We start from the raw sequence: 122,485 nt of genomic DNA on the forward strand, positions 1-122,485 counted from the left end.
CCACCATAATGTCAATAAAGGTATCAGGGTTATCTATGGGTTGCTCTTCAGGATAACTGCTGTTGGAGAAGAGCTGGTTTTGCCCGGCTGTGCTCTTCTTGGAGGCAGAGCTCGTGGAATTCCTCTGTAGCCCTATCTGGTGATATGCTAACCTCATACTGCTTAGTTACAGCAAAGCTGCTCTACACTCAGCTGCCTGATATGCTTCATTTCTTGCCTCAGGCATTGCTGTGACAATATTTATACTCAACTCTAGCAAAAAGTTTTTTTAAAACATCAGTAAAAATTTGGAGTGACTAAATTTTTACTGGGGAGGGGGGATTTGACTTCTTGTGTGCAGTGGTTGAGAATCCCCATGTTAGGTATTTTAGAGGATATAAAATGAGTAGTAAACTGTCCATTCCCTCCAGAACTCCAAGTCTAGTAGTGATGGAGAGTGTAGTGAGGACTGAAGGGAAATTTGGGGTGGGAAGGAATGGTAACTCAGTGTAAGAGGCAGGATACTTTGTTAAGGTGTTAGTTATTGTGGGTCTCCAATCCTACCCTAGCTTGTTATTGAAATTGCGCAAGGTGCTCGGAAGCAATAGAGTATTCAGGAAGAAATAAAGGGGTACCTTTGAGGGCCAGGGAAGAGTGGAAATTCTGGAGCACTGGGAAGGGGGTGGAGGTTGGTGGGCCATGGGTACTGGGCACCCTTGACTGTTCTGTGGTTGTGTCCTGGTCAGTAGGATGGCCAGCGCTTCCATCAGAGGCAAAACTCCCTCGCCAGTCCTCCTCCATCCCCATTCAGCACTGGAACAGAAAGCCTGTCACATTTCAAGGCTGGGCAGTGAGAATATCAAAAGGGATCAAAGTAAATGAGAGATTAGGAGTCCTTCCCCTATTTTCTGATACATGCACTTCTCCCAGATTATGGTGTAAACCAGGGAGGTGAGGGGACTCCAGTAATGATTGTGATTGATTTTCTTGGCAGCTCAGAGGGAACTGAGATGGGTTTAAGTTGATATAAAGAAAATAAACATAGCAAAATTTCTTGGATACCTAAATGTGGTGGTTTAAGATTGAATCTGCTCCATGCATAAATAACCCAAACAAAAGCAGAATATGACAAGTGCTGGCTGTATGGGAGGCTAAGGGATGTAGCACAGCTATAATAAATCATGGCATACTGTTTGGGAGCACTGCAGTCTCTTTTTCACAGGGCTTTTCTGGCTAGGCAGAAGAAGGAACTGGAGGGCAGTTAAGCAGAGAAGGGGAAAGTATTCTTTCCCTCACTGATTCTCTTCTAACTTACTCCCTTTTCAAAGCACAGTAACATAATTGTACATGTGGTAAATATTTATATATTAGTCAAATATTAATGAAGTTTTTTTTTTTTTTTTTGCGGTACGCGGGCCTCTCACTGTTGTGGCCTCTCCCGTTGCGGAGCACAGGCTCCAGACGCGCAGGCTCAGTGCCCGTGGCTCACGGGCCTAGCCGCTCCGCGGCATGTGGGATATTCCCCGACCGGGGCACGAACCCGCGTCCCCTGCATCAGCAGGCGGACTCTCAACCTCTGCGCCACCAGGGAAGCCCTTAATGACGTATTATATCCTGGTAATTCCTTCTACTTTCCTCTAGTTGCATGTCACGCTTGAGTATGTCCTGTAAAATCCATGTTGTCCATCCTCCGGATTATGGCAGCAGAAAAAACATTGTCTCGTCTGCAAGGCATTGTTGACACACAAAGTGCAGATCCTTGTGTTCCCGCGTCGTCCCTCCCACAGACACCTTTCTCATCCAGCAGCTTTCTCTTTGCCATTGCAGAGGCTTTGGAGCAGGGAACCCTATGTAATTTCTATTTTTCCTGGAAATTAAGGTGAACGGTTGTGTGGGTAGGCTTACAGACATTTTCTATATGTAGTCTGTATATCCTTAATTCTAAAACACGTGATAAAAACAGATTTTAATGTTTTGAAATTAAGTGTGTGTTTCGCAATTAATGTCAAAAGAAATCAGTCTGTTTCCAGGCAGAACTGTAAGTTATGCTGTGTTTGTCTTTGTGCACGTGCATGCTTCGTGTTGTGTGGAAGGTATCTTTTCATCTGATTGCCAACTCAGATGAGCTGTTTGTAACAATGCCTAATGCAGGTGAATTTTAATTTAATTCATGACTCCCAGTTGGCTTTTGAAACCTTTTAAAGATTACAGTTCAGCAGTGGAAGATTACCTGTCATGTGCCGAGTAATGAATTTAAAAAAACAATAGGAATTGTTACATACTTTGGACTAGATCAGAAAATTTCGGAGTTGGGAGAGATTTGAGTGACCAATTCATATGCTGAGAAGGAGTTTTACTTGAGAGTGGTTCATCTATTAAAAGGTTCTAGCTAACTTTTCCCCCTAAAATTTAAGCACATATGCAAAACCCTGGACTGGGTGCTATGGAATATGGAAGATATGGATGGGGAGGAGAGAAAAAGAATTTGCAGTCAGACTCTATGTTGTGCATATGAGATAAATCACACTTGAAGCTAGCAATGCAAGGCATTAAGCAAGTGCCAAGCTATTTGTCACTTAGAGAGAAGAATTATACTCTCAGAATTTGGAGGAGCTGGAAGGCTTTAAAGATTTAAGGTTTGAACTAGACCTTGAAGGATGAGCTAGGATAACTGTCTAGGCTAAGTAATAATCTCAAAAGCCAGAAAATCACTATTATCGTTTCCCACTCTATTATTTCTTCAGGCTTTGATGGTCCTGAATGGATGAAGGGCCTAATGTAAAGGAGTGCAGGGTGCCTGACTTTGGCCTTGTCTCCAGGGTTTGTCACCCCCGGCAGATCTCTGCAGAGGCAGAGCATTAACAGCAACATGGGAGCTTCTTGCTACAGACTGGCCTGGTATTACGGGCTATTACTGTCTTCAGAAACTGGGTGTTTGAGCCATCCTGTTAAGGTCTTGAGCATAAGATTCTAGAAGCCATGTGTTCTTTAAGAATTTCCCCTGCCTCCTAGGACCAGAAATGTCCTAAATTAGAAGACAGAGATTTGTGCCCTTTGTAATCTTGATTGCTTAGCAAATGCAGTCAGGCACTTAGGGTCAGTTAAATATGATGAATTTTTCTTAACTCCAACTTTTCGCCTTCTCGGAGCTACTTTAAGTTCTCTGGCAATGTTCCCCTATGACGGTGGCCGTCTGAAGAAGCGTAGGCATTTCCCTTCCTTTATTATTATTTTTTTCAAGTTCTGGAAGCAGCAGTCCGTTCTCCTTCCTGCCCTCACTTGGCCCCAGAGTTTCTGACTTCTCTCCAGAGACACTTATTTGGAAACTTTTTGAGCCAGTGGGGAATCAACTTAGAGGCTTTTTTTCTTTTAGACCAGTGGAAATATTGTGTGTCATGGATGAAAAGATTTGAGTACTACCAGTATCACACTGAGTCTATATAACAAGGCTGTTTCCATGTCTTGGCCCACAGCCTGAGTTAATTTTGCTTTGCTGGATGTAGAGACAATGAATTGTTTGAACAAGAAATCATGTGTAACAAATGCTTTTGCAAAACCGTGTCCTTTTAGCAGTTACTTTAGTAAAGATGTCCTTCAGCAAGGGGTTTCGGTACAACAGATGCCTTTAAACACCTATACAATGCTTAACAACATAATTTTAAAAATATACTTTTAATTTTAGAATAGTTTTTGATTTACAGAAAACTTGTAAAGATAGTACAGAAAGTTCTCCTATACTCCATGCCCAGTTTCCCCTGTTAACATCTTAAATTAGTGTGATAGATTGTTATAATTAGCCACTTACCCTTGCCTGTCTGTAACCTTCCGCTCCAACAGTGAGAACCCTGACTCCTACTGTCATCTATTTACATAATTGTTCAATTCCAGTATACATATGTAGTGGTCTCAGAATTATGAACCTGTATCCCCATGGGAAACAGCTTCATCAAATAGAGTAATATGTTTTTGTATAGTTCCTTTTGCCTTTAGTCTTACAAACTTTACTCATTTCCAAAGTGACTCAGGTCAGTACCCTTTCCCCTACTCCCTTCAATGAGGCTCTTTCATACATTCGTAATACAGTTAGATTCTTTTGTCACAATCAACATTCCATTCAGGGATCCCTTAACCCCATGGATGATTTTTTTTAAAACTGTATACATTAAGGTTCAATTTTGTCCTTTAAATTTCTATAGGTTATGAATATCGTCACGTTTACATTGGCATTGCAGTATCATACTCAATAGTTTCACACTCTAAAAAGTCCCCTGAGCTTCACCTATTCAGACCTCCCTCCACCCCAGTGAATCTCAGGCAGCCACTGATCTGTTTACCATCTCTATTTAAATTTAACATTTAAAAAATATGTTAAAATTAAAAAAAAAATTTAAATAGTTGGGGCTTTTATAAATCGATTGGACTTTCATAGATTGTGAGTACTTTCTTTGGAAATGAATGTCTTTGACCTTAAAGATGTTATAGCTGTTATCAGTTATTATACCTGAAACTCTTGGATTTGGGGCCTGCCTCTTGAGTAGCAATATAATTTTATCATTTTTTAATGAAGGGACACTTCACTCATTATGTCTGCAAACCTCTGAGACATTCAGAGGAATCAGGGCACTTGAAGTGGGGGTAGAAGGATGAAGGAGGTAAAGGAGATGTTTCAACAGAAAATGCAAGAGATTTCAGCTAATGCGGGGGAAGTAAGGGGTAGTTGTAGCTCAGATAAGAGTGGTTATGAATCAGTTGTGAAATACTTGATGTAAACCAAGATAATGCTTACACAACACAGACTTCATCAAGTACTGGGATCAGGTTAGGCATTTACCTGCAGTTCAGGACCTTTATTTCAATTCTGCACACTCCTTATTGAGTGTCTGCTGTGCTTGACTTTGCTGTGCTATGTGCTCTGAGCATGCCTTCTTCTGGTGCAACTGTTTGGTCACATACTTCCACTTTGGAAGAGCTGGCCATTCTGCAACATTCAAGGGCTTCCCCTAACTCAAGAGTTCAGGGCATTCCTTCCTGACTACCAAGGCCACTTGCTTATCCTGGAACAACAAAGGCATGGGTGACCCTTGGTCATACTTCACTCCCCAATCCCGTCTCTCAGCATGTCCCTAGTCCCACAGTTGCTGTTGAATATGTAGGATCACATTAAATTTGGGGAAGGGAGGTGGAGAGGTACTATGTGCTGTTGGAGGGAAGGGACTTCTGTTCTCATTCCCTTCAGTTGCCCTGGGGTTACTTCTGAAAAATAAATGGAAGATATGGGAGGGGGAGAAGGTCTGAAAAATAAATGGAAGATATTGGAGGGGGAGAAAGTAAGGGACACAAGAAGAGAAGACAATGTTTTATTTAATCTGAACCATATACCTAGCATATAAGTGAAGAGGAAAGGAACTCAAACTTGTTGAGTGCCAACTATGTGCCAGGGTCTCTGTTGGGATTTCTTACACATTTATTTCCCTACAATGACTCTATGAAGTAGATTTTTAAAAAAATCTTTATTTCTCAGATAAACTGAGGTTCAGAGAGGCTCACTAACTTGTCTAATTTTACACAGTGAAGATTCAAACCTAGATCTCCTTAACTCTAAAACCCTGGCAGCACATTAAAATCACCTGAGCCCTTTTATGAGAAATCCTTATCTGAATCCCAGACCAAATTCCAATTTCTGAGGGTAGGGATGAGCATTAGCACTTTTAAAGCACCCGCAGTGATTACATATAATGTATAATGTGCAGGTAGGGTTGAGAACCATGGCTCTGCTCTGAGAGACAGTGCCTTTCCTACTCCTCTCCTAAAAGAAGGGAAGGGGCATTTTCTGAACCAGTGTGCATTCTACATACTCTCAGAGTACTTTTATATCCACCCCATGCCCTATTTCCTATCCCTCACAGGGGTTTTTATCATCCCTAAATACCTGTAAGCAGGCAGGTGGAGTGGGGGCAGAGGTTATTACTGATGGTAGAGAACTACAAATATGATTGAGTTAATCTAAACAATTTTTTTGATAAGATGTGCATGTGGTGCTGATAGATTGTCAAAGTACAATGTCAAATAGTGTCAAGAAAATTTGATATGATTTTCAAAAGGTGCTGGCAAATTTTGTTTGTTGAATATTCATACACCAAATACCAAAGAGTACTGACTTAGTATCTTAGTTTAAAGCAGGTGTAAGAAGATGGGATTTGGGTGTGTTCCTGGTGGAAAAAAAAATCTATGAATTCCTGAGATTAGATTTGTTAATTGCCATACAACATTTAACATGTTTCTTGAAGTATGATTTATCATGCCTCTGACATCCCTATCAATGATAAAACCCCATTCTTTTGCAGTCTCCTTTTAGCCTTGAAACCAACCATGAGTAACAACCATTTAAATAATATCAAAAGGACATAAATAACCACACAGCTCATTCCCCCAGGTCTTCACTAAATTATTACCTTCTACCCCTGGGAAGTCCTGACATATATACACTATTGATACTATGTATAAAATAGATAACTAATGAGAACGTACTATATAGCTCAGGGAACTCTACTCACTGCTCTGTGGTGACCTAAATGGGAAGGAAATCCAAAAAAGAGGGGATATATGTATACGTATAGCTGATTCACTTTGCTGTACAGTAGAAACTAACACAAAATACATATTGTAAACACATATGATAAAGCAACTATACTCCAATAAAATTAATTAAATAAAAAAAGAGTAAAAAATTTTTTTACCACAATAGCACAGATATCAAACCAATATTATTAGAAATGGAGTCTAAACTGGCTCGGGAGAAGGCATCCACTGGATTTTCATTTAGTATAATTAGTTTTTATTATAAATGGCAAATGCTGTAAATCTGAAACCTTTAGTAAGGTGAAGAAAGAGTATTGTACAGACCCAGATTTATTAAAGCACCAAAATTTTTATTTATTTATTTTTGGGGGCCGCACCATGCGGCTTGTGGGATCATAGTTCCCTGACCAGGGATCGAATCCATGCCCCCTGCAGTGGAAGCGCAGAGTCTTAACCACTGGACCACCAGGGCAGTCCAGCACCAAACATTTATTGAGCACATACTATGCTGCTGAGCACTGTGCAGATTGCAGAGGTGCCTAAACTAAAAAAAGCCCCTGCCTTTATTGAAGTATGATTAAAAGTATAATGGAGAATATATGTTATATATAGAGTCAAAAACAATCTTTATTGGTGACAAATTTAATGGCTTATGGTATATTTGGAAGAAAAATGTCTTATGGTACAATTGGCTTTAGATACCACCTCTCATGCTGAAGAAACAGTGTAGAAAGAGCATGAACTAGCAATCAGTGAAATCAGATTTATGTTCTGCTTTGCTGCTGTTTATTAACTCAACCATTTATCAAAAATTTACTGAGAGCCTACACCGTGGGAGGAACTATATTAAGTGCTGGAGAGCATGGTAGCAACCAGCTCCCTGCTCTCAATGTGAACATGAACTTGTAGCTTAACATCTCCACGCCTCTATCCTTGCTTAGACTAGATGTCCGAGGTCTCTTTCAAATCTAAAATGCTAAGGTTTGTGACAGCCTTGTGGAGGGGGAAGCTGCCCAGACAGGCAGCCCTGGGACTTGGGAACTTACCTTCCTCTCTGAGGCTTGGCTGTTGTCCTGATTTCAAAATAACTTCATATACACAGTTTTAAAATGTTTTGGTCAGTTTCTCATCTGCATTTGGGTCATGTTGGCAAAGCCTGGGTGTAGCAATTCTTGCTCATAAGACTTCAGAGATAGGAGGTCTAGGTTTGGAAAAGGTAGACAACTTGCATCAGTACAGCTAGACAGCTGTTCCCAGCGAGCAGCCTCCCCTGCCGTCCCACCCTGCCTTCTGACCAATACCACGCTTTCTCCCGCCACAGCATCTTTTGCTAGGGTGACCCGTTGCTCTTCTGGTGTAATGAGCCTCTAAAAGGGATTGCTCATTAGGGGACCAGAAGTGATCAGATTCATGGGGCTGGAAGAACTGTTCTTGGGTCCCACAGTTCTTCCGGTGGGTATCAAGGTAACAAGTTTCTTGGACAGTGTCCTTGTCCCCACGGTGAGCCACAGCCACCCCCCGCCTCTGCAGGAGACCCTCCAACACTAGCAGGTAATCCTTTAAGATCAAACACATCCTAAAAGATCTACATTGTTGCTGGTTTCCAATTCCATGGGCTTGGCCGGCTGGGGCTGGGTGCCAGCGGCTGGTAGTGGCAGGCGCCCGCTGAGCAACAGAAGCCCAGAGAAAGAGGGAGTGGCAGCAGCAGTGTAGAGGACATCGTGGGAGAGAGGCCAGGAGCGAGGAAGGGTCCCTGAAGCCCGCCCCCTACCCAGCGCCAGACTCTGTGGGCGCACTGAGTGAGCATGGTCGGCGGGCAAGTTTGCAACCGTGTGGATGAAAGGCTTTTGGTGCTACAGCCAGGAGCCAGTGCTGTGCCTCTGAGGTGGGAGAGCCAACTTCAGGACACTGGTCCACAAGAGACCTCCCAGCTCCACGTAATACCAAACGGCGAAAATCTCCCAGAGATCTCCATCTCAACACCAAGACCCAGCTTCACTCAACGACCAGCAGGCTACAGTGCTGGACACCCTATGCCAAACACCTAGCAAGACAGGAACACAACCCCACCCATTAGCAGAGAGGCTGCCTAAAATCATAATAAGGCCACAGACACCCCAAAACACACCACCAGATGTGGACCTGCCCACCAGAAAGACAAGATTCAGCCTCATCCACGAGAACACAGGCACTAGTCCCCTCCACCAGGAAGCCTACACAACCCACTGAACCAACCTTAGCCACTGGGGACAGACACCAAAAACAACGGTAACTACGAACCTGCAGACTGCAAAAAGGAGACCTCAAACACAGTAAGATAAGCAAAATGAGAAGACAGAAAAACACACAGCAGATGAAGGAGCAAGATAAAAACCCACCAGACCTAACAAATGAAGAGGAAATAGGCAGCCTACCTGAAAAAGAATTCAGAATAATGATAGTAAAGATGATCCAAAATCTTGGAAATAGAATAGAGAAAATGCAAGAAACATTTAACAAGGGCCTAGAAGAACTAAAGAGGAAACAAGCAATGACGAACAACACAATAAATGAAATTAAAAATACTCTAGAAGGGATCAATAGCAGAATAACTGAGGCAGAAGAACAGATAAGTGACCTGGAAGATAAAATAGTGGAAATAACTACTGCAGAGCAGAATAAAGGTAACAAGTTTCTTGTTATCTTGCTTCAAAATTGCAAAAAGTAAGTAGCTTTTTTTTTTTTTTTTTTTTTTTGCTTGCAGCCAAGATATACTTTTTAGGGGAAAAATGGATTTCTGTAACAAAGGGAGAGGGAAAGAGCTGAAGAGAGATATCTGAACATACATTGTTTCAAGATACAAAAAATTGCAACCTGGGGAAGCTTTAGGGGAATGAGCTGTTGGACTTCTCGGCCAGTCTGTCCTTTCAATGAAAAAGACATAGGGTTTGAGGTTCCTTCCGAAACGGGGCAGGCTAATTTAGCCCCTCCCACGAGCCCGAGGGTCTGTTATATCTCTGTTCCTTGAGTACCTCTCTCACTGAGACCGACCACAGCAAGCAGAGGCTGAAAAATAAAGAGCAAAGAGGAAGAAAACAAAAGCTGCCAATTATGGAAGATAGAAGGGGTAAGAGCAAAATTGATTTGATCTGAATCCTTAAGAACAAACAAAAAAAAAAAAAGGAAAAAAGAAAACCAAAAGCCCGGACCAAAAGCAAGTACTTGAAAGAGCAAGAGGCAAAAAGCCCTAAATACACTTTCCCACCCTCTCCTTCTGAGAGGAGGCAGAGAAAAAACTTTGGGAAACATTTTAGGAAGCCAGGCTCCGGGGCTAGAGTCAAGGGTGGCTCCTGAGCAAGCTGGAGCAGCTCATGAATATTCATTAGCAATTGGTATTCAGATCTGGTTTTTTAGAGGCAAAAGACTTCTTCCGTCCCCTCGCAGTTTAGGAGGCAGCTGCCTCATTTACAGTCCAGAGTCGTCTTGCTTCGGGTCAGTACCTCAGTGAGTTTGCTTGAAGATGCTGGGCTCTGTGTGTAGATTTGCCTTGTTCTCGAATTTCCTGTGTGCGTTCCTGTTGTGAAATTAGCAAAGGCTTCTCTGCCTGGAATTAGACAGAGAAGTTAATGTGGCAAGAGCCTGTCACAACAGGACCCGAGAGTATGTCTTACAAAAGACTAAACTTTTCTTGGGAGGTGTGGGGGGAGTGTGCATGGGTGTGGGGAGGGAGGGAAGGGGTATAGGTACGAAGAACAGTTTTATCTTTAAAAAGCAAGGCTTATCGGACGGACTATATTTAGATTTTGTCTAAAAACTGCGAGAGCAGCCTGGTTTGTACAGATGGTGTGCGGTCTCTGTCCTTTACCTCTTTTGGGCATTTTCTGCCAGGACAGAGAGCCAGCTGCTTGCCAGCCCGTGGGAGCCAGGAAGAATGTCTGCAGCATCGTGGTTGTGTAGGGTTGCAAACCTTCATCAGCTCTGGTCTCTAATATCCCCACATATTTTTATCACATACAACGTGGAGGAATGGGATGAGTAGTCAGTAGAGTTCTTAATAATGACAGTAATGATAGCTGTTAACGTTTTCATCTTTACTCTGTGCTGGGAGCTGTTCTAAGCGTATTACACGTGTTACTTATTCCTCACAGCAACTTATAAGGTGAGTGCTATCATTATCATCCCCATTTCCCAGATGATGGAGTTGAGGTAGTGAGAGAGTAGCTTACCTTGGGATCACACAGTAAGTGGTGAATTTGAATGCGGGCGACAGATGCAGGGTCTGAGGGTCTATTTCCCTACCCTGTTGCTCCACTTCAGAGTCTCTTGTTACTGCTTCGACGTTGTTGATTTGGGTTTGCAAATCTTTGAAGCTACAGGGGAAATGATACTGGTGAAATCTCAAGTCTGGTAAGGAATTTGTTCTTTGCTATCAAGTTTACGTGCATTTTTCCCATTTGGTGCCCGTGGCCATTCTCTGTGGTAGGGCCCAGGTATTGTTATTATTGACTTTTACAAAAGGGAAAGACTGAAGCCAGGAGGGGTTAGATGGCAGGAACCACACAGCTCGTTTTCAAAAGTCCAAAGCAGACTAGAAATCCCCTGCCTCTGGTTTCCCTTCTAACCTGCAGATTGAGCTGAGTCATCTCTGAACTTCTGTCCCCACCCCCAGACACTTTCAGTTCCTCAAGGGACTTGGGGAACTTCTTTCCTCCCTTCCAGATTGTTTCAAGACACTTGCCTCTGCCTTGAAGGCTGATTTGGCCCTCTCCTCCTCCTTTAGTCTGGAACCAAGCTGCTCAAGTTTGAATCCCAGCTCCACCCTTTCCTGTGAGCCTCAGTCTCCTCATCTGTAAAATGAAGAGAATAATGTTATCTACCTCACAGGGTTGTTGTAAGGACTAAATGAGGGATTCATGCAGGGTTCTCAGAACAGGGCCTGATGTATATAATATGTGCTCAATAAATGTTACCTGTGGCAATCACTCCTTCAAGCCTCATCTTGATTGTTAGTCCCTCCTTTAAGCCTTATAGTAGCCTTATACTGGATGTTTCTGCAATACCTCACCACTTACACCTAAGGTGGCACTTGTCATATTTGTCCACACTCCTGCCTTCTGCATTGCTTCCCAACCTTCCCCTGACTATAATTTCTTTATTTACCTTTGGATCTGCAGTGTCTAGCACAGTGTTTAACACATAATGGGCGCTCAATAAGTATTTAGTAAGCTAAGTAATATTATCTTAGTTGATGTTCATCCAAGCGTCAGTAGGCTGGTTTAAAAGGGGACCTTTGAGTTTGCAGTGGAGTCCTGCTGGTACAAACAGCTCTTTTGTGCAATATGTAAAGACATCCCTCTAAGTGAATACACTGAAAAACAAAATGCATTTCTTCTAGGTGGGTGACCTTCAGAGCTGATGTGACTCTATGCTAGGGCACCCCATTTGGCCCGTCCAGTTCTGGCTGAACTTCAGCCCCCAGTCCCCTTTCAGCTGAGAACCAAACTGGAGATTTCAGATTCCTCATAGCACAACTTCACTATCTCTGAACAGAACATCTGGTTCCAGAAATAGTGTCCCGCCAGCCCCATTTTATAGCGACCAATCTCGTAGTCTGAGACAACATACTCTGGTAATAGAAGAAAAACAAACACCACAGAGGTTGGCCCTGGATAAAATCATAAAGTACATTAAATTTGTTTCAGCACCCTCCCTTCCCTTTTCTTGGCGTACCTTCAAACCCGTTTGACAAATATTATTGTGTCTTCCATTTGTAAGTCCCTGTGCCAGATGTGTGGGATATAAACAGTTTGCTCACAGTCTAGTGAGGGAGGCAGACATATATACAACCAACTCTAATTGAAGCCAGACTCTGTGAAGTGCTAATAATCATAGCTAACATTGGTTTTTTATTATGTGCAAGGCACTGTAATTTTTATACATACATCTGGCATTGTCTCATGTCATCTTCCCAAAAAAACCTATGATAGAGATTTCTGCATCTTACAGCTGTGGAGAGAAGTTACTTGGCCAACATCATCCAGATAGTAATAGGCAAAGGGGGGAATTTAGACCAATATAGTTAGGCTGCAAAGCATGGGTTCCTAATAGATAAGTTCTCCTACCTCCCTAAGAGCCATAATAGAAGTTTAAGGAAAATCCCATGAGAAACAGAACAGGGATTGATGATTTGGGGGAAAACTTCTCAAAGATGTGGAACGCTTCAGTTGGACCTAGAAAGATGAGTAGAGTCTGGTGCCCACAATAAGCCCTTCCACATCCCAGCAGTGCTTAAAGACCTTTCTCTTTTACCAAAACTGCAGCCTAGATTTAAGAATAAAAAGCTTTTTTCACTTTTTTCCAGGTTCCAAGTAGGGAACCTATTTACATGTTCATCCTGGAGATTTGCAGGCAGAAGTCCAAAGTTTAGCCTTGATTATGAGTTTGGGATTACCAGTCCTGTAATCTAATAAACCTTTACAAAGTCAACAGGTGCATATTAAATGATTTCTTTAATCATGATTGTCTTGCATGGTCATTGGGCACATGTGGTAAACAATTTTTTACAAATGGCAGTGATTGGTCTTGCTTTTACTTGGCCAAACCGTATTTTAAGAGTATTTTCTCCCTTGTGTTGTCTTTATGGTTGCTTCTGCACTCCATAACCAGTGGTTGTGCCGAAGGGCATTACTGTTTAATTCCACCTGCCTATGCAGAGTGAAGGTGAGGACTGGGGCACATCCCATCGGGTCTATTCCTTGTGAGCTCCATTCCCTGAAAAAGTTTGGAGGGAGGCCAAAGTTGAGGGCAGCCCTTGTGGTGAAGAATCATCAAACCTCTTGAAGGTTTGATGGAAGTGCAGATGAGCAGAGGCACTGCCTTTGTCTTGGTGAATGTGTGTGTGTGTTCTGAGGCAGTATTTCTTAAACTTCGATATGCATGTGCATCATTGGGGATCTTGTTAAAATGCAGATTCTGATCCCGCAGCTCTGGAGTGGGGTCTGAGATTGTGCATTTCTAACAAGCTCCCAGGTGTTAGTAATGCTGCCCCTACATAGGCCACACTTCGACTAGCCATGTCATAGTGTCATTGCAAGCCATAGTGTCAGGGCTTATTTTGGTACCAAACAACCAAGCCCTCCCTTCCCCAGTGCTCCCTGCCCCGCCCCCTCCTCTGAAGCTACCACTTTGAGTCACTGATCAGTTATGTCATTACAGGATGATGGGAAACCTAATTCATGCATTCCTTTGTTCTTTCAGTAAACATATGTCCTAGAATTTTGCCATACAAGAAACAAATCTGAATCTTTATCACATACAATCTGTAATTGTACATAAAGGCTCTGTGTTGGATTTCCTAAACATCTCCCACCTTTTCTCTACGGCTCCAAGATTCCTTATGCTGCTTTCATTCCCTTCCTCCAACCTGAGAAGTACTGGAACAGAACATTTGGTTGCCCCAGAACCCTTTGCTGGGTGTTTGGAGTGCCCGAGAGCTGGGGCTAGCAAGGATTCAGGACTCTGAGACTGGGAGCAGCGTGCCAGGGGGGGCACTGTCGGCACTGCAGAAGTGAGGTGAGAATGATCCCAGACGCAAAAGAGGATAATGAATGCAGAGAGGACCGATAGGATTTCTTTAGGTTTGGAAAATTGAGGGAATCATAAGGAAAAAAGAAGTCGTTGGAGTAGAGAAGGCAAGAGGGAGTTTGCCTAACATACTTCCATCCCACAGTTTTTGTGCTAGAGTATCAAAATGAATTTAGAGACCCAGGAACAATGGCAGTACATGCCCTACGTAAAAAGGTGTTTCCTGGGCTTCCCTGGTGGCGCAGTGGTTGAGAGTCCGCCTGCTGATGCAGGGGACGCAGGTTCGTGCCCCAGTCCGGGAGGATCCCGCATGCCACGGAGCGGCTAGGCCCGTGAGCCATGGCTGCTGAGCCTGCGCGTCCGGAGCCTGTGCTCCACAACGGGAGAGACCACAACAGTGAGAGGCCCACGTAACACCAAAAAAAAAAAAAAAAAAAGGTGTTTCCTTCTGATCCATAAGGAGGATGTGGACAATTTCACTCTGTCTGTGAAGATATAAGTAATATGGCATATACTCATTAAAGAAGACATGAAATATGGATTAGAGGAGAAAGAAAAACAATCGCTCATGACAATATTTTGGTGTATTTCCTTGTAGTTCCTTTTTCTATGCCTGGGTTGTTTCTCTTTTTTAGCACTTATTTGACTACAACCTTGAAAAATTACGAGGTGACATTGTGATTGTTAGGCTATACATACAGTTTTAAAGCCTGACTTTCAGTGTAGCAGTGAAGCACAAGTATTTTCCACCTTATAGTATAGTCTTCGTTAGCATAATTTTTATAGTCACATAGTTTTTTTTAAGTGTCCCTGTTATTGAACATTTAGGTTGTTCCCATTTCCAATAAACATCTTTGTGAGTGAAGTTTTTCCATATGTAGGGATGCATGCTGCGGATAGAATCCCAGAAGTAGAATTACTGGATTAAAATTTGTAAATGTTTTTTAAAGTTCTTGATTACTATTAACAAGTTGCTTTACCAAGGATGGACCCTTCATGCTCCCACGAGGAGTTCCTGTTTTGCTCCATCCCTGACAACTTAGGTGTTTTGTTTTGTTTTTTTCTTTAAATAATCGTGTCCACTTTTATGTTGTTTTAGTTTGTTTAATTACTGGTGAATTTGACATTTTTCACATAATGTGCTTCTTCTTTTGTATACTGTTTACATCCGTTGCCTGTTTATTACTTATTGGATTTTATGTTTTAAATTAATTTATGTGAGCTCTTGATAAAATAAAGATATTCAGGTTTTTCTACTATATTTGCAACAGTTTTTCCAAAACCTTAGTGTTTTTATACAGAGACTTACAGCTATGAATAGATCCAATACATTTTTATCTGTGGTGTTATATTTTCAAAAAAGTTTGATATTACATTTATTGTCTCTTTAACCCAGGATAATTTTTTGAAAGTTCCAGATAATTGTCATTTTTGTTTAAACCATTAATTTTTATTAATTTTTCATTTTATTTCACAATGATTAGAGAATATGGCTTTAGTATTTCTGAGGTTTCTTTGTGCCTAAGCATGTAGTGAATTTTTATAAATGTGAACACTTGTGAATAAGATATATTCTGTTTTTAAGATATAAAATTGGATATTTGTAAATCTATCCAGTCATTTCAAGTATATGGTAATCCCTCCTCAACCATAATATTCTCCTATGTGAAATTATGGTACATCTGCATTTACTTTTGTGTACTTTTATTGTTACCTATGAGAATTTTAATTCCAGGAAAAAGAATGAGCTGTGAATAACTTTTTATTGTGGCTTATTAGAAAAGGGTGGGGGGCAGTGATAGAGAGTTGGGACTATAAAAGGAAGTAAAATAGATGCGGAGAAGGAGTAAGTCAATAAAGTCTTGAGAAAGATGAAAGAAGATGAGATAAAGTTCTCAGCATCTTAGGCAGCTGAACCTTGTATGGCTATATAACTTTAGGAAGTATTGTAGTATGGTGTGAGTGAAAATTACCAAGTCTTTCCCTCCCAAATAATCATGGCAGGCCCCAGGAGGCCAGAGCCAGGAGGTGGGTCTGGTTGGCAGGATATAGGAGGTGAGGGTCAGAATCTCTGAACTATAAAATTGAAACAGTATTGCTCAAGTGGATAAAGACTCAGACATATGCACAAAAGACATCTGAAGCAGTGTGTCATCAGCAAAATAACTTTTTAGGCACTGAACTGAAAAGGCAGGGTAGGGAGGACTCGAAAAGTTTCCAGTGAACAAAGGTTGGTAAATAGAAAGTAATAGTGCAGTACTCATATTTTCTAATTTAAGCTGTGTGAAATGTTCTTGATACCATCTTTTGCTTAATGTCTTCTTTTTTATGGCTTTATTTTGGTGTACTTACAAATAATCGTTAGGGCTTTTTCGTAGATTTATTTTCTTTTTCTTCGTTTTTGGTTGATATAGTAACAGTGGTAGCCTGCAAAGATTACAGCTCTGAATCCCCAGAATTTATGAATGTTACCTTATACGGAAAGAGTCTTTGCAGATGTGATTAAATTAAGGAATTTAAACTGGGGAGATCCTGGATAATCACAGATGGTCTTATAAGAGGGAGGAGGAGGGAGACCTGACACAGAAGAAGGCAAGGCAACCACTGTAGCAAGATGCTTTGCTACTGGCTTTGAATATGGAGGAGAGGTCCACAAGCCAAGGAATGTGGAATGCGGAATGCATGGAATGCCATCAGGCAGATGGAAAAGGAAGAGTAGCCCTGCCTACAGCTTGATTTCAGTCCAGTGAAATTGATTTCAGACTTTGAACTTGGAACTTCAGAACTGTAAGAGTAAATGTGTATTGTTTTAAGCCAATGGGTTTGTGGTAATTTGTTATGGCAGCTGTAGGAAACTAACAGAGTAAGTGTTCAATACATGGAAGTGGTGATGGTTTAGTTAGTTAATCTACAGGTTTGTAGTGTGTATTGAGCCACGTGTTGTTCCAGTCAACTTACAGATGTTAACTCAGTTCTCAAACAAGTGTTTGAAGTCGATACTATCCCTGTCTTACAAATGAGAAACCAAGGAATGAGTAGTTAAGTGACCAACCTAAAGTCTCTCAATTGGTAAGTGCTGAGGTTGAGATTTGAACCCATAGTTGTTGATCTTACTATTATTTTGAGATATAATTCACATACCATATAATTAACCTGCTTAAAGTTTACAATTCATTGTTTTTAAACATAGTCACAGAATCGTGCGGCCATCACTACAATCAATTTTAGAACATTTTATCACCACAAGAGGAAAACCTGTACCCATTAGCATGAATTTAATTAACTTTAATATAGTTCTTTTCTCACTATGACTTGCCCCATTTTTGAGTTCTTAATTTTTGTTCTTGTCAAAATGATCTGGTGCATATGAAAGTAATTTTTTTAGAAAGGGCATCAGTGTGGTAAGAGAGTGACAACTTGTCTAAATATCGATAGCTTATCCCCCTCAAGTAATTGGAAATATGCCCGCATTGTCTTGAGAAGTTTGATGCTGTGAAGTACTTTGAGGACACTTTTTCAGCCTGAACATTTTTCTGTTCTCTATTCCTGACATTTTCATAGTGAGACAACTGAGTATAGACTTCCTTTCATTGATTTTGCTTAGAATGTGGTAAACCCTTTTGATTTCCAAATTCAGGACTTCTTTAGGGGCAAGAAGGATTTCTCTTTTCATAACTTTAATCAGTGCTCCTACTCTGTTTGCTTGCTTTTCTTCTTCAGGGACCTATTATTTGGATCTCTTATCTCTGAACTTACTCCATCCGTTTATCTCTCCCTTTCTTCCCTCCCTCCCTCCCTCTCTCTCTCTCTCTCACTCTTTCTTTCCCTCTCTCTCTCCTTTCTTCCTTCCTTCTTTCCTTTCCTTTCTTTATTTTCCTTTGTATTCTGACAATATTTTCCTAATATTCTCTACATCACTGATTCAGTTTTCCTTAATTATTTCTAGTATAAACTTTCATTCAGCTACAGTATTTTTAGTTTCCATGAAATCTTTTATCCTAATCTGTTCTCTTCTCAGACCAGCATCCTCTTGTATCTAACCAAAAAATAAATAAAGATTTCCCTCTCTTTCCTGCATCATATCTATTTTGGAAGCAAGCTTTTCCTCTACCATTCTTTCTACTTATTGCAAAATTTATTTAATCTAAGGCCTTATCCTTGAAAGAAAAGAGATACTTTCTGTAGGGGTGCACAAATGAATGTTATGTGTTTTTCATCTTATTCTAAAAAGAATTTAAGGAAGCACTAGGGGAGATTTATCCCAGTTCAGTGTTAGAGATGGGGAATGCCTGGTCTACCCTTTGCTCCCTTAGATTCCGTTTGGATCCTAGAATAATGCAATCACCAAATGCAACATCCCCTTCTATGTGTGGGAAGACATCTCAGTCCTCTACCCAAGAAAGCTCACTCGGATCCAGGAAAGAAGGCAACAGTCCTGTTGCCATAGAGTCATGTTTCAGAGGATAGAGAGGCTAGGGCTCTCAGGATTCTGTCAGTATTTTTGTCCAGAGGCATAAAGGCATTCAGGAAGGACCCTTCTCTGGGCCCATTTTCTTGCCTTTGCCCCTTTCCCACTGAGAGCAAACCTTCATTAAACTGCGGAGTGAGCTCCTGCGCCACTGCTTAGCACCTTGCCCAAGTAATGTCTTTGGTTGGAGATCAGTTCTAAGTCTCTTTATACTCATGGTAGAGTGAGCTTATCAGTTCACAGAGGCAAAAATAAACACACAAACAAGCAAAACAAAGCAAGACAAAACAACAAACCCGGGACTTCCCAAAGTGTTCCCTGTGCCCCTCCCGTCACACCATGCTTCTCTTCTCCCACAGTGCGCTTTTGTTGATCCCAAGTTAATGAGTGTTAGGTGGGCCAGCTGAGGCCTCTGCTTACTTGCCTCCCTCATGCTGCCTTGTCTCAGAAGAGGTGATACTAGCCATTAGCGTCATTTCTTAATGCTAATGCACTGACGTTTCATTTGAGGAAAAAATATCATTTCTTTTAGGATACAGATATAGATTTTCACAAGAATGTGGGACAGTGTGGCAAAGTATTTTCACTTATGCTGTCATCATACTTAGTGGTCCTAAGACTTGGCTCTGTGAGATCACTCGGGCAGGAATGAACCAAGAAGTTGGTGAGCAATGGGAAGAAACTAGTATTGGGCTTTTGCAATAGTCCAGTGGGTGAGAGATGATGGGGACCTGCACTAAGGCATTGATGGTGGGTGGGTGGGGGAGAGGGATGGATGAGAGGAGCTGGATTTAAATAATATTTATGAGGTAGAGTTTGAGGTGGAGGGCTAGGTGGTTTGTTGGGAAGGAAGGAGGAGGAGATGTTAAGATTTATTCTCAAGTTTAGCTTTAGATGATTGGATTAATATTTATGAATAAGACTGGGAATAAGGGAGGGAGAGTGGATTTGGCAGGGGAGGAGGGAGATAATAAGTTTATCCTGGCACATGCTAAATAAGAGATGCTTATAAGATATCAAGGCAGAGATATTCTGTTGGTTGCTGGAAATGTGGATGTAGAGCTTGGAGAGGTCTGGCCAAAATCAAGAGATAATGGGAGTTAGAGTTGGAGCATGGAGTCAATAGTTGAAAATATGAGCATTTAAAGTATGAGTTACCCTGGAAAGTATAGGGGATGATTGTTATACAGCAGAAACTAACACAACATTGTAAATCAATTATACTCCAATAAAGATGTTAAAAAATAAAACAACAATTATACTAAAAACAAAAAAAGAAAAGAAAGTATAGGGAATGAAAACAGAAGAGATAAAGAATGGAACCCAAGGAAACACCAACAATAAAGGGATGGGAAAAGAAATGCCTTAAGAAGAGAGATTCAGAAAGAAAACCTAAAAAGGTAAGAGAAAGCCAAGGAGAGTCTGAACCCAGTAGCCAAGGGAGAGTGTGGGTTTTTTTTGGTTTTTTTTTTGTTTTTTTTTTTGCGGTACGCGGGCCTCTCACTGTTGTGGCCTCTCCCGTTGTGGAGCACAGGCTCCGGACGCGCAGGCTCAGCGGCCATGGCTCACGGGCCCAGCCACTCCGCGGCATGTGGGATCTTCCCGGACCGGGGCACGAACCCATGTCCCCTGCACCGACAGGCGGACTCCCAACCACTGGGCCACCAGGGAAGCCCGGGAGAGTGTGTTTTGAGACCAAAGTTTCTAGAAGAAGTGCCAAAGCTGCAGATTAGACAAGAAGGAGAATGAGAAGAGGTATCGTATTTTCTATTCTTCGAGCACCTCCCACCCCTGCCCCACAGTGTAATGTTTTTGGGAATTGGGATGCACTTTATAATATTTCCTACCCACAGACCCTTAATCCCTCCAGCAAAAACCCTTAAAACTCTAATGGTACATTTTATAGTGGGAGAGATGTGGTGATTGGGTTTGAGAATTTGGAGCTTATAAATATCCTTGGTGAAAACAGACTTAGTAGAATATTAAGAGGTTAAACAGCAAAAGTTAGCAGAAAGTAGGAACAATGAGCTTATTAGATAACTCAAGAAGTGAGGTGATGGAGGGAAAGAGAGAGCTGACGTGAGGGATGAGTTGGATCAAGGGAAGAATGTTGCAGACTAGAGTGGACTTGATGATGTTTGAAGGATAAGAGCCAACAGGGGGGATTCCCTGGCGGTCCAGTGGTTTAGGACTCTGTGCTTTCACCGCCAGACCCAGGTTCAATCCCTGGTCAGGAAACTTAAGATCCTGCAAGCTGCGCAGTGCGGCCAAAAAAACCCCAAAAGAGCCAATGGAAGGGAGATGGACTCATTCATTAACAAATATTTATTGAGCAAAGAGTATATGTCAAGCACTGTTCTAGGCACTGAGGATACAGTGGAAAGCAAAACAAAATCCTTAACTTCACAGGGTTTATGTTCTGGGTGGAGGGGTGGAGTGAGGGCAGACAGGTAATCATCAAAAAAAAAAAAAGTAAGATGTATGGTATGTTAGTGATAAGTACTAAGAAAAAATCAAAGCAGGAAAGGGGGTTGAGAAGTATTGGGAGGTTACAATTTTACATAGGGTGGTAAAATAGAAGGTGATTGGGAAGAAAGACCTTAAAGAGGTAAAGCAGGCCAGCATGTGGCACTCTCTGGGAAGAATGTTCCAGGTGGCGAGGCCAGCAAATACAAAGTCCTGCAGAGAAATTAAGTGTTTAAGGAAGAGCAAAGAAGCCAGTGTGGCTGAGTTGAAGAGAGGTGACAAGGAGGTGAGAGCTGAGGGACTTCCCTGGTGGTCCAGTGGCTAAGGCTCCATGCTTCAAATGCAGGGGGTGTGGGTTCGATTCCTGGTCAGGAAATAAGATCCCACATGCTGTGCGGCCAAAAAAAAAGGGAAAAAAAATGCAGGAGGTGAGAGCTGAGAGGTGGATTTGAACTAAACAGACTGTCTAGGGTCTTGCAGGCCATTGTTAACCTTTGGCTTTCCTTATAGTGAAATGGGAAACCACTGTGCGTTTTGAGCAGAGTAGTGACTGGATCCAGTTCACATTTTGATAGGCTCCCCGTGGCTACTATGTGGAGAATAGACGGAAAGGGGGCAAGGGTAGAAGAGAGAGATCAGTTGGGAAACTACTTCAATAATACCAGTGGGAAATGATTGTGTCTAGTCCTAGGTGGTAGCAGTAGAAGTTGTGAGAAGTGATTGGATTTTTAAAAATAGAGGTAGAGTTGATTTACGATATTATATTACTTTTGAGTATATAGCACAGTGATTCAAAATTTTTATAGATTATACTCTATTTAAAGTTATTATAAAATATGGGCTATATTCCCTGTGCTGTACAATATATCCTTGTAGCTTATTTATTTTATACGTAGTAGTTTGTATCTCTTAATGCCCTGCCCCTATCTTGCTCCTCCCCCTTCCCTCTCCCCACTGGTAACCACTAGTTTTTTCTCTATGTCTGTGAGTCTGTTTCTGTTTTGTTACATTCATTCATTTGTTTTATTTTTTAGATTCCACATATAAGTGATAACATACAGTATTTGTCTTTCTCTGTCTGACTTATTTCACTAAGCATAATACCCATCTATGTTGTTACAAATGGCAAAATTTCATTCTTTTTTATGGCTGAGTAGTATTCCATTGTATATATATACCACATGTTCTTTATCCATTCATCTGTTGATGGACACTTAGGTTGCTTCCATATCTTGGCTGTTGTAAATAATGCTGCTGTGACCAATGGGGGTGCATGTATCTTTTTCTTGAATTTGTGTTTTTGTATTCTTTGGATATATACACAGGAGTGGAATTGCTGGATCATATGGTAGTTCTATTTTTAGTTTTTTGAGGAACCTTCATATTGTTCTGTAGTGGCTGCACCAACTTATATTCCCAACAACACTGTACGAGGGTTCCTTTTCTCCACATCCTCGCCAACATTTGTTAGTTGTGTTCTTTTTGATGATAGCCATTCTAACAGGTGTGAGGTAGTATCTTGTTGTGGTTTTGATTTGCATTTCTCTGATGATTAACAATGTTGAGCATGATTACTATTTTTGACAACATATTTTACATATTTCTCTTTTGTGTATCCCTTAACTGCTTATTGCAGATATAGATGATTTTACCACTTTTGTCTTATAACTTTTCTACTAGCTTTGTATGTGGTTGACTTACTACCTTTACTGTATATTTGCCTTTACTGATGAGCTTTTTCCTTTTGTAATTTTCATGTCTTTAGTTGTGGCCTTTTCTTTTGTCTTAGAGAAGTCCCTTTAACATTTCTTGTAAAACTGGTTTGGTGGCGCTGAACTCTTTTAGTTTTTGCTTGTCTATGAAACTTTTGATCTCTCTATTAAATCTGAGCAAAAGCCTTGCTGAGTAGAGTATTCTTGGTTGTAAGTTTTTCCCTTTCATTACTTTAAATATATTGTGCCACTGTCTTCTGGCCTGCAGAGTTTCTGCTGAAAAGTCAGCTGATTATGCTTGATATAATCTTAGAGGTCTCTTAAACTTTCCTCATTTCTTTTTATTCCTTTTTCTGTTCCGCATCAGTGATTTCCTCTACTCTGTCTTCTGGTTCGCTGATCCATTCCTCTATATCATTTAGTCTGTTGTTGATTCCTTGTAGTGTATTTTTCATTTCAGTTATTTTATTCTTCATCTCTGTTTGGTTCTTATTTTTATTTTCTCTCTGTTAAAAACTTCTAACTTCTCACTCTGTTCATCCATTCTTCTCCTGAGTTCTTTGATCTTTATAATCATTACCTTGAATTCTTTATTGGATAGGTTGCCTATCTCCACTTCACTTAGTTTTTCTTCTGGGATTTTATCTTGTTTCTTCCTTTGGAACATGTTCCTCTGTCACCTCATTTTGCCTAAGTTGCTGTTTTTATTTCTATGTTTCTGGCAGGTTGGTTATATTTCCCAACCTTAGAGAAGTGACCTTTTGTAGCAGATGTCCTATGAGTCCCAGCAGCACACTCCCCTCTGGTCACCAAAGCTGTATGCTCTAGGGGTGCTCCCATGTGGGCTGAGTCCTTCTGTTGCGGCAGGCTGACTGCTGTGGATGGTCTGGTAGGTGTGGCTGGCCCCCAGTCTGGTTGGTTGCCAGGTCCTGCCTTGTGTGGGGGCTGCTAGCTGCTGGTTGCTGGGGTTGGGTCACGAGGCAGCTGCCTGAAGAACCCCAGGGGTCTCAAGGCTAGCGCTGGCTCACTGGTGGGCAGAGCCAGGTTCTGGGGTGGTGGTTGTGGCGTCAGGGTTCCCTAATCTAGTTTTGGCCTGGTGGTGGGTGGAGCTTGTTCTTGACATGGCTAGCTGTGGGTTCTGGGGTGCCCTAAAGCTGGTGCTGGCCTGCTGGTGAGTGGAGCTGAACCTGGGGCAGCTGGCTGAGTAATCCAAGGTATCTCAGAGCTGGTGTTGATCTGATGGTGGGTGGGGCTAGAGCCCAGGGGATCCCAGGGATAATGTTGGCCCACTGGTGGGTGGACCCATGTCTCAAGGTCTCTGGCTACAGGGCCCTGGGGGTCCTGAAGCTGGTGTTAGCCTGCTCGTGTGTGGGGCTGGATCTCAGGGAGTCCCAGGGCTGCTACTGGCCCACTGGTGGGCAGAGCCGGGTCCTAGAGTCTCTGGCTCCAGAGCCCAGGGGTCCAAGAGCAGGTGTTGGACTGCTGGTGGGTGGGGCCAGTTCCTGGCACAGCTGGCTGCACGATCTGGGATGTACTGGAGTTTGTGTTGGCCTGCTGGTAAGTGAGGCCCCATCTCAGTGTGGCTGGCTGAGGGGCTCAACTTGCCTCAGAGCTGGTGTTGATCTGCTGGTGGGCAGAGTTGGGGCCCAGTAGGTCCTGGGATTGGTGCCTACCTGCTGGTGCTGGGCTGGGTCCTTCCATGGCAGGATGCAGGGCTGCGGTTGTCCTGGGGCTGGTGTCTGCCCGCTGGTGGGTGGGGCCAGGGCCCGGGGTGTCCTGGGGCTGGTGCCTGCACACTGGTGTGTGAGGCTAGGTTCTGGGCCCTCCGGTGGACAGGGCTGTGTCCAGGGATGGCTCTGGGCTCAGGGAATCTTAAGGCAGCCTGCCTGCTGTGGGTGGGGCTGTGTCCCGGCCTGGCTAGTTGCTTGGCCCGAGGCATCCCAGTACTGGTGCTTACTGGCTGGTGAGTGGGGCTGGGGCTAGGTCCCAAGACTAATAAGGTAGAGGGAGGATTCCAAAATGGAGCTTGCTAGCAGCTGTGTCCACACAGTAGAACGAGCTCCAAAAAATGCCTGCTGCCAGTGCCTGTGCCCCCAGGGTGAGCTCCAGTTGCCTCCTGCCTCTCTGGGAGCCTCTCCAAGATCATCAGGTGGGTCTGAGCCAGGTTCCTTTCAGATGACTGCTTCTGCCCTGGTTCCTGGAGCATGTGAGATTTTGTGTGAGCCCTTTAAGAATGGAGTCTCCGTTTCCCATAGCTCTCTGGGTCTCCCAAAAGTATGTCCCATTGGCCTTCAAAGCCAAACGTTCTGGGGACTCGACTTCCTTGTGCAGGACCCTAGGGCTGAGGTGCCCCATGTGGGGCTCAGACCCTCGCTTTTTGGGGAGAACCTCTGCAATTGTAATTATTCTTTCCTTTGGGGGGTCACCCACCTGGGGATATGGGTCTTGACTGTACTGTGCCTCTGCCCCTCCTGCCCATCTCATTGTAGTTCCTTCTTTGTATCTTTTCTGGTAGGTTCTGGTCTTTCTCATCAATAGTTGCTCTGTAAATAGTTGTAATTTTGGTGTGCCTATGAGAAGATATAAGCTTCCTACTCTACCCTCTTGGGAACTCTCCCAAGAAGTGATTGGATTTTGAAGGCAGAGCCAATAGTATTTCCTGACTGGATCCGGATGGAAAACAAAGAGAGAAGGAAATTTGTTTCCAAGGTTTTGGGCCTTCCCAAAACGAGAAGGATGGAGTGGCCTTGAGCTGAAGTGGAAAGACTGTAGGAGGAACATGTTTGAGTGGGAAGCTCAGGATCTCAGTTTTGGATGTTTTAAGTTTGAGATGCCTTTGATAAGAAATGCCTGTTTGGGGATTTCCCTGGTGGTCCAGTGGTTAAGACTCCCCACTTCCACTGCAGGGGGCGCAGATTCGATCCCTGGTCAGGGAACTAAGATCCTGCATGCTGTGCAGCGTGGCCAAAAAAAAAAGAAAAAAAGAAAAAAGAAAAGAAGTGCCTATTTGACATGGAGATTTTGAATTAAGCAGATGAATATACAAGTCTGGAGTTCAGGGGAGAAGACTGTGCTGGAGATACAAATTTGGGTCATTAGGTGGTGTTTAAACTCAGTGAGACTGGACTTAAATGCAACGAGACTGGATGAGAGCACCAAAGGAGTGAATGTAGCTAGAAAAGAAATTCCAAGGACTGAGCCTTGGGATGCTACAAATTTAATGGTTGGGGACAAGAGGAGAAATCATCCAACAAGACTGAGAAAGAGCATGTGTGTGTGTGTGTGTGTGTGTGTGTGTGTGTGTGTGTGTGTGTGTGTGTGTGTTGGGGTGGGAGGAGGGGATAAACTAGGAGAGTATGTTGTCCTGAGATCCAAGTAAAGAAAGTGTTAAGAGGAGGAAGTGGTTGGCTGGATCTAATGCTGCTCATGGGTCAAATAAGGTGAAACTGAGAATTGACCATTGTATTTAGCACAGTGGAGGTCCATGGTGATCTCGGTAAGAGCCTGTTTGGTGGAGTGCTGGGAGCAAAATTCTCACTGGAGTTCATCCTATTGCTTCTCCTCTCCCCCTCCTTCCTCCCTGAACTAAGGAGAAATCAGTGGTACCTGAAGAACATGGTTGAGTGTGAGGGAGGCATGGTTCCTCAAAGGAAATTCAGAGTCCTAGTACCAGAAGAAGGGGAAATGGATTCTTGGCAGACAATACAGCAAATGTTCACTTTAGCTAGAAATAGCCTGTTCCTGTCCTGTGTATCCTATTTACAGTCTCTAGCATCAGTTCTCTGTAAAGATTTTTAGGAATGGAAACTTTTATAGGAAGGCATATAACCCCTGGTGCTGATAGACCATCCAGATTGCAGACATTTTCTCTGAAAGAAAAGCCAGAGGCCCTACAGGGCTAGGAAGTGTGTTCTTTTACAAATGTGTCTTTCTCAGTGAGCTCACTCCAGGATTCAGACTGTGAAAATAGCCCAAACCCCAGGCTCCTAGTCACTGTTACACTTTCCAGAACTGCCTTATGGTTTCATGTGGTATATCTGTTTGCAAAATCCAGTGATTTGGAGGACTTTTCACTTTAAGAGAGGATAAGGGCAGGGTAGGAGTAGGAAATCACAATTCAAACATGGTCTAGATATTTCTGCATTTGGCATTTTAAAAAGACTCAGTGAATGTTAGTGCTGGAAGGGACTTGAGTATTCTCAAATCTCTTCATTAAAACAGAATTAATTACATTGCTGTCTTTTAAAATTACACAAATAATTCAAGTTTATTACAGGAAATTTGGGATACATAAAGAACAAGTAAGAAAATAAAAATTCTCTGTAAGCTCACTGTTCATACTTCTTTGTCATGTCCTTCTCTTGTTCTCTTCTTTCTCCTACTTTTTATTGTTTATTATTAATTTTTAAAAAATTTGGAGCCATGTTTTTCATACTGATTGTAATCTTCTATTTTACTACACAATTTGTCATGATAATCAAATGGCTTTTACCGTATGATTTTTAATGACTGCATATAGTATTCCATCATTTGAACATATACCATGTACTTATTTAACGATTACCTTTTATGGAATACTTAGGAAATTTCCAAATATTTTACTATTATAAAAACTGTTGTGGATCAATCTCAGTGCATGTCTTTGAAGATGTCTTTAGGATAAATTCCTAAAAGTAGAATTTCTAAATTGTTCTCCAAATTACAGCAGTATCTGAGTGACAGAAACACTGACGTCCTGAGTTAGGAAGGAGTATGCCCAAGTTACTCAGCTGGTCAGTGGCTGAGTGTGTTTTGGAGTCCAGCTCCCTGTCTTTTGAGAGACCCTTTTCCTTGACACCATGCTTCCTGTTACATTTCAGCTTCTTCTTAGTGATGTCCTGCAGGAACCCTTAGACCTTGATGACATATAAATTTTTCCTGCAAAGTGTGTGGCTCCCACTCATGCCAAACTAGTCCTCTAATTCATCTGTGGGCGTGAACTCTGAACAGTTAGAGACACCTTTGTTCATGAGAGACGATGGTGCTCCTCAGATACCTTTCCCCTTTAGGGTGATAAATATTTCTTTATTAGTCAAGAGCCATACCCACTAGACATTTCCTCATACACATGAAGTGTTCCTGAGGTTTCTCTGACTTCTTTTTGCCCTTACTGTTTATATACTTTCTTTCCAAAATCCTGCTTCACAGTAGTGCTTCTCGATAGGAAGGCCACCTTTCAGTGGACTCCAGTGATTGAGTCCCCCTCCTACCCGAGTTGTGGTTCACTTTGACTCACCCCAACCCATCCAACCAGTTGGCAGAAACACAGCAAGGCCTACATGTTGGAGCAAGTTGTACTGGTGGCTCTTCCATAACTGAGAAACTTTTAAAAGGCAATGGCGATTTGGCCAATTCTTAGCCTATAAGACCTTCCCCAATTTACAAATATATTTATTAGGTTGAAGCTTTTGAAACTGACAGTTTTGTACAGTCAAGAATTGTCAAGTATTGGCAATTTCTTATGATTCATCCTAATATGTAAAATGATCCTAGATGTCAAAAATATGCTATAGAAAACATACCAGTTACACATCTCAGAATATCCCCAAGATAGATTCCAGAAGGTCTGCCACTGACCCCTGAACACCCAACCAGGGCTGTGTTTCTCACATATCAAAAGGCAAAGTTTTTTGTTTTTTTTAAAAAAATGTCCATTGTTGTTGAAGAGGTGGCCCAAATTGTTGGCGAGATTGTTGGCAATGGGTAAACTTTTTTAGAGGGAAATGTGGCTATAATTATTCAAAGCCTTAAAAATGTGTACACTCTGACCCAGAACATCTACTATGAAAACTCACCCTAAGTAAAGCAGCCTGGATGTGTGCATAGATGTGCCTTCAAGGATATTTATTAGAGCATTGTTTGTAATGGTGAACAACTATAAATAACCTGGAGTAATGTATATGTCTAGGTGAAACAACCAAATAATTAAATGATGTTGTGAAAGAATTTCCAAGGACAAGAGATAAAAAGCACTGTTGGGAGAAAAACAAGTTATAAAGTTGAACAATCAAGACCCATTTTGTTAAAATATTTAATAAATGTAGACATGAAATATACACAGGAGGAAGACTGGCAAGATATATAGTGAAATATTAAAAGGACTATTTATGGGTGATCAAAAGAGTGAATTTTATTTTCCTCTTTTATACTTTTCTGTATTTTCCAAATTTTTAACAGTAAGCATATAATATTTTGCAATCATAAAAAAATCTGTCATGGAAAACTTTTAACGTTAAATGAAAAGTAACTAATTGACTAGTAAAAAATTAAGCAGGTAAGAAATACACATGAATTTCAAATAGCAGAAGCAGGTGAAAATAAGAATGAAAGTGAAATGAGGAAATTATGTTGGATTAAAAAAGAACATGTGTTTACAAAACTGAAAACTGTTAAACTCTTAACATATGGGTATAGTAAGGTTGGCAACGATGCTCCTTTGCCTGCCTTGTAAATGAAGTTTCCCAGCAAAGAACAATAGATCCACTAGAGGACATGAGGAAATCAAATAAGTCTCGAAGCAGAACAGGCCTTGATAACCGCCTAGTTCAGTGGCTACAGGAATTTTTTTAAAAAATAAATTTATTTATTTTTGGCTGTGTTGGGTCTTCGTTTCTGTGCGAGGGCTTTCTCTAGTTGCGGTGAGCAGGGGCCACTCTTCATCGTGGTGCGCGGGCCTCTCACTATCGCGGCCTCTCTTGTTGCGGAGCACAGGCTCCAGACACGCAGGCTCAGTAGTTGTGGCTCACGGGCCCAGTTGCTCCGTGGCATGTGGGATCTTCCCAGACCAGGGCTGGAACCCGTGTCCCCTGCATTGGCAGGCAGATTCTCAACCACTGCGCCACCAGGGAAGCCCAGGAATTTTTAAATTTGATGGACTGGCAGGATTTTTCTTTTTAAAAAGTCAATATCAATTTTTACCAAAGTAATACATGCATATAATTAAAAGTCAAGTTTAATAATCATAGCAAAGAACTGCAGTCACCCATCCCATCACTTTCTACCCTCCCCTCACCCTTAAACCCTATTCTCCAGAGTAGCCCTTTACATCTTTTTAGGATTTCTTTTGCCATTTGTGCTTCCTCTGCTAATTTAGATGTTATCTGTTGCTTTCTATTGTGGTAGCTGAGTACTTTGCTTTCTTACATTCCCTCAGGGTTGTCCTCTCCATACCACCTCTATATAGTGATATCACAATTTTGGGTTAAATCAGTATCCAGTATTTACCTTAGCATGTCTAGGTAAGTATTGTTTGTGCCTTAGATTTCCTTTCCTTTACAACTTTTCATTTTTGCTGGTGTTAATAAGGTCTCATTTCTTCATCTATGTCTCTAATAGTAATTTTTTTTGCAAACCCTTTGATATAATTTCCTACATAGTAATCTTTTCTTTTTTGTCCCCCTTCTTTTCCTGTCTGTCCTTTTTTTAAAATTTATTTATTATTTTTATTTATTTATTTAATTTATTTTTTAAGGCAAATCCATTTATTATTTTTGGCTGTGTTGGGTCTTTGTTGCTGTGTGCGGGCTTTCTCTAGTTGTGGCGAGCAGGGGCTACTCTTTGTTGTGGTGCACAGGCTTCTCATTGCGGTGGCTTCTCTCATTGTGGAGCATGGGCTCTAGGCAAGTGGGCTTCAGCAGTTGCAGCATGCGGGCTCAGTAGTTGCGGTGCCTGGGCTCAGTAGTTGCGGCACGCGGGCTCTAGAGTGCAGGCTCAGTAGTTGTGGCCCACGGGCTTAGTTGCTCCATGGCATGTGGTATCTTACCGGAGCAGGGCTTGAGCCCGTGTCCCCTGCATTGGCAGGCAGATTCTTAACCACTGTGCCACCAGGGAAGTCCCCCTGTCTGTCCTTTTTTAAAACCTCCTTTCTGAATCTGTTGTCCTGTTCTAGTCTAAGCTGGCTGCTCTCCTGGCCAGCTGCAGAGTTGTCATGCTGGGCTTCCCTTGACCTCTCTCCTGTGTTGATTCTCAGTTTGTATTTTATCTCTTCCTCTTTCTATGTTCACTACCTCATTTGGGTGGAGCATACCCTTCAGTAACTTCCTGAGAAAAGGTGCATTGGAGGAAAAATGTTGAGGCCTTTGTGTATCAGAATTTTGAAGTTCAATGCTATTCTTATTCCCAATTATTTTTATATCACTTGTCCCTCCCACCCCACCCTCTGTTTCCAGGAAGCATTTAGGATCTTTTTTTATCCCTTATGTACTAAAATTTATGCTGATGTACTTTGATGTGTGTTTTTCATCCATTGTGTTAGGCATTCAGCCCCTCCCGTCTGGCAACTCAGATCTTTCAGTTCTGGGAAATTTTCTCATATGGTTTCTTTGATAATTTCCTGCCCACGATTTTCTCTGTTCTCTCTTTCTAGAAGGCCTATTAGTCAGATGTCTCTCTTGTGGTAATAATTTTCATTTCATTTGTTTTCTCTCTTTACTCTGACAGTTGGCTCTACCTTCTAGGATATTTCCTCAACTTTATCTTTGAACCATTTGTTAAAATTTCTTATTTCAGTTATTATAGTTTAAATTTGTAAACGCTTGTTTTTATTTTCTGATCTCTTTAAACAAAACTGTACACACTTTTGGTCTCATAGATGTAATATTTTCTTATTTCTCTGAGGCTAGAAATTGAAGCTTTCTTCTGTTTCCTCTTTTTGTTGTTTGTTTTCATTTCTGTCTTCCATGTTGAAGACTTTTTTTTACATATTATTATTATCTTCACACAATTCTATCCGGTTGATATTATTATTATCCTCATTTTATAGTTAATGGGTCTTAGAGAGTATATTATTGTTTTATTTTTCTTACCATGGATGTCTGAAAAAGTCATCATGGACCAGCCACATCCACAGTCCAGCTTCTCAATCAAGTTGGATTCTCTATTGAATCCTTAAAGTTTCTTCTTACCCTCCTATATTTTACTTCCCCGCAATACCCAGAGACAGTCTTACTATATTAGACAGCTGTTAGAAAGATCTGATCGTTCTAATGTTTAATTGAAACATTTCTCCTTCCCTGCATTTTTCCTCTGACATTAGCACTAGTTCTGTCCTCTGGGCCATAGAGATATGGACCAAATCTAAATGCCCCTCCATAGGATAGTCCCTTAGATATTTGAAAGGTTACTGTCATGCCTCCTCTGTGTCTGCCATTCCCCAGCCTGAAGAGGCCTAGTCTCTCCTACTGTATTTCACTCTTTTGTCAAGCTCCAGTTGGCTAACATTTTGTAAGGCTTTGGATCAGCTCCTAGCTGTCAAGGTCTCACTTTAAGTGTAGTATCTGTAACTTAATGCAGACTCCAGATGCGCTTTGAAACACTGAGCCTTGAGTGGGATAGTCTCATTTTATTTATATTTATTTATTTATAGCAATTAAAAAAAATTTTTTATACAGCAGGTTCTTATTAGTTATCTGTTTTATACATATTAGCGTGTATATGTCAATCCCAATCTCCCAGTTCATCCCACCACCACCCTCCCCTGCCACTTTCCCCGCTTGGTGTCCATACGTTTGTTTGTGTCTTGCCATTGGTTTAGTGTTAGCCTGGGAAGTTTCATGTGCATCTTTTCCTAGTAGGTGATAGTTTTGATAAGTTTCTCACAAAGTTTAATTTCTGGGCTGCTTTTGATTAGTGTTATGGGTTTTTTTTTTTGTTGGGTGTGGGGAGGTGGGAGATCAGGGAGATGGGGATACAGGGAGGTGAGGAGTGAGGGGAGGTGGGGATTCAGGGAGGTGAGAGATGCAGGCAGCTGGGGGTGTAGGGAGGTGGGGTCATGGAGCTGAGGGGTGAAGAGGTAGAGGGTGCAGGGAGGTGAGGGGGTACAGGTGGGTAGGGGAAGGGAGGTGGGACACAGAGTCTGCATCTGAGTCCTGTCTCCACAGGTCACCTGATTATTGCTGAAAGCCTCTATGAGGGTAGAGGCTCAGGGTTTGTTGCCAGGACTGAATAAGAAAGCCCATGAAAGCACTCATTACAGTGTCAGGAGGACAGCAGGCACCCAACAAAAGTTAGGTACGATTAAGTGAGGTGAAGTTAAGATCTAAGAAATGAGAAGGCAGAAACTGGGGGAGGATGTGGCAAGGGGAACATACAGCAGGAAAAGGAAACAGCATATGCCAAGGCCCTGCACTGGGAAGAGGCTTGGTTCGCGTAAGGGACAGGGAGGGTGTCGGGGACGGAAGTGTCTAGTGAAGGGGTGGGGGTGGGGGACTCTATGTTAGTTACTGTTTTAACTTCTTAGGATTTCCTTTTCCAGGCCAGTTGCACTTGACCTTGGATAGTATTAACCCCAAACGGAGGTGCTAAGGTGATATTGAAAAATGGAAAGATCTTGTTAATGTAAAGTGCATAAATAAAAAGTATAATATGCATATTTGAAAAGGAAAGCACAACATAAACAGGGTTGTTCCAGGCACCATGTTGAATGTTTTGTACACATTACCTCACCAGACCTTTGTAGTAATCTTAAGAGATGAGAACTACTGTTATTCCCATATTAGAAGTGAGGAAGTGAGGGCAATGCCTCGTATAACTAGGAGGGCCAAAGGTGAGATGCAGACCTAGAAATGCCAGACTCAAGGCTGATAGTGTTGTTACCTAAAGAAATGAAGCTCACCCATTACACTGCGTGCTAATTATAGCTGATATTGTTGAATGGAATTATCTAATTTACTAAGGTATAATGCATCTTTCCCTTTTCTTTAAGAGAGCACACCAAACATTAAAAAAAATGTATTTGATAGGTCAAGGTGATGACATTGACATTCTGAGTATTAATTTTTATGGTTCTTTACGAGCAGTGATTAAGTCTTATTCATATTTATATATCCAGTACCAAGCACATTCCAGGCAATCAAACATGATTCATATCCGTGTGCGCATGAGTATATGAATGCGCGCATAGTTAATGGATGAATGAATGGATGAAATTATAAGACAGTAATGACTATTAAAGTTTTTAGGTCTATTATTATTTTTAGACTTATTTGCCCCTATACTAAATCCTAAATAGACTGCTTTGCTCTAGGAGCTCATATGTCTGCTCTTTGTACATTTTTCCCCTCCTGTCAGTGTTCTAAATGGGATATCCGTAGACATGAGATATGCCTGCAGCTCTGCAGATGGGAGAGAGTGAAAGGAAGTTGCCCTGGTTAGTTCAGATCATCATGTCCAAGGGAGAGGAATAAACTCATGTTTGATCCAGGCCATGGCCATATTTAAGGGTTTTGATCTGAGGTGTGGGGTCCAGCTCCAGCGGCATCAGGGGAGTACATTCTTGGTCTGTAGCCAAATCGTCAGGTAAGGAGATCTGTCTGCGTGAGCACCAGGGGGACATCAGAAACTGAATTTAGATCCTACTTGAAAGGAGTGGACTGAAACCAGTAGAGGGAGTCAGCCCCCTACCAATTTGGTTAACATATATGGCCAGACTCTAGTCCTGGAGTGGAAATGAAATGTAGCCAGACAGACTGGTATACACTTTGGGATGGATTTAGCTAAAGAAGTTTTTCCAGATTCTCCCAAAGGGGAGGTTAGAGTCCTTCCAGGGCTCTTGACCCCAGGCATGGGAGAAATCATGGTTTTTCAGACGCTTTCCCGCTAAGGTGAAAAAGTTCCTAGTATGTTCCAGGACTTAGGTGGGGTTGCTCCTCAGGATGAAAACCAATTATATCTTTACCAGAGGAGGGCAAAGCTGGGCAGGGGCAAACAGAGAGGGACAAATTGCTGCTGGAAGTTCAGTGAGTAGGAGCTTCTTTCTCTTCTTTGGACCTTCTTCCCTCTGGCGTCTTAATGTCTTTCTCAAAACACACTGCTCTGACGTGTGTAGCTAATACTGCAGAGATAGTGCCATGAAGGCACTGATCTACAGCGATCTATAAAGGACTTAGGTTGTGCCAGCCCCTATTAAGTGCTTGACTTTCACTACCTCATTTACTCCTACAACAGCCCTTTTTGTCCCCAACTTTATGGTTGATTTATTGAGTGAAGAACTGAAAATCACTTTATGGGTGGTACATTTCCTTTGTGCATCCCATTGAAAGTGAGATGTTGATAAACTGGGTGGGTGGATGTATCCAGAAAGGGGAAGGATCCAGAGGCCACGTTATATAAAGAACATGTGCTGAGGGGGGTAGGGACATGAATGTGACTGGTACTAATATGGTAGTTCCAAGAAAAAATTGGAAACTTGCTCCTGGTCAATCAGGAAGTTTAGCCAGAGGACTTTAAGCCAGAGGACTTTAAGGGACTATCCAATATTGGAGGAAAGGGTTATTATAGGGCCATTTGGGGAAGTCCTGAACAGACAGTCATGAGCAGGGAGGAAGAGAGAGAGAATTTCCCTGTTGCCTTACTGACTTCATCCTGCATTAGTTCATCTAAACACTTCCTGTTTGTTTGTTTCTCCACAGTCTTTCTATTGTTTTATCTATTTCTGAATTGATTCCCTGAAAGCTCTAAGGATGCTTTTTTAAAATTTTTTATTTTTTTTACATCTTTATTGGAGTATAATTGCTTTACAATGGTGTGTTAGTTTCTGCTTTATAACAAAGTGAATCAGTTATACATATACATATGTTCTCATATCTCTTCCCTCTTGCATCTCCCTCCCTCCCACCCTCCCTATCCCACCCCTCCAGGCGGTCACAAAGCACCGAGCTGATCTCCCTGTGCTATGCGGCTGCTTCCCACTAGCTATCTACCTTACGTTTGGTAGTGTATATATGTCCATGCCTCTCTCTCACTTTGTCACAGCTTACCCTTCCCCCTCCCCGTATCCTCAAGTCCATTCTCTAGTAGGTCTGTGTCTTTATTCCTGTCTTACCCCTAGGTTCTTCATGACATTTTTCATTGCAGCTCTATTTACAATAGCTCTAAGGATGCTTTTTAAAATTCCGGTCCTCTGTATCACAAATCCTGTTGGTTTTAGGATTCTTGGATGATAGTGGGAATGGCGAGGTGGAGACATAGAGAACATCTAAGATAAAAGGACACGGGGCTGGGTGTGGAAGCCTTTGTACTCCCAGCCACATACAGATTGGACAATTTCCCTTGCTATTTAGCCTCAGCTTTTACATACCTGAAAACGGGATTTATGTATGTGTGTCTATGTATCCTCTGTGTCCTAGAGAGTTTTTCTGAGGATCGGAAAAGAGAGTGGACGTAAATGTGTTTGCAAACTGTTGTTGAGACCATCAAAATGTAAAGTTTTATAACTGTCACTATTGCTATTGTGACACTGCCATTTGCTGAACCTCGTTTAATTTGGAACCTCCCTAATTCACAGTGATTTGTGTAGTGGGGTCATTACCACATTGGAGCCTTAAATGGAGACTTTATCCACGATTCCTGAAAGGTCAGCCACCCTGGAGTCACATGAGAACAGAAAGCAAATCTTGTTTGTGAATTGGCTTCAAGTACTGTCAGTTTCGAATGGAGGTCTTGGGGGGTCCTTGACTGGCACATCAAGGGGGCATTTCAAAGAAAAGAGGCTAAACCTTGACTAGACCTCAGAGCAAATGTGCACTCTTCTCTTTGCTACTCCCTTTCTAAAAAGGAAAACAAATTCTACTTACTTGGGTGTGTGTAACTTATGTGTATCTGCTTATTCTGATCCTTTTCCCCCAAGCCTTCCTTTGCTTGTTCCATTTTATACATGGTATAATCTTCTAACATGCCCAATTTTTATAAATATCTTCTATTTTAGGACTTTCACAGTATTCCTAGAAATTTTGCTTAAGTAGCACTGTGCCTTCTCTATTTCATAGGTCTGCATAAAAAATCCAATATCCATTTACATTCTTCCTAGCATTTTGATGGTAGGAAAAATATCTTGAGTTTATTTTTAGGGCAAGTCACATAACAGAAAGGATAGCAAATATTTGTGGTTGCCTTGGGAACTCAGTTTCTAGATATTACTGATTATGGAAAGGAGGAACAGATTTGGAGATGGGACAATTTGGGGATCAAGAAATAGAACAGCAGGAGGCCCTGGAAGAGGGTGGAAGGAAGTAGATCTACATAAAAAATGCAGGTTCCTAGTCAATTTTTTTTTCTTTTTGTCTGTTTCTGATTACTGTATACTGCCTTCCTGAGGGCAGAATATGGTGGGATGCTTTAATAACCAGGTGATTTTCTTCTTCAGTTTTGTTTTTTTGTTTTTTGTAGGAAAGATCAGGATAGCAATTTGACTATTTGCCAAATTGTCCATAAGACAGAGTATCAAAGGGAAGAGACACTGAAGCCAAGAAATCCTGCTTTTTGTATTCCTGGATCTTTCTTGGAACAGCCCATCATGCGTGACATCTGAAGATACAGCACCAGCTGCTCATGAATACAAGTTCCTTAGAGTACCCAGACTTCATGGGAGCACTAAAAACGTATTACATGGTTTGTTGCCAGCATTTCCCGCACTGACTCTCACCAGCAACTCTTCACTCTGGCCAACCTCAGAGACATGGGGACTGCTGTGCGCTCTGATGTCTCACGTAGAGAGTCTCATGGGCTAACTGCAGGTGTGAAGGCCTGGAAAAAGATTCTGGCTTTACTCCCCAGCCACCCCAAGACCCTGGTAGACCCAGGAAGTGGAAATTCTGGAGACCGATACTTGTATGGCCTTCTGAGTTGCACACTGCATCTGACTTGCTGTTCCCCCAGGAAACAGTTGATACACACCCAGAATACTGAGGGCCTGTTGGAAAGCAGCCCTAGGCCTCAATGTTTTCTCCTGGAGCTGGCAGACAATGAGGAGAGAGGGGAGAGAGTTACTTGTTGGGAGAGGAAGTAAAGCTGGAGGCTGGGGTGTGGTTAGAATTCAAGCATCAGGATCTGCAAGGCTTCAAGGCTCTCTCCACTCCATTCCATCAGGCCAGATTAGGATGGGGTGTGTTGCAGGGGGTTTAAGCCTAAGGGAGTGTGTATGTGTCAGGCACAGATGATACGGACTGGGTTCTTTTTTTTTTTTTAATTAGTTTACCATTTTTTAATAGATTTATTTATTTATGGCTGCGTTGGGTCTTTGTTGCTGTGCAGGCTCTTTCTCTAGTTGCGGCGAGTGGGGGCTACTCTTCACTGCGGTTTGCAGGCTTCTCATTGTGGTGGCTTCTCTTGTTGCGGAGCACGGGCTCTAGGGTGCGCGGGCTTCAGTAGTTGTGGCTCACGGGCTCTAGAGCGCAGGCTCAGTAGTTGTGGCGCATGGGCTTAGTTGCTCTGCAGCATGTGGGATCTTCCCGGACCAGGGCTTGAACCCGTGTCTCCTGCATTGGCAGGCAGATTCTTAACCACTGCGCCACCAGAGAAGCCCCGAACTGGGTTCTTTTACCTGAGGTTATAGGAGTTGACAGGCCCATACGGAGAAGTCAGGAAACACAAGTAACAGGCTCTATTGCTGCATATCAGCTGGAATGGGGGCCCCTTTGTTGCGGTTGTAGTGCCAGCTCACGTGAATGGACAGCTACTGTGGAAGTCTCCCCCTCTGATCATTCTTGCATGGCAAAAACTCCACTCTTCTCTGATTCTGTTCTCTGTTCTGCAGCATCTGCTGCAGTAGCTGGACAACTGTCCTTTGTTGTCACTAATTGATTTCAGGAGGGTCTCTTGTTCCAGGCCAACTCCATTGATCTTTCCCCCAAAAGAAGGTAGAGTAGGGTATTCAGACATTCAGATGAACTGACTTCCAATCCTAGTTCTGCCTCTTACTAGCTATATGACCTCAGGTTGGTAACTTAACTTCTCTGAGTATCAGTTTTTCCACCGGTATAATGGGATTAATATTAGTACTTAGTTCATAGCTTTGTTATAAATATTAAATGAGATCATGCAAGCCCAGCCCACACTTTGGCTCAAGCAGCAGTTGCTGGAACAATCTTTTGTGGCCAAGATCATAAGGTCACAGGACTGGAAGGTTAGTCACAAAACCCAACCTAGCAACTTATGTGACAGAAACCATCTGTTGCAACTTTTCTCAGAGGATGGCTATGTAAACTGGCTCCACTTGGCTGAAGGAAGTGGATAGGTGGTAGGTGGGAGTGGCAGGGATAGAAGAGAAAAGAGTTAAATGATTATCAGTTCTTCCTGGTGATTAAGAGCATAGACTTCCCAGAGTCAGACAGGCTTGTGTTCAAATTCCAGCTCTGCACTCAGTGTCTGTGTGACCGTGAGCACACTACTAGACTCTCTGCCCCCCAGTTTCCTCAAGCGCAAAGTGGGCTAATGATATCTACAGTGTTGGAGGATTTCGTGAATAATGCATGTAAAGTGCTCAGCACAGTGCCTGGTACCCAGCAAGCACATAACAAATGATGATGAACATGACTGTGAGGATGACGGGAGCTTTTCTGGTCTAGAGTCCTGCTCTTTCCACCTGAGGTGGTGGGAAGGAGACAGGGTAGGTACTGGGCAAAACTGGGTGCTGGTGAAGTAATAGATGTGTTAACTGAGGGCCTCATTTCTGAGCCACTCTTCTACTCCTGTTCCCTTATGTCCACCCACCCTGCTGCCCAGTGCCTGGGAGCTGCCTAAAGCCCTTTGCTCCTAAACCATCCCAAGGGGTGGTTTGCCCCTCTCCTGTCTATACTACTTCCAAACTCCTATTCTTTCTGTTCAGCTATGCCACAGCCAGGTTTGGGGAACACAGTCCATCTCAACAATTCACTCTAAGGTGTGAAGGACCACACAACTCCCTTCTACTTTTAAGGTCACCAGACTATTTCTTCTTTAACTCCTCCAAATTGGAAATTAGTTGAGTAAGAAGCAGTGGAAGGTAGAGGGTACTTAGAGCACAAGGCCCTCCATATTGCCCTGAAAAGAACCTGAAAGCCAAACCTGGGGAAAGGGGCAGGATCAGCAGGAGAGGAAGAATGTGTGGGTTCCCTAACCTCCCTACTGCATCCCGCTTCTTTGCCTGAGAAAGTGAATCCTGATTCTAGAACATGAGGCTAATGTTGCTACCCAAGGGAGAGGGCAACTCAGGACTGACACCCACCAAGCCAGGGTCAGCCCTGGATTCTGGCTCCCCATACCCATTGTCAGCAGCAAAACTGGCTCCTAAAAGCACCAAATCCTGGGAGGAAAAGTATCAGCAAATGCTAAAGTGACAGGAATCTTTTCATCCACCCTAGACTTTTCTATCATAAGAAAAAGAGGAACCTTGGAATTTTGGGAAATTAAAATTTTCAACCCCATTTACAGATGTAAAAAGCCTCTGGTTACTCGGGTATTGCATATTTGCATATTTGATTTTATATGTAGATTACAGGTGAAGTTATGGCGTTGTGGACTATAATCATCATCTTACTAATCATCCAGTTCATTTGGCAGTTTCTTACACATTATTCGATTAAATTTAATCATCTTAACAACCTTGTCAAGTAGGTATTACCATTAATCCTCATTTTACAGCTGAGAAAACAAAGGGTGAGAATGTGAGTTTACTCAAGATCCCAGATCCAGTAACCTCTAGCTTTTGTTTTGCTTTTGTTTTTTGATTTAGGTGAGCGACCAACATTAGAATGAACTGTAGAAATGTGCTGGGCTATGGACTTTGCATCTTTCAGTGTCAAGCATAATAAGCTATATTAATTTCCAGGAAAAGAGCTGAGAGAGAAAAAAGGAGACTAAATCTATGATTCATGATACAACTTTTAGGGAAATTTGATCAGTCTAGTATTCCAAGTTTGATTTTGACCATCTTCTTTTTTTGCTTTCTCTTTTTCGAATCAAAGTGTAACCTATTGAAATAGACATGCTGCTTCCACTCTACATAGACATGAAGCTCTATATGTTACAAAGAGCTTAGAAGGATGGACCTCCTAATTAATTAAGGGCCACGAAGTCTATTTCTTATTTAAAGACATAGATGTTTTAGGATGGGGAGCGAATGTTAAAGATAATGTTTGTCTGTATCAAAATACAAAGAAGCATGAGATTGGTAGCTCCACGAAGGGCTTTGGGTGAGAATACAAAGGAGAGTGAAAAGGACATTGTTGTATGAGAATAAGATAAGCCACCCTAGTCAAGTGGAGGCTTTGTATCAAGTGTTTTTCTTACAAATTACAAAGCAAGGACAGGAGCAAAATAGACCATCAGTGGAATATTTCAACTAAGGGAGGACTTGGTACACTGGATATGCAAATTATTAGTACAGTATTTCAAAGATATTCTACCACATTGTCTTGGAGAAGTTGCTTAACCTATCTCATTTGCATTTTTCTTATCTGTAAAACAGGGGCTAAAACAGTACTTAACATTCAGGACCTTTAAGATTATTAAGTGAAAAAAAGTTATGTGAAGTGCCTACTATAGTGCCTGGCCTGAAGAAGGTCACAATAGATGTTGGCAACCCTGTCCTCCACTATCCCCCACCACAACCCTGTATGAAATTCTGAAGCACTATAACTTTATGTAGACATTTATTGGAAATATAATTTTCCAAAAAATACAAAGAGTGAAAAATTCTTGACTTTTCTTGCAAGTTAGAGGAAGATATTAGTGCCCTTCTTCCTTGATTTAATTCTGATACAAAAGAAAGATATGGTTAGGAATGTAGGAGAAGTGACTAGTTCATTTAGGCATTGATAATCCTGAAGAAGAGAAACATAAGGCAATCAGGCACATGGCTTCAATTTTTAAGAAGGCAGATTTTTTTAAAAAAATCAGAAAGATGATAGGTGAGATATCATGGCCAGATTTGCTAAAGAATATGGCTCAAAAAGGTTAAGAGTCTAAAAATGAAATAACCAACTAAATGAGACATATGCTCATGTAATCACAAGTAATCTTAATGGATAAGAAAAGTGAAAGGCATTTAAAACACTCATTTGACCAGAGGGAGTTTGATAAGGAGCTCAGAAATTATGGGGGAGTTTTTTCTTTTATATTATATATTTCTCTATTTTCTAAAAATTTCTATGATGACCATAACTTTTATAAAATAAAAAAATTTCCCCAGGTATTTGTACAATAGAGAAAAAATGGTAAGTGAGAAAATGTTTAGAAGCTAGGAGAATTCTTTTAAAAGCAGTGTCACTTGGGCTAAGTATCACTTGGAGATGAGGCATGCAGGAAAAAATGCTAAAGATAACAAAAAAATGTTATTTTGGTTATGGTTCAGTGCAAGAACATGAACAGGAAGGGAGATGCACAATGATAATGGATTTTACAAAGGAATTGGAACCTCTGAACTTCCATTTTGCTTCAATCTAGAAAAATTCAGTTCAATCAATTCAAACTAAAACATGTATCATTAAGAAGTCATTGAAACAGATGGGAAGTTATTACGAGAGCCCCTGACTTCTCTAAATAATTTGAAAGAACATTACAGAGATGATGTTCTTTAAATTCTCAGAGTTAGTAATCTAAATCATAAAATATGGGAGAGGATGGATTCTGGAAACTCCACATGAGGTTGATTCTTGGCAAATCCTTAAAATAAACATGAAAGATTTATTAACACCTAGGACAAGAAAAGTCCCCAATCACTTGAAACTGACATAGTTTTACTAAGTCAAGTTATATCAAATTACCCCAATTTGATATGGGGTAATTATGGGGAAGATGTGCAGGAAGTTGTTAGAGTTAATAAATTTTGGTGGTCTCTCAAATATATAGAAATAGTGTACTTTATTTCAGCAAGAGGTTCACAAAATTTTTTGGTTATAGAAAATTTCAGACAAAAGCAAAGAGAGCATGTACCATCAATAAAGTACACTGTACCCAGGAAAAAAAAAAAGAGAGAGTAGTATATAGTATAATAAACCTCTACATACCCATTACCCATCTTCAGCATTTATCAATACATGTTCTGAGATTTTTGTTTCCTCTGTTACCCTCCCTTCCACCAAGCCTTTTTGTTGTTGGTATTGGAATTTTTTTACAGCAAATCCCACATATTATGTAATTTTACTGGTAAGTACTTCAGTATGAGAAAGATGTATAACAAAGTCTTTCATGATATGCTTAGCAGTTGCTAAGGCTAAAATTCACGTGCACTCTAGCTGTTTTTTCCAGTGACAGTGTCTTGCTTGCTTGCTTGCCTACCATCTTGCCAGGGTGCTGGCGTCGGGCTCAGTAGCTTTCTTTGGTATACCTTGGAATCGCTTACTCCACCTCTCCCCGCCAACCTCTGATGAAACCTCCTAGAGTGATTTTGAAGCTTGCTTCTTTGAGGAGCTGCTTAGGAATTCCCTTGCTGCTATTTCAACCCCCCTCCACCACTATATTAAACAATCCGGAAGTCAGCTTTAGAAAGCTGGCTGGCTTCAGGGATGGTGAACCAGAGCTGCCTTTAAAAAGGAGCCTGGGGCTTCCCTGGTGGCGCAGTGGTTGAGAGTCCTCCTGCCGATGCAGGGGACACGGGTTCGTGCCCCTGCATGTGGGTCTGGGAAGATCCCACATGCCGCGGAGCGGCTGGGCCCGTGAGCCGTGGCCGCTGAGCCTGCGCGTCCGGAGCCTGTGCTCCGCAAAGCGAGAGGCCACAACCGTGTGGAAGTAGCTGAGGGAATTGCCTGTTGGGAACAGATTGGAGGTGTGCTGCCCCCCATACCTTCACAGTCTCTTATAAAAAGAGACGTATGGGTGGGATGTGTTGAGTTGTTTACAAAAATAGCGCAGAGAAAACCCCTCTGAAATCATGGGGAAAAGTCCCATGGTTGTGCCTTAAATATAAAGAATAAATTAGATACAGTCTTCACCCACTGTACCCCTAAAAGCTCTCACAACTTCTCTATTTTTTAAAATATCAGCCATTAAGTGGGAGGTAGCAGTGGTTTTCAAAGTGTGGTCCCTGGACCAGCATCCGCAGCATTACCTAGAAACTTGTTAGAAGTGCACATTCTCTGGCCTCACCCCAGACATACTGAATCAGAAACTCTGAGGATGGGGTCCAGCAGTTTTTGTTTTAATAAACTTTCCTGGTGATTCTGAGCAGGTTTATGGTTGAGAACTGGACTATAGGACTATAGAAACTATGTCTTTAGAAGGTTCTCTAAAAGTTGTACAGAGCCTGCCCTCTGACACAGGCCTGAACAGGAAAACTGCAAGCTGAAGAAACTTCGCCTGTAACCACTGAGCCAGGGTGGGGAGTACGGTTGACATTTGCTTAGTAAAATAGGTCATGTGGCAGGGGAGAAAAACTACTAATAGAGAAGAGCAAAACCAAGTGGAATCAGAATGACAAGATAGTGGCCAATACACTTGTCGTTACAAAACTAGAAAGTTCCTATTCAAATGACTGTAGTTACTAATACATACCTACATAGAAAGGAATAAGATATGAATTGAGGTTTTCTTTTAATATGCTGTATTTTGTTTCACCTTGGAGACGTAGCTTGTGAAAATACTTTGTCTAGTAGGTCTGGTCAGTCCTTAATTGAAGCTCTATGTTGACAGGAAAATAGAAACTTGCTGAATTTTAAAAACATGATTTGGCTGCTACATAATTGGAGTTTTGTGGTAAAGAATCACAGATGCCAGAAGTGTGAAAAAGTTATGATCTTAATCATAACCATATTGACCATAACAGCAACAGCAATAATAACCATGACTACAGTTACCATTTATTGAATGCCTACTGTGTGCAGACACTGCTGTGTGCTTGGCACTAGGGATAAAGTTGTGGATAAGCAGACCTGGTCCTTGCCCTCCAAAGCAGTGGTTCTCAACCTTGGCTACATATTAGTTGCACCAGGAAGCCATTAAAAAATAACAATGCCCAGGCTTCACCTCAGTGATTCTGATTTAATTAGTCTGGGATGGAACTCGTGGGTTGGTATTTTCACAAAGTTCTCCAGTGACTCTAATGTGCAGCTAGAATTGAGAATGACTGACGAGGTGAAAGACTTAAGCATGTAGTTAATTAATTACAGTAGCCTTAAGTGATATGAGGAAAAATTTAGAGTGCTGTGAGGAGTGCCAGCTAGTGTGGGGTTCATGGAAGGGGTCTCTGAGGCATCCTTGAGGAAGAACTTGCACCTGGAATCTGAAGGCCGAGCAGAATATAGCTAAGCAAAGAGAGTGGGAGGAGAATGTTCTAGGCAGAGTTAAAAAATTGTGCGGGGGCCCGTTGGCAGGGGAAGAAAGGTGAAGTGAGGGCTGAAACGAGGCAAAGAGTGAGGGAAGGGTAGTGATAAGGGAGGCTGGAAACCCAAGAAGGGGCAGGACAAGTAGGACCTGTGGGTTACATGAAGGATTGTGGTCTTTATTCTAAAGTAATGGGAAGCTATGAAGGGTTTTAAGTAACTAGTGGGTGATGTGATCATATGGAGACTTTGAAAAGGTCACTGCGGCTGCAATGTGGCAAACAAATCGTCGAGAGGCAAGAGTGGATGCAGGGAGACCAGTTAGGAGCCTGCTATGGGAGGTGGTGGTGGCTGGACTAAGAAGGTGGCAGGGTGATGGAGGGGGGGCGTGGGCATCAGAATCTTTGGGAGGTAGAATCCCAGGACTTGACACAAGCTCTCAGTAACATTTGCTGAATGAGTGGGCTCCTTGGATGTGAAGGACAAGGGTGAGGAAGGAATGGAGGACGATGCCATTGTTCTTGGGTCACAACTGGATGAGTAGTAGATATGCTCACTGAGCTATGGGCATTGAACTATGGAGAGCTGGGGGAGGAACAGGTTTGGGGAGAAGGGGAAAGCATGAATTCTGTTTGGGCAGAAAAGTTTTGAGGTGCCTGTGAGTTATCCAAGGTGAAAGGTCAAGGAGGCAGCTGAAAGGTCAGGAATACATATGTCTGGGCTAAACATAAGTTAGTGTATTTCCCACATATGGACAGTACTAACGGAGGCCATGGGGCTGGTTGGGATCACTCTTATCATTCTTTTTGTACAGAGCTCACTGCATCTTCACATCAGCTCCCCAAATTAAGTGATGGATGTTTTTAAAATTTCAGTCTAGAAAATGAAATTTAGAAAGGCTAAGTAACTTTCTCAGGTCACACAGCTAGTTAAGAGGCAGGGGTGAGTGTCCATCCTACGGGATAGTTATAAGAATCAAAAACAAGGAAATAGATGCATTATTACCTAATCATACTGCTTCTCTTAGAATGACTCACTGTCAGAGACAATGTAGTTAACCATGCTTGCTTAGAAAGGACCAGCTAAATGTGCAGTTCCTTCTATTATACACTTATCATCTGAGTCTATTATTCTTGGTAATTCAGCGAGAAAGTATTCCATGGAGGTTATGACTAAGTTCTGGGATCCAGATTTGGGATTTACTGCCTAAACATCTGTCCTCTTGCTTCCTACAATACATGCAAACTGAAATCGAGTTGCCTGGCAGCTCACTAAAAATAGTCAGAACCATAGAGTTGAGAAGTTAAAACACGTTTGGAATAATCAAATAAATCTCCCCTTTTCTTGAGGGAAAACACTGTGTACTAAAAATTCAAATCAATCTTATCCATTCATTTATTCAACTGACATATGGAATACTGACACAGACCAGACCCTTTGCTGGTTTCTGGAGATCTAAAAAGGTATACTGTGTTCTCAAGGTGCTCAGTCTCATAGAGGAGACTGACACAGGTTAAAGGCCATTATAGCATTGTGGGAGGGAAGCTATGAGACAGATGCAAAGGAGGGTATTAAATCCATCATTAGAGGAGGGGCAAGAGGCTTTCAGGAAGACTTTCTGGAAGTGGTGACACATAAACTGATTATCCTCAGCTTCAGTTTCTTCATAAGGTACAAAAAGATAAGAGAGCTTCAGGCAGAAGAGAAAATCAGGAACATTGTACAAGACATGAAGACATGAAAAAGAAGGGCCAATTTAGAGACTAACACCTTGACCTACACCTGAATTGTGTGGAGGCTTGGCCTTAAAATTGTGGTTAAAGAGTTTAACTTTTATTTTGAGACACATGGGAATCATTGAAGAAGTTCACACTGGTGGGATCATATAATCAGGTTTGCATTTTTAGGATGATCATGGTAGCTTCAAAGTAGAGGACAGATTAGAAGGGGAAGAGCCTAGATGTGGGGAGGCCTCTACAGAAGCTACTGTAGAAGTCCAGGCAAGAAATAGATAAATGAAAAGATTTGGGAGATATTTAGTGGGTAGAATCAGTAAAACCTCGGAGGGAGTTTGCTTGGAGGGAGAAGGGAGAGTCTGGGGAGACTGGGGGCATGGTGCTAACCTTCACTGAGCAGATTATACAGAACAGTTGGAGTGGGAAAGAAAGTTTAGTTTTAGACATGGTGATTTTGGCTGTAGAACATCAAAGCAGGTATGTTCAGTAGGTGACTAGAACTATAGATTTGGAGCTCCAGATAAAGTCCTGTACTGGAGATACAGATCAGGGGGTCATCCCAATAAAGTTTAGGGAGCCATCACCATTCAGTTGGTCGTATGTGTATGAAGCGACATGAGCCAAGTTTCCAAGATGGAACACTGTGGAACATCCCTATTTAAAGGGTATGGTGAGAAAAAGGTGCCAGCAAAGTAAGGGTCAGAGAAGTAAGAGGACTATTAGAAGAGTCTGGTGTCATGGAAGCCAAGAAAAGAGAGTTTATGTAGTAAACAGTGTCACATTCTATAGGAAATGGAAAAGCACCCATCGGATATTTGTGTGAGTGGCATTATTAGAATGGTGGGACAGAAGCCAGGTGTGGTGGATCAAGGAGTGAGTGGGTTGTGGGAAGGTGGAATTTAGGAATGCACAGAGTGCAAGGAGGAAAACAGAACAAGTCAGAGGAAGTCAAATCTTAAGAACTGGTGCGGCCTGTATCAGCTCACTGGGAGGCTGGAGGCAGAGAGCCGAAGGCAAGAGAAATGGAATGAACGTCCCTGCGCTGTATAAAGCTCTGAGAAAAGGGGGAGTGGCCTTTCTCCACCCTGTCCTAAGAGCCTTGGTGGTGGTGGGCCCAGGAGCGTCTTTTATCTGATTTAGCTATCCCATCCCTGAAGACGGTCTACCAATGCAGCATTCTCAGAGGTCAGTTCTAGGCAACAAAGACTTTCCTGGAAGGTGGAGTAAAATTTTCCTCTTCAACTCTTGCATTCCCCAGAGTCTTTGGGTGTGTACGAATTTTTATAAAGAATTTCAACTATTTTAGCCACCATTTCCAAGGACCATAAAGTATGGTTCCTTGTACGGTATCCTTGTGTGGTATCCTGAGCTTTTGCTGAGGTGGAGACACTTTCCCCTCCACTCAGAACATTATTATAATTCCAAAGAAGGGAAAGTATATGGGATCCCTCTTGTCTGTTTTGACCCCCTAAAGTGTGCTTCCTTGTCTGGCTGAACCCCTCCTACCTCTGTGAGTCTGAGCAAATAAGAAAGCAGCCCGCCTGGGTGTGAGCAAGAAGTGCATAGACTGTGCTGTACATGTGGCTCCTGCGGTCTCCGCATTGCATCAGTATTCTACAGGCAGCCTGCGTCTCACAGGGAGAGACAATCTATTTCACTTTGTGGAATAAAGAAAATGAGAATCCCATGAAACCAAACATGCATATGAGGTATCTATATGTGGCATAATACCCCCTATTGTTTAACAATGATTAGCTCACTTTTCACCTTGTAGAAAAATCATGGCAAGATAACTTGAACATGAAATCATAGTAGGGGGTTAGTTTGATTAACTTTGCGGAGTCATCCTACATCACTATGGAGAAAGAACTTCCTGGGAAGTGACCATGAGCCAAGGCACCTTCTCCCCCAAGGCTGTGCTAGAGGCGCACTGCATTGACCAGTTCTTTTAGTTGCCTTTTCACTCCATGCAGATGACCTTGCCTCTCCATATTCACACATCTTTCTTCATTCAGTATACAGAATTGAGTAGGACATCAATTTCTTAGTTGCGTTCTGGATTCGAGGAAATACTCAAGTCACAAGATTGAAAATACTTTTTTTTAAAGTGTGGGCGATTTTGGTAGGAGCTGCCCCCATCTGTTATGGGTTGATCTTATTAGTTTTTCTTTAAGGAAGACACTTTCTCCAAGGTCCAGGAACCTTTCTTTAACCCCTCCTGCTTTCCACCTCACTAAATGAGTACAGAAAATAGGCTTTAAAAAATCTAGGGTACTCTCAGATTGCCCCTCCCAAATATCAGTTGTATCTGTCACATCCTTGACAGGAACCAGATACTAATCAATTTAAGATTGCGTTCTCACATAAGCATCTAAAGTGCAGATACTCTGTGTTGATCGTTGAAGAGAGCTGCTTAGATACCAGGTGATCTGTGACAGAGTTACCATGGACATTTAGAAACTTGATCATATCTTATTCAGAGAGCTGTTCCCTCTTGTATTGATACGTGACAGCAGAGGTGCCAAATTTCCCTTAGAATAAAGCTTTTAATCCACCCAAAGCCTGGCCAAATGAGACCTGACGATTTTGCTCTAAAGAATACAAAAGAGATGACATTGATCTGGGAAGACTGAATGAGTGGGGACCCAGAGACGGATGCTTGGACTAATTAAGTTGGTGGGTAGCTGGCACAGTGGTAGAGTGGGCAGAGGATCAGCAAAGTTGACATCAAATCACCAACGCATCTCTTCCCATTTACCCTATGCCCACCTTCCAGGTTCCTAGCATCTTTGTCACTTTAATCCAAACTGGAAACCCTCTGTAGATTCTTTCTCTTCAACTCAGAGCCTTTGGGTTTTCAGGAATTTCTATTAAGAATTTTTAATTGCTCAGAGAATTAAGGAAGGAAGGAAGAGAGGGAAGGGGAGAAGAAGGAGGAGAAAAAGGGAGGGGAAAGAAGAAGGGAAGGAGTAAGGAAGGTCACATGGTAAAATATTTTATGAATTGCTCAATGCAAAAGGGCATTAACATGCAGGCCTGGGACTCTATCCTTGGGGGGACCTGCCTACAGGGTTGGCCTTTGGCTGGTGTCTGGGAGCTTGGATTTGGGGAGGGTTCTCACCATTTTGAGAATTAAGGAAATGGCTTGCTGTGCCTGGACTGTTGGTGCAGGTAGTGAGGTTTGTGTTGGGCATCTGCTTTCCATCTGGAGTCTGGAATCTTGATGTATGCTGGATGGTAGGTGCCTGTGTGACTGGCCCCCAGTGAAGGCCCTGTGCTCTGGTGAGCTTCTCTGATAGATAACATTTCACATGTGTTATCACAGCTCATTGCTGGGGAATTAAATGTGTCCTGTGGTCTCCACTGGGAGAAGACCCTTGGAAGCTTGCACCTGGTTTCCCCTAGACTTTGTCTGATACTTCTTTTCTCTTTGTTGATTTTTCTTCATATTCTTTGACTGTAATAAATCTTAGTCATGAGTTATGACTATATGCTGAGTCCTGTGAGTCTTCCTAGTGAATCTATAAATTTTCAGAAATGTCTATGCCTTTACCCAGTGGGAACATACTGTTCACATTGTTCCACATCTTGCTTTTCACAATATAAAATGTTTTGAAGACTATTTGCATCAACCTTCATAGATCTTAATCTTTTCCATGCCTGAATAGTATTATGCATAACTGTACTAGAATTTATATATTCAGATCTCAATTAATGGACCTTTAGTAACTTTTATTATTGCAATTACAAATAATGCTGCATTGAACATTTCTATACATGCATCTTTTCATACATTGATAAGTATTACCAGCAGGTTAAATTCCTAGAAGTAGAATTCTTGGGTCAAAGGATATATATGCTTTGCTCTTTGATAGATATTGCAAAATTGCCCCCCACCAAAGAGGCTGTGTGGATTTTTACTCCCATCAACATGCAAGAAGTACCTGTTTCCCCATATTTTTGTTGATATATATTTCTTTATCAAATTTTCAATAAAATTCACCCTTTTTAGGTGTACAGTTCTGTGAATTTTAACAGATATATGTAGTCTTGTAACTACCACCACAATCAAGATATAGAATGTTTCCATCATCTCAGAAAGTTCCCTTGTGGACCTTTGTAGTCAATCCTCAGTTCCTGAAACTGCGTATTGATCTGATTCCTGTCCTTAGTTTTGCCTTTTTCAGAATATCATATAAATGAAATCACACATAGTCTTTTGAGTCTGGCTTCTTTCACTTAGCATAATGCTTTTGAGATTCATCCATGTTGTTGCATTGATGAGTAGTTTATGCCCCTTTTGTTGCTGAATAGAATTCCATTGTATCACAATTTGAGTACATTTCACTAGTTGATGCGCACTTGGGTTGTTTTGAGTTTTTGGTGATGAATAAAGCTGTTAGAAATATTTAGGTACAGGTTTTTGTGTAGACATGTCTTCACTCTTTTTGGGTAAATACCTAAGAGTAGGATTGCCTGGTCATATGGTAAGTATATGTTTAACTTCATAAGAAACTACCAAACTCTTTCCAAAGTGGCTGAGCCATTTTGCATCCCCAGCAGCAGTGTATGAGAGTTCCAGTAGCTCTGCATCCTTGCCAACAGTTGGTATTGTCAGGTTTTTTGGCCATTCTAATGAGTATGTAATAATATTATATATTATCAAACTTTAAAAAAACTTTGCTATTCTAAGTAATAAAAGGTATCTCAATTTTCATTGACTACATTTCTTTAAGTTAGGGTAATTAGAATACTTCTAATATGTTGAAAATATTTCTTTTTCTTTAAATTGCCTATTTATGTTCTTTGCCCATTTTTCTACTAGATGGGTTGATCATTTTATTAATGATTTTTAATGACTCTGTATATTAAGGAAACCAACTATTTAATAGTCGTTGCAAACATTTTCCTCAGTTTGTTATTTTTTACTTTGCTTATGGCATATTGTGCTGCAGAAATATTTTTATGTTGCTTCTGACTTTTGTACCTCATAGGTACAAAACTGAGGAGGTAGAAATAAGGTAACTTACAAATGTGAGATGTAGAAGACAGGGGGCTGTAAGGCTGGGAAACGTGGGTGAATCAGTTCACCCCATCCCCACTCTGACCCCCACACTAGTGATATTTGGCCAGCACAGATTGTCTCAGTCTTTCTCACCAGCAACACATACCCAAGGCTTGTTGACAAACGCAGCTGCTTTGAGAAAAGGTAGAATCCCCAGGGCACAATTCTTCAATTTCAGATGTGGAAGATGATTTGTTTAGCGGGAGCAATGTGTTTATTGCAGAGACCATCAATACACGAGATTGTTAACACTGGTTGGCTGAGACACGGGATTCCTGTCTGCAGTCTCAATGATATCACTCTGCCAGAAACAACCCTCTTCTTGCCAACCCTATACTTGAGTATGGGATTCGACGATGTCCGCAAAGACCTATTGTGCTCCATGCAGTCTGTGGGTAAAAGAATTCAGGAAAGGCCAGAAGGGGTGTGGGTGAGGAGGTAGACGGAATGGTGGGAGGAAGTAAGGAGAAGGAGAGACAGGGAAGGGGAATCCTTTGCTTCCTTATTTCCCACACCCAGATCCTCTGTTGGCATTTGATTTTTGCAGTCATTAACGTTTTTAGAGTCAGGCACATCAGTGCCAAGTCAGTTAGTTACTTGCTGCTAATCTGAGAAGAGCACAGCCCACAGCAAAAGGAATGGTGGGATGGAGAGTGTGGAGTTGGCAGAGTCTGATTTGCAGGAAGAGCTTGTGCACTCCCACCCCGGTTCCACTGACCCGGGTCACTAAATGGGCTCTTCCCACCCAAAGCTGAACCTCTGAGGCGCCCACTCAGGATCAGCCAGTCTACTTTGTTAGGATAAATGCACTCCTTTTCTAACTAAAGAGCTGTGAACGGAGACTAACCAGCTAATTAACATCTCAAAGAGCAGAAACAAAAGATCATTAAGTAAAAGCAAGTAACTTTCTCTGAAGTCTTGGGTTCAGGAGTTCAGTGGAACAGGACCATGGGTATTTACTCAATAACCTGACTCTCTACCTCTCTTTCTATTCCCACCCCCGCCTATCCCTTCCCTTCTTATTCTCTGGCTCCTTCTCCCAAGCCTGTGTCTATCTTGTTTTCCCTCCCTCTCCTTTACTTTTCACCCTTTAACTAACTGGTCATCATTGAGGCCTTGAAGTACATTTTTAGCATTTGTCTATTTATTGACATTGTACTGACTTCCTCGACCTAAAAGCAGGCAGGAAAAAAACCCCACCAAATTAAACTGCTTTATCCTCAAACTTGACTCTGGATTTATTAATTGGGAGAATATGGGGGGGGGGGTGAAATGTAAGATCTTTCTATTTGAACAGAACTTTGGGTGAGTTCTTTTGCATTGTGTCACCTGAGAAGGAATGAAGCTGAGTAATTTCTATGCATCTCTAATGCAGGGCAGTGCTTAAGGCAGTGGAGTGGAGTTGAGAGACTTGGATCCAGTCACTGCTCTGCCAATTGCAAGCTGTGTGACTTTGAGCAAGTCCCTTAACCTCCCTAGGAACTGTAATCCCAGCCTCTGCCTCGTAGCTGCTAGCTTCTGACCATCAGGGACTGAGAGACTTCATATTTTATTTTATTTTTTCACATCTTTATTAGAGTATAAATGCTTTACAATATTGTGTTAGTTTCTGCTGTACAACAAAGTGAATCAGTTATATGTATACATATGTCCCCATATCCTCTCCCTCTTGAGCCTCCCTTCCATCCTCTCTATCCCACCCCCTAGGTGGTCACAAAGCATCGAGCTGATCTCCCTGTGCTATGCAGCAGGTTCCTACTAGCTATTTTACATTTGGTAGTGTGTATATGTCAGTGCTACTCTCTCACTTCGTCCCAGCTTCCCCTTCCCCCACTGTGCCCTCCAGTCCGTTCTCTAAGACTTCATATTTTAAAAATATAACATTGTCTGGTGTCATCAGTGACAACAGTCCAGACAGCCCCTTCAGCCAAATCCTCAAAGTCAGTCACTTTTCGCTTCTGGATAATGAGGTTGGCTTCTACGTACAGCGCTAGTGCCACACAACAGGCACCGTACTAAGCCTCAGTCATGTGGTGTAGGGTAGGGTAGTGGCTAAAAGCCTGGCCTCTGGATCCAGAATGCCTGACTTTAACTCCTGGTCCCAACATTTACATCAGTGTAAGTTTGGGCAATCTTCTTAACCTCTCTCTGACTCAGTTTCCTCACCTGTAAAGTGACAATAATGAGGATAATAATAGTACCTGTAATTTGTGACCTTATTTGGAAGTAAAGTCTTTGCAGATGTAATTAAGGATCTTGAGATCATTCTGGCTTTAGGATGGACCCTAAATCTAATGACTGGTGTCCTCCTAAGAGAAAGGAGAGGGAAATCTGATACACACAGAGACAGGGAAAAAGGCTATGTGCAGACAGAGGCAGATATTGGAGTGATGCAGCCATAAACCAAGGAATGCCGGGAGCTACCAGAAGCTGGAGAAGGCAAGAAAGGAATCTCTCCAGAGTCTTTGGCCCTGTTAACACCTTGATTCTGGACTTCTGGCCTCCGGAATTGTGAGAGAGTAAAATTCTATTGTTTTAAGTCACCATGTTTGTGGTAATTTGTTGTGGCAGCCCTAGGAGACTGATACAGATGATGATAATAGTACTACCTCACAGGAGTGTTGTGAACGTTAAATTAGTTGCTGTGTTTAAAGTGCTGAGAGCAGAATCTGGAATGCATCGAGGGCTCTTTTGTAGGTTGTTATTTAAATTGTTTGCTCACTGACTCTTACCTAGCAACCCTATGAATTCCGTACTATTGTGACTCCCATTTTGCATGCAAGGAATTGGAGGCTTAGAGAGACTGAGCAAAGGCGAGGTTGTTTGGACTCTGCTCTAGCTTGAGCCACCCTTCAGAAGTCTGTGGAGTTTGGCTTTCTACTGATGGATCCTGGTGACTGTTGGCTTGGCGACCCCTCATAATGGTGCTCTCTCAGCAAAGATTCACCAGTCCTGGGTCACCAAGAAGCCCAGAAGGTATAGAGAAGACCTATCATGATATGGTACTTGCTCCTCCTGGATGCGTCTTCTCAGCTCTGGTCTTGGCACAAGCAGAACCACGCTCTGTCCACACTTGACTGTGTGGTTGTCCTATGACCTGACTTCACGGGGGTGCCTCAGCACCTCATCACAAGAGACAGCGGTGCGCCGCCTAAAAGACCACACCCTTCCTATCCAGGTACTTCAAAGATTCCTGGTGGTTCCTTGTTTACCCCTATGGTGCTGAGTGTAAATTATACAAATGATTAGAAGTAAGTCGGATCACTTAGAGTAAGACAAAGCCCTCACCAGAACCTGCAAGGCCCCACAAGCAAGGCACCCAGTGACCCCACCCCTGACCATCTCTTACTATTTTCCCTTTCATCACTCATCCAGCCACACTGGCCTTATGGCCAGGCATTGTTCCACCCCAGGTCCTTTGCACATGAAGTTCCAGTTACCTTAAATTCTATTGCCCAAGTGGTATGCTTGCTTTCTCTTTATTCCTATCACTTTTAATATCACCATCTCAGGTCTTTCCTAATTACCCTATCCTGCCTCTTCACCTGCTTTTTCTCTCTCCTTAGCACTTATAATTATGTAACATACTATAAATTTTACTTATCTTGCTTATTATCTTTTCTTTCAGACTAACGTCTAAGCACCATGAGGATGGGGATGTTTGTTTGATTTGTTCACTGCTGTAGCTCAGAGCCCAGGGCAGGTCTGTGAATAGTATAATGCATTCAATAAATAATTGTTGACTAATTGAACAATGAATGAAACAACAACTATAGAACTCCCGAACCGAAATAGGCCAATCCATTAAATATCCAGAGGTAGCACGTGAAGAGAGGACTACTGGAACAACTGAGCTTTGGAGCATACGGAGGGGAGCTTGCTTTTGAAGGTGACAAGGAAAAAGATTTGGTGGAGAAAGAGGGGAACAGAATTCCAACTGAAGGAAATCTCATGTTGACAAATGTCAGAATCCAAAATTCATTTATTCATTCAACTAGGGATATAGCAATGAATGAGCCAGAAAAAAAAAGTCCCTTCACTTAAGGAACTTACAGTCTAGTGGTCATAATGTCAGGCATTATGATCTCGGGCACACACATCTGCTTATTGGAATGGTGAGATGGGAAGGGCTTAAATTTCTGAAGGGCTGAGGGGTCCAAGTAGACCAGTGAGGCTTTCATCTGGCAAGCAGAAGGAAGCTACATTAAATTCTTAATTAGGGAGAACCCTGGGAATGTCAATTATGGAGGAATTCTGCAGGCACATGAAGGATGGATTCTGATAGGAAAGGGAATTAGGGAGATACCAGAAAGGGCTATTGTAGAAGAGGTGGGGGTGACTGGAACAGGGGGGTGGATATCACCATAGAAGAGGTTAGGTCTAAGGGCCCTGGAATGAAGCACCTGGGAAAGGATCTTAAAGCCCTTGAGTGGGAGAACAGTCTAAGTGCGTGTCACCAAGAACTCCTCCGTGATGGAGAGGAAGGAAGATCGCAGAAAGGGGGCAGAGACTCTAGGAGTTGGGGAAATGGCAAAGCCAGATTAGAACCAGTCCCCTGAGCTTCAGTGATTCTTCCATCACTGGGCTGTGTAAACACAGGAAGGACCACAGCACTGCACTGATGTTTACTCTCCAGTGCTTGTCTGTATTGGCTGCTTTGTTCTCTATGTGACAAGCCAAGCTTGGTCCGGATGTGACCCATCAGAAGTTGGAAGTGATTTGAATCTAGTGAGTCTCACTGAATCCGCAGAGCAAAACTTTTGTTGTTTTTGCCAAAAACCCACCACATCTGTCAACACCCCAAATCCTTTTATTAATGGAGTAAAATTTTAGGATAATGTTTGGTACCATGAAGTGGAGGTACTGGGATTTCTCTGTATAGCAGAATTTTGACTAAGGACAGATTACATAATTTTAATCATTAATAGGATGCCAGCTGTGGATGTCATGATGGCTGTTTCTGTAAGAATGAAAAAGAATCAGCTTTTTTTTTTTTTGCCTCTGAAATAGCTAATTGGCTTGAAATCAGTCTGTGTTTTCTCAGAGCTTGAATTTCCTTCACTTTTGTCTCTGTCAAGTGAAGAGCTGACATTTCTACCTGGCTCTCACCTCAAACAGAAAAGCTTTCTCATTTGTCATATGAAAGGAGGAGAATGGGAGGGAAGTGGCAGTCTTGAATTCTCCAGGATAGTGAGACAATTCAAAGGAAAACAAATACAACACTTTGCTGTTGATAGATATTTTTGGTAAAAATGTTCCCTGAAATTGTTTTTTGAAATACTGTTTCACATTGTATGACATAAGTCACGTTTCTGTTATCCACAAGGGAAATGAATAGCTTTTCAGGGGGAAATACAGTCATTGTGAATTTTCTGTAACAGAACTTGACTGTAGCAGTCATGGCATCTGAAAGAGCTCTGGGGCCTGGGAAGAGAGGGCAGTTACTGAAGTGGTTCCCTTTTATGAATACATCCTAGATATGTCCACCTAGACCCCCGCGTCTGCTACCGCTTCCTAAGAAGAGTCTGGCTTCCTCCATGTGATAAGGACTTTTGAAAATTACCTGCCATGGTTCATAGAAAACACAGTATTTTAATTATTCCTCTCTGGGTAATCTAGTCGGTCACATGAAAAACAAACTTAGCCATTATTTTTTTGATAATACAGCTTTTGAAAATTGTGTATGAAAAATTCCTAAACTTCCTCTCTGATCTAAGTTCTTTTTCTTATCATATCTTTAATAAGACAAATATGATGAAAGCCTTGAATATATTCTAATAATATGGATATCATTGCAAAAACTGGGCAAATGTGGAAAAGTATACTTCCTTATTTTTATTCTCTATTTTTTTACTGAAGTACAGTTGATTTACAGTGTTGTGCTAATTTCTGCTGTATAGCACAGTGACTCAGTTATACACACATATACGCATTCTTTTTTTTACATTCTTTTCCAATATGGTTTATCTAAGGAGATTGGATATAGATCCCCGTGCTATACAGTAGGACCTTGTTGTTTATCCATTCGAAACGTAATAGTTTGCATCTACTAACCCCAAACTCCCAGTCAATCCCGCTACCTCCCCCCCTCCCCCTTGGCAACCACAAGTTTGTTCTCTATGTCTGTGAGTCTGTTTCTGTTTTGTAGATAAGTTCATTTGTGCCGTATTTTAGATTCCACATATAAGTGATATCACATGGTATCTGTCTTTCTCTTTCTGACTTACTTCACTTAGTATGATAATCTCTAGCTGTGTATCCATGTTGCTGCAAATGGCATTATTTTGTTCTTTTTTATGGCTGGGTAGTATTCCATTGTATATATACACCACATCTTCTTTATCCGTTCATCTGTTGATGGACATTTAGGTTGCTTCCATGTTTTGACTATTATGAGTAGTGCTGCTATGAACATAGGGGTGCATAGGTCTTTTTTTTTTTAATCTTTATTGGAGTATAATTGCTTTACAGTGTTGTGTTAGTTTCTGCTGTACAACAAAGTGAATCAGCTTTATGCATACATATATCCCCATATCCCCTCCCTCTTGAGCCTCCCTTTCACCCTCCCTATCCCACCCCTCTAGGTCGTCGCAAAGCATAGAGCTGATCTCCCTGTGCTATGCACCAGCTTCCCACTAGCTATCTGTTTTACACTTGGTAGTGTATATATGTCAATGCTACTCTCTCACTACATCCCAGCCTCCTCTTCCCCCACTGTGTCCTCAAGTCTGTTCTCAACATCTGCATCTTTATTCCTGCCCAGGTTCATCAGTACCATTTTTCTAGATTCCATCTATATGAGTTAGCATACAGTATTTATTTTCTCTTTCTGACTTACTTCACTCTGTATGACAGACTCTAAGTCCATCTACCTCACTACACGTAACTCAATTTCTTTCCTTTTTATGGCTGAGAAGTATTCCATTGTATATATGTGCCACATCTTCTTTATCCATTCATCTGTCGATAGACATTTTGGTTGTTTCCATGTCCTGGCTATTGTAAATAGTGCTGCAGTGAACATTGTGGTACATGTATCTCTTTGAATTATGGTTTTCTCAGGGTATATTCCCAGTAGTGGGATTGCTGGGTCATATGGTAGTTCTATTTTTAGTTTTTTAAGGAATCTCCATACTGTTCTCCATAGTGGCTGTATCAATTTACATTCCAATCAACAGTGCAGGAGGGTTCCCTTTTCTCCACACCCTCTCCAGCACTTATTGTTTCTAGATTTTTTGATGACGCCCATTCTGGCCGGTGTGAGGTGATACCTCATTGTAGTTTTGATCTGCATTTCTCTAATGATTAGTGATGCTGAGCATCTTTTCATGTGTTTGTTGGCAGTTTGTGTATCTTCTTTGGAGAAATGTCTATTTAGGTCTTCTGCCCATTTTTGGATTGGGTTGTTTGTTTTTTTGATATTGAGCTGCATGAGCTGCTTGTATATTTTGGAGATTAATCCTTTGTCAGTCAATTGCTTCCTTTGCAAATATTTTCTCCCATTCTGAGGGTTGTCTTTTCATCTTGTTTATGGTTTCCTTTGCTGTGTAAAAGCTTTTAAGTTTCATTAGGTCCCATTTGTTTGTTTTTGTTTTTATTTCCATTACTCTAAGAGGTGGGTCAAAAAGGATCTTGCTGTGATTTATGTCATAGAGTTTTCTGCCTATGTTTTCCTCTAAGGGTTTGATAGTGTCTGGCCTTACATTTAGGTCTTTAATCCATCTTGAGTTTATTTTCGTGTATGGTGTTAGGGAGTGTTCTAATTCCATTCTTTTACATGTAGCTGTCCAGTTTTCCCAGCACCACTTATTGAAGAGGCTGTCTTTTCTCCATTGTATATTCTCGCCTCCTTTGTCAAAGATAAGGTGACCATATGTGTGTGGGTTTACCTCTGGGCTTTCTATCCTGTTCCATTGATCTATATTTCTGTTTCTGTGCCAGCACCATACTGTCTTGATTGCATGTATCTTTTTGAATTATAGTTTTGTCCGGTTATATGCCAGCAGTGGGATGGCTGGATCATATGGCAACTCTATTTTTAGTTTTCTGAAGAACCTCCTTACTGTTTTCCATAGTGGCTGCACCAACTTACATTCCCACCAACAGTATAGGTGGGTTCCCTGGAAAAGTACACTTTCAACTGTTCAGTGATAATAATGAGTTAGTAAATATTCTCATTAAGAAAAGAAAGAAACAACTAGAGTCATATCAATCTATTTCCCACCTCAGGGCTTTTGCAGTTGATACTTCCTCTTCCTGGAATGTTCTTTCTCCTTCTCATAGCTGTTGTTTTCTCATCATCCAGGTCTAAGCTCAAACGTCACCTTCTCAGAGAGCCTTTCCTGACCCTCAGTCTGATCTCCCCACCCCAACTCTGCTGCAAGTCACTCTGTAACATTCCTTGGTTTTAATTTCTCCTCAACACTTTTCATGACCTGAAGTCACTTATTTGCATACTTCTTTTCTGGTTCATCTATCTCCCCAACTAGATGTGAACTCCAAAGATCAGGGACCTTGTTGGTCATTTTCATTGGCTACTAAGATTAGTGCCTGAATGAATGGAAGGAAAATGATATAATCAAAATTGTTGTATTTACGGAAATGACTAGGTAGAACTTTTGGACAGTTTGAGGGAGGAAAGCATTCAAAGTTCTATTATAGTAGAAACATTGCTGCAGTGTGCAACCCTCGGGTATTAGATATGTAATGTTTCGTCTAAAACGTGCTTGTTGTAAGCTGTGTTTGTCAATATCACGACTTTGGGAAGTGAGGTAGGTAGTACTCAGGTAGGTAGGCAGTACTTAGGGGGCTCTTTTCCAAATTCCAGAGCCCTGGCAGCAAAAAGGACGTTTCTGCCACACCAGGATGTTTTGGCTTCAAGGTCTTTAAATCATGACTCTAATTGGATCAAAGCGTAAGTCTCATGGGAGGATCAGATCAGGGTTAGCTGTTTTAGCAGCTCAAAATGCTTTAAGAAATCAAGTTCTTTCCATCTCTCTGCTCAGCCATCCTTGGCTGGACAGTGTCTGAGGAAGAAGAGAGAATGCTTCCTTTCTTTTCCTAGGCTTGCCCCAGCAGACTTCCTCCAGGGTCTCACAGGCCATTTTGAGAGTATATGTCCACTGTTGAACCAGTCACTGGAGAGGGATTATGCAGAACAGTCAGCCCCTTTCTAGGAGGTGTATGGGCTGCTTGGGGGAGTGGCAGGCATCTGAACAAAACTGAGGTTCTTTTGGGAAGCGAGAAGGGGGGAAGTGCTGTATATTTCATTTATGATTCCCTTGTTTGGAAGCAATAGATAATGGTGTTGATAAAACTTTTTCTCCTAAGTTTTGTACTGTTCGGTCTGATGGGTACAAACTGGTCCAAGATTCTAGAGATGGATGCAGACTGGAGACCCAGGCAGTTCCAGTCCTTTGGATTAAGTCCAACCTGTGCTCACAAGCTCGAAGGGGAGCTCCTGTGTTGGTGCAGCCACAGCTGCTGAGAAAGAGGGAAAGAGGAGGAGGGGACGCAGGTTCCTCTTTCAGTTGCTTTAATCCCTTCCCCTGTCCTTAGAGAAGTGAAAACTATTTTGGAGAACCCATCTCATTTCCACATGCTTTTTTATTACTTGATCCTATCTTTCTTCCCCAAAGCCTAAGAAAAAGGCTTGGGGATAGCTTGGGAAGCTGAGAGAGGAAGGATGATAATGGAGGGAATGGTGTAACCATTCCATTTCCTGTTTACCTCTGCTGTAGGCTCTATTTATCCTGATTAAAGTAAATTTGCCTTTTATAGAATTCTCCTTCTGGAACTTTTTATGTCCCATGATGGTAAGAGTATGAACAGGATAGACAAGATAATGTGAATGATGAAATGTTCAAGACTCCACAGCCCCTACGCTGTTACCAATTACTTAACATATAAGTGTGGTTGAAGTGAAGGAATGTGTCAAGCCAGGAAATGTCATGAAGTAGAGGGACTACGATGTTCGATGATACACTCTGAATACTTTTTAATATCATGCTCATTTTCCGGTAGATTTTAGAAATGAGGAGGGCTATCCTTGCTTTCTTTGTTACTTGAACCTACATGACCTATTAAACAAGCTGATCACCGATCTAATTCTGCCCATTCTCCTTACCATAGCCACTAACTCAGTTTTGGCCTTCGTCACAGTACAGACAAATCCTTTTGTTCTTGTATTATTTCCCAATTACTTTGCAAGTGCCTCATGGATAAAGATCAGCTTTTATCTATCTTTGCTGTCTCCAGAAAGCCAGCACAAGGCCATATAGAAAGGGGAAGAAAATCAATGTCTATTGATTTCTTGTTGATATTTTCTATTCTTCTTTTGTTTTTAGAGTCTGAAGTGAAGATATTTTGCTCTAAAAACATACTGGGCATCCTTGGCTTCTCCTGTGTCATCGCTGTGGTAGCACTGCTCGCTCTGGGGCTGACCCAGAACAAACCACTGCCAGAAAATGTTAAGGTAACTCAAACCCCTGAGTGTGTGTGTGTGTGTGTGTGTGTGTGTGTGTGTGTGTGCATGCACATGTGTTTGAGGGGCCCTGGGTGGGGCGGAGGGAAAGTGAGGTTATGGTAAGTCAGAGCATACAGTAGAAGTTGCGGTTCTGGAAGCCCAGGAGCAAGTCAGTCTCCGTGGAACTGGGCAAGTAAAATGGCAGCGGATGCTCATTCTGAAGGAAAGAACGCCTTGAATCAATTAGTGGTGGGAAGATGATTGTCTTTGATTGTTCAGCAAATTGATTAAATCAATATTCTAATAGAGACAAATGTTTTTATTCACCACATCCAGATCTGTGATATACTGTGCTGGTATTCTACGATCTAGTGCTATCTCTGCTTCTTACTCACTGTTTCATTGTGGAAACAGTGAACTCTTTGTTTATTGAACACTGCATTCTTTGTTCTTTTTACTCCATTATTATTTTATTTATTTATTTTTTGGCTGTGTTGGGTCTTCATTGCTGCACGCAGGCTTTCTGTAGTTGTGGTGAGCGGGGCTACTCTTAGTTGTGGTGCGCGGGCTTCTCATAGTGGTGGCTTCTCTTGTTGTGGAGCATGGGCTCTAGGCACGTGGGCTTCAGTAGTTGTGGCAGTCAGGCTCAGTAGTTGTGGCACACGGGTTTTAGAGTACAGGCTCAGTAGTTGTGGCACACGGGCTTAGTTGCTCCACAGAATGTGGGATCATCCGGGATCAGGGCTCAAACCCACGTCCCCTGTGTTGGCAGGCGGATTCTTAACGACTGTGCCACAAGGGAAGTCCCCTTACTCTATTATTATCACTATCACCAAAGTTATAAAATTTATTAGACAGCTCTGTATAAAGCACTTTGGGAGACAAAGATTGTGGAGAAGACTTGTTCCTCATCTCCAAAATATTAAATAAATCAATTTTAAAATCAACTTAAAAAAGACCCCAGAGAACACATACATGTATCAAATATAGTAATTTGAAATGAATTCATGGATGAACAGACTTCTTGTGAAATTTCCACATTTGAAGAGCTAGTTAGTATCATTAAAAATAATTAGGGTCATTAACTCTGCTGTGATTTAGTTCTGCTTCCTTTCAAATTCATCAAAGTAGAATTTCAGAGACATGGATAGCTCACTAATACCTTGTAATATGGTCATCATTTTATTTAATCCATTAATGTAGAAACATATGGTAAGTTTAAATTTGTATTGCAAATACACCAATGTTAAACTTTCATTTGAATTATAATAAATAAATCTTCAAGGGCCAAGAGACCAATATGCTAATGAAGGCATACGTACACGTGGGCAGAAGTTAACTTGACTACAGAGGCCCTGGAATACATATACAGAAGTATATATTTTTTTGCATTTGAAGATACCAAACTGTGAGCCTGGAAAAATGGATGCATATGCCAGGCCTCTGAAACTATTGCCAACCACCCAAGCCATTTGCTATATAGCAGAGGCCTGGATATTACATTGGCACCCGTTTGCCACACAGATTCAACCCAGTGGGGCTGTGCACAGCAGTCCCTTTGTCAGCACAGAAGGCTGATACTGTCTCATTGTCAATGGTCTCTTGCTTTTTAATATTGAGTGATATTGGCTCTCCTGGCAAAACTTCACTCACAACTTAAGGCTCATGACATCTTGGTTTTGCTATTTGTTTACCAGCTCCAAAAGTACATGATTGCCTTCTTGATTTGACCTTTTTATATCTTCATTATTGCATCACTGGAGAGGGAGACTGCCTAGGAGGCAAAATCCACGACAGACTTAGGCTCTGTGTTCTCGGTGAATACCCGTGGTTGTGGATGACCTTCCGTCATTCATGATGTTTGTCTTCAAGACTGCCGTGATTCTGTGTTATTGTGTTTGCCTGGAAAAACGGAGCAAGGTCTTTGGCATCTGAAGTGTACCTTTATAGCAATGTCACTGGCTTGATCCCACTAGGACCCTCTGAAGAGCCGTGGAGAAAGCACTTCAGAATGATCTACCCTAGGGATTTATCTCCTGGTTCTCATCCCCTGTTGGTCAAGGGTCGTCCCAGAGGTTGTTAACTCCTGGGCACTTCCAGTTTTGCACATGTGTCAGAAGGGCTATGTGGGTACCACAGGTGACCTACTAGGTGGTAGGAGAGAAGACCCTGAGAAGAAATAGAGAGATGAGAAGGTACAGGTGGAGCTGGAGTAAGAAGGTTGGTCAAGGACATGTGAAGTGGCCACAAGAGGTATCTGAAGCATCACTATACCTATTGCTTTTTGTAGAGGGAGAGTCGTTTGTACAAATAGTTTCAGAACAATAGAGACATATTAATACAGAGGTAGGTGCAGTGCTATGGCAGCCCAGAGGTAGGAGTCACCAATTGTGCCTGGTCACATGAAGACTTCATGGAGGCGGCAGCCTTGGGGCCAAGTAATAAGGAACACTAGGAGTTTCCCAGAAGGTGAGGTAGGACATGTTCTTTACAAAGACCATACCGTGTGTTACAGAGTGGCAGCCTAAATTAGCAAGTGATCTTGGGGAATCACCAGCAGTTCAGTATGGCTGGAATATTAAATATGGGGCAGGAAGGAATGGTGGGAGAGGAGACTTGAGTCTGAGCTTAGTTTGCCTAGCTCAGGAGTGGATGTCTCATCCATTCAACTCTAGTAGTGCTCAAGATTGGCTCCATATTAAAAGCACCTGGGAAGCTTTTTAAAAATACTCATATCTGGGCCCTACTCTGGGTCAATTAAATCAGAATCTCTGGGGTGAAGCCCAGGCACTGCTATGTTTTAAAAGCTTCCCAGGTGATTCTAATGAGCAGTCATGCTTGCCAACCACTGCTTCGAAGGTTTCAAACAGGAAGGTTACGCCCAGATTGTGTTTCCAAGATTCCTCTTGGCTGGAGAGCAGATTAGGAGGAAAGACCAGTTAGGATGTTCCTGACATTGTGTAGACAAGGCAGTTGAGCCTGGAACTAAGGCATTGTCTGTGGAATTAAGGCATTAAGGAGATAATGTGAGAGACACTTAGGTTGACCAGATCTTAGTGATTAGATTTCTTAGAGGACATTTTAGGATAAAGATGGAACACGTTGGGATGTAATGTTGAGAACAACCTCTGCATGCTTCTGTTTAAAGAGGGTGGTGGCCATAAGCCCCTCTATGGAAAGACTTTCAGCTGTCTCTCTACCCACTGCCTCTGATTCTTCATCCCTGTCTTATTGCAGGGATAATTATTCTGTCTGCTCAGAGTGTGACACAACATGGGCCATGGGTTCACACTGCCTGGGTTTAAACCTCAGCCCTGCTCTTACAGTCACAGGACATAACTTCTCTGAGCCCCAGTTTCTCCATTTGTAAGACAGAACTGATAATTGATATCTCATAAATTACTGTAGGAATGAAGTGGGATAAAGTAAATGCAGTGTGAAGTATGGAATAGGATGCTGGCCCATTGCAGGTACTCAGTGGTTGGTAGCTCATGTGTTATCATTATCATCTTTGTAGCCTATCTGTCTGGTGACAAATCGCCACTTATCTTTTTCCCTGCCTCTTCCCATCTGACTTGCCTCTTCCCATCTGACTTGCCCTCTTCTAGCCCAGTTCTGGTCAGCCCTCCAGTCCTGAAGATCCAGTCTTGTTGTCTTCCTGCCTGGTCCAGTCTGGGTTCAGCCTTGCTGGGGAGGTGGTGGCCTCATGCCTGGGCCACATCTGGCAAAACACAGGAAGTCTTTATTGTACTGATGAGTCTACTTGCCCAGCTACCCAGCTTGTAAGCATATTGAGGACAAGGACTGGGTTTCATTTGTCTTTGCCTATTTTTTAATACTCTTTCACTCAATTTATTCATTTAATAAATAGTCATTGACCGTCTACTCTGCTTTAAGCCCTAGGGATACAGCACTGAGCAAGACTGGCAAAGTCCTGACCCTCATGAAGGTTATAGTCTAGTGGAGGAGATAATCATTAACCAGATAGTCACAAAATAAATGTTAAATTATGACAGCACAGCCTCTGACTTGGGTGGCTGCCTCATAGAAGTTTGCTGACTCAGTGAGTAGAGTGAGCATCTTGAACAGGTAAAACTGCTGCCTCCTTGGCTGTGAAGAGCGTGTGAAGAAGGACTAGCCCGACAGCAGAATCTGTCAGCCTCTGCCTCAGGCTCCCCTGCGGATGCTGGCTCCCCGTTCTCACTCCCAGAGCATACCCAGTTCAAACCTCCAGGTCGCAGAACCTGGGAATCTACACAGGTAACAGGCGTCCTGGGCTGTTCTCATGACATTGAAGTCTGGGAACTACTGCCATGTAGATACGCAACGACCACGTTGCAGAAACAAACAAACATAGGGCTTAATGAACTGAAGAATCATGAGCTGTACCTGTGTCCCCTGGGAAAGTGCCTTTGTCCTGGTGGACTTGGCGGGGAGGTAGAGTTGAGGTCTGCTTGGTTTACCACTTCCTTAATTGCTGGTTTGTCACTGGCAGTTAGCGAGTTGTCAGATATTCCTTTAGCACAAACATTGTACATTCTGGCACACACAGAACACCACAGGTTTCTCTCGAAGGCACCAAACTGATCCAGTCCCAAACCACGTGCCTTAATTAAAAGCTGCCACTTCTGTGGAATGCTGGCCAGGGACCAGACAGCTTTGATTTCAATCCCAGATCTGCCATTTGCCAGCTCTGAGACTTTGGGCAAGTGTATTCTCTCTACACCTGTTTCCTTATGTGTTACATGGAGATGGTACCTACTTGGAGGATGGTTGTGAGGATTAAATGGAATAATATCATACCACTAACTCACTTACCAGAGTGCCCAGCACATCAGAAGCCCTCAGTGGAGACCAGCTGTCAACACTGCTTTGGGGGAGATAAGTTCTAGGAAAGGCCCTTAGCTGTTGGTGTGTTGTGGTCACTGAGCTGGGTGCTCCCAGGATTTCCAACTGCTGCTAAGGGAAAGTGGCCTGTCCCCAGGCATCTGCTTTTGTCACCGGGAACTGAAGTGCTGTTCTTAGATGAGCGCTTGTGACTTTATCTTTTTATGGAGAATTTGGAAGAATTTACCTCAATTTTCAACCTCAAATACTCTTGGAAAATATATTATTTTTACTCCAGTGGACTTTAAAAAAACAACAACTGGAGATGAGTGGTGGTGATGGTTACACAACAATTTGAAAGTACTTAATGCTACACTGTACACTTAAAAATAGTAAAAATGGTCAATTTTATATTCAGTGTATTTTACCACAATTAAAAAAATGAAAACAACAACAAAATTGAAGTTTGTATTAAAGGTCTAGAAACTCCAACTGAAGAAAAAAGAAAGGAGGAAAATGGTCTCTGTTTCCAGGCCCTGCCAGCATCACTGTAGCTAATGGAGACCTGATTTGTTTATAGAGTACTAAAGTCACATTCAAAAGGACAAGCTTTGTTTATTCAAAAGGGCTAACTGAGGCAGACTGATGAGGTTGCTGAAGTTGCTGTTAAAGCTACAGGGACACCAGAGGGCAGGCAGCAGAAGCAAGAAGAACTACAATCCTGCAGCCTGTGGAGCAAAAACCACATTCACAGAAAGATAGACAAGATGAAAAGGCAGAGGGCTATGTACCAGATGAAGGAACAAGATAAAACCCCAGGAAAACAACTAAATGAAGTGGAGATTGTCAACCTTCCAGAAAAAGAATTCAGAATAACGATAGTGAAGATGATCCAGGACCTTGGAAAAAGAATGGAGGCAAAGACCAAGAAGATGCAAGAAATGTTCAACAAAGACCTAGAAGAATTAAAGAACAAACAAACAGAGACGAACAATACAATAACTGAAATGAAAAATACACTAGAAGGAATCAATAGCAGAATAACTGAGGCAGCAGAACGGATAAGTGACCTAGAAGACAGAATGGTGGAATTCACTGCTGTGGAACAGAATAAAGAAAAAAGAATAAAAAGAAATGAAGACAGCCTAAGAGACCTCTGGGACAACATTAAACGCAACAACATTTGCATTATAGGGGTCCCAGAAGGAGAAGAGAGAAAGGACCAGAGAAAATATTTGAAGAGATTATAGTTGAAAACTTCCCTAACGTGGAAAGGAAATAGCCACCCAAGTCCAGGAAGCGCAGCGAGTCCCATACAGGGTAAACCTAAGGAGAAACATGCTGAGACACACAGTAATCAAACTGGCAAAAATTAAAGAGAAAGAAAAATTGTTGAAAGCAGCAAGGGAAAAACGACAAATAACATACAAGGAAACTCCCATAAGGTTAACAGCTGATTTCTCAGCAGAAACTCTACAAGCCAGAAGGGAGTGGCATGATATACTTAAAGTGATGAAAGGGAAGAACCTGCAACCAAGATTACTCTACCCGGCAAGGATCTCATTCAGATTCGATGCAGAAATCAAAAGCTTTACAGACAAGCAAAAGCTAAGAGAATTCAGCACCACCAAACCAGCTCTACAACAAATGCTAAAGGACCTTCTCTAAGTGGGAAACACAAGAGAAGACAAGGACCTACAAAAACAAACCCAAAACAATTAAGAAAATGGTCATAGGAACATACATATCGATAATTACCTTAAACGTGAATGGATTAAATGCTCCAACCAAAAGATACAGGCTTGCTGAATGGATACAAAAACAAGACCCATATATATGCTGTCTACAAGAGACCCACTTCAGACCAAGGGACACATACAGACTGAAAGAGAGGGGATGGACAAAGATATTGCATGCAAATGGTAATCAGAAGAAAGCTGGAGTAGCAATACTCATATCAGACAAAATAGACTTTAAAATAAAGAATGTTACAAGAGGATCAGGGGCCGGAGACCTACGGGAACAGCGGCCCGGGACCCGCGCTGCCCCCACCCCTCCTGAGCAGGCGCCCCCATGGCCCGACCCCACTGATTCCTTCACTTGGCCATGCTCCCGCGGCCCCTGTGGCTGTTTTGGGACATGAGCCCCCCCGGGGGAGTCGTGCTGAGCAGCTTCCGGAGTCGAGACCCCGAAGAGGGTGGGGGCACAGGTGGCCGGGGTGTGGGCGGGGGGCAGGAGGAGGAGGAGGAAGACGATGAGGCCCCTGTGTCTGTCTGGGACGAGGAGGAGGATGGTGTCACCTTTACTGTCACAAGTCACCAGTATCGGCCTGTTGATCCCTTGGCCCTGAGGCCTCCCCCGCGTTACTCCCAGAGGCTCCGAGCTGGCACTCTGGAGGCCCTGGTCCGACACCTGCTGGACGCCTGGACATCAAGGACTGACGTGACCTTCACAGCAGCCTTCCTGGCTACTCACTGGGCCTTCACCTCCACGCCTGCCCTGCTAGGGCTTATGGCTGACAGGCTGGACACCCTTGAATCTCATCCTACTGATGAGCTAGAGAGGACAAAAGGGGTGGCCATCTCTGTACTGTCAACCTGGCTTGCCTCTCACCCTGAAGATTTTGGCTCTGAGGTCAAGGGTCAGATTGACCGGCTTGAGAGCTTCTTGCTTCGGACAGGGTATGCAGCAGGGGAGGGTGTTGGGGGGGGGCAGCGCTGACCTCATCCGCAACCTCCGGTCCTGGGTGGACCCCCAGACCCCCGAACTTCCTAAGCCCCTGGCCCTCCCCGGCGATCCCCCTGCTGACCCCACGGATGTCCTGGTGTTCCTTGCTGACCACTTGGCCAAACAGCTGACCCTGATAGATGCGGAGCTATTTCTCAATCTGGTCCCCTCTCAGTGCCTGGGGGGTCTGTGGGGTCACAGAGACCGGCCAGGACATTCCCACCTCTGCCCATCTGTCCGGGCTCACAGTTTAACAAGGTGGCAGGGGCAGTGGTCAGCTCTGTCCTGGGGGATACCTCAACCATAGAGGGGCCTGAGGAGGTGACCATACGGCCACTCCGTCCACCCCAGAGGGCCCGGATGCTGGAGAAGTGGATCCGTGTGGCAGAGGAGTGCCGTCTGCTCCGAAACTTCTCTTCAGTATATGCTGTGGTGTTGGCCCTGCAATCCAGCCCCATCCACAGGCTTCGGGCAGCCTGGGAGGAAGCAGCCAGGGACAGCCTTAGAGTCTTTTCCAGCCTCTGCCAGATTTTCTCCGAGGAGGATAATTATTCCCAGAGCCGGGAGCTCCTCCTGCAGGAGGTGAAGCTGTAGCCTTCTCTGGAGCCAAATTCCAAGAAGTCCCCGAGGTCTGGCTCCCAGGGTGGGGGTGTGGTCCCATACCTTGGCACCTTCTTGAAGGACCTTGTGATGCTGGACGCAGCCTCCAAGGATGAGCTGGAGAATGGATACATCAGTTTTGACAAGCAGAGGAAGGAGTTTACTGTCCTTTCTGAGCTGAGGCAGCTCCAGAACAAATGTCGTGGCTATGACCTCCGACCTGACCCCGATATCCAGCGGTGGCTACAGGGGCTCCGGCCACTGACAGAGGCCCAGAGCCATCAAATGTCCTGTGAGGTGGAGCCATCCAGTACCAGTTACCCTCCTGCCCTGCAGGTGCTTCGGCCTATGCTGGTCATCTCGCAGTGGACAGAGGTGCTGGGTTCTGTTGGAGGTCCCACACCCCTTGTCTCCTGGGACTGGCCCAGTGTGGTGGCAGAGGAGGTGCCTGGAATCCCCGCTCCACTGCTGACCCGGCTGGCCCAGCACATGAAGTGGCCGTCTGTCTCATCTCTGGACTCCGCCCTGGAAAGCACACCAGCCCTGCAGAGTCCCGCTGATCCCAGCCACTTCTCTCCCCCAACTTCCTTCCTGAGGCCTTCTCGAGGTCACTGCTGCTCAGCCTCCTGTGGCTCCCCACTCAGTGGGGGTGCAGAAGGGGCCTCCAGGGGGGCTGGATATGGGGGAGGGGGGCCTGGGCCAGGGGCTTCTGATTGCCGCATCATCTAAGTCCAGATGGAGCTGGGGGAAGACGGCAGTGTCTACAAGAGCATCTTGGTGACAAGCCAGGACAAGGCTCCAAGTGTCATCAGTCATGTCCTTAAGAAAAACAATCACGATTCTGCGGTGGCTTCAGAGTATGAGCTAGTGCAGCTGCTCCCAGGGAAGCGAGAGCTGACTATCCCCCCATCGGCTAACGTCTTCTACGCTATGGACGGAGCTTCACTCGATTTCCTCCTGCGGCAGCGGTGACGGCCCTCCACTGCTACAATGGGCCATGCCAGTGGCCCTTCTGCCTCGGGAACTCCCCCAAGTGAGGGAAGAGGGGGTTCTTTTCCCAAGATCAAGGCCACAGGGAGGAAGATGGCCCGAGCACTGTTCTGAGGAGGAAGCCCTGTTGGCTCCTAGAACTCATGGTGGCCGTGCCAGATGTGGGGAGCCATCCTGAATGGTGGCAGTTGCTGCACTGGGAAAAAATCCAGAAGGATGGCCAACCACCCTGGGGCAGTGAAGCGCCAGTGGTTTACCAGACAGCCGAGATCCAGCCCTATGGGAACTGGTAATCTTGGTACCCAAGACGGATACCTGTGTATAGCTTCCCACTTTCCATGAATGCAGCACACAGCTAGTGCTGGAAAAAGGATCCGTTTCTGATTCCTGGCCACATCCTAGCATGCTAAGGGCCAAGGAAAGGCCTGGAAGTAGGGGGAAAGGAAAGACCTGGAAGTAGGGGGAAAGGAAAAGCCTAGAGGCTCTGAGCCCCAGGGGAAGGGAATGGTAAGAAAAAGGTTCTAGTAGGAGTTCCTCTTCCTACTCTGGGTGTTCCTGTCACTGTGACAACACTAATAAACCAAAACACTACCTGAACTCTAAAAGAAAATGTTACAAGAGACAAGGAAGGACACTACATAATGATCAAGGGATCAATCCAAGAGGAAAATATAACAATTATAAATATATATGCACCCAACATAGGAGCACCTCAATACATAAGGCAACTGCTAACAGCTATAAAAGGGGAAATCGACAGTAACACAGTAATAGTGGGGGACTTTAACACCTCACTTACACCAATGGATAGATCATCCAAAATGAAAATAAATAAGGAAACAGAAGATTTAAATGACACAATAGACCAGATAGATTTAACTGATATTTATAGGACATTCCATCTGAAAACAGCAGATTACACTTTCTTCTCAGGTGCGCATGGAACGTTCTCCAGGATAGATCACATCCTGGGTCACAAATCAAGCCTCAGTAAATTTAAGAAAATTGAAATCATATCAAGCACCTTTTCTGACCACAATGCTATGAGATTAGAAATCAATTACAGGGGAAAAAATGTAAAAAACACAAACACATGGAGGCTAACCCATACGTTACTAAATAACCAAGAGATCACCAAAGAAATCAAAGAGGAAATAAAAAAATACCTAGAGACAAATGACAATGAAAACACAAGGATCCAAAACCTATGGGATGCAGCAAAAGCAGTTCTAAGAGGGAAGTTTATAGCTATACAAGCCTACCTCAAGAAACAAGAAAAGTCTCAAATAAACAATCTAACCTTACACCTAAAGGAACTAGAAAAAGAAGAACAAACAAAACCCAAAGTTAGCAGAAGGAAAGAAATCATAAAGATCAGAGCAGAAATAAATGAAATAGAAACAAAGAAAACAATAGCAAAGATCAATAAAACTAAAAACTGGATCTTTGAGAAGATAAACAAAATTGGTAAACCATTAGCCAGATTCATCAAGAAAAAGAGGGAGAGGACTCAAATCAATAAAATTAGAAATGAAAAAGGAGAAGTTACAACAGACACCACAGAAATACAAAGCATCCTAAGAGACTGCTACAAGCAACTCTATGCCAATAAAATGGACAACCTGGAAGAAATGGACAAATTCTTAGAAAGGTATAGCCTTCCAAGACTGAACCAGGAAGAAATAGAAAATATGAACAGACCAACCACAAGTAATGAAATTGAAACTGTGATTAAAAAATTCTTCCAACAAACAAAATCCAGAACCAGATGGCTTCACAGGGAATTCTATCAAACATTTAGAGAAGAGCTAACACCCATCCTTCTCAAACTCTTCCAAAAAATTGCAGAGGAAGGAACACTCCCAAACTAATTCTATGAGGCCACCATCACCCTGATACCAAAACCAGGCAAAGATACTACAAAAAAAGAAAATTACAAACCAATATCACTGATGAACATAGATGCAAAAATTCTCAACAAAATACTAGCAAACAGAATCCAACAGCACCTTAAAAGGATCATACACCATGATCATGTGGGTTTTATCTCAGGGATGCAAGCATTCTTCAATATATGCAAATCAATCAGTGTGATACACCATATTAACAAATTGAAGAAGAAAAACCATATGATCATCTCAATAGATGCAGAAAAAGCTTTTGACAAAATTCAACACCCATTTATGATAAAAACTCTCCAGAAAATGGGCATAGAGGGAACCTACTTCAACATCATACAGGCCATATACGACAAACCCACCACAAACATCATTCTCAATGGTTTTTCCTCTAAGATCAGGAAAAAGACAAGGGTGTCCACTCTCACCACTATTATTCAACACAGTTTTGGAAGTCCTAGCCATGGCAATCAGAGAAGAAAAAGAAATAAAAGGAATACAATTTAGAAAAGAAGAAGTAAAACTGTCACTGTTTGGAGATTACATGATACTATACATAGAGAATCCTAAAAATGCCAGCAGAAAACTACTAGAGCTAATCCATGAATTTGGTAAAGTTGCAGGATACAAAATTAATGCACAGAAATCTCTTGCATTCCTATACACTAATGATGAAAAATCTGAAAGAGAAATTAAGAAAACACTCTTTTTTTTACCATTGCAACAAAAAGAATAAAATACCTAGGAATAAACCTACCTAAGAAGACAAAAGACCTGTATGCAGAAAACTATAAGACACTGATGAAAGAAATTAAAGATGATACCAACAGATGGAGAGATAGACCATGTTCTTGGATTGGAAGAATCAATATTGTGAAAATGACTATACTACCCAAAGCAATCTACAGATTCAATGCAATCCCTATCAAATTGCCAATGGCATTTTTTCCGGAACTAGAACAAAAAAATCTTAAAATTTGTATGGAGACAATACAGACCCCGAATAGCCAAAGCAGTCTTGAGGGAAAAAAACAGAGCTGGAGGAATCAGACGCCCTGACTTCAGACTGTACTACAAAGCTACAGTAATCAAGACAATATGGTACTTGCACAAAAACAGAAACATAGATCAATGGAACAAGATAGAAAGCCCAGAGGTAAACCCACGCACCTATAGTCAACTAATCTATGACAAAGGAGGCAAGAATATACAATGGAGAAAAGACAGTCTCTTCAATAAGTGGTGCTGGGAAAACTGGACAGCTACATGTAAAAGAATGAAATTAGAACACTCCCTAACACCATACACAAAAATAAACTCGAAATGTATTCGAGACCTAAATGTAAGGCCAAACACTCTAAAACTCTTAGAGGAAAACATAGGAAGAACACTCTTTGACATAAATCACAGCAAGATCTTTTTGATCCACCTCCTAGAGTAATGGAAATAAAAACAAAAATAAACAAATGGGACCTAATTAAACTTCAAAGCTTTTGCACAGCAAAGGAAACCATAAAGAGATGGTAAGACAACCCTCAGAATGGGACAAAATATTTGCAAATGAATCAACAGACAAAGGATTAATCTCCAAAACATATAAACAGCTCGTGCAGCTCAATATTAAAGAAACAAACAACCCAATCCAAAAATGGGCAGAAGACCTGAATAGACATTTCTCCAAAGAAGACATACAGATGGCCAAGAAGAACATGAAAAGCTACTCAACATCACTAATTACTGGAGAAATGCAAATCAAAACTACAATGAGTTATCACCTCACACCAGTTAGAATGGGCATCATCAGAAAATCTACAAACAACAAATGCTGGAGAGGGTGTGGAGAAAAGGGAACCCTCTTGCACCGTTGGTGGGAATGTAAATTGATACAGCCACTATGGAGAACAGTATGGAAGTTCCTTAAAAAACTAAAAATAGAATTACCATATGATCCAGCAATCCCACTACTGGGCATATACCCAGAGAAAACCATAATTCAAAAAGACACACGCACCCCAGTGTTCATTGCAGCACTATTTACAATAGCCAGGTCATGGAAGCAACCTAAATGCCCATCGACAGACGAATGGATAAAGAAGATGTGGTACATATATACAATGGAATACTTCTCAGCCATAAAAAGGCATGAAATTGGGTCATTTGTTGAGACGTGGATGGATCTAGAGACTGTCATAGAGAGTGAAGTAAGTCAGAAAGAGCAAAACAATTATCGTATATTAACGCATGTATGTGGAACCTAGAAAAGTGGTAGAGATGAACTGGTTTGCAGGGCAGAATTTGAGACACAGATGTAGAGAACAAACGCACGGACACCAAGTGGGGAAAGCCGCCGCAGGGGGTGGGGATGGTGGTGTGATGAATTGGGTGATTGGGATTGACGTGTATACACTGATGTGTATAAATTTGATTAAAAAAAAAAAAGCTTCAGGGACTTTTAAGAAAGATTCTAAAGGACCAGTATGTCTGAAGAGACCAAAAGAAGTTAATTCACACCGTTCACACCGTTGCCCATGTTACCTGGCTTCTGGGGTTTTTGTTGCGGGGAAGGGGTGGAACTCAGCCCCATGGCACTACTTTATATTAGACTGTGTATATTAACATCTTTTAGGACTGGAAGGAGTTTAGGGACTATATAGTTCTAACTCCCCTTATTCATTCATGTGTTTTGAGCAACAGTTGTCTGTTGAATTCCTTCTTTGTACCTAACATATAATAGGATCTACCATTGTAGATGCTGGATATACCATAGTATGCAACACAGACTTGCCCTAATATAGCTTAGGATCTAATAGGGAAGACAGACATTAATCAAATAGCTACGTAAATATGTAATTACACATTGTGGCAAGTGCTGTCTTTAGAGGGAAAATACAGGTTGTCTGAGACATGGATTAGGAGGGTAGACTCAGATCTGAGAATGTCAGGGAAAGCTGGGATCTCAGGTGAAGGGCTTTCTGGGCAAAGTCTCTGGAACAGAAACCTCGTGGCCAGTGGGGAACTGAGAGTACGCTAGTGTGAGGGTAGGTGTTTTCTGAATGAGGAGAGGGTTGAACATCCCACTTCTGCTGAGTCAGGAGTAGAAGTACGTCATCTACTGTTCCAATTTTCTCTTTCTTTTCACATTGAAGGAGACTTACTCAGAAGCCTGGACCTGTGACATTTGCACAGGTAGAATTATTTCCATCCAAAGACAGGATCTGCCCCACTTCCACATGGCCTCCAGTCTCCCTGAGCTCGGGCTCTGTTGCTACCCACATCTCCAGATCTTCACCAAGGCACACTGGTGTCTCATGACCCAAGCAAGGTCATTTCTGTTGACCCTCTTTCTAGACCACTGCTTCTGTTCACTCAGCATAGCTCATGAAGATCAGTTATGGTTGATAAAATCATGTGTATGATCAAAACTAGCTTAAGATGAAGTTTATACACAGTATGATTGCAACTATATAAAAATTACCATGCATTAAAAAAGACCAGAAGGAAATAAATAAAAAGAACAGTGATGTCTAGTTGGTGAAATCTTTTTTTTCCTTAATTTTATTTTTTTTATCGGGGTATAGTTGTTTTACAATGTTGTGTTAGTTTCTACTGTACAGTGGAGTTCCTTGTGCTATACAGCAGGTTCTCATTAGTTATCTATTTTATACATATTAGTGTATATATGTCAATCCCAATCTCCCAATTTATCCCCCCCAACTCCTTTCCCCCCTTGGTGTTCATACGTTTGTTCTCTACATCTGTGTCTCTATTTCTGCCTTGCAAATCGGTTCATCTGTACCACTTTTTTAGATTCCACGTATATGTGTTAATATATGACATTGGTTTTTCTCTTTCTGACTTACTTCATTCTGTATGACAGGTTCATCCACATCTCTACAAATGACCCAATTTTGTTCCTTTTTATGGCTGAGTAATATTCCACTGTATATATGTACCACATCTTCCTTATCCATTCGTCTGTTGATGGACATTTAGGTTGCTTCCATGACATGGCTATTGTAAATAATGCTGTAAATGAATATTGGGGCTAGTTGGTGAAATCTTTAATGTCTTTTTTTCCCTTTTCCTTTCATTTTCTAGATGTTACTTAATAAATTTATAGTACTCTTAAAAGAGAAAGTCATATTGAAATAATAATATTAAGGAGATGTCAGATCTCTTCCTCACTACTCAAATCTTTGATTTTTCTTTGATGTGAAGGACATACTTATAGGGGTTTTAGAAATGTTTTAAATATGAGCTACAGAGAAACATTGGGTACGAGTAATAGCATGACAAGGCACAGCATTTCACAAAACATTTCTATAGGATGGAATTTTTATTTAAAACAGAATTCTGTTATCGCTGAGTCTGGGGGATGCTGGTTTAAACTAGGTTAAGTGGGTTTCTCCACTGTTAGAATTCTCTGAAGCAGTCACTACCTAGTGGGTTCGTGAGCCCACGATGGGGAGAGAGCATGCAGCATTCCCCAGACTTCTGGGAAACTTTCTTCACTCAGGTCCCTGCAGGCTTAGTGCTCTGTGGAACATGCTTTGGAAGATGCTTATGTGGGGAAAGAGAGCAAAAGCTGGTGGCTCCTGGGGCTCTAGATGGATCAGGTGAGGTATAACTATCTTTACTACCCATTCAGCAAGTCAAACTGCTCTGGACCCAGTTTTCTACTATAAAATAAGAGGATTGATGAAATGAACTTCTAGCTCTAAAATGGGCCAGCTATGAAAAACAAGTGATTATGCTTGTAGGTTTCTGACAATGAAAGGCAAACTCCCCGAATGTTCAAACAGAGAATTTTCAGACAATCAAGCTTTATCTTTCCCTAAAGGCAGCAAGTGATGCCGAATTTTCCTTCTGCAATTCATTTGGAAGACAAAGAACATTTGTTCCAGTTCAACAGGTTAGCACTCCAGGCTGCCATATACAGCAGGAAATGCCCTCAATTTCTGTGTCAGTGCTCTACCCGCCCTTCTCAAGCACTTGCCAAATGAAATGTAGTAAAAGTTTTCCTTTCTCAACCACCTCACTGTGTAAGGCCTTAGAGAAACAGGCTGATAGGAGCAAGGCTGGTTCCTTTGCTCTACTGGAAGAGTATCTTTCATGTCAACATAGTAGACAGAATAGAACATCCTGATTCCAGATAAAGGCTTCTTGCTGCTGCTGCCTCGCTATCTTTTATCATATACTTCTGTGGTTAGAACATCTTCTGACAGGAAGAATTCAGGAATCCTGTTAGGGAACAGCAGGATTTTCTGCCGTGTAACGCCTGAGGCTTTTGCTCCACCCTGAGAGGTTTCCCACAGGTTCAAAGGCCCCAGACCTCAGTTAGACCCCTGTCTGCTCACAAAGGTCACCGCCTAAGCCCGTTCTTGGTTTGATCTCACTGCAAGCCTAGCTGCTGAGGAGTCTGCGCAGCTTCCTTCCTTGCTGCTCATCTGAGCTGTGGCCCTCACAGTGCGATCTGCCACTTGATAATGCTTAAGTCAGCAGTTGTTTTACACCTATCCCCTCATATTGTCTTATCACCTGGGAAGAACCTAAAAACTCCAGGGAGAAAAGAAGACAAGAATTAGAATTCAACTCCCTGGACCACTGTGGATAGCTAAACGTAGAGCTTGTTGAGCTGTCAAGTTTTCTTCCATTTCACCCCAGGGAGTATCACTGTGCTGCTGTGTGAGCATCCTTGACCTTGCATAACATCTGCAGTATTCTCCGCCTCCTTCTGCACAGTGGGGCTTCCCTGTGGTAATCAGCGTTATGCCCCCGTAAAGAAAAGGGCCCACATGCTTGCTTCGGGCAAAGTGATTAGGTGACGGAGCCTGGATTTGGATCAGAGTCAGACCCAAGACCTTGTGCTCCTTATACAGAGGAACAGAGGAGCAAGGTCCAGACTATAGTTTTCAAATTGGTGCCCCACTTAAAGGCCTGACTCTGATCGAAAACCAGGCTCCATCACCTAATCACTTTGTATCTTGACTAAATTACTTAACCTCTTTGTACTTTAGTTTCTCATCTGTATAGCGGGGATGAAAACAGTATGTACCTTATAGTACTGGTCTAGCAGTTAAGTCAGATAATTCTTATAAAATACTCCTCACAACACTAGGCTGGTGCACGTCATGCCCTCATGAAATGTGATGTGGTGACTTTGTTCTTCTCCTTTCTCTTCTGACCACCTAGTTCTTTCTCATATTGTCTTTTTACCTTTCCTCTTCCACCTTCTTTCTTACTTTATTCTTCCATTCATTGCCTTCTATGCTTAAGAGCCAAAAGCATGAAGTTAAAGTACAAATCTTTTAAAATTTATTGAATACAACTTATAGTTATATTTGTAATTAAAAACAAGCACACTTAGTATTTTCCATGTCTCTTTTCCAGAGTACAGGCCACATACCAGGCCAGTTAAATCACAAATCTGGGGGTCAGACATGGGCATCAGTAGCCTTTGAAGCTCTTCAGATGATTCTAATATGATTCCAATGTGCATACAGGTTTGGGAACTGTTAGATTGATGGCGTTCTACTCCCTCTATATTATCTCGGCTACTTCAGTGTATGGTTCTGAATCTTGCCTCCAATTTAGAATCACCTGAGAAGCTTCTAATAATACGGGTGCTTGGGCCCTACCTTGGCTAAGGCCTGGATATTTCTAATGTGCAACCAGCACTGAGAGCCATAGTTCTAGAGGGATTGGTGTCCTGGTAGATCTTATGATCAGCACGACTCCAGGCACTCACTCCCCCCCAACCTACCCCCACTATGAATTAAAATACTTTCTCCTCTGTGTTTTTGAAAACCCATGTCTTTGTCTCCTTTCTGTTGCAAGCTGAATACAGAGAAGAATGATGTAATGCTGATAAGTTCTTGGTTTGTTTTGCCCTCAGTTTGGGATTGTGCTGGATGCGGGCTCTTCTCACACGAATTTGTACATCTACAAGTGGCCAGCAGAAAAGGAGAATGACACAGGGGTGGTGACTCAGATAGAAGAGTGCAAGGTAAAAGGTAAGACGAAGAAAAAGGGACCGGGAGACAGTGGGCATGAGAGGCATGTGGGAAGTGAAACAAACACACGAGAAAAAGGGAAGTCAAGTGAGAACGCAGCAGAGCTGCTATTGTTGCTATTTTATAAATAATTGCTACTTTATTATCATTATGAAAACGGTACTGAAATCAGTCCTTAATGATGAAGCCCTTGAAAGATAAACTTCCAAATAATTGGGTAATAGTAACTCCCATCAACAGAACAATTCTATGTGCCATGCACCTGGTACTGAAAATGTGTTATTTCATCCTCACAGTCTCCCTTTGAGGAATGTATTATTATTCCCATTTTTTAAAAATGAGGGCACTGAGGTTGAAAGAGGTTATGGCACTTGTTTAAGGTTACTTGAGCTAGTTAGTAAGTGATGGAACTGGGGCTCGAACTGAAATCTGCCCAAACTTAACTAAACCCTTATCAGTCATATGATTAGCAAATATTTTCTCCTATTCACTAGGTTGTCTTTTCGTTTCGTCAGTGGTTTCCTTTGCTGTGCAAAGATCTGCCCAACTTTAAACCCATGTGTTAGCCAGTGGTTCTCAAATTTGAACCTGTATCAGAACCACCTGGAGGGTGTGTTAAAGCACAGGTGCTCGCTCCCGCCCCCAAGTTTCTGGTTCAGTAGGTCTGGGATGAGGACTGAGAATTTGCACTTCTAACAAGTGCCCAGGTGATGTTGAGGCTGGTGGATCCAGAGCCTTGCTGCTCTTAATCTTTGTCCTCTAATCTATGGCTTGGAAGGGATTTTCAAAAGCCTTTAGCTTCTGTATAGGCAGGCAAATCATAGACCCTTAGGGCTGCAAAAAGGACCTTGTGGATCACTGAAGTCTTGTTTTATAGAAAAGGAAGCAAAAACCTGAAAGACTAGTGACTGGCAAGGAGGAACAGAACCAGGACAAGAATCTGGGCCTCCAAGTCGCACTGCAGACTTCCTGCTACTCTGAGTCACCACACTGCGTATTGAGTCTTTTCCTAGTTACTTTCCTTTTAAGGTCACAAGACCAGTTAGAGTTGTGGACAGCAAGCAGCTCTTCCCGCTCCCTCCTGCCCAACACTCCCGGCCGTGCTCTCACCTTTCTGACCTTCATCTCTCTTGGCCTTTTTAGCCAGGGACTCACTGTTTAGTTTTGGTCAGACAGGTATCCTAGGCCCCAGAATATAATTGACTTTTAGTTTGGTGGCCTGTGGTGTCCACTAATTTTCATGGTTTATCAAGAAAGCTGTAGATAGGATACGTTTCCAAGAGAGCAAGTCGTTCTACCCAGTAGCCTGATGTCCTCAGAATCTGGCCCCATCAGTTCTGAGGTAGTACTTCAAACATTTTTTAAAACCCAAATCCCTCGTTTTATTGACTTCTATTTAATAATTCACTGCCTTCCATTTCTTCTTCCACGTGTTGTTGTGGTGTTAACCTAGCAGCTGTCTCCTGAGACACATCTCCCCATGCGTGTTTGGCCTAATAAATGCAGTAATTTTCCCTTCTCAAAAGATAGCTTCCCTGGTGGCACAGTGGTTGGGATCTGTGAGCCGTGGCTGGGCCTGTGAGCCGTGGCCACTGAGCCTGCGCGTCCGGAGCCTGTGCTCCGCAACGGGAGAGGCCACAACAGTGAGAGGCCCGCGTACTGCAAAAAAAAAAAAATAGAGTTCTCTAATCAAATATTTAAATAGAAAGGTGAGTTGAAAGCTACCGGTTATGGAAGGCCAGGCTTTTTGAGTCAAAACACTTAGCTGATAACTTGGAGCTGATTTTCTCATTGCAGTTAAGTAAACAGGCTATTTAAAATCTGGTGAACGAGATATGGATCAGATATCTGGTTACTTATTGTTAAAGCAAATCCTCACTATAAAGCACTGAAAATGTAGATGTTTAGCTTAAAGTGAGCCAAAATTGTTAACTGTTAAATAACTTCAAAAAGCGTAAAGCATCTTGGCTCTCTAATCCTCTCCACAGCAGCAGTTAAAACAGCTCTAAAACTGGACAGTTTTACTAGGCAGACAGGGTATCAGAGTAGAAAAGCTGCTGAGGAGACATGGGTTCTATGCCTGTTTCTTCTAACAAAGGAAGAAACATTGCTGCAGAAATTTTAGTGTTAGTTGGTAGCTGTTCCTGTCTTTTCAGTAAAAGCCCATGTGCCTGGTACATATTTTAATTTTTGTTCTGTTATCTTTTGCCTTTCCCATCTTCTAGGAATTAGTGTTGTTAATTACAACTTTGTGGAAGAAGCGTCATAAAACAGCTATATAGAGTAGTTATCTATAAGATCCCCATTTAAGTCTGAGAGAGCCTGGTTTTAGGAAGGCTATGCATGCAATTAAATGTGAAAATTGCGCCATCCAGTGGCAAGATTACTGAACAGCAGACAGACCCGGCTTGAGGTCTGAAAATAAATCCTACTGAGGCTAGATTCAGTGAGTTACCCTCTAAGTACAAAAACTTAACAGATATCACAAAAAGAAATTGTCTCCTTGCATTTTCTCAGAAAACATCAGTATTTTCTCTAATAATGTGAAGATATGTCCTTTACTTTTAAAAACAATTTTCATCTGCTTCTACTTGCTACTTTTTTTCGTCTGCTTTCTCTAGGTCCTGGAATCTCAGAATTTGCTCAGAAATTAAGTGAAATAGACATTTATCTGACTGCGTGCATGGAAAGAGCCAGGAAAGTGATTCCAGCATCCCAGCACACAGAGACACCTGTTTACTTGGGAGCCACGGCAGGCATGCGGTTGCTCAGGTATAGCAGCCTGTAGGGACTGAGAGCTGCAGGGAGATAGGTTTGGCAGTTGCTAGAGCCTCTGAGTTATAGGCGAACGCCACACTTCTCTAACACCCCAATTCTAGACATGCTAAATGTCCACACCTAGGAAAGAAAATCTCAGTAAATGGGTAAAATTCCCAAACTCTTAGCTTGCATAATGATGGGAGTTTAAGTAGGTAAAAAAAAAAAAGGCCTCTTACTCATCTCCCTACAGGGAATTCAAGGGAGTGATGCACAAAGAGAGGAAGACTGAGCCCTTCTACTCTGGGATTTGGGGCTACAGGTTTAGCAATTCCACATCTGGGAGGAGGAGGGCCAGAGGAGACTCGCAGACATCCCGAGACACGAATCATCACAATTAGCACATCTTTGCTGGTCACCACTTAGTATCTGTGGGCATTATTTGTTCATTTGTTTGTTCATTCATTCATTCAGTTTGTATTGACTGCCTGCTCTGTCCCAGGACATGGAAGTAGGTGACTCATCTTCCAAGATCAGGGTTTTGATACAGGGCGACCAATTCTTTGACAGAAGAGTGCTCAGAGCTGCTATGGGAGCATACTTGTCCCTGCCAAGAATGGGAGGAGGTCAAGAAGACTCACCAGAGGAGGGGATACATGAGCCAAATCATGAAGGACTTGTGGGGGGAGGGGGCAGGGCATTACAGGCAGAGCAGACATCATGCGTTCCATAACCTATGTTTATTTGGCACCTGTTATGTGTCAGGCATAAGTCCCTGCTTTCCTGGATCTTGTGTTCTAATAGATGCACAAAGGAGTGATATGTGAGAGATCAGGGCATGTTCAGAGGACTATAGATAGTTCTGCATAGATAGAACGTAGGGTACATAGAGTTAATACTAATAATGACAGTGGTAATGGTAGCAGCTTGTATTTGTTGGGCCCTTACTATGTTCTTAGCACTGTGCTTTAATTTAAATCACTGTAACTCTATGAAGTAACAGGTATTATTAACTATTATTAATCAGATTAAGGAAGCTGTGGTGTACAGATGTTAAGTAACTCACCAAAGGTCACATACCTGGCAAGTGGTAGAGCCAGGATTCTGAGTGGGATTCTGTGAAGGCAAGATTCGGATCACAAAGTGCCTTGTGGGCCATGCTAGGGAGTTTGAAGTTTATCTGGGAAACAATGGGAAGCCATTAAAGGATGTTACACAACTGGTGCCAGTGGTAGAGAGGTGGATTGGAGGAGAGGAGAACTAGGGACAAGGAGGCCAGTTGATAGGGTAAGGAAGCCATTCAAATGAGAGATTACTGGGGTCTAATGCCAGTTGGAAGGCAGCATTTTCTGACCCAGAGACTCTCAGTATTATATTGCCTAGATCTTGGAAGCAATTGTATTCCATCTTCATTGTGACAACCCTGCAAGATTTCTTCTTTAGATCTCAAAGTCTCAGACCCAAAAACCAAGGCAGAATATGAGAAAGATTTTTTACCCCACTCAGGCACCAACTGAGGTTGGGTATCTGTCCCAGGACGTTTTCCACTTGGTGTCTGCTAGAGCCCTAATTAAAAACTTCAAGCAGAGCCTTGAGGCTACGTAAGCAGCTTGAAGCCACCGGCAATGGCTAATGTAGCACACATCAGCTCTAGGCTTGGTGATCAAACAATATCCAGCTACCACCACCACAGCAATTAAAATTACTCTGATAATTTCTTGGAGCCAGGGAACAACAATGAAAATGGTATTTTAAGAGGACCAACCTACGTAGGGACTGGAAGGATCTGGATTTGGAGAAGAGGGGCCAAAAGAGTAGTTATGCTCCTCCCCAAAGGAGGGCTTCTCAGACAGCCATGTGTGGGCAGCTCCATCCTTCTGTTTATTGCAGTGAGCTTATGCTTCACTTCCTAGGGGAACTGGCTGGAAGCTCTGGCTGCAATGGGTAGTCATAGTTATTCAAACAAAACCAGTAACCTCAGCTCTTTGTGCAGGATGGAAAATGAACGGTTGGCAGACAAGATCCTGGCTGCGGTGGCAAAGAGCATCAGCAGCTACCCCTTTGACTTCCAGGGTGCCAGAATCATCACTGGCCAAGAGGAAGGTGCCTATGGCTGGATTACTATCAACTATCTGCTGGGCAGATTCACTCAGGTGATTGTCTCACAGCATCCGTGGAGGTGGCTCCCTGTGGGTCAATGCCATTGATATCTCAGGCAGTACTTGGATCACTAGACAGAATGAATGATGGATAAATGAACAAATTAATTTACCCTCACATTTGCAGGGGTCACCAGAGGTATAATTCTCTCACAAGAACTCTCACTATTGGAGAATAAGGAAGCCATATACAGAGATACAGAAAAAAAAATTTTTTAATCTATCATTAAAAATAAAAATAGCTAACATTTGTGTAGTGCCATGTGTCTTGTGCTATGCAAAGCACTTTTCATGTACTGTTTGACTTAATCTTCAGAATAACCATATGAGGTGTTCTCTCATTTTAGAGCCTCAAATCGAGGCCTAGAGGAGGCAATTATTCTGCCCAAGGTCACATGGCTAATAAGCCAATGAGTAGGGATTTGAACTTGGGTCTTTCTGGCCCCAGATCTTGTGTCTGTAAACTGTTCCTATGTTGCCGCAGTCTGAGCTATGTCTTTGAAGCCCCTGTTTTCTTGCTGTTGATCTGATGCAGACTCAGGAACCTCTGGTGAGCTTTGTTTCACCCTTATCCTCCTGCTCCTTTGCCTTAGGAAGTCCCTGAGTCCAAGAAATAGCATGAAAAGGGGGATGTCCAGATCCTTCTACCACTGGTGTCGGTACTGTCTTTCAGAAATTGAGTTGGTTTAACCTGAAACCAAGTGAAGGCGATACTCAGGAAACCTATGGAGCTTTAGACCTTGGGGGAGCCTCTACACAAATCACTTTTGTGCCTCGAAACGAAACGACTGAGTCTTCTAACAACACTCTGCACTTTCGCCTCTATGGCAAGAACTACGGTGTATACACACACAGCTTCTTGTGCTATGGGAAGGATCAAGCCCTCTTGCAGAAACTGTCCAAGGACCTTCAGGCGAGTGTAACTGAATCCAGACCACCCTCCCCACAACTGGGCCACCAGCCCCCCGCGTCGTTTTCTCTTTCTATTTCAGTAACTGATCTGAAGTTGGTTACTGTACTTTCCAAACCTTTTCAGGCAGGATATCTAACGACATCTGGTCAACCCCTGTGAATTGTCCCATCCAGACACCACCTCCTATGTTTGTTTACTGCACTGTCTCCAAGGACATGACTCAAATCCTTTCTTTGGAAATAATTTCTCACCCCTGTGGGGCTGACAATGAAAAGTACATGCTACAGTAGTGTGTGTATGTGTGTGTGCGTGTGCGTGTGCACACAGTTTTTAAGCTCTTTCCCACTTTTCAATCTCCATTTCCTACGAACTGCAGAAAACAAGGCTATTAGAAACAACCTGGAGAGGAGGAGAAAAAAAACTTCAGAGAAAATGCAGAGTTTATTGATCAACACTTCAAATCTTGTCCCTAGACACTTTTTGCGTTTTGAAGGCGAGAAAAGTTAAACATACTCAAAATCATGCAAGTACCAGCACATCCTGACAAACACAGAGCAAGGATGTCAAATCCAGCTGTTCCCTGTCTCTACTGAAAGGACAACCAGTTCTCTGCTTTCCTCCAAAGCTCGCTCTCTGGTTCTCAGAAACACTATCAATAAGATGACTGCCATGGGAGGAGGGGCTGCTGAGAGACGCCTAGTGAGCCCTAAGTTTCCACCAAGCCTCTCATCCACAGCAGCCCCTTTACTTCTCGTGAACATACTGGGTTGTGGGTTGAAAATCATCTTGATACTCCTGCCTTAAGTGATCTGAGGCACTTCCAGCTCTTGAAGCTTTTGCTTTTCGGCTTGGAGGTAGGGCCAGGGATATAGGCAGACCCCCAGAGAACTACCCTAGGCTCGGAATTTTGAGAACCTTGAGAGTTTTCCTTGTGGATCTGCTTCTGACCTACGCGATTAGTACTAAGCCCTAGGGGCCATTCCAAACTAATGGAATTTCTGGGCCCAGCTTCAACGATACTAGCTTTCTGTGAATAGCAAAAGTTCATTTACATCTGATGCCACTTCTGGTGCCTGTTATACAAATATGACTGTTACCCAAGGGTAAAAAAGGCAGCGCAGGGGCATATGGATGCCAGTGCTGAGTGCCTGGCTGTTTCTCAATTGCTACACATTGTTGAAGTCAGACTGGTGCTTTTGTACTCAAAGCATTTGCACATGATGCCTTCAAGTGATTTTTCTATTCAGGCTACAAATGGAACCATCCGTGACCCATGCTTTCACTCTGGATACCGGAGGAAAATGAACATGAGTGACCTTTATGAGGCTCCCTGCACCAGGAGATTTGAGGCAACTTTTCCATTTCTTCCATTCCCTGAAGTTGAAATCCGTGGCACTGGAAACTATCAACAATGCCGGCGAAGCATCCTTCAACTCTTTAACACCAGTTACTGCCCTTACTCCAGCTGTTCCTTCAATGGGATTTTCTTGCCACCCCTCCAAGGGAATTTTGGGGTAAGTTTGTGACATGATGATATATTTGTTACAATGGTTTTTGGTTGCAAATTACAGAACATATGCCTACAAAGGAGAGGCCACAACAGTGAGAGGCCCGCGTACCGCAAAAAAAAAAAAAAAAAAAAAAGATGGGAGTTTTGTAACTTTTCCTCTTATCTTCTTTTTTCCCCATCTTTCTTTCTCCCTGACTCTCCCATTAAAATTATCGAGAAAATTAGCTACCAGATGGCTCAGAAATGCATGTCAGCAGCAAAGTGACCCCCTTCCAGGAAGGAAGCAGCTGTTGGGGATGGAATATCACCTGATCCATAATTTACTCATCAGAGATTTCCAGGCACTTTCATTAGGCCTTCTGGAGAGTGAATCAGTGTCCCTCTGTGTTGGACATTGCACCAAACTCAGCATTTTTCTCTTGTAGGCATTTTCAGCTTTTTACTATGTGATGGAGTTTTTAAACCTTACATCAGAGGAACAGTCAACTCATAAAAAGATGATTAGCACGTTGGAAAAGTTCTGCTCTCGGCCTTGGGAAGAGGTAAGTGACTAGAAACAGCATCTGTTACCATTGCTCTCTGCCCTTGACAGCATGGAGGATGTGAGTCTGCTCTTCAAGTCATGCTAATGTGACCAAGATCCAGCACTCATGTTAGAGAAGCCTAGATGGTACACTCAATTAAGAGTAAGTTCACTGGCATTCCTTGATAACTTGGCATACAATGGCTTAAACAAAAAAGGTCTTATTGTTTTCACCTAATTCGAAGTCCGGAAGTAGTCAGTTGCTGGCATGGAGTGGGCAGCCTGACTATCTCAGCCATTCTTCAGCTGTTGTTAGGCCTGTTTCCTCACGGAAGCAAGGTGTAGCTTCAGGGATCACAGCCGTGTTCGAGGTCAGAAGAAGGATAGCGCCGGATCCATCTGTTCCTTTTTATAGGAAAGCAAAAGCTATCCCAGAAGCTCCTAGGAGTCTTTTCTCTTACATCTCATTGGCCAGGACTGGCTGGGAAAGCAGGATGCAGGATTTTATGACTGGCTTAGAGCCCTAGATCCATCATGAGCTACTTCCTGGAGCTGAGCACATTGTCGCCCACTCCTTCCCCCAACTCCCAGGGAAGACAGGCAGTTCACAGAATCTGCCACAGACGCCATTGTGGTAAGACCCTTTTTTCATCAGACAGGTCCAAGGTATCTCCTACTTATTCATAAATCTGAAGCCCAAAATTTTTCTTGTCTGAGGCACTGAGTCATTCAAGATCCAGTGCTACCTGATGAAAGTTTCCAGGGACGTGAGAGAAGGATATGGAGTCTACTCTGATTTAGAAAAACAGATCACCTAGGAGTGGCTCAAAACAGCAGCTGTTTTAAGTTGACAAAAGTGACTTAAAATGAGTGATTTTAAGAGAGATTGCAAAAGTGACCAGTGCTTTCATTCTGAAGATATGCAATTAATTAAAAATGAAGGCTGTTCTCGTGGGCACTGACAACAGAGGAAGGAAGGTTGTGCAAGAGCCTGGACACCTGAAATTTTCTCTAAGTATTTTGTCTGAGTTAGAACATGAAGGAAGGGTATTCAGGGCTTTTGGAAAGAGCAGCTCAAATATGCCTCAGCACTTTACAAAACAGGGGAGGCTTTTTGCAGCTAGTGGTGATCTGTGGAGAAAGACGAGCATCTCGGGTTCTTGAACAAAATGCTTCCTAAACTGGGTTCCAGAGCAGTGTTTGTCAAATGTTACTACGTATGTGATCATATGGGGGTCATATTAAACAGCATATTCTGCACTGGCAGATCAGGGGTGAGGATTAACAAGTTCTCAGGGGATGCTGCTGCTGCTAGTCCAGAGACCTAACTGAGGGGCAAGGCTTGTTATGAAACTGTTTCCTCAAGATGCTTATAGAGGCTCTAAACCAAAGACTTTGGTCAAGAGCATACAAAAAACTCTGGTTAAACAAAGATTAATAGATTTCTTTCATGCAAGATTTTTCACAGTTTTTAATATGCTAATGTGATTGTGAAACTCAAGTTTCACAAGGGATGGCAAACTATAGTAAAATTCAGTGTTGTTGAACCTATCAGACCACAGAAACTACTTTTTTCCTAGAACACTTATCAATGTCTCATAGAACCCTGTGGAGGAAAAGATTGCTTAACAGACCCTAAACTGTGAACCCCTGCACCCACTGAAGGAGTGCAGCACCACTCCCAAAGCTCTCTGCAGGGGCCAACTCTCAGGCCCATGTGAGCTGGGGCTTTTTCCTCTCTTGATCAGCTCTAATAGCGAACATGAGGGCTATGGAGAAGTGCCTGTTGTTGTCCAAGTATGATGTTTTCTTCACTTCACTTCCAGCTGCAGATGTACTTTGGTGAAGTGAAGGAGAAGTACCTGAGTGAATACTGCTTTTCTGGCACCTACATCCTCGCTCTTCTTCTGAATGGCTATCATTTTACAGCTGAGTCCTGGAAGGATATTCACTTCATGGGCAAGGTTTGTTAGGTTGTGGGGAGGTTGGGTGGTAGTGACTGAAGCAGCTTTGGGCTTAAAAGAGGTAGGAGTCAACCTGATTTAATTTTGGCCTGATGTCCTGTCCTACCACTTCACCTCTAACCCAAGATGGCATCTCCTGATAATGTTGACCAGCCAGTTGTGGATATCCTGTCTAAGGAGGGCTACTTGCATTCTCAGCCTCGCCTTTCTGCTCACAGAACAGTGACTAACCCCTTATAAAACAAAAAATGAGATAGTAAAGTAATGTAACAGTGTTTCAACAGCCACAGTGATTCTGCGTGCTGACTTCAGCATCCATCCTAAAGGCCCCTTCGTGAATCCAGAGGGATGATCATGGTTTGTCACAAGGGGTTAAGGCCTTGTTGGTTGTAGCTTCAAGACTCACCAATCTGAAAGCTCGCTGTGAAGAATGAGATGAGTGGCTGTGAATGGGGGCCTTTGCTTAGAAGCCAGGCTTAGCGTGAGCCTTAAAGACGCAAGCCCATAGCTTTGCATTACCATAGCATTACCTCCAGGCATACAGCAACATTTACATCGGCAGCGAGACTCACGGGCACACTCATGCTTGATGAAAAATATCAAGAGCAGTGTTTCTCTACCTTTTAAACCCATATCCACTAATGGCAAAAACAATTTACCCCTTTATTAAATATGGTGACTTCAAGCAAAACAAAGCATTGAGGCAGCAGAGGGCTGTAGTAGCCTTAAAGATACTAGTTTCATCACACTCTTATCAATATTGACTTTGCTAATTAAAATCTTTTCCTTGTTTTAACATCCCAGTCTTCCTTCCGTTCCATCACAGTTTGTCCGTTTGAGAGATATGTCTATGTCAAATTTACCTAGTGATTTATATTCTTTGAATTCCAATCTATGATCCATTATTTCTAAACCTTAAGTGATAACTCCTCTAACTCTGGAGGCTTCCTTGACACAGGCAGTCAGATATGGTTCCATTCCCCATAAAGGGACATGGGCCTTTTTACAAATTATTAATTCCCAGTACTGGTAAAGGTTTAGGGGAGAGGAGCATTCCACATGGTATTGGTTGGAATGTAAACTGGCATAACCATTGGGAAGACTGTTTTGGCAACATGAGCTAGGAGCCTTAAAACATGTACATCATTTTGTCCAGTTGCTCCATTTCTAGGATTTATAAATAATTGAACAAAGTGAGTAAAAATGAACATATAAGGCAGTTCATGTCAGTGATGATGTTGCAGAAATCCCTTAAGAGACATGGGATGATGTTTACAAGTAATTGTTAAGTGAATAATTCTACATACAATTTAATTCCATTTTTTATGTGAAAAACATGCACAGAGAGGACTGGTAGGATATGTCACAAAATGATAATAGCAGCAACTTCTGAATGATGAAGTTGAGGTGGTTTTTATTTTCTTTTTTAGTATTATCTGTACTTCATGATTTTCCTACCATGACCACATACAACTCATGTAATAGAAACATTTCCACAATTCTTTGTTATTCATAGACTACCTGTATTTCAATACATTTTGAGGTGACTTGAAAATATTCCTAGGAAGATGGCAGGGTTGGAAAATGTTTTTTTATTTAAGAATAATCCTTTCTCATGCATATGCAGTCTTTCATCTTTCGTCAAGTAAGACTGACTTGCTGGGATTATTCCCCAATTTTTCCTTAGTTGAATCATAAAAGAAGTCCTGGTTTCATATGGATGAGATTCCTGGGCCTGACATTGATACACAAGGCCAGGGACAGTCATTATTCTCTCACCCTTTGCCCGCTTCCCGTCATCCACCCCCCCTTCCCCACCCCAGCCACCCACATTCACACAAACAGCAAAAGAAGAATGCAAATTTCCAAAGGCCTAATTTAAATTAAGTTCTTCTAGGCAGGAGAACTGAGCCGTCATTCCCCAAATTCCTCTCTGAATTTGGGGAATTTAGTAGTGAGGCCCCACACTCTTCTGAATTGGGGGAATTTAGTAGTGAGGCCCCACACTCTCCTTCTTAATCACTTGCTCCTGCTCCATTTTCCCCACAGCCGCCTTCCCAATTCAGAATATAAAAGTAATCCATTTAGAGAACTGAACATGGTGCTCTCACTTCCTGGTTGCTCAGTGTTATGGATAGGGTTGCATGAAAGCTCATTTAATCCTCGGACCAGAAACAACAGACTTTCCCCACTGTTTGCAGGTCCGGAGCACCAGCGTCGGGTGGACTTTGGGCTACATGCTGAACCTGACCAACATGATCCCATCTGAAGAGCCATTGTCCACACCTCTCTCCCACTCCACATATGTCTTCCTCATGGTCCTCTTCTCCCTGATCCTGGTCATAGTGGTCGTAATAGGCATATTTATCTTTCACAAGCCTTCGTATTTCTGGAAAGACATGGTATAGCAGGAACAGCTGAAATCTGCTGGCTGGAGTGAGAAGAAAACTTGCCCAGGGAGCACTTTCCTCCACAGTGGTGTACAAGGCCAGTGTTGACCAGCATGAAGCTTCCTTGGCTTTTGCTGAAGCCTTTCCATGGGAGGTATTTACCACCCACTGCCTCAAGAACTTCCTGGCAGACATTGTCTCTTTTGTGAGTCTCTCCAAACTCCCCCCCTTTCTCTTTTGTACTCTGTGCTTGTGTAGCTCTTGAAGACCTGCCTCCTTTCATGATAGTTGCTTTATAAAAGAACAATATTGACTTTATCCAGAAGAACTGAGAGTCCTGAGTCCTGTGCTGGGAAGTTGCCCTGGCTAAAAGAAGAATCTTGGGAACTGATTCAGTTGTGGTCTTACAGACCCTTTCTCTCTCCTGTTTCCCATTTATTAAGAAAGCCATCCAATGCCTTTGGAGAAGACAGACACATATCCCATGCCCAGCCTGCCCTTTGCATGGGAGAATTTTCTAGTCTAGGCAAGTATGTGCTAGGGCGAAAGAGTCCTACAAAGGAATTTATGGGATGTGCAGTTAATCCAATAGTTAATCCAAGACAAAAGAGGGATGTGGGTAAGTCACATATTCCTGGGTGATGCCAAAATGCCAGAGTGGGACACCCAGACCAGAGATCATTTAAAAAGCTGCTGTACATATACATAGGCATTCAAATATCAGGGCATATTATCTGGTAGGTGTACACATGTCTGGAAGAAAAATACAGTTACAACACAAGGTCAGGAAAGTGCATCCTCCAACACATCTATTGGGGTTTTGTTTTTATTGCAGTAAAACGCATATAACCTAAAATTCACCATTATGACATATACAATTTAGTGGCATTTAGTACATCACAATGTTGTGCAACTGTCACCAATATCTAATTCCAGAATATTTTCATCACTAAGAAATTATTGGCTGGGGATAAGACCATCCTGTGGTAGGCTTGAACCATCAACCATTTCCATTTAGCCAAGCATGCTAGCCGGTTGCACCACAAAGATGCTCACTGAGTTTTAAAGCCATGCCATATCTTACTGTCCCAGGGTTTAATTTAGTGAAAGAGTTGCATTAGTGAAGAGTGGCATGCCTTTTTTGTTGTCATGGTATTTACACAACAAAATGTGCAAGGAACCACATCTGCAAGTTTTGCTGCCGGTTCTAGGTACTTTTGCTTTAAGCATCTTTGCCATAGACATTTTTGCCACAAACATTTCACTGCAAATAATTGGCTCTAAAGCAATTTTGCCATAAAATATAAAATAATGGAAAATCAAAGAGGGATAATTAAAAGGACATAATGAAACGAATAACAAAATTCAAGACTTATTGTGAAATATAAAATATTTGAGTACATTTAAAGTGTGTGTTGATTCATGGCAATACTGTGCACATAACTGATTTTATTTTGTGGGTTGTATCTAAGCACTTGTCTTCCAAGTCTTTCATTCATAGCATTTTATACTTTTTTTTTTTGCTCATTGATTTGTCTCCTCGTTCTGCATCGTACTTTTTCTTTTTTGCTAAAATTTCTTCCTTCGTAAAGAGCGATGTAAGTTTCCAAATACTTAGAGGCATCTTTGTAACTGAGCTTTGTGTTGTGTTTTGAAAGCTTCTACACGGTTGTTGTTTGTTCTTGGCATATTGTCACGTGTCCATTGACAGATGGTTCCAAAGTTGTGTGGGAAATGTGGGTTCACCTCTGCACCTTCCAGGACCTTGGTCTCTTTCTCCTCCACTGTAGTGTGTTTCAAAATAAGAAACCAACTTTTGGGGCAAATCACTGTCATATGCCAGCTCGATAAAGCCATCAATAATGTCGCCAACTGGAAGAAATGCTAACATATTTCAACCAGTTGAAACCAAACTGTCAAACCAAAAACTGTCAACCAGTTATTTTATCTTTCACAGGGAATTTGCCTTACAGCCAATTAGTTATTCGACGAAAATGTTTGTTGCAGAAGTGCTTGTGGCAGAGATGTCAATGGCAAAGATGCTTATGGTGAAGGTACCTAGAACCCATTTCAAGATGTAATTAATATATGTTACTAATGATATATTTTTTAATATTAAGTCTTTGAAATCTGTTGTGTATATTACACTTACAGCACATCCTAACCAGGACTCCATTTCAAGTACTCAATAGCCACGTGTGGCTAGTGGCTACCATATTGAATAGCACACGTCTAAAAGTACATTCACAGCTAAAAAGACACAGGCAATAACACTTTGTCTTTCTCTTGAGGGGGGAATTTTCTTTAAACAGCTATAGATGCTATAACATTCTTGCTATTATTTATTATATATGAATTTTAACATTATTCTTAACAAGCTTTTAACATCCCAGCTCAGAATTTCACATTACTCCTCAGGTTTTGTTGCCTTTTTTGTGAAGACACAGATGCCTATTATTCAGGCCAAGATGCCTGATGAAAGACCTTTGGGAAATTTAATCTGGATTCAAAGATAATACAAGATAATTGGATGCTTATATTCTATGGTCAAAATGTAAACTTGAATATTAAAGATTAGTCTCTTAATAGCTCACAGAGCAAAGTTTACCATATAATAGTAACGTTACTATTAAAACATATTCTCATTTATTGTCAGTTTGAAAGATGAGCTGAATTTCACTGAAATTGGTCTCATTCCTCTCTGATTCAGAGTCTAATAGTTGCTATCTTGTTAGAACAAGTTGCTCATAGTTAGCCTATGCTAGCCAGGTATTTCTTTCAGTTTGTGCTAGTTTTATAATTTTTTAAAATTTCTTATAACAACCTCAAAATTTCAGTGGCTTACCACAATAAACATTGATTTTTCATGTTCATGGGTCTGCAAGTCAGCTAGTATATCTACTTGCGGTGGTAGGTCTGGTTCAGGCCTGCTCCATATATCTCCCACTCTCCTTGTCTGGTGGCTTCCTGAGCCATGTTCCCATGATGAGTGGTAGGGGCACAAGAAAGGGAGAGAAAATACAGGATGCCTCTTCAGGCCTTGGCCAGGACAGGCCCCTGTCACTTCCATCCACATTCTACTGACCAAAATAAGTCATATGACTAAGCCCAACATTAGGGAGCTGGAGAAACACTGGGAGGAATGGCAGAGTCATGTGGCAAAGGACATGAATAACTAATTCTAACACAGAAAATTCGTGAAACATTGGGCACAACGATTCAATCTACCACAGCGTCTCATTAACTGAAACATAAAGTACGTTTTCTTCAAATTAAAATCTACTTATCTTGCCAAAGAATGTTCTTCTTAAAAAATGTCATTTCTTCTGTGACATCATCAATTACAACTTTTTTTCACAGCCTTAATCAGGGTGCTCTGGCAGCTCCTAAATTAGTCTCACGTTCTAAAATGATAGATTTCCTAAGAGACCATCTATTTATTTTCCTTATATGTTTAGGACAGTGTATAGTTAACTACCCAAGTTTTTATTTGCACAAGAACCTAATACAACTGAACATAATTGGTTTTATCACAGGTATAATGGATTTTTTAATAAAAGGGAAAGGAATGTCTCCAAAAGCCTTCTCTTTCAAAAGTGGCATTTAAGGACTGTGCATGTGGTAAAAGCATTGTTGTACTTTTTGCATTTCTCTAGTTTAAGTAATTTAATTTCTAAATTTAAATCGATGATATAATGATGGCACCACTGTCATCAGCATCTGAGTTGACTTTTTATTTTTATATCCCTTTTGCATGATGAATAGCAGAGAACATGGATTAGTCAATGAGAAGTGAGATACAGTCACCTAAGAAACAACATCATTTCTTATAATGAAGTTCTAAGAAGAGAGGGGAGGAAAGTCATGTGAGCCAGATAGGGAACAGTATGTATTTAGGATGACTTAAACTGAACTCTACCCTTCCTCCTAAACCTGCTCCTCCTCCTGCATTTTATCATGATTAATGCCACCACTGCCTCTAGTAACCAAGATCAGAATCAACTTTATCAATGTTGAAGTGACAGGGGCCTGTCCTGGCCAAGACCTGCCCATTCTGCCTTTGCAGCATTTTTCATTTTGATTCCCCTTTACAATCTTCTTGTTATCACCCCAGTAGAGACCTGATATCAGGAACAGTAAGCTTGTCTCCAAACTATTACTTCCAGATTAATCTTTATAAAAAGTGGGCTTAATCACATTGCTCCTCAACTAAAACTGTTGGTGACTTTCTATTGCCTATGCAATAAGGTCATACTCTCCAACAGACATTCAGGCCCTTTGATCCATGCCTATAAGCTCTCCCAGGCTTACATCCCACTTTACCCTCTGATGTTCCTTACACTCTAGCCAAGGTAGACTGATTCTTTACCCAGAGCTGTTCAGGTTATTTGCTCAACTTGGAGCACCTTTGCCCCACTCTGCGTTTAAGGCTCAGCTCAAATGACCCTTCTTCAGTGAAGTCTTCTCCAAATCTCTAAGTCAGAATAAACTGCTTCTTCCCCGTGCTATCACAGCCCTTTACCTGGGCCTCCATTAGAGCATTCAGACCATTCTATTCAGTATTTGGGTTAAGCTTCTTGGGGACAAGATATGTGACCTATCTCTTTTTGAAAAGTTGGGCTCAGGGGTATTTTAGCAGGAACTAAGGTAACAGTCCTAGTTAATCGCTCTTTCCATTGCCAGATGGGCTGGTCCATACCACTGTTTCTGCATCAGTATCCTTATTTATGTTATCTCTTGACATGACCATCCTCTTCCTCCAGCTTGTAAGGACCAGCTCAACTCCTGACTCCCCAGTGAAGCCCTCTTTGATTTTACCCACATTGAACTTTCCCTTCTGGACCATGCATTTAGTTTCAACAGAGCTCACTGCATGGGAATTGATTGTACATATTATGAAAGTAGAATTTTAAGGATTAGAATGTACCTTAAAAGGTGATGTTTATCAAAATTAGATGTGTATATGACTTACCCAGGGGTCTTGTTGAAGTAAAAATTACTTAATTTTAATTAATAAAAAATGATTCAGTAGGTCTGGGGTGAGGCTGAGGTGTTCTACATTTCTAACAAGCTGCCAGGTAATGCCACTACAACTGTATGGGGACCAAACTTTGGGTATCAAAGATCTAGATTACTTTCCCATTCCATGGAGTTCCTTCTAATGGCTCTCAGATAAGTGGCCATCTACTGCCTGACTGCCATGCTTCATTTGGCAGCCTGTTCCACAGTGGGCCAGCTCGACTGCCATTTACAAAGCTTACTCTCTCTGCTACACAACAACCCCCAAGTGTTTCTTCCTTTGTCAGTTTTCTGTGCCTCAGGAGTTTTCTGTTTGTGCTGCGCTCTGCCTTTGGGGAGCCACTGCCTGGCACTCAAGTGAAGAACTGGTGTGCCTCAGAGGGATTTCTCCCAGCTCTTCACCCTGCCCCTAGCCTTCAGTTACTGCCTCTGTGCTCTTGGTAGAACCCTGTGGGAAAGAGCTGGAAGGCGATCCATAATGCACGCCTACATGCAACCTTTAAAGGTTCTTTAAAATTTCTGCTGGTTTCTTATTATTTTTGTCTCTGATAGCTTTTTCCTTTGCTGTCACTCTACCAAGGATGAAAGAGTTCTGATGGGTTTTAAATACTGTGATTTTGTAGTCTAGCCAGCTGGGTAGAAGCTACAATCTCTTGCCATATGCACACAAGAATTATTTGTAAAATGAAAAAAAATGAATCATAAGGAAATTATTTTTTACAAAGTTTACAACCAGAAATGCAATTCATTAGCATATGTAACTAAAAGTACAGCCTCAATAAATTAGATTTCTGATTTTGAAAAAGCAACAATTATATATGCTCCACACTGTTAGTTTCCTTATATTTATAAATACTCTTAAATATGTTAAAAAATGTAGATGGCTCATTTTGTAATAACACAAGTTGCCTTTTGACATACAACTTAAATTTTCTATTATGAAATGATTTTTGGCCAAGTAACAATGAAAAAGGGGCAAAGATAGGTAAATGGTGGGCTGTTTGTAAAGTGAACGACTCAATACCAATTGAACTTTTCTCTGATGGTAAATCATAACGCTCTCTCTAAAGCTCATCAGTATACAGGCATACATATTTATAATCAGTAGCTTAAAAATATGACTTTGTGTGCTATTCTGTACCTCTTGGATTTTTACCTTACATTAGTCAACCGAACCACCTTTTAGGAATACGCATGAAGATGGAAGTCCCTGTGAAGAATATGGTGTGAATCTGCTCTGTCTCCTGCAGTTAAATCCATTTGAAGGATATATTCTTCGATTATCATCTGGACAGAGAGGTCTAAATAGAAACAAGTTATTTTTAACTTTTTATTATGAGAATTTTCAAACACAAAGTAGAATAATGCAATACACATCCATGTGCCCATTACAGAATTCGTCAATTGTCATCATTTTGCTAATCTTGCAGAAACAAGTGTTAATTATAATCAGAGATAAAACAGGATTCAAACTTCGTGGAAAAGAGTAAAATATACTTTTTTACCAACAGTCAAATGGTGAAAGTGGGCAGAATCATTGCATGGTGCAACATGGTAAAGTACATAGAGGGTTAAGGTCCTTAACAGAAGGATGCATCTTGCATGAAAGAAGGTGGGACATATTTTATAGGCCCCTCTTCAAGCTGCAGGAAGAATCAGGACCACAGCTACACTTGCCTATTTATTTTTTAGATTATGAAGTTAAAGAGAATAGCAGAATCATTCTGGTATAGCAGCAAATCAATGGATTACGTTACTTATAGATAGTCTCTTCTAAAATATTCCTTTGACACTGAGAAGCTGAAGAAGGCTAATGAATCACCTATTTTAAATTGTAATTTTTGCTTTTCATGTATGTTTAAACCTAAAACCTCTCTTTTAGTACGACTGAAATATACCTTCGTGAGATAAGTCTAGCACGTTTTTAATGTAAATATTCAATAGTTTCTATAAAGATCCCTGTTTTTCTCCCTGCTACAGTCCCTTCTTATCCAAATTGTTAATATGCTGTGTTACTTAGGCCTGCCAGTGCTGGGTAAGCTAAAAGGAAGAGGGCAGGAAGAATTCTGTCTTTGCTGTCATCTGGCTTTCCTCCCCCTTCAAAACAAGGTCTCTTTTAATCTATCTAAAATTTTCCTTTAGGTTTTTTCCACCTAAGCAGACTATCTTTGAGCCATTTTTTTTTTAAACAACTTTATTGGAGTATCATTACTTTACAATGCTGTGTTAGTTTCTGCTGCATAACAAAGTGAATCAGCTATATGTATACATATATCCCCATATCCCCTTGCTTTTGTGTCTCCCTCCCACCCTCCCTATCCCACCCCTCTAATTGGCCACAAAGCACCGAGCTGTTCTCCCTGTGCTATGCAGCTGCTTCCCACTAGCTATCTTTTTACATTTGGTAGTGTATATATGTCAATGCCACTCTCTCACTTCGTCCCAGCTTACCCTTTCCCCTCCCCGTGTCCTCAAGTCCATTCTCTACATCTGCGTCTTTATTCCCAACCTGCCCCTAGGTTCATCAGAATCTTTTTTTTTTTTTTTTTTTTTAGATTCCATATGTATGTGTTAGCATACAGTATTAGTTTTTCTCTTTGTGACTTACTTCGCTCTGTTTGGCAGACTATAGGTCCATCCACCTCACTACAAATAATTTCGTTTCTTTTTACGGCTAATATTCCATTGAATATATGTGCCACATCTTCATTATGCATTCATCTGTCAATGGACATTAGGTTGCTTCCATGTCCTGGCTATTGTAAACAGTGCTGCAATGAACATTGTGGTACATGACTCTTTTTGAATTATGGTTTTCTCAGGGTATATGCCCAATAGTGGGATTGCTGGGTCGTATGGTAGTTCTATTTTTAGCTTTTTAAGGAACCTCCATACTGTTCTCCATAGTGGCTGTAGCAATTTACATTCCCACCAACAGTGCAGAAGGGTTCCCTTTTCTCCATACCCTCTCCAGCATTTATTGTTTGTAGATTTTTTGATGATGGCCATTCTGACTGGTGTGAGGTGATACCTCATTGTAGTTTTGATTTGCATTTCTCTAATGATTAGTGATGTTGAGCATCCTTTCATGTGTTTGTTGGCAATCTGTTTTCTTTGGAGAAATGTCTATTTAGGTCTTCTGCTCATTTTTGAATTGGGTTGTTTGTTTTTTTGATATTGAGCTGCATGAGCTGCTTGTATATTTTGCAGATTAATCCTCTGTCAGTTGCTTCGTTTGCAAATATTTTCTCCCATTCTGACGGCTGTCTTTTCATCTTATGTTTTCCTTTGCTGTGCAAAAGCTTTTAAGTTTCATTAGGCCCCATTTGTTTATTTTTGTTTTTATTTCCATTTCTGTAGGAGGTGGGTCAAAAAGGATCTTGCTGTGATTTATGTCATAGAGTGTTCTGCCTATGTTTTCCTCTAAGAGTTTTATAGTGTCTGGCCTTACATTTAGGTCTTTAATCCATTTTCAGTTTATTTTTGTGTATGGTGTTAGGAAGTGTTCTAATTTCATTCTTTTGCATGTAGCTGTCCAGTTTTCCAAGCACCACTTACTGAAGAGACTGTCTTTTCTCCATTGTATATTCTTACCTCCTTTATCAAAGAAAAGGTGACCATATGTGCGTGGGTTTATCTCTGGGTTTTCTATCCTGTTCCACTGATCTATATTTCTGTTTTTGTGCCAGTACCATACTGTCTTGATTACTGTAGCTTTGTAGTATAGTCTGAGGTCAGGGAGTCTGATTCCTCCAGCTCCATTTTTCTTTCTCAAAATTGCTTTGGCTGTTTGGGGTCTTTTGTGTTTCCATACAAATTGTGAAATTTTTTTTCTAGTTCTGTGAAAAATGGAATTGGTAGTTTGATAGGGATTGCACTGAATCTGTAGATTGCTTTGGGTAGTAGAGTCATTTTGACAATGTTGATTCTTCAAATCCAAGAACATGGTATATCTCTCCATCTGTTTGTATCATCTTTAATTTCTTTCATCAGTGTATTCTGGTTTTCTGCATACAGGTCTTTTGTCTCCTTAGGTAGGTTTATTCCTAGGTATTTTATTCTTTTTGTTGCAGTGGTAAATGGGAATGTCTCCTTTATTTCTCTTTCAGATTTTTCATCATTAGTGTATAGGAATGCAAGAGATTTCTGTGCATTAATTTTGTATCCTGCTACTTTACCAAATTTATTGATTAGCTCTAGTACTTTTCTGGTAGAATCTTTAGGATTCTCTATGTATAGTATCATGTCATCTGCAAACAGTGACAGTTTTACTTCTTCTTTTCCAATTTGGATTCCCTTTATATCTTTTTCTTCTCTGATTGCTGTAGCTAAAACTTCCAAAACTATGTTGAATAATAGTGGTGAGAGTGGGCAACCTTGTCTTATTCCTGATCTTAGTGGAAATGTTTTCAGTTTTTCACCATTGAGAACGATTATACATCACTTGAGGGTGCTGATCATTAAGAAGTCTTGACTTTTTCCCAGGCCTGTGGGGGAAAATATGCTATAAGTCCTTAGTATTCTAACAGTAAGTGAAGGATAAATGCTAAGTTACTAGCAAAGTCTCCCATTATTCAAGTCAGCAGAACACAATTTTGTTGTGATGTCCCCTAAATTGGGAGGGATGTGCCACATTTTAACTTTCCTTCTTTGTATCTGCTAATGAGCACAAAATTCTCTCTTGCAGCTATCAACTTGTAAATTTCCAAACAAAAGTGTGCTGGTATTAAACAGAATAGTTTTTTTTCTGAAAGTTGGTGAACAACACATTTCACAACATCTTTTCATTTAAAGGACTATTTCATAACCAGATCACTTTTACCACAATTTATATGATATGGGTTAAGGAAATAATCTTAAAAATATGGCTGATGACATGCTGGATTACTGAACTGACTTCATGTCACAAAATATAATAAAAAATATATTGATTTTTATATAATTATTCCTAAGATCTATTAATAGATTATAATAGAAAATATTTAATATAAATACATTTGGGCTGTTTCCAATTTTTGACTATTATAAATAAAGCCACTATGAGCATTCATATCAGTTTTTTGTGTAAACACAAGTTTTCATTTTTCTAGGATAGATGCTCAAGACTGCAACTGCTGGGTCAGATGTTAAATCCATTTTTAGTTTTATAGGGAACTGCATAATTACATAGGGAACTACAGAACTACATATAGGGAACTACATAAACATAAAAATACACCAACTTGATACAGAGTTTAAAAGAGGAATAGATAGCATTTGGAATGACAAAAAGATAACTATTAAAAACACAGGATGAGATATTATAATTGACCACAAAGTCAGAACCTTGCTTTCCAGCAACAAGAAAAGGAAAGTTTAATTAAAAAACAACAACAAAAAACCCCCAAACTAAACAACAAAAAACCGTAATATTGTCTTAAAAAAACCCAAATGAATGGGAGAAAATATTTGCAAATGATATGACTGATAAGGGGTTAATATCCAATATATATAAACAGCTCATACAACTCAGTATCAAAAAAACAAACAACCTGATTTTAAAAATGGGCAGAACACCTGAATAGGCATTTTTCCAAAGAAGATACACAGATGGCCAACAGGCACATGAAAAGATGCTCAACATCAGTAATCAACAGAGAAATGAAAATCAAAACCACAATGAGATATCACCTCACACCTGTCAGATGGTCATCATCAAAAAGACCACAGATAACAAGTGTTGGTGAGAATGTGAAGAAAAGGGAACCCTAGTACATTGCTCGGAATGTAAATTGGTACAGCCACTGTGGAAAACAGTATAGAGGTTCCTCAAAAAACTAAAAATAGAACTACCATATGATCCAGCAATTCCATTCCAGAGTATATATCCAAAGAAAACAAAAACACTAAATTTCAAAAGATATATGCACCCCATATTTGTGGTGACAAAAGTTTTTAGAGAAGATTTGATTATCAATAGAAGGATGGTAGAATAAACTAATGTATAGTTTTGGACCATTATATAACTTTTACCAGGAATGAGTTCAGTCTTTATTGACCTGATGGAATGTCTATAATATACTATTAAGGAACAGTATTCATTGAAGGGTAATATGTACTGTTTGAGATCCCATTTTTATTTATTATTATTATTATTATTATTAATTTTTTTTTTTTGCGGTAGGCGGGCCTCTCACTGTTGTGGCCTCTCCCGTTGCGGAGCACAGGCTCCGGACACGCAGGCTCAGCGGCCATGGCACACGGGCCCAGCCGCTCCGCGGCATGTGGGATCTTCCCGGACCAGGGCACGAACCCGTGTCCCTTGCATCGGCAGGTGGACTCTCAACCACTGCGCCACCAGGGAAGCCCTATTTTTTATTTAAAAATTAAAAAAAATTTTATTTTTGGCTGGGCTGCGGCTCATGGGATCTTAGTTCCCCAACCAGAGATTGAACCCGGGCCACGGAAGTGAAAGTGCCGAGTTTAAGTGCCAAGTTTTAACCCTTGAAGAGAAGGAAAACAATACTTAAAAATCTTTATTTGAAATTTTGATTCTTATGGGAAAACGGAACATACCTCTGGATGGACATGAAGCTGATGAAATCCCAGAAGGTCTCTTTACTCCTGATAACTTTCAAGCACTGCCTGAGTACCGGATCAATTCTGGCGAAGAGGTTCTGAGAAAGCGCTTTGAGACAACAGCAGTTAACACATTGTTCAAAAACATAGCAGAAACAGATGCTAGAGATCTGTAAGAGCTGCATTCGGGAAGAAACCCTCAGAGAAGTGGAAGACTCTCACTTCTTTTCCATCCTCACTGACGATGTGGTGGACATAACAGGGAAAGAGTACCTGCCTGTGTTGGTGAGGTTTGTTGACGAAGCTCACAACCTGAGAGAGGAATCTGTGGGCTTCCTGCCTTATGAAACTGATGCAGAAATTTTGGGTATGAAATTTCACACTATGATTAACTGAGAAGTGGGGATTCAACATAGAGTACTGTCGTGGCCAGGCTTACATTGTGTCCAGTGGATTTTCTTCCAAAATGCAAGTTGTTGCTTCTAGACTTTTAGAGAAATATCCCCAAGGTATCTACACACTCTGCTCTTCCTGTGCCTTAAATATGTGGTTGGCAAAATCACTGCCTGTTATGGGAGTATCTGTCGCATTAGGAACAATTGAGGAAGTTTGTTCTTTTTTCCATCTATCACCACAACTGCTTTTAGAGCTTGACAATGTAATTTCTGTCCTTTTTCAGAACAATTAAGAAAGGGGCAAAGAACTGAAGGAAATTTGCCATTCTCCAGTGGACAGGCAGGCATGATGCTTTTGAAATCTTAGTGGACCTCCTACAAGCACTTGTTGTATGTTTAGATGGTATAAAGAGTGTCACAAATGTTAGATGGAATAACTGTATAGCTGGCCGAGCATTTGTACTCTGTAGTGCGGTAACAGATTTTGATTTCATCGTTACCATTGTTGTTCTTAAAAATGTTCTATCTTTTACAACAGCCTTTGGGAAAAATCTTCAGGGGCAAACTTCTGATGTCTTCTTTGCAGCCAGTAGTTTGACTGCAGTGCTGCATTCACTAAATGAAGTGATGGAAAATATCGAAGTTTATCATGAATTTTGGTTTGAGGAAGCCACAAATTTGGCAACCAAACTTGATATTCAGATGAAACTCCCAGGGAAATTTCACAGAGCTCAGCACAGTAACCTGGAATCTCAGCTAACCTCTGAGAGTTACTATAAAGAAACTCTTAAGTGTTCCAACAGTGGAACACATTATTCAGGAACTGAAAGATATATTCTCAGAACAGCACCTCAAAGCTCTTAAATGCTTATATCTGGTACCCTCTGTCATGGGACAGCTCAAATTCAATACATCAGAGGAGCATCATGCTGACATGTACAGAAGTGATTTACCTAATCCTGACACACTCTCTGCTGAGCTGCATTGTTGGAGAATCAAGTGGAAACATGGAAAATTATAGAACTTCCATCCACTATTTATGAAGCTCTTCCTCTGGCAGACATCAAGATTTTCCTAATGTTTACGCATTGCTCAGGGTCCTACGTATTCTTCCTGTGATGAAGGTTGAGAATGAACGCTATGAAAATGGGCAAAAGCATCTCAAAGCATACCTGAGGAACACTTTGACAGACCAAAGGTAAAGTAACTTGGCTTTGCTGAACATAAATTTGGATATAAAACACGATTTGGATTTAATGGTGGATACATATATCAAACTCTATAGAAGTAAGTCAGAGCTTCCTATAGATAATTCAGAAACCATTGAAAATACCTAAGAGACTTTTAAAATAGCCTCTCTCTTATATTTGATATTTGAAGAAATCTGTAAGCAATCTAAAAATAAGTTGTAAGGTGTACGTAGGCCACTTAATCACTGAATATCTTGACCTGTAGGCCTCCCATTGAGTACATTAGTCATTGATAATCTGCGTGTTTAAATGGCCTGTTTGAAGTCCCATGCTTTGGAGACCTAACTGTTCTTCCAGAAGATAGCATTGAAAGTACCATGTTACACTCTGTGTGATCTCTGCTAATGGCACTTTGGAATTGTATTAGTTAAGTCATTTTAGACATTAACATTTATCACTGTGGATCCAATTGTCAGGTATTGAGTTATCAGTTCTTTGAAGAAATAAATTTTGAGGAGGTATGGGTGGAAGGAATACATTTTATAAACATTACAGTGAAGCTCATGACTGACCTTTGAATAGTAGGAGTTTTAAGTATGCTGTTAAAAATCTGTAAGGGACTCTTAAGAAAATTATCAGACTGTAAGAGAAACGTGAGCTTGCCAAACAAGGATTTCAGTGTAGATTCTGTCTTTATCAAATGAACTTAAAGTAACAAGTTATAGTTAAAGTTTGAATGGAAGAGCCTGCCATTGTTGTTCCACATCTGGTTGTTGTTTATATTCCTTTATTGAGCCTACATCTTCATAAGCTTTTTGGCAGGTATATGTTGAACACTTCTGTTTCATGGTCAAGACAGGATCAGAGGCCATGGATACTGACAACTGATTTGTCTGTTTTTTTCTGTCTTTTTCCATGATCTACTGCCTCATCTTGATTTATAAGCAAAACCTAGAAAACCTACAAAAATAAGTGTTTTGTAGTTTATCTAGGAATAATACAGAAAATATTGCTGTAATTTTTGGTGAAGAAAATCAATTTTGTATAGCTTTTATCAACCTAAACAAAATGTGAATTTTGTTTTTAAAAACAAGTGGGGTAGGGCTTCCCTGGTGGCGCAGTGGTTGAGAGTCTGCCTGCCGATGCAGGGGACGTGGGTTCGTGCCCCGGTCCGGGAAGATCCCACGTGCCGCGAAGCAGCTGGGCCCGTGTGCCATGGCCGCTGAGCCTGCGCGTAAGGAGCCTGTGCTCCGCAACGGGAGAGGCCACAACAGTGAGAGGCCCGCGTAAAAAAAAAAAAAAAAAAAAAAAGTGGGGTAGAAAGTTTAAGGAACGATAAAAGAACAGTAGCTGTGAGTAGGAAAAGGAAAAAATGGCTAGCTACATTATAGACCATGACAAATCATCACCACAATAATCTGGCTATGTGATTTTCACTACTAGAATTTAGTTACATTTATATATATATATCAGTTGAAAAAGCAAATGGCTAAACTGAACTAGGGTGGAGAGTATGCTGGGAAAAAGTGGAAGCAAGACAAAAGGCAAGGAAAGTTTAGATACTAGTGTGAATAAATAATAAACCAAGTAATGTGGCTAGACAAGGAAGAAAGTTAATCTATTGACAGAGACTACCGATGATAAAATGGTAGTCAAGAGACAGGGTCTTCATGAGGTGAGGGATTAAATATAGAAAAATAAGGGAGAGGGAGAGATGAAGAAGGAGAAGAGAAGAAGAAGGAGAGGAGAAGGTTAGACTTTAGGATTTTTAATATTGAACAGTCTTAGATGTTATGGTCCTGCAGTCAGTTAAGGGAATTTAGGGTGCTGAACCTGTGATACACGTGAAGTTTTCTGGGTGTTTACCAAGTATGACAGAACGTAGAGGCAGTGTACGATTTACCGATCTCTGGATCTTAAATGAAACTTTCATAATACTGTTTCGGTGCCGAGCTGCCAAAGACATTGGGACTTTATTTGGTTATTAAGGTTAACATCAGTATTAGTTTTGGTGACTATACTATTAAAAGATAAAAACTCTAAGAAACTCAGGTAATTAATGAATCTCAAAATAAAAAGATTGATAATGTTTATACTCTTCTGTCATTAATATATACATTTAGAAAATAAAATCAAAGCTGAAAAACTCATCAGAGACTCACACAAGATAACTGTAAATTTCAAAGGCGAACTAAAGGTTACCCCTTGAAGCATGAGTACAGTTCGGAACAGAAAACAGTATTTTAACCTCTAGAATGTACGTTTATAGAACACTGCTTAAAAATGTAAATCAATTTTGAATATTTACATTAGAGGGTGAGGTCCCAGCTTAAACTCACCCAGTGTTTGGCAAGAATCATGTATGACAGCACTCTGTTCCCAATTTTCAGGATTCACGGACTTCATCCCCCTCATCCCCATACAGGGCTACAACTGCCCTTCTCATGGCAGACCCTCTGGTTTTGTGCCAGAAAAGCTCTGAAAAATGGGCAAATAAGTAGAGTAAGAGGGAGACACAGCTGTATGGAATTGAAGATCCCAGCTGTTTTGGATATGAGTATGGAACTCAGTGTGGTTATTCTGTCACAACATATATAATCCCACTAGGACGCAAATATAGCAAAGAACAGAATTTTACTTGGAAAGAGAGTGGGTCCAAAGTGTAACTACCAGGAACTGCTCTTATATGAGGAAAGTGTCTCAAAGTAAAGAAATAAGGCAGAGAGCTTAATAAAAGAGTTTTCCATTTGGATCAAATAAACAGAGAACATCTCTGAAATACATTTCTAAAAACTTTAGAAATCCATGGGAAAATGAATTTTTATTTCAAAAAACAAAAGCAGACCATCTGTCTCCAAATTTAGATGACTATAATACTTCAAATCTGATGCGATCAAAGTATGTTAAGCAGCAGGGTTTAGCAAAGGTCATTTCTCACCTCTCTCTATCTTCTCTCTTTTACTACCATCATCCCTATCCCTCTCCCCCTCCCCCCCCAAAAACCCCTCATGTCAAAATATTCTATAATTTAAAAGGCAATTGTACATTTTTTTGTTCTTTTCTAAATCGACCCCAATCACAGTATCTCTTCTCTGTGGCCATATATTTCCCCTCCCCCTCCCCCACTTTGGGAAGAGAGGTCACTGGCAGGTAAAAGTAAATCTGTACCTCCAGATAAGAAAATTGCTGCTTTAGAGTTATTGCAACTAATTTGTTTAATGGTTTTACATTTAACAAAGCACTTTCATATTTCACGGTCACATTTCACATAATCCCAGGTGGCAGGCAGGAGAGGGAATATTATGATCATCCAGGTGGTTCAGATGACAAAACTGCAGCTTAAAGGACTCTAGGGATATCTGAGGCAGATTCATCTTCTGAGGCTGACATCACGGAAGGTAACCGCACCTCTTGACAAAACAGTCCTTCACAGCACTGTCTGGAAACAGTAATATAAATTAAGGTCCTTCTTCCCTCTTACCCTATATAGCTGGAGTTGCAAATTCAGACGCCAGGCAGGATGACACATCTAAGTAAAACATGCCCCAAATAAAGAAACGATAAAATGAAAAGGTAATTTACACTAAGCCTCAGTGCTGAAGGGGCCAGAGGGGGGTGATGGTAAATGGGAGGACTGGACAACCAGAGAGGCTTTCTGTTCATAGCGAAGAGAGCTGCAAATCACTTACAACTGAATATTGCCTTGGATGACTGCCATGTACAGATCTGGTTTTTCTAAGTCTGATTTTTCAAGAAATATAGACTTTTATGTTAAGTCTCCTGACCTTTAAATGACAGAAACTTAAAAAAAAAAAAAACTGAATCAAAACACTTTGGCAAGTGAGATTTGGCCCACTAGTTTGAGATATCCGCTGGACTGATACTGCTTTCCTCTTCTTCCCCCCAAAACACATAATGCTCTTTAAACTTGAATATATTTAGGGTTGATATTTTTCCCCCTCTGAACTATGTCTACGATTAGAGCTCAAATCCTACCTCTATTTAGCCTGTTCGTTATTTGGGCCTATATAGTTCATAACAATTAGGTGTAGTCATAATGATACATCTCAGAGTGTTCTTGTCCTCACGTTGAGCCACAGCCACCCTCAGCCTCTGCAGGAGACCCGCCAACACTAGCAGTCTTTGAGGGATTGCAGTATGACTCCATTTCCTTGGTGCATCCATAAAATGGTTATTGAGTGAAGACAGTGAAGATTATTGACAACGATACCCTGCTTTTCTGATGGCCTTCTTCAGGAAGTTGTGATTTTTAAGCCGTGTGGATGAAAGGCTCTTGGTGCTGCAGCCAGGAGTGAGTGCTGTGCCTCTGACGTGGGAGAGCCAACTTCAGGACACTGGTCCACAAGAAACCTTCCAGCTCCACGTAATATCAAACGGCAAAAATCTCCCAGAGATCTCCATCTCAATACCAAGACCCAGCTTCACTCAACGACCAGCAAGTTACAGTGCTGGACACCCTATGCCAAACAACTAGCAAGACAGGAACACAACCCCACCCATTAGCAGAGAGGCTGCCTAAAATCATAAGGCCACAGACACCCCAAAACACACCACCAGACGTGGACCTGCCCACCAGAAAGACAAGATCCAGCCTCATCCAGCAGAACACAGGCACTAGTCCCCTCCACCAGGAAGCCTACACAACCCACTGAACCAAACTCAGCCACTGGGGGCAGACACCAAAAACAACGGGAACTACGAACCTGCAGCCTGCAAAAAGGAGACCCCAAACACAGTAAGATAAGCAAAATGAGAAGATAGAAAAACACAGCAGATGAAGGGGCAGGGTAAGAACCCACCAGACCTAACAAATGAAGAGGAAATAGGCAGTCTACCTGAAAAAGAATTCAGAATAATGATAGTAAAGATGATCCAAAATCTTGGAAATAGAATAGAGAAAATGCAAGAAACATTTAACAAGGACCTAGAAGAACTAAAGAGGAAACAAGCAATGATGAACAACATAATAAATGAAATTAAAAATACTCTAGAAGGGATCAATAGCAGAATAACTGAGACAGAAGAACGGATAAGTGACCTGGAAGATAAAATAGTGGAAATAACTACCACAGAGCAGAATAAAGAAAAAAGAATGAAATGAAATGAACTGAGGACAGTCTCAGACACTTCTGGGACAACATTAAACGCACCAACATTCGAATTATAGGGGTCCCAGAAGAAGAAGAGAAAAAGAAAGGGACTGAGAAAATATTTGAAGAGATTATAGTTGAAAACTTCCCTAATATGGGAAAGGAAATAGTTAATCAAGTCCAGGAAGCACAGAGAGTCCCATACAGGATGAATCCAAGGAGAAACATGCCAAGACACATATTAATCAAACTATCAAAAATTAAATACAAAGAAAACATATGAAAAGCAGCAAGGGAAAAACAACAAATAACAGACAAGGGAATCCCCATAAGGTTAACAGCTGATCTTTCAGCAGAAACTCCGCAAACCAGAAGGGATTGCAGGACATATTTAAAGTGATGAAGGAGAAAAACCTACAACAAAGAATACTCTACCCAGCAAGGATCTCATTCAGATTTGATGGAGAAATTAAAACCTTTACAGACAAGGAAAAGGTAACAAAATTCAGCACCACCAAACCAGCTTTACAACAAATGCTAAAGAAACTTCTCTAGGCAAGAAACACAAGAGAAGGAAAAGACCTACAATAACAAACCCAAAACAATTAAGAAAATGGGAATAGGAACATACATATCAGTAATTACCTTAAATGTAAATGGATTAAATGCTCCCACCAAAAGACAGACTGGGGCTTCCCTGGTGGTGCAGTGGTTAGGGGTCCGCCTGCCAGTACAGGGGACGCGGGTTCGTGCCCCGGTCCAGGAGGATCCCACATGCTGTGGAGCGGATAGGCCTGTGAGCCATGGCCACTGGGCCTGCACGTCCAGAGCCTGTGCTCCGCAACGGGAGAGGCCGCATTGGTGGGAGGCCCACGTACCGCAAAAAAAAAAAAGATACAGACTGGCTGAATGGATACAAAAACAAGACCCATATATATGCTGTCTACAAGAGACCCACTTCAGACCTAGGGACACATACAGACTGAAAGTGAGGGGATGGAAAAAGATATTCCATGCAAATGGAAATCAAAAGAAAGCTGGAGTAGCAATTCTCATATCAGACAAAATAGACTTTAAAATAAAGACTATTAGAAGAGACAAAGAAGCACACTACATAATGATCAAGGGATCGATCCAAGAAGAAGATATAACAATTGTAAATATTTATGCACCCAACATAGGAGCACCTCAATACATAAGGCAAATACTAACAGCCATAAAAGGGGAAATTGACAGTAACACAATCATAGTAGGGGACTTTAACACCCCACTTTCACCAATGGACAGATCATCCAAAATGAAAATAAATAAGGAAACACAAGCTTTAAATGATACATTAAACAAGATGGACTTAATTGATATTTATAGAACATTCCATCCAAAAACAACAGACTACACATTTTTCTCAAGTGCTCATGGAACATTCTCCAGGATAGATCATATCTTGGGTCACAAATCAAGCCTTGGTAAATTTAAGAAAATTGAAATTGTATGAAGTATCTTTTCCAACCACAACGCTATGAGACTACATATCAATTACAGGAAAAGATCTGTAAAAAATACAAACACATGGAGGCTAAACAATACACTACTTAATAACGAAGTGATCACTGAAGAAATCAAAGAGGAAATCAAAAAATATCTAGAAACAAATGACAATGGAGACACGACGACCCAAAACCTATGGGATGCAGCAAAAGCAATTCTAAGAGGGGAGTTTATAGCAATACAATCCTACCTTAAGAAACAAGAAACATCTCGAATAAACAACCTAACCTTGAACCTAAAGCAATTAGAGAAAGAAGAACAAAAAAACCCCAAAGTTAGCAGAAAGAAAGAAATCATAAAGATCAGAACAGAAATAAATAAAAAAGAATTAAAGGAAACGATAGCAAAGATCAATAAAACTAAAAGCTGGTTCTTTGAGAAGATAAACAAAATTGATAAACCATTAGCCAGACTCATCAAGAAAAAAAGGGAGAAGGTTCAAATCAATAGAATTAGAAATGAAAAAGGAGAAGTAACAACTGACACTGCAGAAATACAAAAGATCATGAGAGCTTACTACAAGCAACTCTATGCCAATAAAATGGACAACCTGGAAGAAATGGACAAATTCTTAGAAATGCACAACCTGCCAAGATTGAATAAGGAAGAAACAGAAAATATGAACAGATCAATCACAAGCACTGAAATTGAAACTGTGATTAAAAATCTTCCAACAGAGCTTTCCTGGTGGCGCAGTGGTTGGTAGTCCGCCTGCCGATGCAGGGGATGCGGGTTTGTGCCCCGGTCTGAGAGGATCTTGCGTGCCGCGAAGCAGCTGGGCCCGTGAGCCATGGCCGCTGAGCCTGTGCGTCCGGAGCCTGTGCTCCGCAGCGGAAAAGGCCATGGCAGTGAGAGGCCCGTGTACAGCACCAAAAAAAAAAAATATCCAGCTACAAAAGCCCAGGACCAGATGGATTCACAGGCGAATTCTATCAAACATTTAGAGAAGAGCTAACACCTATCCTTCTCAAACTCTTCCAAAATATAGCAGAGGGAGGAACACTCCCAAACTCATTATACGAGGCCACCATCACCCTGATACCCAAACCAAACAAAGATGTTGCAAAGAAAGAAAACTACAGGCCAATATAACTGATGAACATAGATGCAAAAATCTTCAACAAAATACTAGCGAACAGAATCCAACAGCACATTAAAAGGATCATAGACCATGATTAAGTGGGGTTTATTCCAGGAATGCAAGGATTCTTCAATATATGCAAATCAATCAATGTGGTACACCATATTAACAAATTGAAGGAGAAAAGCCATATGATCATCTCCATAGATGCAGAGAAAGCTTTTGACAAAATTCAACACCTATTTATGATAAAAACCCTGCAGAAAGTAGGCATAGAGGGAACTTTCCTCAACATAATAAAGGCCATATATGACACACCCACAGCCAACATCGTCCTCAATGGTGAAAAACTGACAGCATTTCCACTAAGATCAGGAATAAGACAAGGTGGCCCACTCTCACCACTCTTATTCAATATAATTTTGTAAGTTTTAGCCACAGGAATCAGAGAAGAAAAGGAAATAAAAGGAATCCAAATCGGAAAAGAAGAAGTAAAGCTGTCACTGTTTGCAGATGACATGACACTATACATAGAGAATCCTAAAGATGCTACCTGAAAACTACTAGAGCTAATCAATGAATTTGGTAAAGTAGCAGGATACACAATTAATGCACAGAAATCTCTGGCATTGCTATACACTAATGATGAAAAATCTGAAAGTGAAATTAAGAAAACACTCCCATTTACCATTGCAACAAAAAGAATAAAATATCCAGGAATAAACCTCCCTAAGGATACAAAAGACCTGTATGCAGAAAATTATAAGACACTGATGAAAGAAATTAAAGAAGAGACAAATAGATGGAGAGATAAACCATGTTCTTGGATTGGAAGAATCAACATTGTGAAAATGACTATACTACCCAAAGCAATCTACAGATTCAATGCAATCCCTATCAAACTACCACTGGCATTTTTCACAGAAGTAGAAAAAAAATTTCACAATTTGTATGGAAACACAAAAGACCCCAAATAGCCAAAGCAATCTTGAGAACGAAAAACAGAGCTGGAGGAATCAGGCTCCCTGACTTCAGACTATACTACAAAGCTACAGTAATCAAGACAGTATGGTACTGGCACAAAAACAGAAATATAGATCAATGGAACAGGACAGAAAGCCCAGAGATAAACCCACGCACATATGGTCACCTTATCTTTGATAAAGAAGGCAGGAATGTACAGTGGAGAAAGGACAGCCTCTTCAATAAGTGATGCTGGGAAAACTGGACAGGTACATGTAAAAGTATGAGATTAGAACACTCCCTAACACCATATACAAAAATAAGCTCAAAATGGATTAAAGACCTAAATGTAAGGCCAGACACTATAAAACTCTTAGAAGAAAACATAGGCAGAAGAGTCTATGACATAAATAACAGCAAGGTCCTTTTTGACCGACCTCCTAGAGAAATGGAAATAAAAACAAAAATAAACAAATGGGACCTAATGAAACTTCAAAGCTTTTGCACAGCAAAGGAAACCATAAACAAGACAAAAAGACAACCCTCAGAATGGGAGAAAATATTTGCAAATGAAGCAACTGACAAAGGATTAATCTTTAAAACTTACAAGCAGCTCATGCAGCTCAGTATCAAAAGAACAAACAACCCAATCCAAAAATGGGCAGAAGACCTAAATAGACATTTCTCCAAAGAAGATATACAGATTGCCAACAAATACATGAAAGAATGCTCAACATCATTAATCATTAGAGAAATGCAAATCAAAACTACAATGAGATATCATCTCACACTGGTCAGAATGGCTTTCATCAAAAAATCTAGAAACAATAAATGCTGGAGAGGGTGTGGAGAAAAGGGAACACTCTTGCACTGCTGCTGGGAATGTGAACTGGTACAGCCACTATGGAGAACAGTATGGAGGTTCCTTAAAAAACTACAAATAGAACTACCATACAACCCACCAATCCCACTACTGGGCATATACCCTGAGAAAACCATAATTCAAAAAGAGTCATGTACCAAAATGTTCATTGCAGCTCTACTTACAATAGCCAGGAGATGGAAGCAACCTAAGTGTCCATCATCGGATGAATGGATAAAGAAGATGTGGCACATATATACAATGGAATATATTACTCAGCCATAAAAAGAAACGAAATTGAGTTATTTGTAGTGATGTGGATGGACCTACAGTCTGTCATACAGAGTGAAGTAAGTCAGAAAGAGAAAAACAAATACCGTCTGCTAACACATATATATGGAATCTAAGAAAAAAAAAATGTCATGAAGAACCTAGGGGTAAGATGGGAATAAAGACACAGACCTACTAGAGAATGGACTTGAGGATATGGGGAGGGGGAAGGGTAAGCTGTGACAAAGTGAGAGAGTGGCATGGACATACATACACTACCAAACGTAAAACAGATAGCTAGTGGGAAGCAGCCACATGGCACAGGGAGATCAGCTCGGTGCTTTGTGATCACCTAGAGGGATGGGATAGGGAGGGTGGGAGGGAGGGAGACGCAAAAGGGAAGAGATATGGGAACATATTTATATGTATGACTGATTCACTTTGTTATAAAGCAGAAACTAACACACCATTGTAAAGCAATTATACTCCAAAAAAGATGTTAAAAAAAAAAGTTCATCCAGAAAGAAAAAAATAATAATACATCTCAGTGAATACATGCTATATGTATTTTTAAAAACATGTACCACTGTATAATAATAATTCCAGGAGTTAGGTGTAATTAAGGAACACCACAGAGTACATATCACTTGCATATGCACGCATACTGTATAATGTTGCTATTTAAGAGATATATTGAGTTGGCCGAAAGGTTCATTTGGTTTTTTCCATAAGATGGCTCTGGTAGCACTTAGTTGTTTTTAACTTCATTTGAAACAATTTTGTTAGATTGTATTGTGACAACAGTCATATCACTGTGCATTAAAAAAAAACTCATCGGGCTTCCCTGGAGGCGCAGTGGTTGAGAGTCTGCCTGCCGATGCAGGGACACGGGTTCGTGCCCCGGTCCGGGAAGATCCCACATGCCGCGGAGCGGCTGGGCCTGTGAGCCATGGCTGCTGAGCCTGCGCGTCCGCAGCCTGTGCCCCGCAACGGGAGAGGCCACAACAGTGAGAGGCCCGCGTACCGCAAAACAAAACAAAACAAACAAACAAACAAAAAAACTCATCAAAATTGGTGAATTTTTGTGTAGCCATTTTGCCGAAATGCAAAATGTTGCCGAAAAGCAACATCTTTGGCATATTATGCTTTATTATTTCAAGAAAGGTAAAAACGCAACTGAAATGCAAAAAAAGATTTGTGCAGTGTATGGAGAAGGTGCTGTGACTGATCAAACATGTCAAAAGTGGTTTGCGAAGAAGTTTCGTGCGGGAGATTTCTTGCTGGACGATGCTCCATCGTTGGGTAGACTAGTTGAAGATGGTAGCGATCAAATCGAGACATTGAGAACAATCAACATTATACCACGTGGGAGATAGCCGACATACTCAAAATATCCCAATCAAGCACTGAAAATCATTTGCACCAGCTTGGTTATGTTAATTGCTTTGATGTTTGGGTTCCACGTGAGTTAAGCCAAAAAAAGCTTCCTGACCATATTTCCACATGCGATTCTCTACTTAAACATAACGAAAACGTTCCGTTTTTAAAACAAATTGTGACGGGCGATGAAAAGTGGATACTGTATAATAATGTGGAATGGAAGAGATCGTGGGCAAGCAAAATGAATCACCACCAACCATACCAAAGGCCTGTCTTCATCCAAACAAGGTGATGTTGTGTATGTGGTGGGACTGGAAGGGAGTCCTCTATTATGAGCTCCTTCCGGAAAACCAAACGATTAATTCCAGCAAGTACTGCTCCCAATTAGACCAACTGAAAGCAGCACTCGACGAAAAGCGTCTGGAATTAGTCAACAGAAAACGCATAATCTTCCATTAGGATAACGCAAGACCGCATGTGTCTTTGATGACCAGGCAAAAACTGTTACAGCTTGGCTGGGAAGTTCTGATTCATCCGCCGTATGCACCTTCGGATTTCCATTTATTTAGGGCTTTACAAAATTCTCTTAATGGTAAAAATTTCAAATCCCTGGAAGACTGTAAAAGGCACCTGGAACAGTTCTTTGCTCACAAAGATAAAAAGTTTTGGGAAGACGGAATTATAAAGTTGCCTGAAAAATGGCAGAAGGTAGTGGAACAAAACGGTGAATACATTGTTCAATAAAGTTCTTGGTGAAAATGAAATATGTATCTTTTATTTTTACTTTAAAACCAAAGGAACTTTCTGGCCAACCCAATATTTCTAGACATTTTCTCTTTCTCGACTCTCATTGTTCCTAAATTCCTATACCAGAAGAGCCCTAGAAAGAGGGGAGACCCTGCAAGGATTTTATTCAGTATGACAGTTTGGCCAAATGATTTCAAGGTTTGGACATATTTATCCGTATGCATTATTTCAGATTATAAGGTGAGTGGAACTTCAGTTCTACTTGTACTTATGCCATAATATACCAATATAACCTGGAATATTAGTTTTGCAGCAGTTTCTTTACTTCCACATCTCCCCTTCCTCAAATGTACAAGGTTTGTTAGAAGTTTTAAACACTTTCTAAATTTCTCTAGGGTTAAAGCGCTAAGCACAACGCCTCACACAGAAAGCGGCCATTAAACATCTGAACGTTTGAATGAATGAAAGCGTACGTAACACTGCTGTGCTGCTTTCCATACTAGCAAGTTTGCTCACTTCGCCCCCGCCAGAGTTTCCCAGGACAAGTTTCCAACCACGGAACATTTTATTTAACTCGTTATTTTAACACGGGGTGAGTCACTGGGAAAAGAAAATAAATCAATGTAAGTTGTTTCTTTCATTAAGCGAAGATGACATGTCACGAGTGCGCATGCCCAGCATGCCCTATTTTAAGAGTGCAAAATAATTAAATTGGTTACACTAATAGCAAGCTCTGGAAAGAAAAAAGACCCCTCGCATATTCGGGGCGCTCTTTCAGATGCCACACCCAAAGCACCTGAACTCTAAGAACCTCTCTCCTCGGGGCAAGGCAGAGGCAGGTCCCGCCGGCGAAGACCCGGGTCTTCGTGCTCCTCGGCGACCCGCACGCAGGTCACAGGCTCCGGGGCGTATCTGGACGGTGCGGGCGACCGCACTTCCACGGCGGGCTCGGGAGCATCCTCCCCCGGGAACACCCGCTCAGGGGCGACCCCGGTGGTCACCGCGGGCCCGCGCCGGCCAGGGAGCGCGCGGCCGATACTCACCCGTTGGGAATAACGGTTCTTCTTCACCGCAACGCGAGAGGTGCGGGGTTCTCACGACCCAGGCCACCTCGCTCTCAGATCTCTTCCAGAACAGCCGCCAGGGCAGTTGCGGCCACTGGAACACAGACGCAGGCGGCGGGTGATCAAAGCCCGTGGCTCCCGCCGGGCGCTCTAGGCGGAGACCGGGCCGAGCCCCAAGCCCACGCAGCCGGGTGAGCAGACGTTGCGCACGGAAGATTCCAGAAGGCACCGGCTCCTCGCGCGCGCCGGGGCCGCACCGCGCATGCTCCGCACCGCGCATGCTCCCGAACCGCCTTGAAGTTCAGCTAGAGGAGCAAGCGCCAGGCTAGCTTGTGGAGCGGACGTCGGGAGCGCTGCGGGGCGGTTGGTGACCTCTCAGAGTATGCGGTGAACGGTGCGTCCTGCCTTCGCTGCCCAGACGTAGCAAAAGTGCAGCCCATCCAGGTGAATGTCTTACTGCCCCAGAAAGCCTCCACCCTTCCCTGTCAGACGCTCCAGTATTTTGTCTGGTTGGAGACCGGCTCTGTGGGTTCCCCGGCTACCAGGGCCAGACCCGCATGGGCCACTGGGACTTGTAGTCCCCGGGACCTGGCCCACCCATTAGTCATCCCCTTGGGAATTAATCGGGTTGAGAACAACTCCATTATATAGCTTTCGAGAGCACTGGTTGATTTACTTTGAATCCGGGACCGTATTATTTATTGAGTCCCTACTGTGTGATGAACACCTTGCTAGGATTGGTGGAGGGTAGAAGAAGATGAGTTCATGCCCCAGCCCACTGTAGGTAAGCAAGTGGCCTTGTAAGGTAGACTGTAATGAACAAAAACTACGTATTATTAGTGCTAGTGGAGGTCCCAGAAGGACCGGAGTCAGAAAAAAATTTCCTGGAAGATGTGGGGCTTGAATCCGGCTTTGAAATGTGGAATGCTCTAGATTACGGGAGAAGCTGGAAAAATCAAATGATGGAATTGCGGGGAGTATAAAGAAGAGTTTGGTCTGGGTATAGTTGAAGGTTTATGAGAGAGTGGTGAGCAAGGCTTAGGTGGGGAAGTGGACACAAGCGTCTTTTGCCCTCACTTACAGAAAGGGCCTTTGTTTTGAGTTTCTCTCCAGTGGAGACTATAAGTACAGGCACCCAAGATACATCTTCAGGTTTAAATAAAAGAGAACACCACAGGACTTACTTGTGTCCAGTTTCTGGACCTCATGGCCCTTGTTGCTCTATGAATTAATACATTTTTATCAATCCTATGATGAACTTGTGGGTAGCAAAATTACATTGCATTGTGTGTTGGATATAATGTTTCAAAATATACTACAGTTTTTATAATTTGTTTTGTCACTTATTCAATTTTTTTAAATTTTATTTTATTTATTTTATTTTTGGCTGCATTGGGTCTTCGTTGCTGCATGCGGGCTTTTCTGTGGTTGCTGTGAGTGGGGACTACTCTTCGTTGCAGTGCGTGGCCTTCCCATTGTGGTGGCTTCTCTTGTTGCAGAGCACGGGCTCTAGGCGTGCGGGCTTCAGTCATTGTGGCACATGGGCTTAGCAGTTGTGGCTCACGGGCTCTAGAGCGCAGGCTCAGTAGTCGTGGTGCACGGGCTTAGTTGTTCCTCGGCATGTGGGATCTTCCCGGACCAGGGATAGAGTCCCGTGTCCCCTGCATTGGCAGGCTGATTCTTAACCACTGCACCATTAGGGAAGCCCTCAATTTTTATATACCAGAAGTTTCAAGGGAAGTGGATCCAGTCTTTCTTGACCTACAGAAGCAGGTTGTGATGATTTCTGACTTAGTCCTGAGAGCAGTGGATGATTTAGTTTTGATGCCTTTCAAAGATGTGTACAAATTCACAGATCAGAAAATTCTTTGTCAGACTGTTGGTTCCTAGGTTTTCAGTTTAGAAAATAAGATCACAGTTAACTAAAAGATATTAATTTTCAAACTTAGGTAATGGAACACCTGGAAATCTTGATCGTTTTCATGAAACACTGTGAAATAATGCTGTGTTACACTTAATTGTGGAATATTTTGGTTAAGTTCCACCTTTTCCATATCCCAGTACCAGTAAAGGGTAGCTGGTGACATGTATTTAATAAATTTTAATTTGAAAAAGTGCTATCCATTGCTTTAATTTTATCATAACTTTGAACAAGACTAATTTTTTGGCATAGCATCCCCATTCAAATCAAATGGGAGAACATGATTTGTCAAACATTGCTATAAGGGAGTTCAGAAAAGGTTCATGATACTATGTGACAATAAATGAACAAAGATAAAGATGAAACTGGGTTTTGGACTGAATTCTGTTCTGCTAAGGAAGAAAAGTGGATTAATACATTTGAAGTTATTTTCAACAAGAGCTGGGGAAAAACTGAAGGAAAAACAAATTTCTAGTTAGTTCATACTTAACCAAAGAAATATTATTAGATACCAGAATATGCATTTTGTGATCATTTCATACACTAGAGATTTTCCTGTAATTTTGTTTTGCTAACACTCCTGAAACCAAGTGGCAGGTGGTTGAATGTTAAATTTACACGCAACATAGAATAGGCTTTAGGAAATTTTATTTCAGCAATCACCATAGTGATAAAGGCATTGCTGGATGTATTTGCAGAACCCAGAGATTTCTACATGCTAAGCAAGAGGCAAACTTTTATACTTATAAAACACTTACAAAAAATTGCCTTCTGTTTGGTATGGACCAGAAAAGGTTGAATGAATTACTTCACTTTAATTCTCAGGCTTTGACTGTGGACCTCCAGTTCATCTGATACAAAAATAGCTAATCTTCAATTTCCTTGTCTTTTAGAAAAAGCTGTAACTACAAGAATTGTAAATTAGCAATATCCTTGAAGAGAATATTGGATTTAACTGTTGGAGCCAGTTTTTTAATACAGAAAGTTGAATTTCTGTAAGAAGGTGGAAGTCTGAGTCATAATTTTTCCTTGCTTCCGCATGTGATTTTTCGATAGGGCAAATGCAATTTTCATCCAGATCTTCAATTTTATCTACTATTTTGCCTGTAATCATTTATTTAGTATTTATTATAGTATTTATGAGACGATAAATAAACTAGTTTAGAAACATCTACAGGTCTGCAAAAAACGTGATTAATAATTTCTTCTACAATAAGATATTTATTTAATAATTTATTATAATTTAACTATCTATAGGATGTGTCACTGCTAATGTTTTCCCTAGCTTTAGCAGATAAAATTTGCAGGTGTAGGCATCAGTAAGCCAGGTACTGATTTGAAGTTCATTTTTCATTTTAGAAGTTCTTGCAGAGTGGAAAGTAAATTCAAACTTCTCTTTTCCCAACATTCTATTCCTGTTGTATCCATTCTTGGTATGTTGGTGGGAAAAATCTTAAAGGTGTTGATTCTTTTCAAGAGTCATGGAATCAATCTCTTAAATGCTTTTTTCACTGAGTAAACAAGGGAGTTAGCTAACTTAGAACTGGTTCTCTTCTGCTCCAAGTCAGTTCAGTATTGTTAATCACTTTTTGGACCTCTCACCTTAATGTCCCGTAAGCAGCCTCTGAAAACTGAACTCTTTAACTCCTTCCCCAATTATATTCGACAATACACAGAATGATACTACCTCTCAGTTACTCAAGCCCAAACCTTAGAATCCTTGATTTCTCCCTCACTTTGTCCTACACATCTAGTTGCTCACCAAATTCTGTGAATTCTACCTCTTAACTGAATCTCCATCTTCCATTCCCGCTTCCACTTTTGGATTCAGATCTCCAGAATCTCTCATCAGGACTATTATAATGGCTTCTTAACTAGTTTTCCTGCCTCCAGGGAATATCTCTTTGTTTAATCAGATTTTTTTCTCACTGTAAAGTTTTATACTTTTTTTGGGGGGGAGGGTCCCAAATATTTTCATTGAAGTTATTCCTATGTATTTTGAAAAAGTTTTGTATTGCTGTTA

General features: G+C 41.7%; 1 protein-coding gene and 1 pseudogene across 2 annotated transcripts; both read left to right on the forward strand.

Moving 5' to 3' along the window:
• Positions 1-9,594: 9,594 nt before the first annotated feature.
• On the forward strand, positions 9,595-95,190 carry ENTPD1 (ectonucleoside triphosphate diphosphohydrolase 1). The gene is made up of 10 exons (XM_082673430.1): positions 9,595-9,664; positions 61,964-62,091; positions 80,020-80,137; positions 82,759-82,909; positions 84,888-85,047; positions 85,727-85,969; positions 87,214-87,480; positions 87,902-88,018; positions 89,826-89,963; positions 92,165-95,190. Exons 1-10 carry the CDS (start codon positions 9,649-9,651, stop codon positions 92,369-92,371), a joined length of 1,545 nt encoding a protein of 514 aa, XP_082529556.1. The 5' UTR covers positions 9,595-9,648; the 3' UTR covers positions 92,372-95,190.
• LOC309834525 (ral guanine nucleotide dissociation stimulator-like 2) lies at positions 69,016-71,340 on the forward strand (annotated as a pseudogene). The gene has a single exon. The product of its transcript is annotated as a ral guanine nucleotide dissociation stimulator-like 2 (transcript).
• Positions 95,191-122,485: the final 27,295 nt, after the last annotated feature.

Source organism: Grampus griseus (genome assembly GCF_964374135.1).
Source record: "Grampus griseus genome assembly, chromosome: 16".
In the NCBI taxonomy this organism is placed as follows: Eukaryota; Metazoa; Chordata; class Mammalia; order Artiodactyla; family Delphinidae; genus Grampus; species Grampus griseus.

What these genes read in the sequence shown, in the direction of transcription:
- ENTPD1 (XM_082673430.1), top strand. An exon ending in TGTCCAAGGACCTTCAGGCG is followed by an intron (nt 85,970 to 87,213) that starts AGTGTAACTGAA and finishes TTTTCTATTCAG; the next exon opens with GCTACAAATGGAACCATCCG. An exon ending in ATATTCACTTCATGGGCAAG is followed by an intron (nt 89,964 to 92,164) that starts GTTTGTTAGGTT and finishes CACTGTTTGCAG; the next exon opens with GTCCGGAGCACCAGCGTCGG.